At 42.7% G+C, this 113,092-nt stretch overlaps 2 protein-coding genes across 3 annotated transcripts; one reads left to right on the top strand and one right to left on the bottom strand.

Moving 5' to 3' along the window:
- Positions 1-8,230: 8,230 nt before the first annotated feature.
- On the bottom strand, positions 8,231-27,663 carry ZBTB21 (zinc finger and BTB domain containing 21). Of its 2 annotated transcripts, XM_088160460.1 has the most exons (3): positions 27,472-27,663; positions 26,554-26,563; positions 8,231-16,386 (listed from the first exon to the last, which is right to left on the bottom strand). In XM_088160460.1, the coding sequence occupies exons 1-3, from the start codon at positions 27,593-27,595 to the stop codon at positions 13,197-13,199; spliced, it is 3,324 nt and encodes a 1,107-aa protein (XP_088016586.1). In that variant the 5' UTR covers positions 27,596-27,663; the 3' UTR covers positions 8,231-13,196. The 2 variants fall into 2 exon arrangements, with proteins under 2 accessions (XP_088016586.1, XP_088016585.1); XM_088160459.1 differs by lacking the exon at positions 26,554-26,563 and having other exon boundaries at positions 27,463-27,596.
- Positions 27,664-55,111: 27,448 nt separating this feature from the next.
- UMODL1 (uromodulin like 1) lies at positions 55,112-100,351 on the top strand. The gene is given in 19 exon segments (XM_088159359.1): positions 55,112-55,346; positions 62,308-62,414; positions 63,607-63,991; positions 65,186-65,326; positions 66,097-66,213; positions 67,496-67,750; positions 69,171-69,283; positions 71,763-71,982; positions 75,376-75,513; positions 76,224-76,886; positions 80,228-80,340; positions 84,763-84,976; positions 87,546-88,003; positions 88,755-88,897; positions 90,432-90,668; positions 91,547-91,706; positions 94,259-94,369; positions 96,595-96,779; positions 98,329-100,351. Coding segments are annotated over 18 exon segments (3,918 nt in total). The 5' UTR covers positions 55,112-55,168; the 3' UTR covers positions 96,760-96,779; positions 98,329-100,351.
- The last annotated feature ends 12,741 nt before the right edge of the window (positions 100,352-113,092 follow it).

Below are 113,092 nucleotides of genomic sequence, written 5' to 3'. Positions count from 1 at the left end.
GGAGTGAAGGGGATGGGGATGCTCGGGATGGGCACCTAGTATCCTGGAGTGAAGGGAATGGAGAGGCTTGGGATGGGCACCTGGTACCATGGGGCAAAGGGGATGGAGAGGTTCGGGATGGACACCTGGTACCGTGGGGTAAAGGGGATGGAGATGCTCGGGATGGACACCTGGTACCGTGGGGTAAAGGGGCCCAGGGAGCTCCTTGTGCCCCTGAAGGCAGAGGAGTTCAGGGTGGGTGCCCCGTGCCCCCAGGCTTGGAGTGGAGCGGGTGCACCTCAGAGGGTAGGGGGGACACGGAGGGGGCACCCAATTTCCCAGCTCCCAGCCAAAGACCCTCCCCTGATATTTTTTCCCAATCCACATGCTAGAACAGCCCTTGATTACGTTATGAAAGCTGGTTATGCAATGTCATTGTAAGATCTTGCTCCACTTGGCTTTCAGCCCCTTCAGAGCTTTGCCTTAAAGAGCAGGAGCATATTTTCCTTGCTGGAAACTGGAATTCCAGACCATTGCAGTGTGTGCCATGGACCACAGAGGGGAATTCCCGAGGCTCTTGTGGTGCTGGTTCTGCTGTGCAGGTGCAGGTGACAAGGTCCCAAAGCCGTGTGGGCTCCCAGAGCAGACAGCAAAGGCTTCTTTGCTGGACATTCCCAAGCACATTCCCAGCTCGAAGCAGAGGCAAGAAGAAAAGGGAAGCGAGGAGCTGACAGAATCCTGGAATGCTTGCAGCTGGAAGGGACCTGCACAGCTGTAAGAGCCCATGAGGGAGAGATGCCTCTGCCCCAATGAAGGTGCAAAGGAGACCATATGAGGACAACATACAGATTTTATTTAACATGGATTTTATTTAACAAGAGAGGTACAGTGGTAGAAAGAAATAGGAAAGATATCTCAGAGAGAGAGCAAGAGATAACTAGTTGGATTTAGAGGACCTTAAGGTCCTTCCCTTCATTCTGTGGTTCTAGAAGATATGTGGGTATTTATTTTAATTTGATAATATTATTTACTTCTACAATTGTTTCATCTTCTTCATCATCAACTTATTTTTACTACTACTTCTATTTATTTTTTTGTTCTTATTCTTGATATTATTGTTTTTCTTCTTATTATTACTACTACTATTTCTCCTTATCTTCTTATAATTCTCCTTCAACTTACTATTCTTATTCCTTGTTCTTATATACTACTATTATTTCTTCATCATCTTATTCTTATTCTTATTCTTATTCTTATTCTTATTCTTAATCTTATTCTTATTTATTTGGGCTTTTTTTTTTGTTTTTTTTTTTTGTTTGTTTTTTTGGTTTTGGTTTGGTTTGGTTTGGTTTTTTGTGGTTTTGTTTGTTTGTTTGTTTGTTTGGGTTTTTTTGGTTTTTTGTGAGTGGAGAGGTTGCGGTCTTTTTTTCTTACTACTTCTGTTTCTTAAATTCAACCTTCACTGTTTTGGAAGAATGATTTGTGTTGCAGTCCTGCAGTGACATCTCTGGAGAAACACCTCCTGTGTGCCCATTCCTCACGGGCACAATCCCAAAGGACCAGAATGTAATCCTTCCAGGATAATGTGTGCCCATTCCTTTGGGAAGGGCACAATCCCAAAGCATGTAATCCTTTCAGGATGAGAGAAAACGGCCTTCCATTCTACCAGGGGAGGTTCAGATTAAATCTTTGAACAAGTTTTCCCTGACACAGTGGTCAGGTACTGGAGGAAGTTGCCCAGGGAAGTGGCGAAGTCACTGGCTCTGAAAGTGTTGAAGAGTTGTTCAGATATGGCACCTGGGGATGTGGTTTTGGGGTGATGATGGCAATGCTGGGGTGCTGTGTGACCATCAAGGTCTCCTCCCACCTTGACGATTCTCTGGGATTCACCCCTGAGCCACTCTGCACCAAGTGCCCCCCACGGCTGCTGCTTTGGGGCTGGCCACACCAGTAACTTTTGGCCTTGGGGGGATTCCCTTGGGAGGATGCAGAACAGCTGGAGATTGCTGAGCCTGGAGGGATGTTGTTGTTGAGATAGCTGTTGAGATGGTGCAGGTAAAGAAGCAGGAAGGGCCTTTGCAGGTGTTTCACAGAAATGTTTATTTCAGCCACGCGTGTGCGCAGTGCCGGTGTTCAGAGGAAAAGGCACAAGGCTGGGCTGAGGGGCTGGGTTAAGTACATGGGGGTTCTGGGGTGGGGGAAGAAGTATCAGAGACCAATTACCAGGGGACATGGGGGTGAGGTTAGGGAATAGAGAGCCAACGGGGAAACAGGGTGGGAGTGACTGAAAGGCTGAGGGGCAGGGAAAGAGCAGGGAGCTGACCCAGGGAACAGAACAAGAGTTGCTTTGGCCTGGTAGAACAGGGCTTGTTATGAGAGAGGGCAGCTGAGAGAGGCCTCTTGCGTCTCTCTAACTGGGAGTGCCTTTCAGGATCTCCACAAAGGGACACATCCAGGCAAAGGCAGCCCGTGTGACACCGGGCAGGCTCTGGGACGGGCATTCCTTGGGGAGAGCCGGCTGCTCCCTGAGGATCTGGGCTCATGGCTGGGAAAAGCACAAAGTGCAGCTGAGCAGGACAGACTTCATGAGGTTCAACAAAGCCAAGGTCCAGGTGCTGTGCCTGGTCCGGGGCAATTCCCAAGTCCCAGATTCATCAAGGTTGGAAGAGCCCTTCAAATTAGTGCTGCCTCCCCGGCCACTCCCAACCCTGGAAAGTGTTGGATCTGAGATTGCCCCAAGTCCCATGTTATAGAAATAAGCACCATAACTTATAGTTATTCATAGTTAATTTAATTATAGTTATTTAATTAATTTCATTTTTAAAGCTGTGAACACAGTTTACAAAAAAGAAAGGGCTATGTTCAGTCACTGCAATTAAAATAACAAATACAAAAGCAAATACATTGCAAAAAGATAAAATGAACTTTTCCCAATGATTCTCTTCCTCTGTGCTCCAGAGTCTATTTTCTACACATGAAAGGAAGAGAAGGTTCATAAGAGGCCATACATGCAGTCTAACATGAGGTTTGAAACAAGTGCTTCGTCAGGAGAGTGTAACAGTGTAAAATGTGCTTGGTTTGTCAAAAACTACATATTGGCCAGCAGAGCTTTTTGTAGCATTCTAAGACACTATGTGATGCCACCCTTACCTGCCAGGTGGCTATAACCATGTCTTTATTGAGATTTTATAGCCTCAGCCTGTGGTGGAACCACTGCACACTCCTCACTGACAGCTCTGCTGGCAGAAACAGACCTGGAAATCTTAATTCCTGAAATGTGATCCCTCAGCATGTTACACCTCGTGGAAGAAGGGACCACTTCTTCTTTCACATGAGCATTTCAGCCTTTCTCCCAGAGACAGGTAGCAGCCCTGTCTGTCCTGCCTGCTGGCTGTGGCAGGTTTGCTCAGGAGCTGTGGGGCCAGGAGAGGCACAAAGCCAAAGCCAGAGCGCTGGTCCCCCGTGTTGTCCTGCCCTCATGTGCACTCTCCAGTCTGTTTAGGTGAGACTCAGCACGTGTGACACATCCCATCCTGTCTGAGTCAACCTTTGTGACAGCTATTTGAGAAGGAGGGTGATGGGTGTGCAAAGACAGAGCAAGGGCCAGGTGGGATGCCCAGGAGCCTCTCTGCAAGGTGTTCAGCAGCCTGGCACCAGGGATGTGCCACCAAGCAAGTTTCCATAACTTGGAGCTGGTGTGGGGACGAGGAGGCTGGCACACATCTGGCTCTTGATCTGGAATAACCCTCCAAACTCGTGTCTTCCAGAGAACATCCTCTTCTTAATGAAAGAGTCTTGCTCCATACAAAAAAACCTGAGAGGTGATGACATCATTAGACCTCCACTTCAACTAACTGCTCTTATTTTCAGTTCATTTGCAAAACCAGGAGACATCTGATCTATCCAAACACCAATCTCTGTAGAAGAAAAAGTAATGTGTACACCATGACCTCATAGCAGAAAAACTGCAATTCATTTAAGGTCATTCATTTAGTTCTCTGCCCAAATGCCTACAATCTCTTAATTGCTTAAGAAGACACACTGCCAGGAGCTGAGTGTTTCATTAGGTGAGAAATTAGCTTTGTTATTAAAATACAGGTCTGGTCTTAAAAATGTCTTGAAAAAATCACCATACCTTATGAATATAATTGTTGACAAATTGGCTAAGTTTCAGAGGAAATGGGTCACAATGTTTTATTTTGACCAATCATAATTTTGAATTATGTATTTAGATATAAAGCAAAGCTGCAGAGCCATGTTTCAATTCTATGTGAATTGACCCAAGTTGGTTCACCCTGGACGCTTGTACTTGCTTTTGAAGCCCTTCCTGCACCAATAATACATCCTGTCATGAGGTCATGGTTTAATCCAAAACCAGAACACAAGAAAAAACAACAGACAAATAATGGCAGCATGGTGTTTGTATTAACCATAGGCCTGTATACCACCTGCTAATTTTATGTGTCATTATTATAACAATAATTTTGCTTTTCCTTGTAGGATTACACTTTTCCCTTTCTCCAAACCTGGCTTCAAACTGAAAGATAGACAGGTTTAGATTAGATTTTAGGAAGAAATTCTTCCCTCTGAGGGTGGGCAGGCCCTGGCACTGGGTGCCAGAGCAGCTGCCCCTGGATCCCTGGAAGTGTCCCAGGCCAGGTTGGACACTGGGGCTTGGAGCAGCCTGGGACAGTGGAAGGTGGGGAATTGGATGGTTTTTAAGGTCCCTTCCAACCCAAACCATTCTGTGATTCCATATCTGATAATTAATCTATTGCGAGTGGTAACAATTTTGCAAAAGGGACAAAGGCTAACAACAGGCATTTTGCTTGGAATGTACCTGGCAGTGCAATTGAAAAAAGGAAAATTATTTTTGGGACTATTATTTTTACGATGATGATGACTCTTCAAAAATATATTGACCAAAACTTCATTGAAATATCCCGAGTTTTTAGAAAGGAAAACACGCCAAGCTGTTTTGTTTGTTGGTTGGTTTTGTTTGTTGGTTTGGTTTGGTTTTTTGTTTGTCTTTTTTGTTGTTGTTGTTGTTGTTTTTGGGGGTTTTTTTTCCTTTTTTTTTTTTCATTTTTTTTGTGGTTTTTTTGGGTTTTTTTCCTTTCCTCCTTGATTTTCACTGCTGGATCCTGCTCTTTTCTCTCCACCAGAGAGCGCCAGGATCCCCCGAGGTGCTGATGCTGACACTTCCCAGGGATGTGCGCTTCTCCCGGGCAGTACAAACACCCGTGTGCCCCTCAGACAAATGCCTGGGGACACCCAGACCAGCTGGCTTTGGGAATGTGGGACATCAGAAAGAACTTGGTAAGTAGCAAAAAACATCTTCACGTTTTAGACTGAGAGCAGCAGCACTTCAAGGAATTTTGTAGGAAACCAACAGGCTTTGAAAAATGCCTTCCTCCAGAGGAACAGTGAAAATGCTCCAGTTCAGCTGGATAAGAAAATCCAAGGACCTGTGCACGTATTATAGCGAGAGGGCTTCACCTTCAGCGTGGTGCTTTCGAGTATGGCTCTTGAGGTGCCTGTGACGGTGCAGTCTTTTGTTTCTGTCTCCTCCTTGATGCCTGTGCACAGCATTAGAGGCACACAATAGATTATAAGATCATCTCCATAAAAGAGATTCTATGTGATTCTCCCTCTCTTAAGCCTTGTAGTAAATACTTGGTAAAATACACCCAATTTCAAATCTCATTTTAGTGTCTGTGAATCTCTCCAGACTTAGAATTTGATATTTTTACAGGTTTTTTCCTCACGCTTTTAAAAAATGCATTTACATGTCTTTACAGACCTCTGTCAAATTTCTCCTGAAACAAATAACCTGAATGTGATCTAACAAGGCAAAGTTTTCTTCTTGTGGCATTTGGCTGCTCAGATGATTGATGTGTAAAGAAGCAGCAGCAGCAAATATTGCACAGCTGTGTTTGTCACACCTGGGGAAGCCCACAGGATGTGCAGTATTTAAAGTCTGTTCCAAGAGCACCAAAACTTCCCCTGGTGCAAGACTGTAGAGGAAACATTATTAAATATATTTTGGGTAAGTTTTTTTTACCCCCATAAACTGTTTCATAGACTCTATAGCATAAATTAACGGATGACAAGAGTAATGGATGCAGTTTCTGTTTCAGCCAAAAAGGGTTAGAGGTGTCACACCCCAGGAACACCTCTTTCATTAGGGAAGAAAGGAATAAGTGGGAATCAGAAAGAGCCATATTAATCACAAATGACACCTTAAAATAGAGGCTGGCTTTTTTTTCCTTGCTGTTCTTTATGGCAGGGTCACAGCATGCTCTCTTCTGTATCTTACATTCTCCTGCTGTTGTCATTGTACTTTCTCTGACCTCTTCTTCTGGCTCGTTGCCCTTTGTTCCTTCAGCCACCTGCCTGCAGAGCCTGCAAACCCCAGCATGGTCTCTTCCTTCCAGCAGAGGCATCCCTGGATGTCAGCAATCCCAGCAGGTTTTTAACACCAGTGGACTTCACTGGAGAGACGCACGTGGCTGGGTGAGAGCCTGAGCCCTCAACTATCAGCTCAAGCTGATGACTACAACCAGGGCTCCATGATACTGAAGAGCTGAATCCATCCCAGATCCTGGACTGACAAGACATTAATAAATTGTTAAGGCTTTATCAAAACTGCAGAGGCAATTTAAAACAAATTCTTTGTCAGCAGAATCTGACGTTCCACGTAGTCTTTCAACATATGTAAAATGAAAGGGAAATAAAAGTTGTGTACATTGCTTCATTGCACCTTGAACATTTTTATTGCCAAAGTATTTCAGGACTGCAAATAGAAATATTAACCTTGTTGGTCTAATAGTAAGGATGGTCCTGTGTTTGTCTACTGAATGATAGATGGAAATACCCTATGAATGGAAAAGTAAACATTGCTGGATTTGTTTGCAGACCAACTGTCTTAGAAGAGGACAGCTGGAATTAGAACAAAAATAACCACAAAACCAGGTGCAATGCTCATGGCATTATCAATAACTTTTAATAATTTTGTTTCTTGAGTTTTTATGTCAAGCACAGGCTTTTTTCTGTAAACCATTCTAGCAGAGGTCAGTCTGTGCTAAAACAGTGATGGAGAAAGGACTGTGTGTCAATGTTAACTGCATGCAGGAAGATCTGGAGTTCCTATCTGAAAGGAGAGAGTTAAATCTTTGGGGAATTAAGACTTGAATGGGTCAGAGAGCAGCTCTCCACCCTCTCTTTGCCTTTTCCACAGCTCCCCTAACCTGTGAGGAGCAGGGATACCCCAAAGAGGGACAATCCATGAGCCCTTTGTCCCCATTTTCAAGGAGAGGCCCAAATCCTCCTGAACTTAGAGTTCATTTTAACCCCTGATCCAACCATTTGGCAGAGCTGGTCCTTCAGCTCTGCCCTGTGTTCCACCTGAGCCATTGCCCTGCTCCCTCTGTGTGACTGTGGGTCAGTGCACACACACAGTGACAAGTGATGGGGTAAAAAGTGCAGGTGAGTGCTCAGCACATCCTCTGTGCAAATCTTGTCCTTCCCATCAACACCATTCCTTGACACCCAGACAGGGATTTGCATGAAACTTGTGGGACGTTAACTCTTGAGACCTTGTCTCCTCTGTTAAATGTGGGTGAAACTGGTCAGTGGGTCCAACCACACTGCACAAGGCAAAAATGGCAAAAGACAGCAAATGTGGAGTGAAAGAAGTTGAGAAAACTGGCCCAAGTATTCTCAAAGACAGGTCACAGCTAGTGTGAAGAGAGGAACTGAGCAAACCCCATTCTCAAAAGATAAAAAGATCATTCTCTGCTTTATGGGAATCCACACACTACATTCCCACACAGGGGGTTTTGAAGAGGGAAATTCATGCAGTAAAACTTCTTTGGATGAGAGTACTGCGAAACACCAGGAACACTGCTGTGTCTTTTCAAAAGTCTGGCTCAGTCCAGCTTTAGATGGAGACACTTCCTTCCACAAATCACTGATTGCACACGAAGCAGGATTTGGGCTGTGCTCAAGTTTTTAAGAGATTGTCTGGAGCAGTTGGTTTTCCTGTATTTTCCAGTAAAAGGTTCCACTAGTGAGGCATTTACTAAAACAAACAAACCCCCATTATTTTAGTAACCTACAAGTAGAACTTACATCCAACAAACAGAACAAAAAATGCTCTTTTACAAACTCACTTCCTACTCCACAGACACAATGGTTTGTACAATAACACCACCCTCTGCCAAGAGATTTCAGTAGAAGACACAGTGACTCAAAAGAAACAAAGTGTAAGTTTATTGGACGTCAACATTTCTTAGTCAAGATCTAAGTAAAGAAAACACACTGTAGAAAAAGTTGTACAAAGCAGCAATGGATTTACATTACATTAAAGAAAAGGTTGCCTTAAGCTATTAAGTCTCAGTCCTAAAAAAAGTAAAAACCCATCCTGGTATATTGAACAGATATAGAATGTGTAAGGTATACAGGATTATAAACCCAGAGTTGCTTGTCTTACCTCTATAATCCTTTAAAATGACAAGTGATTTTGTGTAACTAACCGGAAAACTCTCTAGAAAATATATTGGATAATTCCAATTTCTAGTAGGAAACTATTCCCCTGTACCCAAGCACTTAAAGTGATCCCATTTTCCTGCTTTTTAAAAAGGGACGCTGTCAAGAATAAGCCTTAAAACATGTACTTTATGTGTATTTTGCACTTAACGCTGCAAAAGAGGGTTTGTTCTGGTTTTCTGTACATATCTGAATTAAAGCTGCTGCTGCAATAGCGGGAAGCTTGTGTCTTTAAAAGGTCATGTGTATCACTGAGAGACTGGAAAAGGAAAAAGAGGATTGAGTCTTTTATTCTGGGATAGTGAGAGTAAAAGCAACATGAAAAATCAGCTCAACCCACAGAATTAAGTTACATTTTTCAGATATCCTCACAACAACTGAGGCTGCTCATAATAGGATTTTCACGCCCAAGCAGCTCAAGTGTTATGACTCAATTTGTTTTCAAATTCTTCAATATTATTAATATAAAATATTTCTAATATAGGTAAGTCCATTTTTCTGTATCCAGCCTTTCTCTTGATAGTGTCCCTTTTCATAGAGCAGTTACAGTACAGTTTTTCACAAGTCATTTTAAATAAACAAGAATCAATAACATTAAAAATACTATCAGGCTGTGTTCAGCAACAACAGAAAAAAAAATTTTAACACTGATTCAATAACAGCAATACTAAAAAACCCCCACCAAAACAAACAAACAAAAAAACCTCCAAGAAAAAACAACCCCCTAAGCTTGTTTTGATTTTTATCTAAATCTTCTGGTAGGAAAATGTAAACAATTGTATTGAACAGCATAGGCACATGCCAGATTACAGGCTCATGCCAGATATTTGCACCCTCACTCTTAGAGCCAAGAAATTAGGCATAGTCTGTCCTTATCCCATGGGAGGAACTCATTTTAACACTGGAAGCTTAGAACAGCAACAGAGAACATGAGAGCTTTTGGAGCAAACCCACATGTCCCGCTTGGGGGAAAACAAACAACATCAGGCAAAAAAAAACCTCCTGGATGTTCCTGCCTAAACAGGAAACACAGGCCAAGCCTCTTAGAGCTGTCTGGTGTCACTGATAATGCAAAATCTCGTTTTTTAAACAGCTCAGACCAAATTCTGGGGTCACCCACTTCACCAGGTCATCTCCTTCATCAGCTGTCACAGGGTGTTTCACTCTCCCTTACCAAAAAACCCAAAACTAGAGACAGCTTCGTTACTGATTCCTGGGTTTTGCTGCCACTCCTCACTTACAAGGTTGGTCATGGTCCCAATTCAGCAAAGAACTTGCACAGAATACTTAAAAAAAATAAGATAGGCTTAGAGGCTTTGCCAACACAGTGCCTGAAAGGAAAAAACAAAGTCCCAAACCAAAATACATTTCATGGCTCAACGCTGCTCCCCTGAAATGCAACACTAGTTTCCACTCCCACTGAAGCAGGATAGTTCTCTGAGATTTATCTGACAGGTTACAAAAATAGCAAAAAAAGGACAGAATTATAGAGTCTAATCTATATATTAAAACATCTGCACATTTCTGTCACAAATTTTAGAAAAAAAAGCAAAACACTTTTTTATATTTAAACACGACCTCTAACTTTGTGTCACTTCAATACACAGCTATAAAATTAAACAAAATATGATGAAGACAGGCTTTTGTATCAATAAATTTGCCTTTTATTTTGGCTGTGGCCAAACTAGACACTCTTCAAAAGACCTTTATTTATAAACAAGCAACTAACATTTTTTTCCCATAATTTAAATTTTAAGACATATATTAAAGTTATATAAGTGGAAGCATATTTATTCCGTATCCTCCAAAATAAACACTTCTATCAAGGGCTTTTTAAGATACTGTATAAAAGCTAATAGAAAACCAGAACTGCTATATAAACATCTCATATTTAAATTTTAGAGATCCTGAATTCCTTTACTAAACAACGGAACCAAATGTAAAAAAAAAATAAATCACACAGAACATGCTCAAAGTGGAAAACAAAACTTTAAACACCCCCCCCCCCCCCGCCCCAAAACCAAAGCAACTGAAGAAAAACTTAGGAGGCTACTTAGACCCAAAATATTTTATGGATTCTTTATAATACCTAGTACACTAGGAAAAAGGTCAGGGTTTCTTCAAAGATGTTGCACAAGGTTTTGATTTAAAGTGTGTAGAATTTATCATCATAGCACAGAGCAGAATCCCAGCTGGAAGTGAGATGGCTGTGACCCAGATGAGCTGGTTGCCACCTTCCTTCAGAAAGCACACTGAATTTTAAAGGCTATAGCTCAACTTTCAGGCTGTTGTGCAGAAGAATCACTGGGGAAAACTCAGGAATCATTCTACAAAAACACGTTCGTATTTTATACAGACAGATTTCTTAAATATATATAAAGGGTACTTAGCAAGGCTTTATGTTTTTCTGATTTTTAAACCAGGTTTAAGTGCAATAACCATTTTATTCTGAAATTGCTTCTGGTAAGAAAGAAATTTATAGTCTTATTAGGTGGAATAAAAAAAGTAACTGGAAATGTCGCTATTAAGCAAGTACCTTGTTTTAACTGCAATGCCACTGAAAGAGTTTAACTGATACACAAGCAAATTAGCCTAATCATACTCAGCCACAGTCTGCCTGAAAGAGGACAAAAAAGAACAATATGTTACTTTTAGAGGTATCTAGTAGCAATTTTAGGTTGTAGTAAAACAAAGCAGAAGAGGCTTGAAACTAACATTGCAACTTTTTTGGTAGCTGAAAAAAAATCAGGGGTCCATCCTGAGCTGATTCTTTGAAACTTCACTTACAGGAAAAATAATTAAATATCTGTTGGGAAATAAAAACGGTGGCACACTTGGCTTTCACTGAGAAAAATCTGGTGTGTGCCTAAGGGTGCCCATCCTCAGATTTTTAGGAGTTACACTTGTGCTTGATTTTGCAGAATCTCAGCGTCAGCTTGCAATTCTACCTTTTGAACTCAGGATACTGAAAAAACAGTTACACACATGGTTACACAGGCAATTCAAGCCTCACTCCTACTCCCCCTGAAACTGGTGACCAAACTAGTGCTGGTTTCAGTGGACACAGACTGGGCTCTGACTCAGCAGTGTGGAATTACATCCCCCTTCTCCCAACCCTGCAGGGGGAAAGTTGGTCAGGATCATAAACACTGTTTGCATCATTTATGTTCACTTTAACCCACCACCCCTCCACCAGGTTTAAATTCTAGCAGAAGAATTTCCCTCTGTTGGTTCACCTCCTACTTCTGGGTAAATATTTCCTTGATTTACATAAAAAATTGGACCCTTACTACAGCTCCTGGTAAATACGTGTGATCCTACTTACACTAAATGCTCCAGTTGCCATTTGAGGTAAAATAATGGAACCACACAGAATATCTGCAGCCCATTATTACCACAATTTTCAACAAATTGGAAAATTGCAACACAGTCACATATGATAGAAAGCGGCAGAAAGAACTACTCTATATGCATTGTATCCATAAAATGCAGTGATTGTAGTGTGATTTTCTCCTCTGCTTTCAGCTGGATATGTATGCTTAATACAAATTTCAAATACATACTTCCTCATTTATACAGGTGTCTATATAAATATTTACATTTTTACGTTTTGTTAAAACATATCTTTGTACTCATGGCTGAGCTTATTACTTGTGTTTTGAAACACAACTCATCTTCTGTCCCTTAAAGAGCTCTCTCTTGATTTAGTAGTTATACATTCCTTTGTAGTTAAAATTACAAACAGTTGTACAAATAGTGGAAACAAAACTGTGAAACTTTTCTAACATCCATTCAACCTCAGTTCATGTTATAAACAGTACCATTTGCATTATGATGGCTGTTACACAATGACTTCAGCTACCCAAGTATCCATAGGAAATTAGTCTTTGGGACATTATATAAAGCGAAGTACCCCCCTCTCTCAATTTTCCTTAGAAAGTTATAATTAAATGGCTGAAAGCAGGCTTGCTGCTACTTCTTATATAAAATCTTAGTAATAATATTGCTGACTTTAGATTCTATTTTAATTTGCACAAGTTCCATACAACAACATAACAATTCTATGTTCCCTTAAAATAGCAAACATTCGTATCCAATAACATCAGGATTACTCAAACATGAGGTTTATTTGTTATTGCTAAAGGTTTCTAAGACCTAGGTCAATACAGCAAGACACTCCATCCACTTCCTCCCAAACTGCCAGTGCATGGCAACCACTTACATGGAGCTTGTGTGTGTTGGTTTCTTTTTGAAAAACAAATTATGACATTGGTTGCAGTATTTCACAACTATAAGCTCACAGTTAGAATCCAAATTGTTGTTTTTCTTTCATTTAATATATAACTTTATATATAATACACACGCACACACCAACATCACGGGATGAAGATCCATGCACACAATCCAGATGCAATTGTATTTCAGTGTCAAATGAAATAAAATAAAATTTATTCTGTTACTATTAGATCCCAGACCACAGTATTTTAAATTACTCTGCTTTCTACCTACTAACCAAGTAATAGTTTTCCCTACTCTCCAAATCTGAGCAGCATCCAGATTTTCCAACATCCTCGTTTTGATCCTCCTAAACCTGTAGTCTATGTGGCAGGCCTCTGAGATCCCGAACACAGCCCCCCCAAACCAGCCCTGCATGGGTTCTGTTAAAGCTAATTGTGTGTCTGTTCATGGCTCCAGAGACTGAAAGCCGTCTTGAAAGTCCTGTGGCAGAGTTTGCACATGTATTGTCTCTTGAAGGTGATTGCTGAGAGTGGGGGGGCGTGGTAGAAGAGCGTGTCCGACTCCTGCGGCACGAACAGCTTCTCAGTAGTGCTGGAGCTTTCCGGCAAGCCCGTGGGGCTGTCGGGCTCCAAAGGCTGGATTTTGGGGAGTGGTGGGGGTGGGGGTAAGGGTGGGGGTGATGGGGAATTAGCTGGTGGACATATCTCAGGCTCTTTATTTGTGGACTCCTCTGCAGCCTGGGACATGTGAGACTGGAAGTGGCTCCAGAGGCGGAAATTCGTTCGGAAGGCCTTGTTGCACACGTGGCAAATGAACGGCTTCACGGAGCACAGCAGCTCCTGGTGACGCTCCAGCTGCTTGCGTAGGGTGAAAATCTTCCCACACTTTTCACAGGGCCACAAACTGGGATCTTTCTTGGACACTACGTCCTTAGGTTCCCTGCTCGTTTCAGTGACCTCGTCCTCTATATCATCTGCAGGCTCTTCTTTGATCTGGATTTTAAACTGCTTGGAGACACTTAAGTCTTCAGGCAGACATGAAGAGTCTTCAGAATCAAAATTGATTTGTTCTGACGAATCACTGAACACACCATCCTCCTTTGCAGCAACAAAATTGTTCATTTTATTGGATTCCGACTGCGGAGGCAGCCGTGACGAACTGGTGATTTCTCCATTGTGATCCATGAGAGGCAAAGAAAAGTTCTCTGATGGAGCCATTGTGTTCTGATTGTGAACTTCAACCTGATGACGCCAGATACTGAAGGATGATTTGAAGGTGCGCATACACTCGAGGCAGGTCAGCTTCTTGTACTCACACTTGCTTTCATGCTCGTGCTTCAGCTCTGGAGAAGAAAACCTAAGGCTGCAGTAAGGACAGACAGTGGCGTTTCTACAGAGTCGCTCATGGTTTCCCTGTTCAATGAGTGAGGAGAGCTTGGCATTGCAGAGACGGCACTGATAAACCTCCTTGTTTTCCACTGCGTTTTCAATATGAATGTGATCTTTCTGCTTAGGAGCCTTATTTCCTCCAATGGGTTTCTCCCCAGGGTGCATTTTTATGTGCTGTTTGAACTGGGAGAGGAAACGATAAGCTTTCCCACAGTAGGTACAAATATAGGCTCCTTTGGTTCTCGACCTTAAATTCCTTTTGATGACTTGTTGTGCTTGTGAAGCAGACTGGCCTTGAAAGCTCTGCTTGCCACGTCTCAGTTTCACAATCAGAGCTTTTTTGATTTCTCTCTCCCTCACTATATCAATCAGTTTTCTTTGGAATTTTTCATCCAAAAGGGTGTGTGAACTGGAAGCTGGTGAGGGATTCTTCACAATTCCATGTTGTGTCTGGCAGTGCGTCCACACTTTGAAATTGGTGTGGAATCTCTTGTGGCATATGTCACAAGCATAGGGCTTCTCTGGATTGTGATACATGTTAACATGGCGATGAAGACCTGCTGTTGATCTGAAAATTTTAAGGCAGTGTTTACATTTAAATTTTTTATTTGGTCTCACTTCTTCCATCTCGCTGTATTCATCTTTACTGACATCAGAATCAGGGAAATCGGCATCAAGGTGCGTGGGGCTCGAGCCTTCCTCAAAGTTCTCTTCTGAGCCAGGAGAACCCTGCTCATCCGCCTTCAGCTTCTTGAACGGTAGCCTCCTGTCATCCTGGAACCTCCTTTTCGCTGGAAGCCTGCTCGGTTCCTTATGGTCATCCTCTGTTTTAAAAGCAAAGTCTTTGTTTGCTGATGCTGAAGCATCACCCACTGTAACTCGTATGATGTCAGCAGGATCTGAGAGGGGACTGCTGGGCTCAGTTTTGATCCGCACCTCCGAGAGAGGGGAAGCGACCTCCCGATCCGTTGACTGAGAGGCACTGAAAGACCTAAGGCGATGTGGGTGTACTACCTGTGGCTTCTCATCCGAGGAGGACTTCTCCAATGACTCTTTCGAGGATGACTTTTGGGATGCAACATTAAATGTCTTCTGGGAATCATTGGTTCCTGGTGAGGAGCATGAGGATACCTGTGCAGGTTTTAGGTCAACAGAAGGTGAGTAAACAGGAACCTGGCTGTCCATGGACAGTGACCTTCGAAGGAGACTTTTTACAAGGGGCCCACTTCTGTCAATACTTTGGTTTTCTGGGCGAGACCCACCAGATGGGATTACCAGCCCTAACTTGGAGTAGTAGAGCAAATTCCTGTCTTCCCCTTGACCATTTCCTTTTCCTGCCTCGCGCAACAAAAACGTGGATTCTGCTGTCCCACGCAGAGACAAGACTGGTGGACGTGGCCTTTTCAATGACATCTCTGCAACTTTTCCTCTCAGAAGCTGAGCGCTGCTTCCTGGATCGCCGCCTGCCATTTCTTTCTCTGCTAAAGACATCTGAGGCAACACCATGTTCCTTTTCACTAAAGCAACTCTGCTCTGATCCTCCACATTTCCACAAGTTTCATGAACCTTTGTATAGCTCACAGGGCCTTCTTTCAGCCACCTCCTTTCAGTCAGTGATAAGTTGTGAAGGGTTTCAGTTGGTTTTGTTACCTGTGGTCTGCTGCTAGCTTTGACAGCCACAGAGGGTGAAGGTTTAGGAGTATGGCTTAAGTCATGCTGTGTTTGATTTACGCTTTTCGCTTGTGCTTCAATTCTGTTCTGACAGACGATGACACTTCTCTTCTGAGAACTACTTTCATCTTCATCTTGATAGAGTATTTTTTTAATAGGACAAGAAGGAAAAGGAGCTTGAGGACTCTTGGAAACAATGTTTGTAAGAAAAGATATTCCAAGACTGTAGCCCAGTTCTTGCACAGCTGCGAGGCTGCCTTTCTCAATGAACAAGGATGAAGAATAAATGTAGTTCAACACATTATCAAAAGCATCTGGCTCACAGAAGTCGAGCTGAAACACTGACTGAGACTCATTCTCCTTATTTGTGAACAGAGTCTGGAAGTATTCACTGCTGGCTGCCAGAACATTCTTATGAGCTCGGAATTTCTGGTCTCCTACGATCAGCACAACGTCACACAGCTGTCCCTTGAGACGCTCCTCGTTCAGGGTGCTCAGGAGGGAAATGGCATGTGCTGGATTTATGTAATGCAAGAGCCCCTCCATGATTCTGATGTCCCTGAAAAAGAACAACAACAACAAAGCTGTAGGTTGCCTTATATGAACTGTTAGAGACAAAGTAAACACATCTCCTGTACTTTGTAAACTGCCTAAACCACCATTAAACAGCGATTAAAGAAACAGCTTGTGTGGAGGAAAGGTTTGGGAATGAAAACACCACTGGTAGGTCCAAAAAAGCACAGGCATGGAAGAACCAGCTCATTTGCCCACTTTCAAATATCCTTTTAATTGCTAATCTTACACCAAGAATATTAGACCTAACTAACTGGGATGGATGGATGGATGGATGGATGGATGGATGGATGGGTTCTGTTCTCCTCCCGTCATACTCCTCTCCACAGGGAGGAGCAGTTCAATCATTTCACTCTTGATCATCTCTTTTTCTGCTTCAGCTTTATGAAGATCTATCTTGACAACTGCATTGATAAACTCTTGGATCAGATATCTAAAGCTTAGTTATAGCAACTCACCTTTCTGATGCTAAGCAACCCTGACAGTCTCCTGCTGACTAGATAAATTAAGGGGGTTTTGTTGTCACTTTCAATAGGATGATGGAAAAGGCACTAATACTGGGAAGGAAGAAGGATTATTGTCTGTAATCTAAATGCATCATATTTACTTATGCTTAATAAGTGTTGTTAATATCTACTTCTAACTATATCTATCACTTAAAACTGCACTGGCAGGATCTGGTTTCTGGGAAATGTCAGTTTTCACTGAAGTATCCCTGCATTGCTTTGCTCAGGATGAAAAGCAATCAGAGAACTGAAATCCCTGTTTCATTCATTAGCATTAGAGCCCACAATCTGAGGAACAGTTACCTTTGGCTGCATCCAAGAGTAAAATAAGTAAAAAATTAAGTAAAAGAAGTCAAAATTAAGCTGCAGTGCAAAAATCTCCATGATCCATATGCTTCAAAACAGCCCACTCCATACTGCAGGATGTCTTGATAACTCAATATACTGCTCCTGATGAGAGCTTAACAAAAGAAGATAACCAGAATTTCTGTGGCATTAGTTGCAATTTATATATCTGTGCACAAAAACACACATAGAGAAATCAATAATATTAAATTCTCTTATTTTTTTCATGGACACTCTCTAACTACCTCCATGGTGGTTATAAAACAAGTCAATGATTTATCTGTTAAAAGCAATTATCTTATTTTTACAGCTTATTTGAGAAACTACTTTTTAGTTTCATTTGTACATGATGTATGCTACTACAACAAAAAGATTTCACTGTTCATCAGCTTACAAGCAAAACTGTAAAGTTTATTAAAATAAAAAAACAATACTGAGAAGCTATAACCCCATGGTTAATAAATGAGAATGGTAAATCTTAAAACTAATGGGTATAAATAAGTGATCAAATTGTTATTATTGAGAAATGACTTAAAGGATGCTGCATGCAGTGTCTCAGGGCACTGATCATATCAAGGACTCAGCTACCACTTCTACACCTAAAAATACCAAATGAGTTCATAGTGACATGGCAACAGCAAAACCAGAATGATGTTTCCTCACCAGATCAGTCTTTACTGAGTATTTCAGTGTCATTTCATAAACACTAATTTATCCTTAAATCACCTTAGATAGCTGTAATGCATAATTCCCCCACACCTCCATCTATAAAAAGCAGTGCAGTCAATCTTAATTTGAGAAAGCAATCTGGCTTGTTTTGCTTTCAATGTTTTACTTAAGAATACTGGGAGGATGGAGGTGGTGGTGTGAGGATGGTGGCTCATTACTCTCCTCCTTTGTGGATGCCACTGCAATCTGAAGTGGCAGAGTGTGACTGGCCCTAATCCAGTTTCATGGTCTGAGCACCCATTAACAATTACAGAGTTGTAAGTGCTCTAGGAAGGCACCTTTCTCTTTCACTTCACCTGGAAGAAAGTGAGTTTGCAAACTCAAGTGATTCCTCTGGGATGCAAGCTGAGAAGGTAAATGGAGGTAGAAGATCAACAGAGCTTAGGAAACTTTAACTGTGGTATAGAGACACCTAATAGAAGCTGCTGCATAACCCACACTTCAATGACACAATGGAAATAGAGTGTATTAGTCAAATGTTTTGAAATACTTTAAGATCTTTCATTTTAATCTGCTTTGCTCTTGTGTTTTTAAAACTGGTAGAATAAACAGCATGTAATTACTATGTGTCCCTCTGCCCACATAACACAGCAATGCAGCATAACCAGTAGCAAGTGGTGTAAAATCTGCAGGACTAAAGCAGAATCAAACAGCCACCCATCCTTCTGGCCAGTTTCCTTCTTCATTCTACAAAAACTTCAATGCATCGCATTAAACACCACAGACAGAAACATCCCTCCCTGCCAGGCTCAGAGCACAGGAAAGGAGGCTCCGGTGCAATGTAACTCTGTCACTTTAACAGTAACCAAGGCAGCAACGTACACAAATGGCAAAGGACCAAATCAATCCTCCAAAGGCAGCTTTAATCCTGGTATTTCCTAATTCAAGTGCTTGACTTTCAGCTTAATAGCCTTTAGAAAGAAATTTAGGCAGAAATTAAACAAACCATAGTAAGAAACACACCAGAACTGTTTTGTAGAGCCATTTAAGATGTTTAGCCAGATCATGTGAAAGCCTGAAACACTTAGAAGTAGGGAAAAAAAAAAACCCAAAGAATACCTGAGTCAGAATACAATGTGTTAGAACTTCCCTACATGAACACTTTTCAGTAACAAAGTTGATCCAAGTCATCCCCGCTCTCTTGTGTTCATCTTACCTGCACACTGCAGGTCACTCCTCCTTCAGCTGTGCCAGTACAAATATTTGCAGGCCTGTATGACTTAGCAGAACACACAATAAATAAACCCCCAACATAATTTATTTTCAAATGCTGGTCGGTTTTCATAGTAAACCACATCAGGAACTACTGCATTGGCATAACTGAAGAGGCAGCAGTGGGAACAGCCATAGGAGGACAAGAACTGGCTCCCCGTGGCACCATGTGTAGATACACAACTCTGGCAGTCTCCTCTAATACCAAATTTGGTTCCAGGGGTTTGGGTACTCCTACTTCTGAGCTGTAGATTGTTTTGTGATTAGCTACCTAAGATCTTTCCTCCAGATAATCTGCTTTTATTCTCTAACCTTTTTCTTTTTCCAGCCACCTTCACTACTGACTGGAAACAAAGTTTTCTTCTTTTCTTCCATGATGTTCAGGTGACATCATGGAAACAGCAGGAGCACATCAGAAAATCTCCCACTGTTGTATGCAGGTGCCTCATGCCACAGCAGCTTCTGGTCCTCAGGTGGAAGAGTGACTGAATTTAGACTCCAGACCCAGGAAGGGCCAGTGTAGCAGGCCAAGAAGAGATTGTAGTGTCAGCCTTCACAGAACCACAGGATGGGTCAGGCTGGAAGGGACCATAGTGGCTCATCTGCTCCCACCTCCCTGCTCAAGCAGGGTCACCCCAGAGCACAGAGCACAGGATTGTGTCCAGATGGTTCTGGAATATCTGCAGTGAAGGACACCCCATACCCTCCCTGGACAATCTGTCCCAGTTCTCAGTTACTGCAAAGGAAAGAAGTTGTTCTTCATGTTCAGGTGGAAATTCCTGGGCATCATTTCTGCCCATCACCTCCTGTCCCGTTTCTGGGCACCACAGAGCAGAGCCTGGTCCATCCTCTTGACATCTCCCCTTTCGATATTTATACACATTAATGAGTCCCCTCTCAGTCATCCCTTCTCCAGGCTGAGCAGGCCCAGCTCTCTGAGCCTTCCCTCGGAAGAAATGTTCTAGTCCTCTAATTCTCTCCTTCAACAGCCCTCCACTGATCTCAGAAAACTAGATGTCAAAAGCCTAAGTACCATATTTGGTATAAGATTGGTTTTATTTTATATTTTTAACAAGGATAGAAAAAGATGCCTCCACTATTTCAAAGTAACTTTTGTAAAATAAAAGAAATCTCAGGAAAGTGCTTCACAAGGGAAGAGTGAAAAAGCTTAATCTTAGGACAAACAGTTCCTTGATCTTCAGCAGCAACCTCCCTCTGAAGTGGCAGTTCCCCTGCCTTTCCTCTGCTCCTTACTATCACATCTCCCCCTCCCAGCTCTGTGCCCCTTCCTTTCACCAGCTCTGCTGCTCATTTGATCTCCCAGTGAGTTGATTTAACTCCTTAAAATTAAGCAGGAAACAACAAATAAATTAATTCCAGAGTTTTAGATCTATTTGCTATTTTCTAGGATAGGGAGCTTAATCAGCTCACTGAGAGGTCAAATGAGCATCAGGGTTCCAGAAAGAGAAGCCATGCACCTGCCCAATCTTTGTCAGGAAGTTGTTCCATCAGCTTCCTCCATCTGAAATTTCACCTTTAGAAACAATGGAGCCACCGACTTTACAGCTGAAACTTTACAGATAGAATCAGACAGATATTTCTGTGTGGTTTCACTGTAACAGCTACACCCTCAAATACATGAGAACTAAGAGACATTGATTGTTGCCTTCTAAATTCCATAAGGAAATCACTGTCAGCTAAAGCTCCATTAACAGCGTGCTGGGGGGCAGTGGGAAAGATGATGTTCTGAAACCCTCAGTGAAATGCAGTATTGCAGCAAGGACGTGCCAGGGCTGTGAGAAAGTGCAGGTGGAAGCAGAGAACATGAGGATGGAGGAAGAAATACACAGAAGAGACAGAGACTGAACAAGGAAAACGCACAAGAAGCATGGCAGGGACAAACCCACAAAAGAAAGCAAAGAAATATGGATTATAAGACTAAGCCAAAGCATACAAGTGACCTCCTGGAGCATCCCCTGGAAAATGCAGGAATATTGCATTCATTTGAGTGCTTTCTTGGAGATCTGATGGCTCTGACAATTCCGGTGCTTTTTCAGACACCAGAAGAGTACAAAGTTCCCTTACTTGTTGTAAGTCCAGACAAAAAAGGAACCTACACTGCTTCAGCTTCTACTCGAGGACCCTATGCTGGATTTTATGATTTGAGTTTGACAACAGTTTATAAAATGTCTCTTCTCCCATCAACAGCCTTTGCAACACAGATACTCTCCCATAGAACACACAGATTTACACATCCCCCTATATACCCCCAAAACCTGTAGGTAAAAGCTGCAAACCCACATAGGAATATTGTTTACATTTCTATAAGCTTTTTCTATCAAAATACTTGAACAATCTCTTGCTGCAAGTTTGGAGATTCTCTCTTCCTGGGTTTAATGAAATGAGATCTCACTGCTATTGCTATTTTCCACTGCAGACAGCACTGTGAACTTTCCCCATGAAGACAAACATTTCTATTTCCAATAGGTCAGCAGCACAGAGAGAATCACTGGTATGAAGACAGGCATAAAATCAGATAAATAACATGCTTGATAGTGTGTGAAATTGATGGACTAATTTCTAGGTATTTATCCTCCACACATATAAAAGCAGAAATTTAAAGAGAGAAAAAGAAGAAATTTTATAATCATAGAATCACAGAATGATTTGGGAAGGGACCTTAAGGATCATCCAGCTCTAACCCCCTGCCATGGGCAGAGACACCTCCCACTGTCCCAGGCTGCTCAGAGCCCCATTGAACCTGGCCTGGGACATTTCCAGAGATGGGGCAACCTGTGCCAGTGCCTCATCACTCTCACAGTAAAGAATTTTTTTCTAATATGTAATCTAAACCTACTCTCAGTTTGAATATTCTACAGTTTATTTTGCTCTACACTACAGACAAATAATTAGCAGTTACCCTGACACAGACATGAAGTTCACTTAGAAATCAGAGGCTACTATTCACATTCAGATCATACCCTCAGTTTCACATTCTGACACTTAAAATAGCTCCCCCTGACGTGCAGCTAACTACAGAATGTCAGAGTACAAAGCTCCTCTTGTCATTCCCATTCTTGTTTACAACCCAGCAGCAGCTCAGGGTGCAATTTCATCTTACTCGGAGCAGTCTAAGGAGGGATTGCTCCTGCAAGGAGCAGCCCGTGTCACCTCCCCCTCCGAGGAAGGGCTGCCTGGAGTCAGAGCAGGGAGCGGATCCAGCTACAGGATGCAAGGGACAGGACAGGGAAATGCTGGCTGGGAGCTCTCAAAGTTCTTCCTGAAACATTCAGTGAAGATTAAATCACATCAAACACAATTTGATATTTGTCCTGGTCTCCATGCCTCGACTGAAAGGTGTGTAACCCAGCCTCCAAATTGCTGAAAACTAAATCAAAATATTAAAAAGTTTAAAAACACCTTTCTCTAGGAGTTCTTCATCTTCCATTCCCTTGAAATGTTTGTTTTGTAATGCAAAATACAAAGCAACATTTGCTTTGTAATGTTGCAAATAAACTCTGATGGGACAAATCTGAAAGGCTTGACAGCCATCAAATTTAAACACCTACAGAAATCTCATCCCCAGAAATATTTATTGTCATTTTTTTGGTAAGAGATGCATGAAATTTGAAGAATTGCAGACCAAATATGTACACTTTTACTTTTTCTACAGGTTGACTTTATTGTTTTATTGGCAATGCTGAGATATATTTATCAAATGGAATGCCATCTGCTTTACTAGATGAGACACATTAACTGGCCTAATTCACAATAAAAACTTGTGTACATATTGCTTTTAATTTTGCTGGTGTAGTAAAAATGACATTGTGGTCATATTTCTATTACTATAATGGTGCTTTTTTCAGGCACAGTGTATTTTGGGTGCGAAGAAAAGCCACATATCCATGTAAGGTATTTTTCTATCAACAGAATAGTGTTTACACTAAGGTTTCTTTAAGAAAATGAGACATGAGGGGAAAAGGGCATACATTTAATCTGGAAAATGCAGAATATAAAAGCTGAGCCTAAAAAATTGCCAAGTGAGAAAGTTATGATTCAGGTAATGCAGGTATCTTCCTTCCACTGAAGGGATCCAGAGAAAATGTCATTCAGCCATCACTGATACTGGGAAGATGATAAAGGAAATACAACAACAATTTTACCTGAATTTTACCTTAAGAGATTTACAAGCTCATGAATAGCATGTGGAAGATGTTCAGTTAACTCTAAGTCCACAAGCAATTGAATGTAGGCTGTTTTACATAGTTTAAAAAAAGATTAATTTAAAAATCCAGCTCCATGAACAAGAAAAGTATTTTCTTTACTCCTCAAAAGTATTTATGAGAATGGAGATGATCGTATTTTTACTGGAATTCCCTGAAATTTGGCCCTCAACCTCAACAGCTCAAGCACTGTACTCAGTTATGTCTTGGTACAGAAAAAACAAATTCCTTTAGGTTATGACAGACTGAGTGTGGCAGTGATTAGAAATCACGGTAATTCTGCTGCTTTTCCTTTCGTGGTTCTTAATTTATATTAAAAGGGGTTTTGGGAGGCATATTTACTGTCCCAAGTACACTGTTTGTAGAAATGCTCTGAAGATACTCACACCTGTGTCCAGAGCAGACTGTGAGGGGTGACACACACTGTGCCCTGTGTCAGAACTGTCCCTGCAGTAACCACAACTTGTCAGGGGTTGATGAGAATGAACTGCAACCTAAATATTACTCACACTGAGGTAGGATAAACCTTGGATAAAGAGACTAATGCTCCCAGACAAAAAAGGGGAAAAACATTTCTTCCTTTCCCAAAGAATGCAACTTAATTGTATACAAATTACTATCAAAGGAAAAGGTTTGCAGCATTAAAAAAATATATATATATTTGGCCAAAGGATTTTTCATGTCTTTTCAACACAGACTGCATGGAAAGAATCTGCACAAGAAAGATGTGGTGTTTCACTACATCTCAGAGGGAAAACCCCTCAACAATCAGGACCAGGGGATTTTAAAACTTATGGTGGACAGCAAGACTGATGAACTGATGGGGGTGGAGATGAAAGGAGCTTATGAAGATTGAAGACTTGCTCAACACTTCCTTTCCTTGCACATAAAATATGCCTGAAATGTTCCAGAACAGCAAAATACATAAAGTAGCCAATAAGACAACAAATTTATTTTTATTTCACTGCTGATTGAAAGAAAATATAAGAGGACCGATGTCTTTAATATTATCAGTAGGGAAAAAAAATGGAAACACTACAGTACAAAGACTAATTATTAAAGTACAACAAATATTTGGGAAGGAAACCTCCCCCTGCACAGACACCTATTTTAAAGCAGAGCATATTGCAGTCTTTCCACTTGCAGCAAATGACTTTGCTGCTTTTAAAGACTTTTTTTGCTTCTTGAGGATCTCAGATCATTACATGACACGGATTTCAAAATGAAGGCGCTCAGTTGCTCAAAAGTTTAACGACAGCTGAAATTGTTGCAACTGCAGCATGTGACTCAGAGCACAGCCCCTCCCAGTGCAGAACAAACCCTGTGCTGATTACAGCCCAACTTCCTCTCCCCTCTGAGTCCACTCTTGGTCACACGCTGAAGTTATCACCATTTTGCAGATAAAGTGAATTTCAAAACCCTGAAAGCTACAGAGAGTTGGTTTTTAACAGTAACTGCTTCACACTTCCTGAAGTTCAAAACAACTTCAATACAGTAAGAAAACTCAAGGTTTTCTGTGAAGTTGTCCTTTTAAATCCAAATGTTGACCTGTCCCTAACTGTAAGGAAAGTGTGATCAGCCATCACTACAAAAATGATCAGACGTGTGCAAGTATTCCCCAGCATCACACACGAAAAAATACCCCATGTGCTCAGAAAATCTAATTTCTTAGTAATACCCAGATCCTACTGACCCAGAGGGTGCTCAGAGTGAGGCAGATGCAGCAAAGTATCACCCTGGCACTTGGAACCTACACAGCAGGAGGCACAAAAGTTCACATTCATCACTGAATGTACACCACAAAAAGGACTTTGGGAACTTCTTAAAAGCTGCTGCCTGTTCCATATTCAGTAAGAATACTAGTATGTGCTAAAGGATAAGTTACTTTGAACATTAAAGCAGAATCAGGTGAGCTCAAAAGTGGTGAAATCCCCAAGGAATCCTGGTCTGGCTCTGCAGCTTTAAACTCCAGAGGTTCTAATTTGTGCCATCTCCCTGCAAACCCCTACTGAGAACATGCAAATGACAGTTCTTGAAATGGTGACCATGCAGTCAGGGTGGGTGGACTTTCCACAGGTAAACAAAATACTCTTAAGAAATTACAACTCTATATATCTGAGAGAAAGGGATGCTAGAACCCCTTTCACCCAGGAGATGGCCACATAATTTGGTTTTTTTGATAACAAGGTTTATAAAAACAGTCGCTTAAATTTGCTCCAAACTTCCACTCAAGATGATCAGCATAACGCTCGTGGAAAACTTTAGTCAGAGCACTTTTGTCAGTTTGAGCAAAGTCAGAACAGAACACTAAACTTACATATGAAACAGTACTAGATTTACCTGTAGTGTGTGCATTTACTACTCCTGATTTAATATCAAAAGTCTTCCTGTACAAAGACACATTTAAAAAAATGTAGTTTCACATTAACTTATCTAAGGATAAAATATTAATTTTAATTTAACTACAAGATATTCCGTGTATTCACAAAAGCTCTGTGATTACTTACTTCCACTGGGAGTCCAACTACAAAACAAAGGAAGAACTACTAATGCAATTACTATTTAATTATTAAAATGAGCTTACTCAGCACATACACATTCCACAATTATTTCCTGCCTAATAGTAATTCCTTTAAGTTTTTCTCCTGTTTATTTACGTGAGCCTCATCCAGTCTGAACACAACATCAGCTTGGACTTTATGGAAGATTATAGTGAAGTTCTCTCTGACAGCTGTGACCAGGTAAAACACCTTCCACAAATTTCTGCAGGCACAGCTCAGCACTCAGGACTTCCCCACCTGGCTGTGTAATGTGCTTCATCCTGCCGATGAATAATCCAGTCCAAGAGTTCTCGGACCAGCAAAGCCACACTTTGTTTCCAGAAACACAAAATGGGTCAAGCTGGAAGGGACCATAGGGGCTCATCTGCTCTCACCTCCCTGCTCAAGCAAGGTCACCCTAGAGCACACGGCACAGGATTGTGTCCAAATGGTTCTGGAATATCTCCAGTGAGGGAGACTCCACAGCCTCTCTGGACAATCTATCCAATGCTCGGTCACCGCACAGGAAAGTTCTTATGTTCAGGTGGAATTTCTGTGCATTAGGGTCTGCCCATAGCCGGGCACCACGGAGCAGAGCCCAGTCCGCGCTCGGACACCTCCCCTTTCTATACTGCCAGACATTGATGAGGTTTGGTACCTGCCTGCACTTACACGCGGGGACCTCGCTGGGGGGAGATGAAACGCGCTCTCCCTTCCAGACACACCGGGGAGGAGCCGTGTCACCGAGTCACGGCGCTCCCGGCGCCTCTCTCGTGTTTTAGAGCTCGGATCGGAGCCGGGGGAAGAGCCTGGAGCCGCCGGCGAAGGGGAAGCGCCGGACCACCGGTCCCTCACACCCCTCGGGCGGCCGGTTCTTCTCACCACCGGTGCCTGCTATCCCTCACACCATCGGTCCCCAGTGTTCTTCACACCACCGGTCCCTCACGCCCTGGGGCGGCCGGGCCCTCGCGGCCCTCACGCCCGTTGCAGCGGGTAACGGGCTTCTGAGGCGCCGCAGCCCAGCGAAGCTGGAGGTCGGCGCGCCGCTTCCCGCACCCCTCTCTCCGCCTCTCCCCGCCTTCCTTCCTTCCTTCCATCCATCCATTCCTCCATCCTTCCTTCCTTCCATCCATCCATCCCTGCCGGCCGCGCTCATGCGCCCTGAGCGCTTCCCCCGCGCCTCCCCCTCGGGGCTCGGGCCCAGGCGGGGCGGGCGATGTGGCGGCGGCCGCGGGCACCTCCCGCCCGCTCCGGGCGCCTGCGCCGCGCCCCGCCAAGGCGCAGGGGGGGAAGAGTTTCGTAACCGGCGCATGCGCGCGGGAGCCGCATCCCCGCTCGCTGGAGGAAGGGGGGGGGGGAAGGAGGAAAGAGAAAAAAAAAAAAAAAAGGAGAGAAAAAAAAAAAAAACACCTCAGAGTTACGTCAGGAAAAGACGGATTTGTGCGCGGGGAGACCCGCGCGGCGCGGGCAGCCCCCGGGACGGGCGCGACACGCGGGCGCTACTCACCCTGTCCGCAGCCCCCCCCTGCTCGCCCCCCTCGGCGCCTCCGCTCAGGGCTCAGCCCGCGCTGCCGCCGCCGCCGCCGTGATTCCATCCATCTTGAATTTGACGTCATCCCACAACCGAGGGATGAGGTCATCGCGGGGAGCGCTCGTCACGTGCGCGGCGCCGCGATTGGCCGGGCCGGGGCGGGGAGCGGGGGGCGAGGGGGCGGCGCGGCAGGGGAGGGGGGGGCACGGCGGGGAGGAACGGGGAAATGGAACCGGGGACGGGAACGAGGATCCCCCGCCCGCCCGACCGACAGCCCGACAGCCAGCCTTCCACCGCGGGCAGCACCGCCCGCAGCGCCCCGGCCGCCGCCCTCAGCCCGCCCCGCCGCAGGAGGGAAACTGAGGCAGCGGCCGCGCGTGTGGGGGGTGGCCCGGCAGCGCGGGGGGGACACACACGGAGGGACAGGTCAAACAAACCGAACAATGGTGGGGGTTCGGGGGGTGCCGCTGTGGTAACCCGCGCCCACCGCCCCCCCCCGGCCTGTGTGCTGCGGGTGTGGGGGGGACCCCGCGTGCGGTGAAATTTGTAATTGTTTCGTCGTGAGTTTTTATTGCGGTGATTGTTATTATTTTCATGTTGTGGGGTGGTTTTTTTTAAGTGTAAGGCCCAGTGTGGTGTGTGAAGAAGCGCCGTGCCTAGTGCCACCCGCTGTGTGCCTCACAAGCCCCCACCCACCTCTCACATTTCCGTCCCCCTCAAAAGCCACCACTGTCCCCATCAAAAGCCACCGAGTCCCCCAAGCCACCCACTGTCCCATTCACAAGCTACCTATTGAACTCCTCACAAGGCACCAACTCTCCCCCTCAAAAACCACCCGCTGTCCCTCAAAAATCCCCCCATTCCCCTCAAATACCACCCGCTGTCCCTCAAAAACCTCCCCATTCCCCTCAGAAACCACCCACTGTCCCTCAAAAGCCACCTACTGTCCCTCACAAGCCACCCACCGTCCCTCACAAGCCACCCACCGTCCCTCACAAGCCAGCCCACCACTCCCCGTTGCCATCAGGCACACACATGCCCAGATCCCGGTGGGTTCTGGCTCAGTTTTTGTAACTGCTGTACTCTCTCGTCTTGATGTGATTTGAAAAAAATTGTAATGGCCATTATCATCGCTTTAGGCTGGCTTCTCGTCGTGATTATCCGCTTGGAATTAAGTACCTGAATAGGGCTTTATGTGTCAAAATGCAAGCATTAAAATAGAAATTAAGAATTACAAGATTTCTCTTGTTTTTGTCGAAAGCTAATCTGGCGCCTTATCTTTTCATTAAGGACAGCTCTAGAGATTAGCATCTAATCCCATACATGTTTTCAGTGTGCTTTTAGATATCCCACCTAAGTCACAAATAGTCCGAAGCAGCTGTAGAATCCCTGGAATGTGTTTAGGGATGCGTTCAAACCTTTTTTGACAGGGTTTTGTTGCTAGTGGGCTAAAACCCACGTAAGGGAAGGCGATGTAGCTTACTGGGTCTGGCTCCTTTATTCCCTCTCCGGATCTTGTGGGTTTCTTTTTTTGTCATTGCCGGCTCTTTTGGTAGCTTTGGAAACTTGGGAAGCTGCTTTTGAAAGATTGGGGTTTTTTTTGCTCAGGGACTCGTGCCCTGACACGAGTGTGGCTTTGTGAGCCAGCACAAAACCCCAGCAATGTCTTTGGTGCTGTCTGGAAGAGTTCCCTGGTCTGGTTTGCTGTGTTTGTGGGGTGTGCAGACAGCTGCTCTGGCACAGGGGCTGCTGTGGTGATGAGAATAAACAACTGGGAAAGCAGTTGCATCTGTTCCCATAAACCAGTTTGTGCAGTGATTCTGGCTGTGCTGCCTGGGAAGGATTTGGGGAGCTAACCTGAGCTTGGAAATCAAGGCCCTGATAACTTTTTTTTTATTCTTTTTTTTTTTTTTCTCATGTGTACTCAGTTACTTCTCAGCCAAGCAGAAACTGGTCTTGCATAATTCCTCATCCGTGCTTCTCCAAAAGGGCCTGTGGCACAGATGGAGGATCTCTGTCCCAGAATTACCCTGCTGAAAGGTGTTCTTACACATGTGTGTCTTCCTGTGCAGGTATTTATTACCAGTATTTTTAATTTATCAGGTTGTCTAGTGAAAGTGCTGCCAGTAGAACAGAGCCCATGCAGTGGCTTGTATAATTCTGTTGGAGTGAGTCCAGAAGAGGCCACGGAGTTGATAAGAGGACTGAGGCACCTCCCCTGCAGAGACAGGCTGGGAAAGTTGGGGTGTTCAGCCTGGAGAAGAGAAGGTTGTGTGGAGACCTCAAAACACCTTTCACAATCTGAAGAGACCTGCAAGGAAGCTGAGAGGAGCTCTTCATCAGGAACTGGAGTGACCCAAGAACAAGGGGGAATGGGTATAAACTGGAAAAGGGGAAATTTACTTTAGATATTAGGAAGGAATTCTTCCTTGGGAGAGTGGGGAGGCCCTGGGATTGCCCAGAGCAGCTGTGGCTGCCCCTGGATCCCTGGCAGTGCCCAAGGCCAGGTTGGACACTGGGGCTTGGAGCACCCTGGGACAGTGGAAGGTGTCCCTGCCCGTGGCAGGGGTGGGATGGGATTATCTTCCAACCCCTTAACATTCTATGATTCTATAGTTTTGTTCTTACAAACAGATTATTTGAGAAAATTGTGAATGCAATCCTCCAAGATTCTGTGATTCAAAAGACATTATCTGACTGTATTTCATGACCAAGTCTGATTGGCTTCATGTTATTAAAGGTTATGGATGTCTTATATCCCTGTAAATCAGATTTTTCTTGATTCTAATGAAATCTTGGGAAAGAATTCACTCTGTAGAATTATTGGGAGTTTAAGTTGTCTCTCAGTAGGTTTATTTTGTCAAATGTACCATTCCCAATTATTAGAATGTATTCTGGTTCTTCAAGATTAGCTTGTTTATGAACATATTTTCCAACATTTCTAATTTTAGATGCTTTGATGGGGGGCTTAGTTTGATATATTTTTCATCTGTATGTGTAGTTGCAGCTGTTATTACCAGGTGCATGTTTGTTCTCCATTTGGAGTATCCAATAACTGCTCAAATTAACTTTGGATCATACTTGCCAACAAGATTTATCACTGGAATTTTATTAAAAAAATGAGCCCCTGCAAAATGTAGAATGTAAAGAAACTTTAAGAAAATAAAGGATGATTATACATGGACATTGTGAGCAAATTAACATGCAAAAGCTAAAACACTTGATTGAAAATTATGAGAATTACTGGTTTTTGTAGTGTAAATATTGCACTAAAGGGCAAAGTTGTGTACTCTGAATAGTTCAGTGTTTTTAGTACTAACATTTTCAATATAAAAGTAGTTGGAATAAAGTAATATCCTGGAGCTAATCTATCTTTTTTTAGATTTGTAGTTTCAGCTCTTTTACATGTAGAGACCCTAAAATTTTCTTTAATGAAGATTTCGACCTTGTGTGATTAATTTAAATCTAATGACATCAGGTTCTTTTCCTGCAGAGCCTTAGAAGTAGCTGAGATACCCTGAGGCACTCCTCTATAAGCAGCTGGGAAAGAGTTTTGCAGAGAGGAGTTTGGTTTTGAAGGGGAGAGAGATAAGGACAGAAGAAGCTGCTTCCTTTCTGTGGGAAAACCTTGACTAGATGGAGATGCTAACATTTTTCATCTAGGTAAATTTTCTTTGAGCCTTCTGCCCATGTAGAGAGATCTGTTCTGTACTTTGGTGGCTTTGGGAGTGTATCCTGCTGGAGCACCCTGTCCCCTTTGGCAATGGGGCTTTTCCAGCTCCAGGCTTCTCTTGTAACCCCTGGAAAAGCAGAAATGCAAAACCCCAGGCACAGAGTTTTGTCTCTTTTCCCTCACCAAATCCTCTGGAACTGATTATTGCCAAGGATATATTACAGAAACTGCCTCTGTCTTTCTGGCCCTGAAAGTCTTACCAGTGGAGCAAATGCTCTTGCTGTTACCCCATTCCTTCAGGTACCAGCTTCTATCCCAGAACTTCTGGGATGTGCAGCACAGTTACTTGGGATCACAGAGCACACTTGAATGAAGCCATTCCTCTGAATGCAGCAGATGTTCCTGAGAACTCCAGAGGTCTCACTTTTTGATTCCAAATATTCTGCCAAAACTTAATGACTTGCCAAAATGCAAACACAGAATTTTCCAGCAGTTTCTCGTTGCTGACAGCTGTGCATGGAAAAGGGTGCCTGGATTTTTATTTATTTCTTCTCATGTGTTCAGATCACACTTCCTATAACAAATACTAGTAGGTAAGTAAGGAATCTTAGCTTTTCTAGTTAAAACCTGTCATTTGTCATGAAAGTAGAGACACTTCCCAGTATTCAGAGGGAAAAGCAGACACTGAGATGCAAAATGAGAACATTAAAAAAATTGCAGTATTTCCATTAGTGGTGTGATACAAAGCACACAGACAAGACTCTTCCTGAAGATGTAAATTTTTTACCAGGAAAATGACTATAATACAGAATAATGTAAAACTGCTTTCATTCCTGGTATTGCTTCTGAGTGCCAAGTCTTGCGCTTTTTTAGCTGTCAGCCTCATTCTTCTGCAAATAGCACAATCTAGTTAATATATTCCACTTGGAGTCCACATGCAACAGCTCGGACAGGTTCAAATAAATGGTGCCAGACAGTGACTAGCTGGGTGGCAATATTAACCTAGAAAGCTGTTAAATAGCAAGAAACACATTCTTATTTTAAAAGGTGATTGTTCCACAGGTTGGACAATAATTCAGAGACAAATAAGCCACAGATATTGGTGTGTGTTTTCTCTAAGTGGGCAGACAGTCACGGGTCACTATGCTTAAAGCATAAAAAAATCTCATTTGCAGCTAGTAAGGGGTTGCAAATTTGTGGGTATTTCTAAAAAACACGTTGATGAAAATCTGCAGGAGCAACTGAAATAGAAAATCTGTCACAGCACAGCAGATACTGTGCAATTTTGTGTTAGCAGCTCTCCCAGCTCTGTGTAACTTCAGCTGGAGTTTGGTGTCTGAGCCTTCTAAAATTAAAATCCTGAGTATTCTGATTACAGTCGAAGTGTGTAAGAATATTAAAAAGTGGCTTTGGTTTCCTAGTTACAATGTGTTCATCCCAGCTCATTGTGCATGTAAAGAAATTCAGGAAAATCCAAATGGAGAGATAGATGATATGGCGAGCATTTTCTGTAATTCTGTCCAGACAACAAGTTCAAGCAATGAAAAGCAATAAAAAATAATTTTCTGATGCTTATTATAAAAAAGGGAAAAAAAAAAGGAAGGCTTATATTTTGGTTCATGTTTAACAAAGTTAATTTCCAGGAAGAACAAAGGGAATGATAGTGCAAAATTTTGCTTTAGTACAGTAATGCTGTTAATGTCCTGCTTTCCTGTAAATGTGGCTTTAGGGATCGAGTTTCTTGGCAGAAAGCAGCGTGGCTGTAGCCTCAGTTCTTGAGAAGGTTCATGTAAGTGAATCAGAGAGAGCACCAAGGAGCTATTAGGGCTATGGTACACTGGAAAAGTGAGCTTGATGCTTTCATTGCTCAGTATCAGTCACTTTGGCCTCAAATGACAATCTTCTGGGGTAAGAGATTCCACGGAGATGGACAGCAATTTCCCAAATTTCAGCGAGTTCATTCGTGTTCATGCACTGACGAGATGCTGGAAAAGCGTGGTGTTTGTGGTGTATATTTTTCTTTTCAGCAATTGTATCCAAGTGTTAGAGGTGATTTGTGGTAAGTTCTTGTCTAGTAAAAAGTGCAAAAGTTAGGCAGTAAAGGTATTGGCTTGCTGAAAATATATGTTTTCATTTCTTTGTTTCATCAGATAGTGCCAGGGTGCTGTTGTGTCACTAATTTAATTTCTGATGTTAACATGTTGGTTCTTAGATGACAAAATGTGTATTTCAAGGAGAATTTGCAATTTATAACAACTTCAGACATTCTTGTGTCCTTCTGTGCACTATAAAGACATGTCCATGGCGTGAGATGAGGAAATAACACTTGCTTTCAGGTCATGAACAGAAGTTCTGCCCTGTGACAGCTGAGGGTCAGCTTTGCATTTCTATGGCCTGGGCACTCTGACTGATGTCATCTCCACATGGATTCATTCATTATTGAGGGGAAAGCTCAAGTGGCATAGCAGAAATAGCCAAGATACAGAATTAGTGATGTCTTTATGTTCAGGCTACTGACTGAATTTATTGTCGATTCTGGACTATAAAATTACATTCTATGCATGATGAATTCAGCCCCCAAAACAGAATGGGGATTTATTTAGTAAGTGTTGCTTTACAGTTCTGAAGGATAGAAGCAGTGTACTGGAAGAGCCTTTTCGCCTGACCTGCTTTTCTGTCAATTTAACACTCTTTCCCCCAGTTCTCTGTGACATTTCATTACACAAGAGCCAGTGATACAAGGGCAAGGGAGAAGCTGATTGCCTCTCCAGAACCAGCATCTTGCTGGGGACCAAACTGGCTGGAACATGTTTTATTCCAGGGATTTGGGAGCTACATGTGCTTACACAGCCCTGTGTGTACATACAATTTTGAATGCTGAATGTGAAGAGACAAAATTGTCTGTGCCATTACACAGTTGGCTTCTCCTCTTCTCAATTATACGAATTGCATCTCTCCAGTGTTTTTCTCTTGGTTATGTTCACAGAGGTCATAGCTCTGGACCACCGGTGACCACTAAAAGAAGAATATGTCCTGGAGAGCCACAGCACAAGTGTTTCTGTTTGAAAACCACCCTGATGGTCAAATCCCACGTATGACCTGCACTGTTTGGGTTGTCAGACCCTTGATGACTTCTTACAGCATCTTCCTTGGTGTGTCATGGACCTTCCTGAGGGGAAAAAAACCCACAAACTTTAAAAAAAAAGGGTTTAAGGGCAGAACTATCCAGATCTACCAAGAGCTAATCAGAGTTATTGCACAAAGGATAAAGCAAACAAATCTGGCTTTAAGCTTTTTTTTTATTTTTGTACTTTGTGATGTTTGTGTGGCTGAATCATTATTGTCTGTACTGCACATTTCACTAGTTGAAAGAGCTGATAACTCAGGACTAGGAAAAACTTATGTTGACATTGGACCTTGGGTTGAAATTGATTTCAAGTTTAGCAAGGTGTATTTTGGTGCTAGGTTAAAAGATTATGGCACTTACCTGGCCAATTAGTGACTAATTAAAGCATAGAAAATACTGAGAGTCTCAAAGTGGCATGGAAGGCCTCAGCCGTGGCATTTCAGTGTATGTGGCTGTTCTCTCTCTTCTTGAGGTGTCCTCCTGTTTCCAGACTAGCACAAAGTATTAGTAAAGGTGTCTTTAAATACAAAAGGGAAGTTTCCTGATTGAGAGGACATGGTGAAAATGCCAATTTCCCATTGCATGTGGGCCATGAAGTGGGAAAAGGCAGAGGGTGTCGTTCTGCAAGGATGGCATAGAGGGGAATTGCAGCTCACAGGAGAAATTTGCATTTTCCAGGCTAATGTAGAATAGTTGAGGAATCTGACCCCTGCAGTTTTGTCAATGGACTCTCCAGTTACTGAAGGGGCATATTTTTTCCCAGGAATCTGCAGAAATGTGTAATGTACAACATAAGTTCTCTCCTCTCCCCTCTGACAGGTTTCTCAGCTGCCTGGATATGGAGTTTTCACCCCTTAAGCAGGAGATTTTTTTCATTTAAATCAGGACTGTAAAAGTTCTGTGAATATGTAAAGTCTCTTCATTGGGGACTTTTTCCTCATTGCTTCCCAACTGCTGCAGACCTGAGAGCTGCTCTGGTCTAATTTTATTTATTAGGACTACACTAGAAGACAGAAAGGGATAGTGGGACCTGGTAATTCATGGTTTATTTGACATCCTATTAAAAAAAAAAGATGATAAACAGATGTTTTGATTTATTTTATATCTTTAGCTGGCAGTGTCACTCTTGGAGATGGGCTGGCATGTGTGGTACTTTGGGTGTTGCCTGGCCTTTGTGTCTGAGACCTGCAGAAGGGCAGACATGTCCATGTTAGATTTTAAGAGATAAATTCTCCACTGTACCTGCATAGAGCTGCAGTAACCAACATTGTCTTATAGTTTCTGTTGGCCAAATATTTTTGAGAGATTATGTCTGGAATTATTTTGCTGTAAAAGCTAAAATGACACACTTTGTTCCCTCGTGTGTTTCATCATTCCCTCTATTTTAGGTCAGATGATTCATCTCTGCAATACTGGTTCTGCATTTCCATTGCCTTAATTGGTTCTTTCAGAGTCATTACAGTCTGTATAGAATTGTCAATGCTATTTCTAACAACATACAGATTTCTTCCTTCCTTTCATTCCTCCTTGCCATGGCAGGGGATGTTGGAATTAGATGACCTTGAAGGTCCCTTCCAACCCAAACCATTCTGTGATTCTTATCTTCCTCCCTCCTCTCTTCTCTGCTTTCCCTGGTGCCCCCTCCTCATCTTCCTCACTCTCAGGTGGTTTCTTTCCTCCTGTCTTTGCTGCAGCCCAGCTTTTCAGGGATGGTTTCAGAGCTGGTTTTCACTCACTCTCCTGCTGAAAGGTGACTCGTTTCCTTTAACCACAAGTGACTCTTGATGCTGTTTTAAGATACAACCAGGTCTGTACAAAAATCCTTGCAGGTAAGGGCTGCCCTGGACCAGCACATTTACTGATTATTTCAGATACTACATCAGCAGTTATTCTCATTTTCAGCAGCAGGTCCCAGCACATGGGGAGTGTCATGGTTGCTTTTCTTCTCACCCAGACACCAAGAACAGCCCCCACAAGTGTCTGCCAGCACTTGCTTCTGTGTACAGTGATTAAGAGATGGGCTTAACCTAATTGCACCTCCATATGTCAGTAGGGTGCAGCTGCTGGGTGTGGAGAGACCATGGCAAGTGCTGGAGTTAACCACAGTTTAACAGATTATCACTGGCCACCTAAACTGAAAAATCTGGCTGGAAACATGTTTTTAGCCAGTGGTGAACAAAATAAGATACTAAGAATACATTTAATATTTAAAAGTGCCATGCATGAGGTTTATTTTTTCTTAGATTTGTGTTCAAAGGTGCTGTCTGAAAGGAAACATTTGAAAATGAAGAAATTTGTTATTGCTACTCACAGGGAAACTTTCTGTTTGGGATTTTAAAAGCCTGAAGTTAAAGAGGACAATTAATTATGATCATGTAATACACCTCTGCATGTAAATAATCCTCATTAACCCTGCACTAAATGTATGACTTCTGGTAGAGCTGTGCCTTTTCTGCCTGCTTGAAAGACTTGAAACTTTCAAAGTCATCTTCGTTGCAATTAAAACTTAGGAAAGAATGAGCATTTGCTCTCAAAATATTTCAAGCAAAAAAAGGTAATTAATGTTAAAGTTTCCAGGACTGGGAGCTATAAATTCAAGAAAAAAGGAAAAGGAGGGTTATTTTAACCGTGAGGATTATTAAGCACTGGAAAAATTTGCTGCGGGATGTGGTGGCTTTGCTGTCACCAAGACTGGGCTCCTATGGAGGGTGTGCCACAGCTGCTGCCTGTGCCCAGCGTGTTCCCCAGGTGTGGTGCTGTGTCCAGAGCCTGTGGAAGAATTTCAGCAGGGAATTTTTCCCCCACAGATCCCCTGGAAGCTCCAAATGGGGCAGCCTTTCAGGTAATGCTCAGGTAAGATTTCCAGGTAATGTTGAGTGGGCACAGCCAAACTCTTAATTCCTGCTGAGCTGCCTCCTGATGGTTGTCACTCAGTAGCTACAGAGTTTGGTGAACTAAGGAGATTGGAGTTTCCTAAACTGCTGAAATTACTGGACATCTGTTTATCTTCAAGATTGGGCTCACTGGAATAAAACCTGAGTGAAACTTTTGAGTTGTGTCACTAATGGATGGCCTAAAAATAATAAATTCAGGGCATTCTCTCAAGATAGAGCAATAATTTTCTGTTGCCTGGCAATGTCTCTGGCACCAAATACAGAGCTGGGAGTTTATTTTATGATGCTGTGCAGAAAAATTTGTTTACAGTTTTCCACTGTGATTCCCCCAAGAGGAAGAACCCATGGCTCATACAGAGAGAGCAAACATTAATGACACCTTCTATTCATCTTGGCAAATTTATGACCAAGTTTCCATTCCTCCTTCTGTATTTCCAGAAATATTTATGCAGAGACTTGTGTTGTCTCAATTCATCCCACTTATTTTCAGTGGGAATTAGTTTGAAACTACTCTGAACAGCTTATTATAGCACAATTTACATTTTAGTTGATTTTTATGTACTCCTTTTTTAATAATCCTGTCTTCACATGGCAAGAAAAAACCTTTTCCCATTTTTTTCATGGAGGAATAAGGAATTTTCTAATGTATTTCTAGATGACATTTTATTAACCATACAGTATATTTGGTATGGTTTAAAGGGAATGTTTTTCACCCATGATGTCCCGTGCTTGATAGAAGAATCTGAAGACCCAAATTGCATAATATCCTTTGGGCAAGTAAGCTTCTGTATCCCCCCCAGACAAGAGTATTTATTATCACTTGTAGGACTGGGATATTTTTGTGACTGAATATAGCCTCAGCAACAAAAAAAGCTAAATTGAATGTTTGGGGTTTTTTGGTTTTTTTTTTTTCCCCCCTCCTGGAGAATACTGCTAATAGTGGGACAGAAACCTCCGTTGGTTTCTTGGGCTGGAATATTTTTTTCCTATGACCTGGAGTAGACCCAGCCTGCATTTTTGGGGGAATACATTAACATTGGAAAGAGGCTTGTATGAACTGACTCCATAACAAAGTTCATGAAATAAATCATCCAGAGCTGTTCTGATGACAGTCACCTATTGCACATTTAGAGAGCAAATGCCTGCTAAAATCAACAGTTTAAAATACTCTGAATTTCTTGTCTCCATTGGTATTTTAACATTTGGTCAATCCTTGTGATAACTGTAACCCCCAAATCTCCTTTTACGGTCAATTCCATCGGAGAGGATCCTGCTGATGGAGGGAGAGATGATCAAAATTAGGCTTGGCTGGTGATGAGCTCAACAGAGATTTTGTTCTTGTTTTCCTTTTGTTTACATGGCAACTGTCTCTTTCCTCTTGCCATACAGATGAATGTCATGTAGCACAGCAGAGATGTGCTGCCCTTTGCCTGCCAGCAGAAATTTCTAATAATTGAATCACTGGAACGCTGAAATTTAGAGGCAAGACTTTTCAAAGGAGAAAAATATCAGTGTGCAACCAGTTGAACTTAGTGGCATGTCAAGACCACCCTGTCACTCCTACATCTTAAAAATAATGAATTCTTTTCTTCTTGTGGGAAAGGTGATGAAGTTATCTAAGTCATCAAAATTCACTGTTCAAGTCACAGATTCTTTTGCAGTATCGTGGTGGTTTTAAGCATAACCTCAGCAGCAGCTTCTTTTTGTGGTACAGGAAAATATAATTCAGACATCAAACTGATCCTAACTCAGTCTGCTAAATACTTTTTGAAGAGGACAGATTTTGAACTGTTCCTTCAACACAGGAAAACAGAATAAGTTTCATTTGTTTTCATAGCAGCTAATTGCATAATGTGATTTAGCTTGAATGCAGAGGGCTGGAAAGAATAAACAACTTAATAAGGTGCTGTGGGACTTGCCTTTATGATGCACATGTAAAGACTTGTTAAGGACAGAGCATTAAAGTAAACTGATAAAAGCTTCTACAGGGTGTTTACAGCCTCTAGCTCAGGCACCCAACGTGCAGGGAGCATTTCCCTCCTCATGGATTGCACACAGTTACAACCCATTGTTTCTATTTCTTTTTTTTCATCCTAATCATATTTGCTTTCAGTAAAAAATGTGATGCTTAAAATATGTAATAATCGTGGTCGAAAAGTGGGGTTTGCAAGATCAAGTTTCAACAGGTTGATGCAGTTCCATCATATTAAATTTAAATATTAACAGTGTTGAATCAAACACAATTCCTCTTACAAGGGTTGTATCTTTGCATGGATGTGTTTATCCTTGATGCTTTTTTTGTGCCTATATGTATTTGTTTAAATTTACAAAGCACATATGTTTGTATGTATGAATATATACGTCTAGACATGCATGTATATAAAAATAAACGTGTATCATGGCAGAGACATGTAAAGGAACAAACCTAAGCAAAACATTAATCTGCATTTAATATTCAGACTGATAGAAATGTAAAAAGGTGGAAGACAGAAGAGGGCCCAAAGGCAAATGAGATGAAAAAGTCCTTTCTGTTTAGATAATGATTAGTGCTGCTAGTAGGAATGCGGAAGAGATTTTCCAAGTGGACACTGAGTTATGTGCATAACCCTTGCCCTTTTGGGAAAACAGTCCTCTCACATTTATTTTTAGACAAGTCTAGGTAGAAAATCAGCCCATTTTGTTCGGGACAAGGTAGTTGCATAATGTAGGCATGTGATTCTTCAAAATGTGGATGCTTGCGTTCAAAAAAAATGAAGCTGGGCTTCCCTTTTTTTGTTTTGGGTGCAGCAGAAGGAAAGGGAATACAGGAATTAGTGGAATTTGACTTTGCCTACTCTTGATCATGTCTGCCTTGGAGTGTGTTTCAGCAGCATCTGACAAGCAAAAATGTTCTGACTAATCCTTCTTTTCTCTGCCTCAAGGAGCAGAGAATTACACACATTTTTTTCAGGTGTACATCATCCTTTGTTATGCATTAAACTCCAGGTAATTTGCTGAGTTTTTTTGCTTCCTGGCTCTTGCTGCAGCTCTTCACAGTGCAAAACTGCCTCAGCCATGCCAGGTTGGACATGGAAATGTTGCTTTAGTTGTGGATCACATGAAAAATCCTTTCTTACTGGACCCTTGTTATCCACAAAATATCCTTGTTACCACGAGGATACTTTTCTCTGTCCTTCCATACCGTGAGGTTTCCACCTTGCTGGAGAGGAAACAACTTCACCACATCCTGAGGAAGCATCAAATACCAGCATTGACATCAGGCTGATTTTCTCAGACTGATGATTAAGGTTTTACCCATCTGCTGCTGTTTACAAGCCCTCAGGGCTCATCCTGTGAACTTTTCCAGTGCCTAAAATTGTCCTAAGTATTTTTGTCCCTTTTGCTTCTGGAAGGATAAGATCTATCAAAACCAGATCTTTTGCCAGCAGGGAATGATGTTGCCTCTCAATGTTTTTCCTTTTGGTTAAAAACAAGGCTATTTAGGCAAAGTGTTCATTTATTCTCATCATCAGCCAAGCTTCTGCATTGTTATTTAAGAAATAAATTGCAGCAAAGTCATGGAAGTTTCCTAGACTGTCCAAATGCCTTTTGTGACTTTGCCAGGGGGTCCCAGTCCATCCATCCCATCACATCTCTGAGAACAGTGAACCAAAAAAAAATGTTGTAGATGCAAACATATTTCATTTGCTTCCCACTTTTCAAGGTATGCACCTCTCTTATCTCTCATTAAGCTGATTTCACTGATTCGGGTAATTAAATCAGCAGGGTTGATTTTTGGAGGAGGCTGGCACACCCTGGGCTCCCACCTTTCCATAAGAATTTGAGGCCTTAGATCAGTTTGTGAGCTCTGTCTCTCACATTGGACAATGCTGAGTAGTTATTAAAATATGATAGAAACTAATTGCAAAGATGGAGAGCGATGAAATATGTGTGCTGGTATTTATACTTGGCATTTTAGTGATAAATGAATGTTAATCACAGCAACAGTCATGCTCTCATCATCTTTCAGTGGCAGCATTAGCGTTATTGTATCCATAAACCGAAATTCCTGTCATTTTCAGCAGCAAATAACAAAGAAAATCCTCTCTGCCTCAGAGGTCTTGCAGTCCAAATATCACAAAGGACAGGGTTGTGTGTCTCCTTAACCAAAGCCAGATGTTTGATTTCAAGGAGAGAATCAAAATCCATTTTCACTAGGGATTTTTTCTCATGCAGAAGGTCAGCATGGGAGAAAGCAGGCAGGAAGTTCCCCTACTGGTATTTGTGCTAATTAAGGATGCAGAACAGATTCAGTAAATAACCCACTGCTTTCCCAAGCCAATAAACATTTTGAAAATCATCTCCTTGTGAGCTTTAAATATCAGCTCTCAATATCTGACAAAATAATATTTGTTGTGGAAGTTGTTTTTTTTTTTTTTTCCTTTTAGTTAAAGAGTGAAATAATTTTAGTTGGGGTTTTTGTGGAAAGAAAAATTATGAAAATTATTTTCCTCCTGTTTTACACTGCATGACCACATATTTCTCTTCACGTGAGAATGCCAAAACCTGGTGTGAAGTCTCTTGGCATTCCAAACATGGAACTTCCTTGCCAGGCATCTCTCCTTTTTCCTGATTAGCTTTGCAAAAGAGGTGATCAATGGTTTCTTTTATGGTTTAACAAACCAGTGATGCAATATATAATCTTTATTCTGAAGCATTTACATTTCTGCTTCTCCTTTCAGCAGTCTGGTATCATAAAGAAAATGCCAAAGTTTGTGTCAGCACTTGATGCCATTAGGAGGTAGGAATGATTTTCTTTTCCTGAATACCTGGCAAATCCAAGAGTGCTGTCTAACTGAGGCACTTTGGAGAGGGTGTGGAGAGAGCAGGAGATTTCTTGGCATCAGAAGTGGAAATATCAGTGCTGAGAAACTGCTGGGAGGCAGAGGCTCTTCCCCAGCGTGGTGTGAAACTCCAGCTCTGAGGATGGAGCTGCACATCCTGGGGGTGCCCTCCAGGTGAGAGACCTGTGGGCTGGTTCTGGGCTTCCACTCTTCCACTGCTCCGTTCCCAGGTGCTGATGGAACAAACCCTGCGGGGAGCCCTGTGCAGGCTGGAGCTCTGCCCTCCTCTGTTTGTGCAGCAGCTTCAGCTCAGCAGATGCTTCAGAGCAACTCGGTGGGTGAAACCATGGCAAATGCCCACATTTCCATAAGAAATGTGTCAAAATGCAGAGTCAGAGCAGCAGCAGGAGCCTCCTGCTGCAGAGCCATCCCCAGGGTGGATTAGCCCAGCACTGCCTTCTGGGCAAGGCTGGATTTCTGTTCAGGCTCGGCTTGTTCCTGACAGACACCTGGTGCAGGGGTTCTTACAAGGAGTTTGCAGTCTTTATCTGGGGGAAGGGAATGAGCAAGGCTGTGGAAAACACAGAGATGCTTTGATTTTAATTGCATGGATGATTTAGTATCAATCTAAAAAAAAATAAAAAATTTCAAAGCAACAGTTATACTTGACAGCCAGCCAGGATTTTCTTAAAAAAAAAAAGAGAAGAAAAAAAGCAAAGCATTTCCTCATTGTGTAAAGTGAGATCTATAAAGCCACCAGTGAATTTTCTGTTTGTTCAGAATCCCCTCAGAGACATGGATTTGGGTTCATAACTTGTCTGGCCATTACATTTTGGCAGAAATATTAAAACATATATTCCTATCCTTGCAGCCTAAGTTACCCTGTACCTCAAACTTTCATATAATATTGGTTTTAATAATTTGTTGTTTCAGTCATCTGGTGTTTTTCTGCCCACTTTAAAAGCTCCTCACTTCCTTTGTACTGAGTAATTCAGTATTTGTTCTGGATTAGTCACAATTACAGGTATGAACACGGAGGAAAAAGGAAACAATACACCTCCCCCAAACAACTTACTTTGCTCCTTCTTCTAAACAGATCTATTTAAATGTTAGTATCTTTGAAACATGTTAAAATGTGCTGGTATTTTTCAAACCTGACTGACTTCCTTCCTCAGTATTCACACAGTAGAAGCAGGATGCTATCCCATACCTTGCCTGTATCTTAGGATCCCCAAATCCAGTGTTTCTGCTTTGAAGGGCTCCTCCTCCTTCTGCTCTGCTTTTAGTTGAGCTGGCTCAGGAGCACACACAGCAATAGGTCCTTCAAAATGAGAAGCTTCCTATAAACTTTTAAATTTAATGCATCAATAGAAGCTCTGACACAAATTGTGAAACAGGTTCTGGGGTTTGGATTATAGATTCACCTCTGAAACAACTTAGCAAAATCTCTCATCAGAAATGTGTGCTTGGGTCTGTGCCTATGTGTCTGTAACTCTTAGCTGGCAGTGAGGGTTAGATCTTATGTTGACCAGCAGCAAAAAGCAAATTGTATGTTTTGGTTGGTTTATTCTGTACTTCAAGTCTGCTGAACAGAGGCAGGTTTTGCATCTGTGTGCAGGAGATGCATTCACAAGTGGAATTTCCAGTTGCGTGCACAGTCCTCTGTCCCTCCCATCTGCATCTCAGCTGTATGTCAGATAGGATTTGGAGGGATACAAAAGGTGGAGTCATCCTTTTTCCAAGAGGAGCAGCAGGTGCCTTCAGTGAAAAACAGGATCCAGGCAGCAGCAAGGGCACAAGCCAGTGCAGCAGGGCCAAACCTTTGGGCTGGTCACTGGTGTTTGCTGTGAGCCCTGTGGCATGGGGTGAGCCAGGAAGTGGGATTGGTGTCAGTGCCCATTCCCAGACCATTCCTGCAGGGATGTGATGGCTCAGCCAGCGAGGCAGGGCGAGGAGGGGCTCAGTCCCAGCGGCAGCTGCTGACACAGGCAGAGCCTCACCTGAATCCTCCAGGTGGATTGGCCCCTGTAACACCTGGGGGGTGCTGAACAGGAGACTCTGACTCTTCTCCCTGTAAACCTCCATAGCAAAGGACAATTCCCCCTCCCGGGCTGCTTTCCCTCAAAAACTCCTGGGTTTATAGCTAAAAACAAGAAGCAGGCTGTGTAATGTCCGGGATGGGATTTACTCCCCTGCAGCACCACTAAGTCATGGATGAGGTGTGATCACATCTCATCTCCTGCCCAGCTGCTGTCGGGGATGGGATCCTGCCCTGGAAGTGCTGGAGGGAACAAGAGCTTCCCTGTGCTGGGATTGCACAACCTCCTCTGTCAGAGCAGCGGGGCCAGGCAGAGGTTCAGCGTGACCCCTGCCTGACTCATGTTTTTTCCTCCTGTTACCAATAAGAACTTTTTCCTCATGAGTCACTTTGAAACAGTTTGTGTGTGTTCAGGGGAAAAAAACAAAAAACAACAAAACCCAAAGATTTTCCCGAGGAACAGTTTGTTGGTGAGACAGAACAAATCACTGGGTACTGTCAGGGACTGTTCTGCCTGCACAGTTCAGTTAATGAGCTCCTAGGGCTGTCAGAGATTTTTTTCTTTTTTAACTGTCATTTGTGTATGTCCCTTCACTTTAATGTTTTCTTCTCTGAAATGCAACAGTGAAAAACACAAGTGCTACTCTTCCACTCTTTGGATGCCTGTAGCTCAGGGAAACAATGATCCTTTCAAAAACTTGCCAGTTTAGCTGTGCCCATCCTAACCCAGACCTAAAATATGGCAAACTGTGCTTGTACTCTTCCACTTTCTTCTCAGGTACCATAAACGAAAGCACATTTATAGTATTGTAGCTGTGACTCTTAAAAGGTCTGAAATACTGGGATTTCTGCCCCCTCCCATCCCCATGGCTTCCTTGCAGTGGCAAATTTGACCTGTGTGGCTCACAGCCCAAGAGCTCTGTGGCAGTGGCAGGGAATTCAAGTCCCTGGAATCACAGACAAGCATTTTAACTCAGAGAGCTGAATGGTTCCTGAGAAATTATTTTCTCTGTAGGAAGTAGACATTAAGGTGTTCACTGTATATACTCGTTTTCAGAAGCAGGAGTAAGTTTGTGTCCTGATGGCAGGAATTATTTGATTTTTTTTCTATTTGGCTGCAAAAAGGTTATTTCTGGCTAAGTCAGCCTGTTCCTCTCTTCTAAGACCCATTGGCCTTGCTGATTGATTTAAGCCAGTTTTGACAGATCAGCTGCAGGCTCAAAGACAATTAAGATTCTGTGGTTTTTGTGAAGTTTAGGAATGTAGAAGAGGGAAGAAACCTTAGCACTGCCCCACTAAGGGAAAGACTGGCTTGAGCTCAACCCTTGCTAAACATCCAAAATGCCACAGCAGCATCAGTTTTAAGACTGCCTTGATGGTGAGACAAAATCCACTGGGCACCAGAAAATGCAGTCATGGTGCAGAAATCAGACGGAAATCAGGTCTCTCATCTGAACTGCTTGTCACCTTCACTGGCAGCATGGTTTTGTCTTTGCTTTCCTGTCCTGGATTTGTTCATTTCCACAGTGAGATCTTCAGGACTGGGGAATGGACTCCATCCATTCCCACAGCCTGCTGTGGCCATAGCCTGGACTTTCTCAGACTGACAGGCTGGAATCAGGCTGAAACTGGGTGAGCCTGGTGAGGTCTCTGAGTGTTTGCTGACAGCTGATTTTGAGTGGTTTTTGAGTGTCCAGAAGGTGGAGAGAGGTGGTGCTGCCTCTCTTCTCTGCCCTCATGAGACCCCACCTGGAATGCTACACCCAGCTCTGGGGTCCACCACATTGATAGCAGTGCTGCATATTAGTGGCTGGCTTCTTTTTTTTTTTTTTTTTGCTTTCACTCAGAGTCAGGATTGAAACTCAAGAGATGGATTTTTTTTGTTCAGACTTAGTTGTTTATTAAGTTTTATCTATAGTATAGAGAGTTCTGCAACACTTTTACCTAACAAGCTAAAAGCGAGAAAGTGGAGGTGTATCTAGTTAGCTACAAGGTCTTTTAAAGGCTAACTATTTAATTAAACTCTAACATTTACATAATTTATACTTTTGACCTAATAACCAAACACCCGTGACCTGCACTGCGGCACCTTCTATCCAACCAAAAACTATTACCTGAAATCAAGAAGAAAGACAGAAGGAAGAAGGAGACAACATTTAAGGACCTCTATCTTGTCCCATACCTATTACTATATTCTAAAACTTCAAATTCAAAACTCTTCACCATGTGAAATCACACACTTCTATTCCAACTGCAGACCAGTGATTCCAACTCCATCACTCAAATTTGGAAGCCTTCCCCAAGGCCTCAAGTCAAAAGCAGTGTTCTTTTGGGGGTAGTGTCAGAAAGCACAGGAAGTTTAAAACTCCCAGGCTTCAAGATTCCCACACCAGGTAAGAAGGATGTGAACCTTTCAGGATGTACCCAGAGGAGACACAAAGGTGATAAAAAGGCTGGAACACCTCTGCTATGAAGGCAGTCTGAGAGAGCTGGGGTTGCTCATCCTGGAGAAAAGAAGACTTTGGGAAGAACTTAGAGCACTTTTCAGTGGCAAAAGGGGCCTTATGAAAAGGAAGGAGATATATTGTTTTATATGGCCAAATAGTGAGGGGAAAAGGGGAAATGCTCTTAAACTGAAGGAGGGCAGGTTTAAATCAGATATATAGAAGAAATTCTTTACTGTGAAGGTGGTGAGGCCCTGGCAGAGGTTGCCCAGAGAAGTTGTGGATGCCCTGTCCCTGGGAGTGTTCAAGGCCAGGTTGGATGAGACTTGGAGCAATCTGGGATGGTGGAAAGTGTCCCTGCCCCAGGCAGGGGTTTGGAACAGGATGAGCTTTAAGGTTCCTTCAGTCCAAGCCATTCTGTGATTCCGTGATTCTAGGTTAAATGATTTAATAGTTCTCAAGCTATAGATCCTATTCATCTACAGGAAGATGTGTTGGCTTCTGAAGCACAGAGCAGTTTTTGTTATATTCCCAATGATATATTCCTCAAATATAAATTCCCAATGAGCCCTTAGTCCTGTTTCCCTTGTGCATATCAATCTGTCTTGAAATGTCATGACCATTTTCTACATCTGAAATAATGATTGCTTTATAGACAAAATAATACAAAGCAAGAAAGAAATGTTCCAGCAATGACCTTTCTGTGTCAAACCCCTTGCCTAGAGAAGATCAGGATCTTCTAAGTGGCTAATTAAATCAGAAGTGAATCTGTCTGAAGCAATAAATGCTGAAAAAGTATGATGAGAAAGCCTGCTGTCAGCCACAATATTTCAATTACTGATAGTACAGTCTAGGAGAGTCAAATCCCATCTCCAAAAATCTGCTTCTTGATCCTGTAACATTATCCACAAATGGATTTCGATGTGGCTTTTAGCCCTTCCTTGTTTAAATGGCAAACTTTAGATCAGTTTAGACATTAGAAATGTAACTGCAGAAAGTGTAAACAACAGAGCTGGGAGAACTGATGAGCTCCAGATGACTGTGCCAGGAGGACTGGGATGAGCTCGTTCCAGGCTGCAGTCCAGCTCACTTCCAGCACCATACAACCAGGGCTTTTATTCTGAACATCTCTTTTTCCTTCTCAGTTCCTCTCTCCACTTCCTCACCACCAAAGGGAGAGTGGGCAAATCTTCTGCTGGTGTCCTAAGATAGAATCACAGAATCATTTAGGCTGGAAAAGACCTCCAAGATCATCCAGTCCAACTTTGACTGATGCCCACCTTGTCCCCAGCCCAGAGCACTGACCTTCCCTGGACACCTCCAGGGATGGGGACTTCAAACCTCCCTGGGCAGCCCCTGCCAATGCTGACAACTCTTTCAATGCAGAAATTCCTCCTGATGTCCAACCTGAACCTCCCCTGGAGCAGCTTGAGGCTGTTTCTTCTTGTTCTGTTGCTTGTTCCCTGGGAAACAGACAGCACTTAAAAGGAATAAGAGAGAAAAAAGCAACAATTTATCTGTGAAATGACGGTAACTAAAAATGTGCAGTCATCCATGTGTGTACAGATGTTCAGTTATCCAAAATATTGATGAATCTGCACTTTCCCTGCAGGAGACTGTGTTGGCTTGTGCTGAGCAAGTGCAACTCATCACAGTAGCACAGAGAGCATGTGCTGCTGCAGGGGGTGCAGGACATAATCTTCAACTTGCTGCAATTAATACAGGACAAGAATGTGGCTGGAAGGTGTGAAAAGAGCTGCTCAGGACACAGGATACATCCTTAATTGCCTGAGTGATCTTTTCCAGTGTCTTCATTGCTAAAAAAAGTAAATTGCTGTGAGCCTAACTGATGGTAACTGAAGAAATAATGCTGATGTAAATCAGAACCTCAAAGAATTTGCAGATTGTGAGGTAAATACACATTATTTTTGTATCCATTTCTTGTTTGGATTAACCATCCACTGACTTTTCTCAATTTTTTATTTGAATAGGGGGTTCTGCACATTCTATATTTAGGAACCATTATAGCACTACTGCAGTGGAGTTCCAACTCAGATGCAATCCAATTCATGTGTCAGTCTGGCATTACCTATATTTGAAATTGGACAAGACATATACTTCTTTATAAGAGTGACCAAGTAATTTCTAAGGGCTAAAGGGCTTTTGTCAGTGCTAGCAAAAAAATTTCAACCAAGATATTTTCCCTGAAAATTTAGATAGTTAAAAAAAAATACAGATCGTGAAGAGAAATATTTATATTTGAACATTGAATTTCATGAACTTAAGGCCTCTTTCTTCTTATTATTTATTTATTAGTGGGTTTTTTAAGTGAGATGGAATCTTCTGCCCAGCCTGCAGCCAGGGGCTTTTTGTTGCCTTCCTGACAGGAGATGTAAGTGGTACATCTGTGGATAGAGCCTGGCAAGGCATCTTGGTGCTAAGGTGCACATTCTCCTTAGAGCAGAAATGTTTCCACATAAATACTTATTTTCTTTAAAAAAAAATTTATTGAAGCATTCTACAATACTGACATTATTTTTTTTCCAGGGCAAGCTTTAATTTTCCTTTGTTTTTCTTCCTTTTAATTTTCTTTTCCCCTTGATGAGCTTGATATTTGATCTTCCAAGCCAGAAGAACAGCTCACAAGTGCCTCAATGCTACACAAGGCCCCAGCTCTGCTACCTGAACATACCCAAATGAGAGTGGTTCCAGATCCCTTTCATCCACGTGAAATTGTCTGCAACACTGTGATATGTATTTAAGTGCTCCTCTGAACATATTGCCTCAGCTCTGAGAGCTGCACCTGTGATTTTCCATCCTTTAGTGTCAGCTCATAAAATATCATCTTGTGTTTGCTCCTTGTCTTTGCCTGAGCCAAGTGGCATTGCACTGAAGTTATTGTCATGTGTTGTAAAGCTGCAGGCACATCTATCTTGGGAATGTGCCTTGATTATTTAGACAATGAAAAAAAAAAAGATTTTTCGTTTCTCAGACCTGATTCACGCCCTGCTTAACAAGGTTCTTGATTGCCTGGCATTGCTCTGTCTTAGGGGATGCCGGAATTGCAGTGAAATGAGGAGCACAGGGACAGCAACTGGACAAACAGCCTAAACTCAGGAATAAACATTCACATAGATATTTGCTATTACCCTTACTTTTCTTTCAAGATACAGAATTAAAGACCTTCAAAGCAGCACCACCTGATGTGTGGACTGGAATTGAATTCAAGATCTTTGTACCTGGTACTTGAGGTGTGTAAGTTTGGCTCCCAGATGTTGAGTGTTTAAGGTGTGAGAGGGAATAAGTGCTCGGAAGGATAAATAGGGCCTAAACCAGCAGTTGTAAAATGGCTTTTCTTCAAAGTCAGGCCAGGAGAGCCAAGCAGAACAGGCAGAAGAGGCAGATTCCCCAGAGAGAACACGAAAGAGAGAGAGAACCAGCAAAATTCCCAGCAGAGCATCTTTGTTTCTGTTGCCAGCAGTTATCACCTCCCTGCAAAAGGTAAAAAAACCCAGAGCACTTTTTCCCCTAATCCAAAAGCCTACTGTAAGGACAGCCAAGCTCTGCCACCTTGGAGACAAAGGGATAAGAAAGCTTTATCCAGGATGGGCCCTACAATGACCAGGATCACTCTTATTTCTGTTCTCATCCTCTGGGCAGCCACGCAGGGAAGGGGAGGTGAAATTACAGGTGAGTGATGCAAACCTGGCCAGAGAACATCTCAGTTTGAATGCTGGATAGATATTTCATTGGAATAAACCAGCCAAGGTGGCCACTCTCCAGAGAACTGGAAATGTCTCAGTGACCATTTAAAAATCCTCTGTAGATAATTGAACAGAGAAAATCCAGCCAAGCAAAAACAAAACCTTTGTCCCCAACCTTTCATCTCCAGGCCATATCCTTGTCATTTCCTTTGTGCCAGAAATGAACAAGGAGAATTTCCGCTTTGTCTTCAGTACTGTGCAAATTTTTATGAAAATTGTCTTTAAAATAAGCTTTAGCAGGAAATGATGTAGTAATGTGCCTGGCAAATTCCTAGGGGTGCATAAGATGAAGCTGTAAGACATAAGACATGCTTAAATTTCATCTGTGTTATGGGCTGTAATTTTGAAAAACCCTAACCCAACTCTTAACTGCTAAATGAACCCCTAATTTACTCTTTGTTTCTGGTTTGATTCATTTAGATGAGAAATACTGTGATTTTTGAGTGCTCTTCATTGCTTTTCTTTACTTAAGTGGTTTTGTGAGTCTCAGTTAAATATAAACCATATTTCCTAGAACCTTGCAAACTTTTCTGTTATTCTGTCAAAGCCACAAACTGAAAAGAGGTTTGCAGAGATTAGGGGAAATAGAACTTCCATCCTAGTGCCATTTAAAGTAAATGGTGTTGACTTTAAAATTTGGAATTTGTAGAAAAATCGAGTCTATAATCCATTTTTTTCATGTTTTGGAGCATTTGCATTTCAAAACTGAGCTTGAATCTGCCCTTCATGAATCTGTTCCAACAGTTTATTTTTAAGGTTATGTCAAGACAGGAAAGAGGCTTATCTTGCAGTCTTACTGCTCTCCAGTGAGAAAAGATTTTGCAGATCCCAGCTCACAGTGGCTCCTGTGGCACCTGAGAGGTGAAGTTTTCAGAATTGCAGCTCTGTCTGTGATACAAATGCTATGAAGCATTTATTATTGCTCTTTTTTTGGTCATGCTCTCAGTTCTGATCTGGGTTTAACCTTGAGTTTCAAGGAGTTTGTTCCTGTGCAGCCTTTGCTCTCAGGCTTTCCTCTCTGTGTTTGTTTCTATTAATAAAACATTTGCTTTAATTGTTTATGCTCTTCCTTAACATTAAAATAAAAAAAAAGGAATTATATTTTCCCTGATGGTGCTGAAAGCTGGTGGTTTCTGAGACAAAATTCTCAAATCCAGAAATTATAGGTGTGACATATCCATTCTAATGGCAGGTGACTGCCTTCTGCTGTGCCATTCACTTCAGCTTTGAGTCGCTGAAAACAGCAGCCAGTTCATTTTAATTCCATTTTATTGTGCCATAACCCCATAGATGGGAGTAATGAGAACAGAAAGCCAATTTGCTAAAGAGCCCAGATTGATCCAAGCCACATTGCTCAGCAGCAAACTGCTGTCAGCAAAATAATTGAACTCCGTGAGTGTCAAAGCTTGTTTTGAATGGTGTGGAAGTGATGGATGGGGCAAAGGTTGGTGGTGCTGCACCTTTCCCTGACACTTTCAGTCCAACTTCTTGCACTGAGGGCATCTTTTTGTACCACCACAGCCTTAACTTAGAGCTTCTCTTTAGGCTTTGGCAGCCTCATTCTATACCTAGTGTATATGTGTATATATATATATATATATGTACGTAGTATCAATGTTTAAGTATGAAATATGACTTCATATCTGCTCTGACAGCTGTAGCTTCCAATTATAAACTGTGTCTAATTCTACACCATCTTATTCTCAGTTTCATACCTGTATTTATGTTGCACATTGCTGTAGAGACTAAGCCAGCTCAGCTGACACTGGAATTTTTAGCTTTCCAGTGCTACAGCCTCAGCTCTGCACGGACAGCACGAATCCTCAGTGCTCTCCTTACTCAGTTTTTCCCTTCCAGTCCCTGCTTTGCTCTTGCCAGGCTTTATGTGAGCTCTGGAGAAAAGGAGGGATCACAGGGATGAGGAACAAGGCTGAGCTCTTGCTTCTTACCTGCCCTACTCCACTCTAACCTGATTTTACACTCTAACAGTCTGATTCCTTAATACAGGAGTTTCTCTTCCTTGTTTTCACAGAACAGTGTTTGTCCTGCTCCTGCCTCCTTCCCTTCTCACAAGAGATTTTTGTGCACTTTCTCCAGGGAAAGGCTATAACAAAAATTATTTAGGTATTAATTCTGTTCCACTCTGGTTATTTAGCCATTCAGGTTACAAACTAATTTAAGAAAAATAGAACAATAAATAAAAAAGCAGAAGCAAGATTTCCCCCCCACCCCACACCTACATGCCTAGAAGCATTTGCAGAGAAAGGTATTCTTGGAGCAGTCTTAACACATGGCTAGGGAATGCTTTCCAAAATGCAATGACAGCTGCCTGCTTCTTGTCAGGCACTTGTGCCTCATGTGAGGTGTTAATGGATCAAACTCACTGAATAAAAAGCAGCCCTTGATCTCTGATTCCTGCTCCAGAACCCACTTTTGTTTTCCTTCCCCATTCTCTCAGAGCTATCCTAAAGTTAGCCAGAGGGAGAGGCCACCTTGCTCTCTCTGGCTCACTTCTCCTTCCATTTCCTCCCGCACAGCCATGTCCTGGTCACATCCCGGCCTTTGGGATCCTCTCCTGGCTCAGGCAGGTCTGGGCTTGAGCCAGGCTTTGAGCCAGGCTGGGTGTCCCTCTCGGCCACCTCCTTGCCCTCCCTGCTTAGGGACAGAGAGCAGCCCTGGTGCCTGCCAGGGACGTGGAGACCTCGCAGCCACTGGGGCAGACAGAGGTGCCCTGCTGGAGGCTGCCCAGGAGGAAGAAGCAGACACTGGGGTTTCAGTGATGCCCTCACTCTCAATATTTTCCTGCTGCCCTGCTCCAAGCAGCAGCACAGATTCCCTGGAGTCTGCTGGGAGCTCTCTGGCTCTCACACGCACTCCCTGGAGCACAACCCGGCATCAACTCTGCCTTTTGCTGCAGGAGGTAGGCACAGATGAGCGAGGCAGAGCAGGGCTGGGCTTCCAGAAGCCATTTCTAGACACCAAGTCTATTCCAGGTTTTCTTCTGGACTGTCTCTCCCCTACAAATGGATCCTTCTCTCCAAAGCTCTTTTCCTAATCTTGCTCAAATTGCACAAATGTCTTTTGTTTAGCTGGAAAGCTAAATGTGATAAAAGCACAGGATTCCTAAAAGCCTGACAATTCTTTTTTCTTTCTTCTTGAATTGTTTAAAGATGTTTCATGTTTTCAGGCAGGAGATCAGTTGTACAAATAAGATAAGCTGTAAATGTTTTAATTCTATGCCTGTTGTGTATATTTTGTTAGCTTCAGTCTGCCTGTTGGCTGACCTTCGTGCCCCCAGAGCTCTCAGAAAAAAAAACCCCAATCCTGTTATATTTGAATCTCCGCAGCTAATTCATATTTATCCTTATTAAAGTTTCTTCTGCTTTGGCTAGAGGATGATACAGGCATTTTAATTCCATCCGATCTGCTTCCCAAATGGGACACAGGGTGACTCAGCCCCTCTGGCTTCTGTAACATCTCATTAGGAGCCAGCCTGATGTCTGTCTGACATGACTGTAGGTTGCTTACTGCTAATTCTTAAACTCCATCTGCTTTGGTTGCTGTTGTTGGGGTTTCTTTGCGTTGTTTGGTGTTGTGGTTTTTTTCCCTATCCCTGCTGAAGGATTTCAGTTTTAAGTAAAGCACATAACAAACTCGCTCCTCATCAGACCTGGTTTCAGAACTCTGGAAGCTGAGTTATGTTGGAGCCCTGGTCACTGAGAATTTTACTTGCTGTGCTGACAGGCACTGACCCCCAGGAGAACTCTGCATTTGACCTGAGGCCGTGGAGAAGCTTCCAGAATGGAATGATAGAACTGGGATCATGGTGTGTAGTTTGAATAGAAGTGTGCAATATCACATGGTGGAAAACACAGAGTTTAAGGTTTTAGAATATAGTAATATATATAAAGCAAAATGGAGGTTTTAGGGAGGAGGCTTAGTCCTGCTTCTTCACCTTCTTCTTCATGGGTTTGGGTGATATTGTGTGATTGAGTAGGAAAGTCCACATTGTGGGCCATGGGTGGTTGGTCATTGGGATAAAAGTAAAAATAATTTAGGTGGCATTTCATAATTGGACAATTTACCCTTAAAAGGTCTTGTAGAGAGAGAGACAGAGCTCTATGCCCAGACCTGTGTGAAATGATGCAGTTAATGACTTTATCACTGACTTTGTTTATACTCAAAGTCAATGAACCACTGCAGGTTTGATCAACAAGGTCTGCTATAAATGCAGAGAGGCAGCACAGGATCTCCAGGAATACCTTGTGTGTCAGATACCTGGAAATGCTTCCCAGTGATGTGTGAGTACCCAGCTTTAGCCTGGGGTGATGTCTGAAGGATGTCTTATTCCAGACATCTACTGTGACTCATCTGCCCATGAGTTCCTTGCTCTTTGTTCCCTTTGTAGTCAGTGGAGAGCGATGAAGGCTTTGGCAGCAGGAGGCTGGAGTGGGCTTTTAAACTACTTGGATGACTCTGCCCTGGAAGTGCCTATTGTGCTTTACTGTTAATTTATATTAACATATGTAAATTTCCTTAATATTAACTTGAGTTACAATTGCCCCTTTTCCACCTCAAACAAGAAGGCACCAAGAATTCTTTGAATTTTCTGCCAATCTTCCTCCTTTCATGACCAAAGTGATGCCTATGACAAGCAGTCACTGCCAATTCTTTCTTGTGTCTGTTTTTTGAAGCGATGTTCTACCCAACATCAGCCTTTCTGAAATCATTCATCTGTGTTGGTTCTGTCACTGCTTTCTTCTAACACAGTTTTTCACTGGATACTGCAGGGAGCTTCTGCTCTGGGGTGACAAGTTAATGCTGATCCCTTTCTTTCCTGTTTCTATTTCCTAGAAAAAGGCCTCTCTTTGCTGGGGTACCATCTGTGCAACTACACCCTGACCAGAAGTGTGTTTAAAATGGTTGCCTACCAAAGGTCCTATGAGAAGAACACGTCCTGTGGAGGGTGGATCCCGTGGATGGTGTGTCCCCAGACACACTACAGAACAGAGTTTCACACTGTTGAGGTCCCTGAAACCATCACCCTCACAGATTGCTGTGAAGGATATGAACAAGTTGGACTCTACTGCTCTCTAGGTAAGTTTAGTCAGATTAAGAGAGGAAATAAATGCTTCTTATGGAAGAAGATTCACTTCAGCTGAGATGTGTAAAGGTTTCATTCAGTTCTGGGCCATAGGATCCTGTTCACTGAAATAAATGGGCTTAAAAAATGTACAGTAAACTTTTTCCAACGTGCCAAGAAGTAGACACAGCAGATTAAAGTTCCTGCTTCTTGCTCTTTGCCACCTCTAGTCACAAATTCACCAAACTTCCAGGGGAGCCTGAGGAAGGCACCTGCTTGTTATCCCTCAAGGGCTCATTACCTGGCCAGCTTCAGGCCAATATCCCTGGCCAAGAGCAATAATTCACTGTCTGGTGCAGTGTCTGCTCTGAGCCTGCCTGCATTTACACCAGGAGCTTTCTCCTCAAAAGTAATTCAGGATGCACTTGGGATAACATCTCCTCTGATGTGGAGCAGAGTCTGTTCCCAGAATGCAAACCCAGTTTTGGTTATTATTTAAAACAACCTGTGACCTCAGGGCAACTTGATACCAGGTGCTTTCCAAGCAAAATTACACTAGGACCCATTTCCTTGGTTACCTATGACTATGTGGGAGCTCTGAGGAACTTTTTGGTGGATCTGATCTAACACCTGAGTGTTAATAAGATTCTACACAGGAAGAATTAATCACCTTTGTCTCAAAATGGAAGCTTTTCCCCCTTCCCGCATCAGGGTTACCAGTTGTCTATCAGAAATTCCCGGTTTTATCAGAACTTGAGACATAGATGGAGGGGATTCCTTGGGGATAAGGAACTTTCTTTTTCCAGTGGATAAATTTATATGCTTTTAAGCTGAACAGGCATCTTGAATTATCTAAACCAGCATTGAACTGTTCTGTCATCCAGAAAAGTTCTGCAGGACATAGTTTTGTCTCCTATTTTCAGTATGACATTGCATTTTCTCTATTTCCACTTTTCAGTATGGATCTGGGCATGTACATAATCACACACAGGAACAGCAGATTGAAAAGAAAGTTCCTGTTGCAGCCCTGGCCTTTGTTTTGGGTCATAAGACTTGTGTGACTCAGATCTGTGGGAATGTCCCCAAACCTGCTCCTGCACCAGATCATATAACGTGGCATGAGGGGGATGAGCCATATGTCCTGTCATGGGATCTGTCAAGAGCAATGTGCTCATCCCACATTTAAGTTGCTTCAGAGCATTGGAAAAAGAATTTCCAAACTTTTTTTTTTTCCTCCCAGGTGTTTTCCCCACAGTCACAGGTAGAATATTATGTCTAGCAGGGTTTTAACAGAAGGATGGGAACACAAAAATGGTCGATGTGTTTTACTTGTTCGTAAAATGATTTGCTAGAGAAGAGAAATTAAAGCATAATTCCTAATTTACTGTTTCCTGCTGGTGTTTGGCTCCATGGCTGTTGTGGAGCCCCAGCAAAGCAGAATTTGAGCTGCAGGTTACTGTGTGCCCAAGCAGATTTGTCAGACAGGTGAAGGATCTGCTGCTGATCATCTCTGTTTTCCAAGCATCAGTTCCACGCTGGGGAAAATCTCCAGCACATCTAATTACGGTTGAAAAGAAACTTCAGTGAAGTCTTTTGGATATACAGACATGTACATACCTGTGTGCCTGTAAGTGTCAAATGGCAATCAGAGAAAATGGCTTTTTAATTCTGTAGTACAAGGAAAGAGCTGTGCCAGCTAAATGTGGAAAAGTCACCGTGGTTGTCACTGTTGCACAAGAAATTCAAGTGTTTCTGAACCTCTGAAAATCGAGACCATCTTCTTGTGTGGAAAAAAAACATCCTGGTAACACTTAAAATATTTTTTCCCAGTATAATTCTGTCTCTTAAAAGCATCTCTAGGGATATTTTAGGCTTGAGAGCTGTTGCTGATTCTGTTTCATCTAACATGAACAAATCTGTAAATCTCTTGTAAAGCTTAGCTGCAGAATTTCCACCCTGCCCTTGCCATGTTGTTGATGGGCATTCTGGGCAAGTTTGTCCATGAAATACTGTGGTCACCCTGACACTTTTTCCTGTCAAAGTTAATTTGGGAATACTTAAAACCATTTAAGGATTTGTACGGCTTCTAGGTGATTTCCATGTTTACATTATTCTGGTATCTTTGCTTTTCAGGGCATTAGTCATAAATTCTGTGAATGGTAATGCACTGTCTAGACACAGTCTTAAATAAATGATGAGAAGAGAAACTGGAACTGCAGAAATTACTGCACAGCACGCTGTTGAACTACTGTTATTTTTTTCTTGACGTTATCCATGCTAGCGTGCTCTCCATCCTGCCAGGAGTGGAAAGGTCTCCATGACCTTTCACAGCAACCTGTTCCTTGCCACTCCTCACCTTCTCTTCCTCGAAGGAAAATATTACCCCTGCCTGGGATATGGCAGGCCCTGCTTTTATTATGTCTTTACTGTTGGGAAAAAAGTGTTTAGATCACTGGTCAAGGTGCTCTGGTAGTTCTCACTAGGTGTGTGTCTGTCCATTGGGATAGTGTTACAGGTGCACACAAAACCGACTTAAACATTTTAAAATAACAGCTGGAAAGTTAAATATCTAAAAGTTAGGAAGGGCTAGAATTAATTCTTAAGGCAGAATTAAATAAAACAACCTTTGTTTTTTCTCTTTTTGCCCATGCATGCAGATCAGTGAACTCTTAATTACCTGATCCAGCATTTCCCAGTGCCCAGGGTTGATGGAGCCCTCTGAGGAGCTCCCAGAGTGTGCCACCCTGACCTCCACATCCAGTGCTCTGCTCAGCCTCTCACTGAGTAGAGAATTATTTATCACCTCTTAAGGTGAATCCTGGGGGATTCACAGGCAGCAATTTGTCTTCACAAAGGCTGTGGGAAGTGAGGGAGCTTCTGTGTCTTTCACACGTGGGCAACTGAGCTGCAGAGAAACTGAGACCAAACCATTCTGTGTTAGTTTCAGACCTCCTTTCAGAAACCTTGGATGCAGTTTTAATTTTTTCATAAATTTATTCTGATTTTTATGGTGCTTAATGCTGCTTTTAACAACTTGTTTGGTTGGGGCACAGGGCTGCAGGTCAGGCTCTTGGACCTGTGAAACCCACGGCTCTGAAAGGTTGTTTCACCAGCCAAAACTCCCAGCATCTTGTCTTTTAGGCAGAGATAGGATCCAGTTCTCCAGGCTTGTTTCCAGCTGCCTGAATAGATGGTGTGGTTATTTCTTCTGGTGACTGGCTTGTTGCCCACTTTCCAGCATAAGATGAAACCAGAGAGCTCCTTATCTGCCACCTAAGCCTGCCTGATGCCCAGCTAGGGAGGGAAAGAGTGCATCAGCATGTGATGAAGGCTGGCTTTTAAGCACTCATGTACAAAAATACCTTGAAATAAGAAGGCCCAAGACAACTTTAATAGTGGAGTTTCTTGAGAGCACTTGATCTGCAATGTTAAAGTCGTGCTTTAATCAGCGTGCCTCATGTGCACAACTTCCAAAGGTTTTCAGAAAAACAACTACAAAGTAAAAAAAAAAAAATTGCTCATTGTAGATGTCCAGGCAGCTCTCAGCAGGGCTGGGACCTTTCAGAGCTGGCATGCAGATGTTCCCATGCTGAGTGCAACAGAGCAGCAGGAGCTGGGGCACAGCTGTGCCTGTGCTCATCTGTCACAGGAAAGCCAGGGCACAGTGGTGTCACATATGGGCAGCACTGCAGCATCAGCCTGGGCTGGGAAGGTGCCAGAATGTCCTGTGGGACCTCACCCAGAAGCAGGTGGCTCTGGCTGCCCTGCAGTTTGTGTCCCTTGTGAGCCCCCAGAAGCTGCAGAAATGGGATTATCGGCATCCCTGCCTGTTCCCTGCAGTGTCTGCTGATGGGAATCCTGTCTGGAATTGATTTGTCCTTTCTTGAGCCCACTGAAGCTGTCTGTCTCCATACCCCCTGTGCTGACAAATTGCAGAAGTTCCCTCCTGTCTGGGTAAAGAATCAAGTTCTTTCACCCATTTTATTATTATGGGCTCAGGTGAAAACCAGCTCCACCTTCACCTTGCCCCCTGCCTTTGGGATTTTGTAAACTTTGATCACCTCCCCCTCAGCCTTCTCCCCTCCAAGGCAAAAGCAACACCCAGGATGTGTATTAAATATTTGTCAGATGCTGGAAATCAGCACAAATCAGCACAAATCCCAATTAAACCCCTGGAGAAGCAATCAGGATGCAAAATGTCCACCTGAGCAAGTAAAGCCTGCCAATGCTCAAAGACCCCAAACCCGGGGTTGTATGATGAAAACTGCCAGCCTGCTTTTGGAACAGACTTTCCCAGGAGCTTTCTCTGTAATTTCATAGATTTGTCTCCACCTTCTGATACCTGAGACAAATGCAGGGCGTTGATCCCTGGCTCTGCCACACCCTCTGAAATAAAGAATCCCTTCCAGATGGAAGGAGGGAGAGGAAGGGGGTTTTGGCTGAACTAATGCTGTTCCTCAGCATCAATCTCCTGGCAGATGCCCCATCCTGCAGTCACAGCAGATCCAGCAGCTGTCCAGAGGCAGGCTGGCAAGTGACCTTTGGTTGCTAAGCTGCAGTTCTGCTTCCATACATTTATGTAAATAACGGAGGAGAAAAGCCTGTACTTCATCCAAATGACAGAGGAGTTGGCTGACTTGCTCCTCACTGCTTGCTTGGGAGGTGACTGTCCCCAGCATGATTGAAGAGGAGGGCATAAATTGAATTTCCAAAGTGCATCTGGTACAATTAGGCAGAAATGTGAAGTGAATCCATCTCTGTTTCCGTTGATCTGAAAACGATGACCTTTTGATTTCAGATAAATGGCTACTGTGGCATCCAGCCAGGATTCAATAGTGTTTTCTGAGATTGCATGTGACTCATTAAACCATTTACACTGCAGTTAAACACACCAAAAAAAAAAAAAAAAAAAAAAAAAAAAAGAGACCCAGGTGGGAAAAAACTACTTTGAACCTCAAACCTGCTTGAACTGCACCTGAATCTCAGAGCTGAAGGAATTTCCACGTCTGGATCCAGCTGGCCACGATCCACCTGGTTTGAACAGTAAGGAGCACTGGAGAATAGGGAATTTTCTAATACAGGGAGATCCCTTGGTGCTTCTGATTGTGCAAAATCCAGTGTGAGAGGCTGCTTAGCTCCCTGCTAAGCAGGAGGCTGAGTGAGAAGGAGCAATCACTTGAGGCTGGGAATATGTGTGAGACTCAGCTGAGGGCAACCGAGCCTGTATCAGACCTTAACGTGGCTTTGAACATCAAGAGGGATATTTCTAGGAAAAGGACCTGCTGGGGGGAACCACCTGTAGTGCCAGCCCCAGAGAGAAGAGGACCTGGAATGTGCATGTGGCAGCAAGTTACACAGATTTAGTTTAAATCTTGGTTAATCAAGATAATTTCCCTGGCTAAGAACGTTACTTTGCGGAGGCCAAAAGTGCTAGATTCAATATCCCCTCCTGCTTCTCAGAAACCTCACATTTACTCTCATCCAGAGCCTTGGGATAACAGAAATTGTGAACCCACAGAAAAACTGACTGTTCATAATAAATTTATAATTTGCTGTGGACCTTTCACTTGCTATGGGCTTTATTACGTCAAATGTGGTTTTCCTGTACCACAACTGTTTCTATTGCAACAATCAGGTTTATTTTTCTCCTGGCTGAATTGAATTGCCCAGAAAAGAATCAAAAACCTGGAGGTGCAAAACAAATGGAAAAGACATTTCTTTCAGGTTGCTTAGAAAGACCAGAGCTGAGCATTACTTGGAACTGTGTGTGAGAGTGTGGGTAAAGAAGTGAGTTTGTAGGGCTTGGAAATATTTTCTCTTTTCCTCCATAGAAAAGATTTTGTGCTGGCACTGACCCAGAACCACTGCCCTTGGCTTGGGAAGCAGCAACCTCCTGCCTCATCTGCCCTCTCTGCAGGGCTCTCTGGTGTGGGCTACCAAACTCCTGGAGTGGCCAGCTGGAACAGAATTACTGCAACTAAGGTTACATTTGTGCCACAAAATGTTAAATGAAAGTTCTCAATTTCTGTCTTACACAGTACCTGCTTTCTTTGATCATTATGTGTTATTTGGATTAGTCACAGCTGACATCAGTCACATTTTCTGTTTCCCAGTGCTTCAGTGTCTCCACATTTAGAGACTTAACTGTGAGCCCATCCATCCATAATTATTAATGGAAAGTTAGAAACTCAAAATTTCTGTAACAGAAATGTCATGGACAAGAGAAAGATCTGAGAATATTTACACTCTTGAAATGAAATAATGAGATTTTAGGCTGCTGTTTTCTTCCCATTAAAAACTCAGAACAGACACGCTTCTAAAATGAGGAGGAGGTGTTTGGTATAAATTAAATATCACCATTTTATAGAAACGACTGTCTGTATTTTTGTTCTCAGAAATGTTTTTGTTACTTAGCACTCAATAGATCCAGTGTATTTGCCTCAAGACCTGGTATTTGTCCAGTGAAGGATATGGAAACATTTGATTTTCCTTGCACGTTCGATACTGAATGTCCAGGGCTGAAAAAATGCTGCAGCTCATCCAAAGGAGCAGGCTGTGTGGATCCCATGCCAGAGGGTATGTTACTGATAAATTCAACACTGCTTCTAATAGAAACATCCTTAATTTTCCCTCCTGAGGGTGGGAGTGGGCAGGAAAACTGTTACCATAGCTCTTCCTAAAACAAATATGGGAATCTGCCTTGGATGGGTTCCAGGATATTCGGCTTCAGTGCTTGTACCCATGAGCAGTGAGTGCTGTGTGGGTGCTGTGGGTCCAGCAAACCTTCCCTGGCTCCTTCTCCTTGGCTGGCTCCTCTGCCTGTGGCATATGGCAAACGAGGCTCTGGCTGGTGGCTGCTCGTGGGCCCCTCACTTTTGCCAAGTTAAATCTTGCTTTGTTTCCTCCCTGAAGCTCTGTCTCCTTCTGCAGCACCAGACCTCAGATGACTTGGCTGTTTTATTTCCTACGCTGCAGGGAGGATGTTCTGGTACAACGTGACAGTGCTTGTGAAAATGGATTTTAATGAATTAGTCCGGGTGGATTCCCACCTTCTGAATCATTCCCGCCTTTTGCACTCCATGGTATGTACAAAATCGAACTCTTCCCTCATTGTGCCCATGATTCTGTTACTCAGGGGCCACTCTTTGCTCCCCCTGTGTTCTGCCAGACTGATTTTTTTTTTAATCTATTTCTGGTTATTTCTGTATTTCTGATTACTGAATGTCAGCTGTGTCCTTAAGTAATTCGGGTAACATTGATTTATCAGCTTCTTTATCAAATTTTTCAGGTCTCTTTCAAGGGTAATTTAGAGACCTACTGAAATAAAAAGGGGTTTTCCTGCTTAAGTAGTTCTTCCTCCAGCTCTGTTTCAGTTCAGTTTTGGGTCTGTGACAGACTGGAACCAGAATTCAAGACCTTCAAAGGTTTTCTGATATGGAATTTTAAGTTAAGCCTTTCCAAGCCAAACCTATCTGCCATAATCTGCTGGCACTGATGGCCAGGAGACTAGAAATGATAACAGCAGCATGGGTGTGTAATTCTTCCTCCTATCAGATTTCCCCTTCTCATATCCTAAAAAAGCAAGAAACCCTGGTCCTGTTGCTGTGTAGTAGGGAGCAGGGGCAGGGATCCACCAAGGCTTTTATATCGTGGTGTAAAACAAGCTGTGTGAAAGACAAACACTCCAGAAACGGGGAGTTGAGGTGAAGCTGTTCAATGAGCTGCTACTCAGTGTCCTGCTGTCTGTTCCCCTGACTTAATGCTCAGCCCACCAGCAGATCCCTTCTCTCATTCCTCAGCTGGGATGGCTTGGTGTCTCTGGGGTCTCTCTGTGGCTCTTAATCCCACCCCTCATCCTGAGTCTATTGCTTTTCCTCTTTTCCTTTCTATTCCATTTGCCAGCAGTCCATTTAGCTGCCCAGAGTAAGAAGTGTTGGACAGCTTTATTGCAGCTGAATTGTCATGGGCTGTGTAATGCATTGTAATCCACTGAGACTTTGCAAAGCTGGGCTTTTCCCTCTTCCTGGGTTATTCCTTCTGCCAAAGCATTTTGAGATCAGCTCCACACCCCCCTTAGCTTGGCATCAATCTCTTGTGAAATGTGAAAATAAGAACTCACCTTGCATAAATACAGGCCTAAACGTTGCACTTCATCATGCTTTCTGAATTTCTGAATTTCTGAATTCTGCACTCAGATTATGATAATAACCATTGCATAATTCACGTGCTGGGGAATGACAGAGGTGCTCCAGTGTTTGCTGCCCTGTTTTCCAGATCACTGGTGCATTGCAGCCCCTGAATGTCTCTGTGCATCACATCCAGAGTACCCGTGGGGACATCTACACAGGGACAGTGGCCTCCCAGGTTCTCCTTGGAATGCACCACCCAGCTGCCCTGGCAGAGGTTTCCTCCTCCCTGGAGGCCATGGTGAAGCACGTGTATGAAGTGATTGACACACAAGTGCAAGGTTGTAATCCTCATTTTAGGGGGCCTCTCTTCATTTGGGATCTCATTTATATAACCATTAATTTGCTTTCAAACATAGCACAGAGGATCTTGCAAACTTTGCAAACACAAGGCTCTGACCTTTCTGTTAGAGGATGGAGAGTTAATGATTATTTTGGAGTGAATAGTTTGGAAGGGAATGCTTCTGAACCCTAAAATTTGTTTTCTCCCAATAACATATTTTTCAAATGAAAAAGCAAATATGTGCATATTTGTAGCACAATCATTAGTTGTATTAAACAGACTGTTAAAAAAACCTGTTTTATTGGGAAGCAATATATTCTGTTGCCATGTTACTTCCAGTAGGCTGTATGAAACAAGTCATATTTATAGTCTGTTAATTACTATAGCATATTACTATATACTTTCTTAATGTTACATAAACATTTTAATATATTAATTTAAAATATGTCAGTCTACTTATTGCTCTGCAGTTATGCAGAAATGAATCATAAGCACCATTTTCCTTATTCTGTGTTTACTCAGCCCAGCTTTCAGTGAAATCACTGGGTAGTCCTCCTTCCTCCTGTGCTGACATCTCAGGTTTGGATGGCATCCTACAAGTGTAAGCTGGAGCTGCCCCTAACTGTCCCCTAAATCCAAAGAATTGGGGTAAAAAGTGATAGGGTGATTATTGTGTTTTATTTATTTTTCGTTTTGTTAGAGTTGGGATTAAATGTACAAGACAACTTTTTTTTTTTTACTTAGATGTTTATTAATTCTTATTTATATTACAGTCTCACAAACTGTGAGTTCTACTGAACTCCAAGCTAACAAGTTAAAAATGGAGATGTAGCTTTCTTTCTACAAGGTTTTTTAAGGGCCAGTTGTCTAATTAAGAAATGACACCTAAATTATTTTTGCTTTTAACCTAATAACTAATTACTTGTGGCCCACAATGCAGACTTTTTCTATTCAATTAAACAAGATCACTCAAACCTCTGAAGAAGATGAAGAAAGACAAATCTTCGCCCTAAAACTTCCATTTTGCTTTATATATATTACTATATTCTAAAACCTTAAAATCTAAGCTTTTCACCATGTCATATTACATACTTTTATTGAAACTACACACCTATAATCCTGGTTCTATCATTTAATTTTGGAAGTCTTCTCTACAGCTTCAGGTCAAAAGTAGTGTTTTCTTGGTGGTCAGTGCCTGTCAGCACAGAAAGTTTAAAATTCTCAGTTTTTAGGATTCCAACAGATGATAACATCCAGAATGGCTTTAACAGCATTACTGCAGGTTTACACTGAATTTATCAGATCCAGAGCCTGGCCTACACACAGTGCAGATCAATCTTGATGCTGCTCCCAGTATCTGTGCAAGGTGTGTTGTTTTTCCTAGATGTCAATGAATGCTCCTATGCTGAATTCAATGCTTGCCCTGAGAAAAGCAGCTGTGTAAACCTGGAGGGTTATTACAGCTGCCACCCTCAGCATGAACATGCCACTGCCATCCCTCACTGGCTGAGCCCAAGGAAGGAAGGTAAGAAATGCAGGTCTCACCTTGGGAAGTGCTGAGGATGTTCCTGCAGGACTTTGTGCTCTTTTGCAGGAGTCACCTGCAGGAATTTCTGAAGCACGAGTGCCACTTCTCCTCCTGTTGGGAGAAAATGCCATATAAAACTGTTACCTATTTCTGATGGAAATGCAGAATATTTATTTCACAGTCTCTTGCTGTTTCCTCTTTTTCACCCTCGGTTGTCCTTACTCACCTGCCAAAACCTAAAACTTCAGACCCTACTGCTTCTCAGAGCAAGTCACTTGTTGTCAGTGCACCTCCCCATTCTCTTGAGAAACAATTAATGGCATTATTTCTACAATTTTATTTTTTCCTGTTTTGACTGCAGCCCGGACTCAGTGGTTACAGGATCCCACCCTGAGCTGCTGCACTGCTGCTGAACTCTCTGCTGCAAGCACAGTTTGGCACTGGCTGAAATAATTCCTTGTGTTACCAGTTCAGCAAAATATACTTACAGCCCACAGACATCAATGGGCCTGCTAATAGGCTTTAAGATAATGAGATGAAAAACTGCTTGCAGATTTGATGCTTTAGTTAGAAAACAATTTTACAATCCCTTAATCTCAAAAATTAGGATAACATATTACTTTATGCTTTTGTGATATGATAATACTTTTATTTTCCATTTACACTACTTTTGTTGCTGCTTTTCATGTGGAAAACATGAATGGTATTATTTTGGATCTGCTTTCTTAGAAATACTCTAATTATTTGATAATGTGATTTTCCCCTAGGTATTGTAGCATCCACTCCAAGTTCAATAAATGCTGTTAACACTGGCAGTAGCTCTCCTCCTATAAGGAAATCAAGTCTCTTGTCCATAACCAACCAATCTAGAGATGCTGGGTGCTGTAAGTAACCTTGGATTTTAATAAAAGTTTTCTTGATTTTTGATAGGAACAAACCTCAGTAAATTTGTGTTTATATGGGTGATCCAGCCCTTTCAGGCAAGAGTTATTACAATCCTTTTAACAACACCCTGTTCTTCTGTGGGAGGAAATAGATTTAAGTTTTTCTTTGAGAGTTCAGAGAGACAGGCAAGATATTCTTGATCTTCATCCACAACTTGATCAAAGCTGAAGCCAGAGGAATTAAACTGAGGCCCCTCTAGTGCAGAGGGGAGTGGCTTTGGAGGTGTTTGGCAGCCACCTGGCTCAGAGTGCTGGAAACAATTGAGTTCTATTAAAGCAATTCATGAAAACAACCTTTTTTTCCTTAGTCTAACCATTAGCATGGAAGACTGTGGCAGCAGCATGCCATGGTCTCTGGGCTAGCATGGAGTGTGATGCTCATCTCCCCTGGCCCCAGCTCTCTCCAGCAGGGGTATCTTGTCTGGGCTGTCTCTCTTGAGCCAGACAGACTGGCTCTGCTGCAGGACAACTCATCCTCCTCCTCCCAGGAGGGGAATCATCCCTGAAGGGCCCTGTCTTTTCCCATTGACATGACAGTGATTGCACTGGACTAGAGTGGAATAACAGGTGAGGTGCTGCATGCCACTCTCCCCCAGCTTCTGTTAGCTGGGCTCTGGGGGGATTTTCCAGGATAAATCCAGGCAACCTTTGCCTGAAGGGGTGCTTTTGGATGATTAAAGTGACAGGAGGCAAAGCAGGTGTCAACACATGCAGAGTACCCAGAATCACTCTTCTAAACCTATTCCTGTTGCTTGCACCTGTAGCTCACTGGCTGATTATTTATGTGGCTGGAGCTTTGGAGGAGATGAGGTTGTCCAGAGGAATTGTGGCTGCCTCATCCCTGGAAGTGTTCAGGGCCAGGCTGGACAGGGCTCTGAGCAGCCTGGTCTAGTGGAAGGTGTCCCTGCCCATGGTAGGGAGTGGAACTGGATGATCTTTAAGGTTCTTTCCAGCCCAAACTATTCTTTGATTCTATTATTCAACAGAAATGCATATAGTAAAAGGAAGTAAAAACAGTTAAACACTAAATCAGTCATCCAGTGGGATGGTTCATGGATGAGGGGATATGCTAATGTGAGAGGGGCAGATTCTGTCCTGATGTAAAGAGAACCTTACCCTATTGGCTGTCAAAGTGCTTGTCCATAGTGGATTTAGAACAGCACAAGGCTTTAAAAGTGAAATGTTGCTTTTTCTGTGCCAACTCTTCCTGGGACTGCAACAGATCCCTCTGCAATTACAAACCATCGAATCCTCAGCGTCACCAGCAGCAGCTTTGAAATGTCCTGGCTTGTCAGTTCCACTCTGAACCACACTTTCCAAGTCCGGGTGTACAAGGGCAATGAAACTGTGCAAGACCTGAAGACAGAGGAAATGCAAATGGATGTGTCTCACCTGGAAGCAGGAGTGATGTATTCAGTAGAGATCAGCTATGAAACTTGTGGAAAAACTATTATCTCCAGTCAAAATGTTAAAACAGGTAAAGAAACACTTTGATAGTATATCTCTATATCCTACCTTCTCCTCCTTCCATCCTCAGTCACTTGCAGTTCAGCAATGATCCTTTGGTCCCCGCTGAACATTTCCCACCTTCTTCAGCATTTTTTATCTCATCTACTCCAGCATTTATCCAACCCAGAATATCAGGCAGCAGAGCTTTGGCCTTAGCTGATAAAGCAGTGCTGGAGCTGATTAGACTATTACAGATATCAGGCTAAGCTGTAATTCTTCTTTAAAAATTTATTTCTTTGGTGCCTGGCACTGCTTTCTGCTGCCACTCATCTCCCAGCAGGCCTCGTTTTTTTCCTGGTTGATGGCTGTGGCCAGTGGGAAATGCAGGCAACTGGTTTGTCAAGGGCTCAGCTGAGCTAACAAGAGTGCCCAGAGGAAGGGCAGATTCTGCTGAAAAAAGGATTAAAGGGAATTACAAGGACTGAGTAATTAAGCTGCACACTACCTGCCCAGTTCTGTTCAATTAACTGGTGGTGGGAGCTTCCTGAGGCCCTAGTGTGTTGATCAAACATAAATTTGCTTTTTCTCTAGTCTTAAAATTATTTCCTAAGCCTCCATGCAAATAAAGGAATAAATCTCTCCCCCTTTTTCAAAGAGCAGGCAGTGAACTATTTATTACTGACCACAGTGGGAATGCTGCTGTTCATGTTTATCCCTAAGAGCCTTCCATTTGATGAGATGAGGGATGACTCCAGTTTGGGTCAGAAGGAAATTACTCCCTTTGTGGAGGGAAAGTAGGAGGTCTAGTGGTTATGAAAACAGAGGGCTGAACTTCAGAGTATGAAGTTGGAGCCCTTGAGAAAAAGAAAAGTTTTCCAAGGATCAGTCCAAGGAGTAACAGCCTCAGAGTGTTTATACAGGATAAAGCAGTTAGAGATTCTTTGGCTCTTGGTTTTGGCTCCTGTGCTCTGTACAATATCTGTCAGGGCTCACCACACACACATGCACAGCTTTTTGCTGTATTTTCAGTTTAAGAATATATTTACTATTCCCTCAACCAAGATCAGGAAAATAAAGGAATAAAAACTGTGACTGCTGGGCCAGAGATGAACCCACAGACAATCCAACCCTGGGTGTAACTTCAAGGCAGGAGTTATGTAGGGCCAGGCCTAGGTATGTGTAAACCCACACATAAAGTATGTGTACACCCAGTTCTCATGCAGTTGCAATTAGGCACCAAAATATATCTTTAGACCTGATATAAGTGCATTTTCTCAATGTATCAGAAGCTTGTAAGAGCCTATTTGCTTTATTTTTTTTTATTTAATACCAGTCTCTCTCAATCTTTTCCTACTTTCTTCCATCACCTGAGATTTTGGTCCAGGTACATCAGTTTTAACTGAATCTTTTCCTACTTTGTCAGTGTGTTTTAATGTTGTGTCCTACAGAGGCCAAGATATTTGATGTTACTATGAGGATTCTCAACTACAACTTCACTGATGATTTCCATAATTCCAGCAGCTCAGCATATGAGGAATTTTCAAGACTGTTGCTTACAGAGGTAAAATGATTCTATTTCTGGCTAATTTATATATATTTTTTTCAATGTAAAATTTATTTAATCTAATAGAGGATTTTAGGCGTGGATGAAATATTCCTTCAAAATCAGCATACTATTTCCTGTGACCTTTCTTTATAATAACAACAAAATTCAACTGCCTAGACAGATCAAGTCCTTGGCCTTGTTAGCAATGAAGCCAGTGAGAATTTTCCCCTACAGAAGAGTGAAGGAATTAAAAATGCAGGCATGCAACAGGGGCTCCTTCCCTTGGATCTTTAATTTGGCAATAAACTCACAGTAAATTAACTTGAGGCTTTTAAATGGATTATTGAAATGGCGTTCCTGGCATTCATTTCAGCACAGTCTGCTCAATAAATGTCTTACTCCTCTCAAAGCTCTTTCTTCTTTCAGGAAAAGTAGCTGGATCAGGCTTTCTTCTTCAGCCCCATTCCTTGCCTGCACACGTGGCCACTGTTCACAGTCAGGTGAAATCAGCCAGAAACAAAACTTGAGTCACAAAGTCTGGTGCCAGCTCTCAGCTTCCAAAAAAAAAGGGGGAGGTTTCAGGTGGAGCAATCTCCTGCAGCTTTGCTGCACAGAACAGGGCCCATAGAGAGGAATTGGGATCTTCAAAACAAGGCTTCCCCAAAACAAAGGGTGACTCATAATCATGTGTGAATTTAAATGCAAGAGAAACCCCCAAAACTATAATGGAGCAATAGTTCAAGGGCAGCAGAGAAGAGGAATTTGCCCAACAGAAATTGCTAGCTGAACGTCCTCACATGGTTTTATCTCGCACAGTTGCAAATTGTTCACTTTTGTTGCGTAGGAAGATTTTTTGAGTGAATCTTCTCTGAGATTGATGCAGACCTGATTGGCTTCATCGGGTTGGGAAGAAAAAGGAGCATTGCCCATCTTGCTTCTGCTTCCTTCGGTGTTTGTGAACACAACATCCCCCTCTCATTTCTTCTCTCCTCATTTTCTTGCCTCTCTACCCTGATGTGAGCTTAGACCAGCTAAACAGTTTGTAGGAATCTTTTCGAGCAAGCTCTGTCTGAATGGGAACAAAGCTGTGCTGATTTATGGCCCTGCCATTCGTGCTCAAAGGCAGCTTTGAGGTGGATGCAGGAGCAAAAGGCTCAAGCAAGGAGCTAGACATGTAAGGTAGAACTGCCAGCTCCTGCACAGCTCAAATACTGACAGCAGTGTGCCAGCTTCAACGTTCAGAGTAATGCCATTTGTTCAGCTGAAGTCACTGCTCACTGGTTTGGTAATGAACCATGATGTAGTTGTGATACTGCCTTGAAGCTTGGCTGTCTCAAACACGTTTTTTGAAGCTATCCACCCCCATTTTTCTTGTCTCTCATCCTGAGCTTTCTTTGTTATTTGACTCAGCTGCAGGCTGAACTTGAACTGGCGAGTTTCAAATGCTCCCTGGGAATTAAAACCATGCCCACACTTATAAATGAAACAAAATGCATAGGTGACATACAGAGATAACATCAAGGGTCTGCTGCATGCACTTACCAGGACAGTTCAGCTCTGCTGCAAGCAAACAGGGCCAGGAGCAATTCTGGTCCCTTGAGCCAAAATTTGGAACTTGGTTTGTAAGACCCATGGTCAGATGGATACAGTTTTCAAAGGTATCATAGAATTACATAATCACAGAATGGTTTGGGTGGAAGAGGCCTTGAATATCATCCCATTCCAAACCCCTGCCATGGGCAGGGACACCTTCCACCAGACCAACTTGCTCAGAGCCATGTCCAACCTGGCCTTGGACACTTCCAGGGATGGGGCATTCACAGCTTGTCTGGGCAACCTGTGCCAGGGCTTCACCACCCTCACAGTAAAGAAGTTTTTTCTAATATCTAATCTAACCCTACTTTCTGTCAGTTTGAAGTTATTCTCCCTTGTCCTGTCCGTCCAGGCCCTTGTAAATAGTCTTGCCTCATCTTTCCAGTAAGTTCCCTTCAGGTACTAGAATTTCACAATTAAGTCTTCCCAGAGCCTTCTGCTTTCCAGGCTGAATAATCCCAATTCTCTCAGCCTTTCCTGACAGCAGAGCTGCTCTGATCTTGCCTCCTCTGGACTGGCTCCAGCAGCTCCACAACCTTTCTGTGCTGGGCCCCAGGGCTGGAGGCAGCTCTGCAGGTGGGGTCTCACCTGAAGGGGCAGAATTCCCCCCTCTCCTGTTGCCCAAACTGATTTTGGTGAAGCCCAGCACACAGAGAGTTTCTGGGTCCTAGTGCACACAGCCAGGGTGTGTCCAGCCTCTCATCCACCAGCACCCCCAAGTCCTCAGCAGGGCTGCACCAAAGATACTCACATTACTTTGTGCCACAATAATCTCTGAAAAATAAGATTTCTGAAACACTTTGGAACTTTTCTTTTTACAACATCTTCTATGTTGTGTTTATATATTTAAAGAGGTACCTGTTGGCTCCCTAATTGTCAATGCTTCTCTCCCTTTGCTCAGCTTGAAAATTCATTTCCACCCAACATTTCTGCCTTGTACAAATCTGGGAAGCTGAAAGTGCAGATTGAATCCCTGGCAGCAGGAAGCATCATTGTGAGGCTCAGAATCACTGTGCAGGATCCCGAGTTTCCAGTGGATGCCTCCACATTTGCCCCAGTGCTTTCCCACCTGCACAATGGCTCTGTGCTTGTGGTGGATCAGCAAAACACTGCAGTAGAAGGTAATTTTTGTTATTATTTTTTCAAAGAAAGCAGTGTTTGTGTTTTGATCACCTGCATTATCAACAATATTCTTCACAAAATAGGGAAACAAAGACATGGTTTGTTGAAGAGAAACCATGATGTGAGAATTCTTCCAGGGGTTTTACCCATAAGCCCAGAAGGGTCAGACAAAGGAGCACTGGCTGTCCCCAGGTACCTGCAGGCACTGCTTCTCCTCACTGTGTTTAACCCAAGTGGAGCCCTTGGTTTCCCTATTCATTTTCCTCCCACTCTTCTCTGTCCCCAGCTGGAAGTTTGCCATGTCTTTCTTGAGCTGAATGGCAGACAGGATTACTGTGGAATATCTGTAGCCTTTAGATACACAGACTCTCTAGATAGTTTTGTGCTCCAAGACTAGGGGACTCTATTTGGGCCAAGGTTTAAGAAATCTAACATCTTCTCTCTAGAAACTCAGCCAGAGGATTTCTCAAATGTCCTTATTGTGAATAGGACTCAAGAAACACCCATGGAATTGATGTTAAAGCAGGCCTTTGTTTGATCTTCAGTAATCACCAATTTTATCTTCAAAGGACTGAGTTCTGTCCTCAGGTTTCCCAGCTGGCAGAGACAGCAGAGTTCATAAAGTTGCCAAAGTCAACAGAATGGGTTATTCTTCTCTCTTGGGGTATTGAGCCTTTCTGAGCAGGAAAAACTCCATTTGGAGTTGCAGAGCATATGGAGGTTAAGGAGAACAGGACAGGAAAAATACAGGAGACAAATATCACAGTGGCAGCTGAGACTGAATTGCAAGATGCTGATGTGTGCCAAAATACTTTGTAAATGTTATTGATCCTGGGACTAAAAGGCTGAGGAAGAAGAAGGCAATAGCTCTGGACTGTCACTCTAGCTGCAGAAAACCATGTGTCTTCCACTAGCACCACATTTATCCAGAGGCACAACACCCCACTCCTCCTTAGGGGCTGAGAAAAGGGGTTTATTTCTCAGCTCTACCCAAAGAAGAGTTTCTTCAACATGAGTTTCCTAAGTGGAAAATAAGGAGTGAAACATGTGAAGGAAGGATTTGTATAATGGGATATTTTACTTCCTGACTCCAGAGAGCCCCAGGACATGACTTTTGACAATAAGCCCACCCAGGTCCTGTCCCCTGGATCCTCCCTGCAGGCTGGCCACCACCAGGCTTTGTCCTTGGTTTAGTGACAGTCCATTCAACTGTGAAAAGCAGGGATGACAAGTCAGAAGGGACAGCACATCTGAAGGGAGTGGACCAGATCTCTTTGAAGATCCATAAATTATTGAGTTTATTGCTGTGATGAATAGAGACAATAAAATCTGTTATGTAGGGCATGAGAAGAGAAGAGAAGAGAAGAGAAGAGAAGAGAAGAGAAGAGAAGAGAAGAGAAGAGAAGAGAAGAGAAGAGAAGAGAAGAGAAGAAGAGAAGGATGTGTGCTGAGTCAGGCCCAAGATGCTTCTAGCACAATGTCACTGCCACAGTACCAGCCAGGAGCCAATTCCTGGAGAAGGCATCACCTTCCACTAATAATCTCTTAGCCAACAACTGTATTCAGCTCCAGGACTCCCTGAATCCAGAGGGATTTCTTAGGGTTTGTTTATCCCCTGTGAATCTCCCCCATCAAATCAGATAACCCTTTAGCATCTGCAACATCATTTGGCAAGGAATTTCAGATTTTGACTCTTTGCATGTACCCCTCACAGGTGTATAATAGGTAATCAGAATGAACACAAAGGTGGCTTTTTAATAATTTTTGGACTAGGACTGTTGATTGAGACGTGTGTAGGGAAGTGCCAAATATGAAGGGCCAGACAGGTGCCAAGAGTGCAGAAAGAGAGCTCAGAGCAGACTTTGGCTGAGATGTGATGGTTTAGAGGAAAAAAGTGCAGTGTGTGTGTGTATGTGCATAAGTGATGCACCAGCCAGTGACAGTGTTTTGACATGATGCATGATTGAATGTGACCATCAGAGGTGAAGGAATTTGCTTAAAAAGCCATGCTAAGTGAGGAGAAAGGAAACCTTCAGAGACAATGGAGGCAGCGAATGTAAGTGATTTGGCAATTAGCATCTCTCAGATGGTGTTGGAAGCCACCAAGGGTCACAATTATTTCATAGCTCAGTTAGGAATTAACAAGATTTCATCTCTGGTGTTCAGTCAATCCTGGACATTTCTGCATTCCCTCTAAGTGGCTTAGGCTGGAACATAATAGGCTGGCCACAGGCACATGAAACTGTCTAATGGAGACTATCATGGATACAGCGATTACCCAATGACAAAAAAAGTAAAAAGAATTGAAATATTAGCTAGAAGGAAGGAAAAGCAAGCAGAAAGATGAGTGCATATATGTATGGGGCATTCTTTTGTTTCAGAGAAATAATCACCATCATTAATCTGCAGGTTTGCAGAACAAGCATTTAGGTTAATTTGTTATTCAAAACAATTTTCCAGCCTCTGATCAGAATTATTTGTCACAGGACACAGTTTTCAGCCTCATTTGCTGCTCTCCCTCTCTCAGGGCCCTGAGGCAGCAAAGGTAAGTGCATGAGGCAGTCACACAGGGAGGGCTCACCTGGGATTCACTGGAATTATTCCTGTCCAAAGGGCTGTCTAACTCAGCCCTTGCAGATTTGCTGGAACAGGGTGTGAATGGCAACACAAGACTCCAGATACAAATGCCTCAAAAGAGAAGACACTCAGCAATAAAATAGGTCTATAACTGCATGAAAAGGTGTCTCTAACTGATTCAGAGCAGCTGAAATCAGACAGAAGGAAAACCCTTAGAGCCTCTTCATGCATTGATGAATCAGGATGTCTTTTCTGACACTACCAGAAAGAGGGTCACAGTTTTACAGCATTACTTTTAAGGAGAAAAACTGTATAAAAAGAGATTTTGCCCTTAGCACTTCCTCTGTTAAGAACAGAATAGTGCTTCTCCTGGGAGTTAATAGCATTTACTTTTTATTTGAAGTAGAAGATTATTTGGATTAAGTCTCCATTTAATGCTGTATCTACTGGTAGCTATTGGTAACAGATCTATTAATTTCCTGATATATCTGGAGGTGCTATACACAGAACTTGGTATAGTGAGTGATTTTGATATAATTGTAGTACAAACTTACAGCAGTTTTTCACTTTAAATGTGTTTACCTCTAAAAACAATTATTGAAAAAGTCTTTACTCAGAGAAAATACTTTTCAGAGTAGAAGAACAAGAGAATAACAAAACAGTGTTCTGCATCACTCAGAACTTGGCTGACAGGTAAATGGTGAAAAAGTAAGACCACATAAGTAAATTTAAAAAGGACTACTTAATGATTACTTCTATCTTAATGCAGCCACCAGGGAGGCTCTCTGACCCTTGTTCTTGTTTTGGTCCTACAGACTGGGATGAATGTGCTTCCCAAGCTGAAAATGACTGCTCTGTGTTTGCAGAGTGTATCAATTTGATGGGCTCCTACATGTGCAGGTGCAAGACAACCATGGATACCAATCCATCTCGACCTGGAAGAAACTGTGAGGGTGAGAAAAAGGCTAGCATGTAGTTTGTTTTATGTTTTTATTTTTGTCATGAAACATTGGAATAAGTTGTGAGGTTTTACATCTGTTACATCTGCTTTTGTAGCATCTGTTCGTATAATTGCACCTTTGCAGTCTGTGGCTGAAGGGGCAAATATGACCTGTCTCTAGATATATATATATATATATATATATATATATATATATATATAATGTATAAACATATATACATCTATAATTTATATTAATATATTACATAAAATATTACTATTATTCATCGATTATATAAGTTATTATTTATAAATTATATAAATACATACATATATATAATATATTATACAAGCATATATAAATATATATTTATAAAAAATAAATATATTCAGGTGAAATGTCTTTGAGATCCTTGATTAACCTGATAACTGCAAGGAGTACTTTTCCCTCTTTTGCTATGTCTTTGGCTAATTTCCTCCCACCGAATTGATCAACAGCCTTGCCAACCAGAGCAGGAGACTCAGGAAACAAATCTGCTTCTTTGTGTTGGCACAAACCAGATCCGACCCCATAAAAATCACGTGTTGTGCTCCACGTTCATGAACTTTTTTGTGATGCTGTTGTGGGTGGTTGAGTGGCCTCGCTGCCATTTTCAGGCCAGGCCCTGGTGCCTCCTCATGCAGTTTCAGGCCCCGTTTCAGGGTGTGTTTGCTGTATTGCAGGTGAGGTTGCGGATCCTCTCACTGAAACCATGGCTCCTGAAATAAGAATCAGCACAGACTTTGCTCTGGAAGAAGGAAGGCCTGCAGGCCCTGCTGCCACTGCCACCACCCAGGCCATGGCCGCTGCAGGCCCCAGGCCAAGCCCTGTCACACTGCTCCCTGCTGCGCTTGCCCTGGGTGACGAACAAGCATCTCACAGTCCCACCAGTGCTCCTCCGACCCCCTGGGAAAAAGATCTGGCCCCACAGATGGGTTTCAGCAGGAACAGCAGCCCCATGGCCATGGGGGTCACTCCCAGCAGGGCACTGGCCATGGGCACAGAGGCCACAAGTCCATGGCAGCAAAGCTCGGCGGCCAAGGCTGCTCTCCCAAATGCACCCCTGGGCACAGCCAGGCAAGAGCAGCTCAGCTCAGCTTGGCTGTTCCCAAATCAAACAGCCCCAGCTGCCACCAGGACTCACACAGCTGCTGCTGTGCCCCAAGCCAGCTCTCGAGGTGGCCCTGACACAGCTGTGCTGGCCACAGGGAAGGCTGACATTCCTGCCACTCTGGGAGCAGATGGAGAGGTGGGAAGGGACAGCAACTCTTGGTTTGAGGGACACGCTGGAGCCTTGGGGTCACCAGCTCTGCCAGGCACCTCTGCAGCCCCCAGCCTGGACCACGGTGAGTACCCATCCCATGGGATCTGCACATGTGGGAATTCACCTGGGAGAGAGGCAAAGCCTTACTCAGAGTTTGGAAAAAGGCATCTAAAACTATTTTTTTGTGGAGAGCTAGGCTGAAAGGATAGTGCAGGAGGCAATCTTCCCCAATGGCATCTGTATCTGCCCAGTGAGTTTGGGGGATATAAAAGAGTGGCTTAGCTGCCTGCTAGTTACAGGCTCTTGCAGCTTGAGCTTGAGATTCAGAGTCTGCTGGCTGTGCTGTTGTGCAAGGGACAGATAAGGTAAGAAGATGTGTGAGGGACAGTCAGGGTGAGGTGGCTGGGAAAGGGACAGCTTGAGTTTAGCCAGTCTGGCAGAATGAAAGAAAGCATCAGTACTGTGTGAAGCTGTCTATAAGAAAAGGAGTCAGAGTTACCTGAGAGAGGTCTATGAAAGAAGGAGTGAGAGTGAAAGAAGTTAAGTAAGAGAAGAAGCTTTCCATGTAAAGGATTTCCAATGTAAAGCTTTCCAAATAAAGGATTGGTGGGAATGCCAGCCATGTCCATCTCAACATAACTGCAACATTTTTTCAATGCCAGAATGATTTTCCTGGTGCCTGCACTTTTTTTCTACATCAATAATATTTTCTGCGGCAATTGGCACTTTCTCTTTGCTAAATCAGCTTGTGAAAGCGATTCTTCTTCCTGGCAATTTAGCAGTTGCTTTTATTGATGTTACATTTCTTCAGCTCCAGGAGGAGGAAGCACATAAAAGAGTGCACTGAGTGTGGCTCACGGCAACATTTGCTTTTTGTCTTTTTGCCACACATCCTGGTTTTTCCTGCAGCCTCTGGCACAAGGACAGGGCGGCAGCAGCTGTCTGTGGAGTTAATTTAGGGAGGAAAAGGGCCTGCCTTCCCATTCCTCTCAGCAGAGCATGATTAGTCAGAGTCCTCCACAAATCCCCTGTGAGGCAGGAGCTGCCTGGAAACCTGGGAGACACTGCTTCAGGGGCTGTAATTGAGAGCAACAAGGCTGGCAAAGATTTAATCTGTTTGTGTTTGGGCAGATGTGTTGCAGCTAATTAGGGGATTTTTCTGTTGATTGGAGCTGAATCTTATTTCAGAGAGTCAGATTGGTCTTAAAATTACAGTTTTGTTTGGGATAGGAATGCTGCTGTCTCTGCCCATCACTAAATGTTTTGGTTTTTTTTCTGTAGTGTGCCACTATTCAGTTTGGCTATTTCAGTTTTGCCTCTGCTTGTCTTTATTCTGTCTCTCATGCCTTCCACATCTCTCTGATCCCAAGTCACACTTCCCTCTGCTCTTTTATCTCCCCCTCTCCTGTGATCTCATGTTCCTGGTGGTCTCCACTCACCCAACCCCACTTTTGTTGCTCCTTCATTCCTTTCTCTCTGGAAAATGCCTTTTTCGGTCATGTAAGGCTAATTCTGCTGCTTCTTCTGCCTCTCTTGTCCCCCCAGCTCTGCTCACCACATGTCCCTTCCTGCCTGGTTTGGGCAGCTGTACCAATGCCCTGTTCAACTGCTGTCTTCTCTCCTCCTAAAAAAGATGTTTTTTTGGTTTTTTGTTTGTTTGTTTGTTTGTTTTGTTGTTGTTGTTTTGTTTTTATGAAAACCGATATTTTTTTTCTTTTCCAAGTATAAAATTAGCTGATTTTAACTGACAGAAAGCCCCATAAAGGCTGCTCCCAGCTGGAAAAAAACTGAAGAATTCTAGACAAAAATTTTATTTATAAAAACTTGTTTTATATTCTTGATGAATCAAATATTCCAGCAAGTGCTTTTGCTTGGAAAGAAGCTTGTGAAGGGCTTATGCCTAAGGAATGAGAGCAAGAGCCTCCAGAGTGGCATCTCACTAGCCCAGGGCAAGAAATTCAAAGGGCAGAAGCCCATGTTTGGTGAAGTTTCATACAGCTCCTCCTTGTGGCATCCTCTCTGACCTGGAGGCTCAACCTCAGCCAACTCCTCATAGTCTGGCTTTTTAAATAGCAGGGGGCTTTTTTATTATTATTTGAGAATTGTTCAGAAGTTTTTCCCTTCTCACCTGAGCCAACTGAATGTGTTTTATCCCCTAAATACCGGTGTTCACATGACAGGACAAGCCATGGCAAAAAGCCATCAAAAAATCCTTTGATCTGACTGTCAGTGGTGAGGATTCCTTTGGGATCAGAATTATGCTGGGATAAAGGAACCCTCCTCCAATGGTCTGCTTCAAGCAGGCATTTCTCCTTTCCCGTGTAAAGCTTTACCTGATTACTATTTCTTTTCCTTCAGTGTCTGTCTTAGTTCAAGTGATTATTTTCCCAACTTGGATGTAAAGTGGTACACAGAGTTTATAATTCCTTCTGTTTCAAAGAAAGAAGCTAAAATGGCAGATTAAAACTGAATTTAGGCATCTGATGGTCTCAGAGCTGGAACCTGGTGCCTGATAACCTGTGGAGGTGCAGTCTGGGGTGTGCAGAGAGGAAAGCAGGTTTCTACACCAGAAAGTAAAGACTGGTAATTTGATTTAGAATTTTAAGTGGAATCCTTAGCCAGATGATGAAGTTCTTGAAGTTTTTAGTGAAGACTATCCTGTATTTATATAACCCATTGAAACATTATGTTTTGCTGTGCTGGGAGTGATGGTTTGTTAGGAGCTGGGGGAAGAGCAAAGGCAATTTGCTGGCAATGGTCCCAGCATTGGATAATTGCAATCATCACTTAAATGGATGCCAGGGGCACAAGCCATGCCTTGAGAAGCCCATTCTCTCATCTCTGATCACTTCAGTGTCTGTATAACAATGCCAAACCCAGAGATACAGGGAAACACAGAGAAATCAGGAAATAAACTCAAATGTTTGAGTCTGCCTTAATGTCATTCAGCAGATGTGAGCTAAGGGGGAAGTGTACACCCTGCTGGGATTCATCTCATGCCACCACAGCTGTCCGAAGTGTAGATGTGTAAGCTCAGACAGCTGCCCAGCCTTCCTCTGAGGCTGCAGGGAGGATTTGGTGCTGCAATGGTTTCTCTTTGGAGGGACTGGTGGGACAACCAGCTGAGCCTGGGAGAGCAATTCCAGTGCCTGAATAGAGCAATATTCCAGACATCCCCCAGCATCCAAGGCAGAGCTGGCAGATATGAGACCTACAGGCCTTTCCTGAGAATCATCTGGGGCTCAGACAGGGCAGACTAAGATGCTGGATGACTTATTTTTAGACTTTTGGGGTTTGGGCTACACTTCAGAGGGCTGGCCTTCTGCTGCTATGAGTTGATTAGTGTGGTCATGAATGCTGGACATTGTGACATACCTGTCCATAAAACACATGTAGAAATTGTCTTTTTTTCTTACCTTGCAGCCTTCAAGAATGTTAGTGGCACAGTTTGGATAACAAACATGGAGTACTCCCCAGGCTTTAGCAATACAAGCAGTGAGGAATATCAAACCGTTGCACAGTTCTTTGTTGATGAAGTAAGTGGTGAAGAAAGACATGACCTGTTACCTGTCTCAATAACACCCTGTGTATGGTCCTTTTCCCCCCAAAACCTGTGTAACTCATGTGCATCCCTTGACATACCTGTAAGCTTTGGCTTCCCAACTGCATAAGGCTGCAGGATAAGTGTGTAGCTGTGTTTTACGGGATCATTCTAGAGGATTTTGGGATTCTCTAGTACCTCCATGTCCTTTCCTTATCATATCTGGTTATACTGAATTATTGATCTCCTCCAGGGGTGTGGTGGAAAGTTAATGGAAGTAGCAAAGTGCTCTGATACCCTTGTCCTGAACAGCACTATCCTAATTAGCTGTATGATTATTATCCTTTGCAGCAGTATCTCAAGGCTGACAGTTCTTGTAATCATCTTGGATTTTGCGGCCCCATATCTGGAAAGGGAGTGGTTTCTTGAAAAGTCACCTCTGCCCTCACTTCTAATTAGAGTGCAGGATATCAAAGCACAACATGATACCTGCTGTGCCTTTAACCCTCTCAGGATTCTTGGGCATTGCCTTTGACAGTATCTAATATTGCAATGAACTTGTTAGAAGTTTGTTCATTGTGGTGCTCCCTCAAACACACCCATGCCTGGAAAACCACTGGTTATACTGGGCTGCTTTATTGCCTCACTTATCTCCCCTTCACTGTCTGTTTTCAGAGGCCTTGATAAGTGTGGTTATAAATCCATCACTGGCAATTTGATGGATTTTCAAGTCCTGTGGGGGTCTCCCAAGACTTACTGGGGACAGAGTCATGATGTGCCACTGGAACACATCTGGCAGAGGCCAGGCCAGCCTGGGGTCACAGACAGCTGCAGGGAGGGAAGGGGGTGATCCATTTATCCTTTTTGGACACCAAATCAGTTTCCCACTGTCACGACTGGTTTGCACCTTTCTGGGTGTGTTAGCAGAGCACAGCTTTCCTTGGAGCTGTTTTGGCCCTGAGCTGTCACATCAGAAAAACTGTGACAAAATGAGAGTGATGTGATTAGCAAAGTGAAAAGGGAGCAATTCTCCACTGACCTCTCTCTCATTCAGCACCATGCTCTGCCCGAGGCTATTTCAGAACAGCACAGTATTGAAATGGACTGAAATTAATGCATTTTCTTCATTCAGTCAGATACCTTAGCCCAGAAAATCATGGGTGCTAATATATTTAGGAAAAATTATAAAATGGTTGCATAAAGGAATAAAATATGTTAGTTTTACCCAAGTCTCAAATTTTCAGGCAGAAAATCATCACTTGTGGTTGTGAGGAATAACTCCTTTTCCCAGCACTCTGGTTTTGTGGATCAGCTGGAGAGATGCTAGTGTTGATTCCTTCTACCTCTGAGCCACTTTAAATGGGTTATCATTGCATAGCTGCTGTAAATAATATTACAAATATTGTATTTCTAGATGCCAAAGAAAATTTAGGAGACCAGAAAGATCTGTATATTTTCTTTTCAGATTATGAAGACCAGAAATGGATCTTTTAAAGTAAATGAGGAAAGTTTTATGAGCTTTAAAAGCACTCTCAGGTTCCAGTTAAATACAGTTAGCCAGAGGTTTTTTTTTAAACGTCTCTGGAGTCACAATCTACAGTTCAGAGGATTTATAAATCCTAATGTGTATAATGTTCCTTATCCCCAGCACTTAAGTGCCATGTGGTTAAATTGGCAGCACAGCAAATTGAAATATCATCTTTTAAATAATGAGAAGGAGGTAAAAACTTGACGTGACAACTTGCACTGTCATTGCCCAGGCCAGTTCCACCACCTTTCTTGTAATGCAACTTAAATATTTTTTTACCTTTAGCTACGTTGTTTTTAAGTCTTGGGGTTTGTTCAGTTTGTGTTTTACAACACCCTAAGAAGGATATCATGGCTTGTCCTCAAGAAAATCGGTTGGGAAAACAAAAGGTTTGAGTTGAACATACATTCACTGAGGTGCAATAAATTCCCAAGTAGAAAGCTTCTTTTGAACTTGGGTGTCTTAAATTTAGCTGAGTGACAAAAGGTGTGAAACTAATAAATGATAATGCCTTATGAAGGTGACTTCCTCATTTGGAAGGTACATAGGCTGTGTTTGTGCAGCTGAATGCACATAAAATTATTTGAGTTGAAGCTATATGAATGTGGAATGAGTGTAGGAACAGGGATTAAGGAATTTTCACTACTCCAGTGTAATTTCACCATTTTGTTAATTTGAGTTTTTCCATCTCCACGTCCTGGAAGCTGCTGGTGATGGTGGCTGGGCAGATGTGTGCTCTGGTACCTTCTCCCTGAAGGTGCAGCCAAACCACAGACAGTGGGGAAGGGTTTTTATTTTTTTTCTCTCTGAGTGAAAAAACAATCTTCAAACAATATTCTGTTCAAATTGCTGTACCTTTCACTTACTTATTCTCAGTTCCCAGACTGTCAGTGCATTCCCTACTTAGGTTTCCTTTGTGTGCTTCAGAAATTGCAGACACAATGACAGACCTGAAGATAATTTCTCTTGTAAGAACCCCCCATACTCAGGGGTATTATATATTGAGTATTTCTTTCAAAAAAGTTCCATTTCCCCCATTTTTTTCCTAGCCTTGCTTCATCAAGCGTTATTTTGATAACCCAGGGTGTGGTACCTGTTGGGAAATCCTGGAGTCTCTTGGATAAAGGGTTTTGTAGTGTCACCTAGTGGCTAAATACAAATACTATGAATGTGCTCTGATGCTATTCGAGCTCTGGGTCCTGCTTTGGGAGGAAAAATAGGAATAAGGATAGAAACAAAACACCGTAGCCATGCGGGGGTCAGGCTCTTGTCACAGGGAACAAGTGACAGGACAAGGGGGAACGGCCTCAAGCTGGTCCAGAGGAGGCTCAGGTTGGACATCATGAGAAATTTCTGCATGGAAAGAGTGCTCAGGACTTGGAAGGGGCTGCCCAGGGAGGTTTGGAGCGCCCATCCCTGGACGTGTTCAAGGAACGACTGGATGTGGCACTCAGTGCTCTGGGCTGGGGACGAGGTGAGGATTGGTCACAGGTTGGACTTGATGGTCTTGGAGGTCTTTTCCAACCTCAGTGATTCTGTGAAAAAGAACAACTAATAAAATTTTCAAATTGGGAATGAAGATGAAATCAGGGTGGGCTAAGAGGATGTCACAGGCGTCTGTATTTAATGTTGAGAAGTTCGGACAAAAATTATGAAAGCTGAAAACTTAGGTCTGACCTCCAACTTTTCATTACCTGCTTGGGAAACAGCAGAAAGAGAGAGTAGAAGGAGCCCAAGAGGCCCTGTCTTGAAATGAGAGATCTGGGGTCTGACAAGGACAGTTTATGTTCTGCCCAGGTCTTTAGAGGGGAGCCAGCTGTCTCCATCCTCCCAGCTCTGCCTGTGCTCTGTGGGGCACTCCAAGGTTTGCTGTGTGGGACTTGCAGGCACATGGGAGCTGTTTCCAGGGGCACACAGGGGGTTTGCTCTGTGCCACGTTGCCTTGGCACCCAGCACGAGAAACACATCAGCTCTGGTGACTCAGGGAAGGGCTGCAGGACGCCTGCAAATCCTGGGACCATCTGCAGGGCTGGATCACAGACAGTGGGGAAGTCAGGGCTGGGTAATGCACAGCAGGCAGGGCACAAGGCTGTGCAAAAGCTGTGAGAATCCAGCACTAAATGCACCAGCTCTGTGCGGGGGTGCAAGGCAAACAAGGCTGCTTCTCCCGGTGGCTCCCAGTGTTTGACTCTTCCCTGGGCTCTTCCTGGTGATTCCCACCAGGCATCCCCAAGAACTACACACTGAAATAAACTGTGCCTTAAACTCATGGCTGAAATCCAGCCCTGCTGTTCCAGATATTTCCTGCAGAAATCAGGGAGAGGAAGATGCAGATGGAGGTGGCCACAGTGTAGCCCCTACCTGGCCCCTTAATACCCTGGTTTGGGCATTTAGAAAGGGGTGGGTTTTGCTTGGCTCTGGTGAGAAATCAGCTGGAAAGCAAAGCTTGAAGGTCACCTGCTCTAAGTTGTAATGTTCCTGGGCTGAGTGAGCCCTCTGAGGCAATGTGGAGTGTCAGGAGCACCTTCACTTCCACCAGCAATTCCTTGTCAATCCAATGACTGCCCCTCTCCCAAGAGGCATTTTGAGAACCAGAACTTGGGAGCTTCCCTGCAGCCTCCTCCCTCCCTCCCTTTCTGTTACCAGAGGCAAGGGCTTGTGCCAAATGATAGATATATCTTAATCACTTGGCTTGTTTAATATTCATGGTTAAAAGCGCACCACATCCTTCAGCTGCTCTGGAATGAAAATGTTACAAAGCAAAAGGTCAATTTGCTGCTGCTTCCCTCCAGAGCAGGAAGCACAACACTCATTTCTGAGCAGTGTACACAGCCTGAAATGTAATTGCTCCATCTGCCCATCCCCACACACATTTTATTTTTATTCCAGGTGCATAAATCTCTGCCCCTTGAGGTGCTCCAGCAGATGGATGCTGGTCTGGTTAAAGTGCTGGTAACGGGTGTTACTAATGGGAGCACAGTGGTAAGTTTCAATTTGCTGCTTGCAGAAGAAGTGGATGTCTACCATGTCATCACTGCTTTTTGTGAGGCCTTGGAACACAGCTCCTACTTCACCATCGACAGGAGCAGCCTCTCCATACACGGTGAGGAGCAGCTTGTGCCCCAGTAATTCTTCAAAGCCAGACAGATGATAAAAGCTGTTATTAATCTGTGTCTTCTGAGGTGAAAAGATCTGTAAAACACGGGCATGAAAAACCTTTCTCTCTCCTTGTATTGCTCCTGCTTATCCATCCACTAAATTTTTCAGAGAACACCCACAGATGACATAGGAGGTGAGATACCACTGATCCAAAAAGACAAAACTGGTCTTTTTGACAATATTTAGAATCAGTTTTACAGAGAAAAAGGTGAGGAGATGTTAGAAGTCGTGGATTGAATGATTTATATCAGTGGAAATGAGTCCCTGAACACAGGCATAACTAGCACTGTTTAAAATAATTTAAGGACACATTACCCTCTGCTTTGCACTGATAATTTTTCCATGAAATATAAATCCCAAGAAATAAATGAACATGTGAGTTCTTCTTCACTGGGAGTAGTGGTTTTCCTCACACACCTGTGGGTCTGGAGCTGAGGTGAAAGCCCACACTTTGCCAAGCCCAGCATGATGGCTGATTGTATAACTTCTTTTCTTTTATATGTAACAGAAGTAAGTAACAAAAACCATTAACCTCCTGACTAAAAGCAGCTGAATTCTGTTTCACAAGTCACTTCTGAAAAAAAAAACCCCAAATACTGTGTCCCTGACATGATCCATTTGTACAAAGAATGTTATTATAAGCTGTCAATTAGAATCTCATGCAAAATTGCTTCAGAAACGTATTTATGCTCTGCTCTATAATTGTTTTTTTGCCTGTGACACTCACAGCTGTAAATCTGGAAAGTTACATATCCTGGTAATTAGTAGGATCACAACTATCTTGTGGTAGTGCTTTGTAGAGTGCCTGCCCCTCTCAAACCTGGACTAAAACAGAGGGTTTGTTTCAGGGACAGGTCCCCAAAGAACAGGTGGCTGGTGCTGCTTTCTGAGTCCCATCTATGATCTGGTTTGCTCTGGTCTTTAGACTTTAGAAAGAGAAATAAAGCATTTTTTTTCTCTCAAAAGTGAAAATTTTGGCCAGATAAAAATTAAGACAGCAGCTGCAATCAGGACCAGTAACACAAGCCTGCTGGGCATTTACTCTGCATCTCCCCAGAATGTGAAATGGGGAAAAAACTGAGGAGGCCTCTGGGGTTAGAAGCATCCCCTTGGGGAGTTGATCACTTTAGGACTGGGAATGTACTATATTAATATTTAATGCTGTAAGGTTCTTTTAACAGTTCTGTTTCTCATATTTGCCACAAACATTAGACAGGATTGACAAGATTCTCAGTGATTTTCATTAGCAGTAGCAGAGGGGACAGAAGAGGTAATATAGAAAATACTTGATAGGTGGCTCGACCTCTGTATAGCAGCAGGGAGGAAATGCTGGTTACAAACTGCATTTTTGTGTGAGCTGATTTATCTGGCTTCTCTCTTTCCTCAGGTCATTTGTTAGCTGATGTATGATGGGTCTTTAATTTCCTAAATTCTCTTAGGCTTCTTCTGTAATTTATTTTTGGATTTTTAACCATTATGATAAGGAACATTTTTTACTGAAGTCACAATGATTTGTCAATTGATACCATCATTTGTTCAATTTTAACTGAGATAGATAATAAGCTTTTGGGAAATCCAGCTCTGGAAGAGCTTTTATTTTCCTTCCTTTATTGTGCAAATCAGTGACTTTCATTTGGGGCATTTCTGGAAGCTGGGCATTTCCATAAAGATTTATAAATATATAAAGATTTTATATATTGCTTGGGAAATAGGTGGTATTTTTATGTTTAAGCCACTAAAATGATTTAAGAGAAGTTTTGTGCTATGAGACACATTGTTTGTGCTTCTCTGCAAATGGAATTTATTGTCTTGATTCTATCTCAGCCAGTGGTGGGTGAATTGTCAGGGTGTAACCCCAGACCTGTGCTGGATGTTGGGTGTTTGACACACACATTGATCTGAACCTGAGCTTCCCTTTTCCCCCACTTTTTTGTTCCTGGAACTATTACAAATTGCCACTGACACATTTGTTCATCTCTCTCAGGACACACATGCAATATGGGGCTACCACATGAGGTTTGTCCCATGTATCCCCAAAATGAGCTTTCCAAAGCATTCAAGGCCCCATCTTTTGGGTAGTAACTGGTCTCAAATGGGGCCTGTTTTTTTTTTTTTTTTTTAAATCAAGCTCCTGTTTATGCCTCCAGCCAGAACTGGGCAGTCTCCTACAGCTCCAGGCAAAAACGTAAAAGCATTTGTTGAGCAACTTCCAGTGGGGGATATTGTGCAAGCACTGATCTTCCAAAAGGTCTATGTACATGTGTTACACACTAATTATTGCAGCTGTCAGAAAATAAAGCACTTCAGCTTTTCTGATGGACACTTCATATGTCTCATAGGCTCCTTTCTAAAAAATATCCCAGTTTTGGCAGTAAGTAGAGCAGGTTAAAAAAACAAAAGGAGCTGGTTTCCTTCCAGTAACTGTGAGTTTCCCCCTAAGAGTTCGCTTTTGCTTGATGAGACCAATCTGAACATGTAAATGACAACAGTACTTTATTTTTGGCACTCTTCAGCACTTCCCTTCATCCAAAAGGCAACAATGATGGATGAGAAACCTGTTCACAGCACAGTTTTACCTGTGACATCTTTGCAAACTTCAGCTCGTGTTTCCTCCCTTGCTTCACTGGACTTCTCTCCTGCTGAGCACAAAGCTCTGGAGGACACCAAGTTCTCCAGCACGGTGCTGACTCCTCTCACCAGCAATCCCATGGCACCTCCTGATGTTTCTCCTCGAGCATCTCCAGCCCCACTTGTCAAACCTACTCAAGAGGTTTCCATTAAAGACGCAGTGAGTGTGTTTTGTGAAATTGAGAGGATCATCCTTGCCATCCAGAAGAGATTCTTGCAGCAGGAGTCTATCCCAGAGAGTTCCCTGTTCCTGGGGGAGCCTGGCTGCAATGTGAGCACCAGCAATGACACCCACGTTGTGCTGCAGGCGGGCTGGAGTGACTGTGGCACCCAAGTTGAGACTGTAAGTCCTCTGACCAAAGGAATGCCAACAAGCTCTGGAGCACTTTATTTCTCTTTCAGGAGGGGAGAGGCAGTGGCAGATCCTTAGCTAGGTATACAGTCTATTAGTTGCTGAATGTATTTTGGAGAAAGAAATCCCCTTCCTATGATGGAAAGTTACCTCTCAGTGTGCAATGAGAAGCACCAAAGAGAAGGGGCATCCAAACTGAGAGTCACATCCCATGCCTCTTCTGGGTTCCCTTTGCAGCTGTCTTTTCTTAAAAGTAATTTCATCATCTCATGCTGACAAATACTTCTGTAGTTACCAGTAATGGGGACAAAGAGTGATAGCTCTCTTTAGATCCCAAAGCAATGGCTATGTTCAAACCATGCCAAAGAACAGACATTCCCTTCTGGAGCAATGACCATTGATAAGGAATGATCATTGCTCTATCCCTGGAAGTGTTCAAGACTAGGTTAGATGGGGCTCTGGGCAACCTGGTCTAGTGGAACGTGTCCTTGCCTATGGCAGGGGGTTTGGAACTTTATGATTTTTAAGATCCCTTCCAGCCAAACTGTGATTCTATGCTATGACAAAAAGGAAAAGGAAGGAAGACTGGTGTATTTTCTTTGCTTCCCTGTACAGCAACAAAGATACTGGAGGTTTAATCTGTTTGAGTTTTGCTGTCAGGAGAACACCCAAGCACCTGAAGCTGGAAAGCTCTGGTGCAACCCTGGAAATACTGATGTGTTTTCTCCTTTCTGTGCTGCAGAACACGACTACTACTGTGGTGAAAACCACCCTTTGGAATGATGTTTCTGCTCAGGAAATAATCCACCACTTGAACGTTGCCAGTCCCATCCACTGTGTGTTTCAAAATGATGTCTTGACTTCCTCTGGGTACACTGCAGAAAGGTGAGGAACAACTTCTCTGTTTTGAAATTCTGCTGTGTGGCTGAGTGCTGTTGCACTGGGAAAAAAACCCCCAGGGGCTGTATCCAGTGACAACACTGGGAGCAGTCTGCCATCCTGGGAGTCCTGTGCTCAGAATGATGCCTTAAGTTTTAGCTTTTATATTTTTCACACCCTGTACTGCATTAGTGTATAACTCTGAACTCCATATAGAGTGTTAGTGAGCTCTCTTCACAGTTTGGTCAGACAAAACAATCCTTCCAGGCCTGAGAACCAAGGACATCTCACAGCCTCAGGCCTGAAAAGTATAAACAAAAGCAAACTGAGGGGGAAGCAAACCAGGGGAACGTGACTTCATTACCTGAAGCTGTACTTGGACAATTAACTTCTGATATGTAAATAGACCAAACTTCTATCTGCCTGAAAAACTCATGACCATCATCCATCATGGGTGTAGCCTCTGCCAGGTTCCTGCACTGCCCAAGGGGTATCTGTTAAAGGCCTTTAATCAATATCCACTTTATTCTCTAACTCTGTCTAGCCTGTGTTCTAGGTAGCCAGTCTAAGGCACCAAGGAGATCCCTGCTGTGTGCTTCTCTCCTACTCCAACTATTGTGCCAGCAGATCCAACCAGCTGACCTTTACCTGGCTAAACCACAAGTGAAAATAAACCTTTGGGAACTGCTGGTTCAGGAGTCAGAATTCCTATCTCCTCATTGCCTTCCTGGGCAATCCCTTGTATCAATAACAGCATTTTCCTGCTTTTGGAACATATCAATTGTGTATCTTTCCACCTGATGTGGGCCTGCAGATTGCTGTGTGGCTTCTGAGAATGGCAGTTTTTATCCCCCTACAAATCCTTTTGTGGTCATCTTGAAAAACCAGGAGATACATCACGCAAATACTCTTTTTGTTGTGGAAAGCCCCACCTTCAAGAAATATGGAATCAGAGCCACAATTCACGGAAAATCAAGGCTGTGCTGACAGAAAAGGTGACAGCACAAGCCTTTCTTTCATGTGGAGTGTCCTCCCTTCATACAAGTGGCACCAAATCCAGTTTCTGTTTCCTAGCCCTGTCTAGAGATTGTATTTTCCTTTCTATTCCCCAGCAAAGTCTTGTCAGGCCACTTTTGTTTGAGCTCTATAATTTTCTCGTGTCTTTCACTTTCTGTTCAGATTTTCCTTGTCTCAATTTTTTGGCTCTTCTCTTCTGCACTAAGCTTTTATTGTCTTATTTTGAGCTTTCAGAGAGCTCATAGTCTTGTTCCCCTTCTGTTCCACTCAGGTATTTCTCTCTGCCCTGTTAGAATTGCTGAGACCACCCTTTGGATTTTCCCATTTGTGTTTCCATGCTCTCTACCTTCCCAGCTGAAAACTCAATGCATTTTCACCTTTCCTTTTGAACAGTGTCCTGCTATCCTGGACTGCAGATAACCCTTCACTGTATCAATATGTGGGACAACAGGGACTGATTTAAGACTTGCAGAACTTTACAGTCAAATTTGTGGTCTTTAAAGAAGGATAATTGATTTTTCAGACTTTACACCATCTTTGAGGATTTGCATGGATCTGGACACTTCAGAACAGAAATGCAGTTGTTCATTGGAAACACCCCAGTCCCCAAAAATTTCAGTGTCTCTGCCAGTGAGGATGTGCTGATCGAAGTGGGGATGCAGAGGGCAGACAACAAGCTCAAGGTGGTTCTCACTGACTGCTGGGCCACTCCAACCAATAATTCAGTGGATCCTCTGTCATTTGTTTTTATCAGCAACAGGTACAGCAATGCAATTTGCAAATACCACGAGCCATACCTTAGGTCTCACACTGGTACTGACTAATAATATCTTATATTTTAAATGCTTTTTATGTGTGTCCTCATCATTCACATGATGAGAGCACATCTCATCCTTTCTATTGGTCTAGTTACACCTTCTTTGAACAAGAAAGGTAGATATGAAAAGGGATTTTAGAGAGCCATGTGGAAGTTTTTTGAGTTTGGTTTTCTTCTTTACAATTTTGTGAGGGAATTGTGCCTTTAACCTGAAGAAATCGCTAGAAGTTGATTTTGGCAGCAAGTAGTGAAAGAGCATTTGAGAAGTGGGTGCTTTATCTCCTTCTCTACAGTTCAGAGGTTTCTCTGTGATTTCAGCTTTATCAAGAGCTTATGTGCCTCTTGTCAACAAGGAAATGTGTTATTTAATTCATCACATATAATATTAAAGCAGCCTCTGGTGAAAGAGGAGGTTTGTTCATGTCTGGATCCCTGATCTCACCCCAATGTAATTTTTCTTAGGCTCACCTGCCACCTTAAAATACAGGATAATAATTTTGCTCAGTAACAAAATCTAGTCCTTTAAATTTGATGGTTTTTTTTTCAATTTGTGTTTGGTGAAGCCAAGTTTAAATCCTTCTTTCTGTTAACTTTCCCTTCTTCTCCAACTCTCCAACCCACTTCTCAGTCTCCTGTTCTACTTGGTTACTGTGAGAATAAAGGAGCAAACAGCCCCTTATCACCACTGCATTGCCAGAGCTGCTTCATGAAGGGTCCTTTCCTAAAGGAAGGAAAGCCTTAAAACTCAAGTTCTGTGCTATAACCAAAACCTGCTTTCTCTAGCCTTAGCTGCTCTGTGTGGCTTTTGTCTCCCTTTTCAGCTGTCCCATACCAAATACTTACACCACACTGCTGGAAAATGGGAATTCGAGCAAAGCTCAGTTTAAGATGAAAATTTTTTCCTTTGTCAACAACTCTGTGGTTTACTTACACTGCAGAATTCGTATTTGTATGGAGTCACCAGGAAGCACCTGCAGGACTGTAAGTGTTTTGCTCTGATATGCTATTCCCATCTCACCCCCCCCAAATATATTTTTCTCAGTGCCATATGGAGTCCTGCAATGGAATGGAAGGAGTAATGTTTCCAAACAAGTTTTAAAAAACTCTTGAGGTTTCCTTTGTTCTCTGCTGAGAGCAGAAAGGAGTGGGGAAACACTACAACCATATGGAAGTGTCAGCTTTTCTTCCTGTTGCTCATCCTCCTAGAAAAAAGCATGGAGCTTGCACAGAGTTGGACCTTTCACTCGTTTTAAGGATGACTAAAAAGCAATGAAATTAGGCTAGCTAGAAAAGTATCAGATCAGATGGATGAGTCACAAAATAGGAACTCCCAGAGTGGCAGTGTCAGAAGAATGTCTGAGTAAATTTACTCATGTTTTCTGTCCTTTTTTTCTTATCTCCTACAGATTTGCTTCTTCAACTGAGAGTTTAGGTGCCAGGAAAGCAAGTTCAGTGTCAGGGCTGTAACTTTAATAGTGTTTATTATGGCTTTTAAAAGCAATAAACCAAGCCATGTTCTGATAAGAACTGCAGTTTTTAATTGTCTGTGGGACAAAGCATTGCATTGTTTCTTTTTACTTGTAAGTAAGTGATACACAGCTTTATCTAAAAGTGCATTGCTACCATAAAAATAAGGGAAACTTTATTTAACTGATGGCTTTTTTCTTACTAGCAGACTTTTGGGAATTCTCCTCTTCCTCTGCCAACCTTCCTGGCTCTTTTTCTATCAAGGATATTTTCATTAGCAGTTTGGTGTTCCCCTATTGTTTAACACTTTCCTCTAGCTCTAAATAACACAGTTTAAACCCATTATAAAGCAAATGATCTCTTCCTAAAGGATTTAAAAAGGCTACCAGAAGATGCTTGTTTCCTCTTGTTTCCTTTCTCAAAGTATAAGGCTTCCTCCAAAAAAAAAAAAAAAGTAGGGACAGGAAACATAATTGACAATGGCAAAATGGCTCCAGTTTTTGCAGTTGAGTATGAATATAAATTTATATAAGATGCATTGTTCTTTCTCCTATGCAAAATTTATCCCTATGTTAATTCAGTATCTTTGAGTGAGGCTAAATTGTGATGTGGGGAAGACAAATATCAGGCACATCTACACAGGGTGAGCAATGGCTTTTACAAAGAAGGGGGGAGGAACTGAGGAAGGTGCAAAGATCAAGGAAGATGAACAAGAACAGAGGATATTTGTAAATAATGTAAGATGGCTGGGAAAGTGCTCTGTGTCTGGGATCTGGCCCACTGCTCTGTTACTCTGGGAAATAGTGACTTGCTTCAGGGCAGGTTTAGCCCAGCTCTTCACCCACACACTTGATATTTAAGTCTTTGTGTTATTTCTTCTTACTCAGTCTATTTATTCCTTGTTTTCTCCGTGGAAGAGAGTAAGGTGCTCTAAAGTTTAGAGTTGGAAGGAAAATGGACTGGCTGAGGAGAAAAGTAGTAAGAAATGAGTAAGTAAAATGACTTTGAATGGGAAGAGGAGTGATGTGCCACCACCACGAAGATGTTTGGTGGAACGTGGCTGCTCCATGGCCAGGTGGAATTGAAAATTCTTTGCCATCAGGGAGCAGCTACATAAATGTGTTCTCTAACAGATCCACCTACCTGGGAAAGCTATTTGAGAGCAGAACAAAGTCATAAATAACCACATGGTTATTTTTCTGGTGACTGACCCAGCTGAAGACACTGTTGCTGGCAGTGGATTGTAGAGGTTTTCCAGTGCAGCCAAACTGGTAACACTGGTGAGATGTTCTGGTGTAAACAAGCTGGTAAGACACCCTGCTGATTTTGCTGGTCATGGTATGATGCTGCCATTTCTCTGGGGTTTTTTGTGCCCTTCCAGGAGTGCCACAGTACCCTTTGAATAATGCCTGTAGGTTTTGGTTCCCATCAGGGACCTCTAGGCTGCAGCTTAAAACAAAAAGGCAGCAAACAAAAAAAAAGGAAGTGCACAGAAAATGCCTGTGCAAGTGCTGCTCACACAGAGCTAAAGCAGCTGATCCCCAGCATCCCATAGGACAGGGATTTCAGTCTTGTATTTCCCAGATTAGTGGTTCACATGCCACTGAGGTCGTGGGTAGCTTCAGAATGACACACAGCTTGGCAGGGTCTGAAAGCTGCTGCTGCTTTTGCTGGTGCTGGTTGCAGTATCTGCTGTGCTTGCCATGGGCAGCAGAAACATCCAAACAAAAGTGCTTGCAAAACCTTGGCATTAGTGATAAATTTATTCTCTCATAAGGTTTCTCTAAAATAAACAGAAAGTTAATGAAAAGGTTGTCTGTGTGGAATGTCTGTTCACAGCAGTGTGTTCCAGTGTGACTAATTATAGGTTTTATACTGATTTTTCCCTGATGCCATTTCTTTTGGACTTCCTTTTGGTGCTAATTTCAGTTTAATAGAGCATAACATTAAGAAACAAAAGCCTGATGGTGAGAGTAGCACTGGGCTTCCACAAGCTCATCAGGAGACTTTGTATTTTGAATTAGTAAGCCACATGACTTGTTGGAGTTTGAATTTGATCATTGCAGAGATGCCATGCAAGGGCTCAGCTCCTGGAGGCTGGGGAAACCATCGCCCTGCACAGAACATCCTGGGGACCCCTGTGTAAATCACCTGGTGAGTTCTGAACAGACCATCGTGCCAAGATTATTTTGTGCTGGCAAAGGAACCTGAACGCCAATGACACACGGGGTTTTTGTGCCCCTCTATATTCCTTGGGAGCAGGCATTCCTGCTGGAGCCACGTGGCAGCGTGGAGAAGCACAGGGAGCAACCTGTATCAGGTTGTCAAGGGAGTATAGAAAGGAAGATAAAGTGCTTTTGTGTGACTGTTTGCACAGGGTAACAAGTGCAACAACCACAAAATCAAAAAATTATTTCAACTGTAAAGTGTGAAAGCAAAGTCGATCTCTCTGATTGCAATCGGTTTTCCAAGTGTTTACACTGCTGTTAGTCTGCAATTATTTTGAGCTCTGAAGTCCCTGAAGTAAGAGATTTTATTGTTTCCTTTGGCTCCCTGGTACTGACTTCATTACCACGGTGAGGGAAAGTGGCAGAGCACAGCTGATGCACAGCACCCTTGGTTAATCTGGTGCAGCACAGGTTAATTGAGGGCAAACACCAGCACGAGGGACAAGCAAGGTCTAATTTGTTATGCACGTGCTTTTTCTGCATTTAACCCGAGTGATGCTTTCAAGGGCACCCGTGGTCTCTCATGTTTTCAGTCTTTTGTCCCCCTCCAGCTTTATATTTCTAACTTCTTAACATAAAACACTCATTGAGAGTGTTTTGGCTCACCAATATCACAGTCTTAACTCATGGATACCATGGATAGACAGTTCATAATGTTCTTTTGGACCTAGGAACTGACTCTGACTTAGAAGAACATATTTTTCTTCCACTACATGCTCTGTAAGTAGGCCCTTAGTGCTCCTTTCTGAATTAGTTCTTAAAAATAAAAAATAAAGCAATTAATACATCTTTCTTTGTTTAGCTCTTACAACAAGTAGCTCCCACTCTCATTGTTGCTGGAGATCCTGATGCATTTCTAATTTTGAAAAATGACCATTTCCCAAAAGGACCTCTGGTGAGAGGAGCTTTCTTTGGCTTGTGCTAAATTGATTTCTAGGCAAAGGTGACACTTTTGGATTCTGTCTCTTATTTCTAGTTTGGATAATCACACCACATTTTAAGTGATCCACATCTCTGTGTGGAAGGGGATAACATTATGATGTCAGGTAATAACAGGTATAAGGGGTGCAGTGAAACATGGAAAACTTTACCTGTTCTGCCAACACATGGTCACATATTATGGCAAAGGCCACTGTTCCACATCCTCAGGAGGGCTGCTCTGTGTCTGGCTACAGGCTGCCATTTCCACTGTGCACGTTCTACTTTATTCCTTTGTTTTATGCTGAATTTCAAAAACGAGACTGAATATATTACACAGCACTGATTTGGCCTGTCTTGGAATGATGCCCTGGGTGTTCTGTAGCTTGAACACTGCTCTTACTGACCTCTGTAATTGCCAGCAGTGCCCTTTGGCCAAAAATCTTGTGTCTAATTGCAGGCATGTGTGCAGTAGTATTTATCTTCTGTTATACCTCAGGTACCACACAAGTGCCTGGCAAAATAAGTGATGTCCTGAAAACGTAAGCAAACAAATATGTGTTTTTGTAGGTGCATCAAGCCTTTGCAGGTAGGAATTATAAGAACTTGTACAAACATGAAGAGAGACATAATAATAAAGGGAGAGGGGTTTCTGCTTGCAAATTTGGGCAAATATGTGGAAGTGGTTAAAAGGGAACCAGGAGAATACTTTCTGTCTGTGGTGCCTTGGGAGGTGGTTGGCAATGTGGGACTTGACTATTGCCCACACTGGGGCAATTTGGTTTGTTTTTTCCTTCCCCTCTGAGTCTGGCTGCTCTTCCAGCAGGTCTGCATACATGATAAAAGCAAATCAAGTCATTTTTATAATCATAGATGAATGGAGGCAGGATTAAGATAGGGGAGTGCTTTACCTCTAAAGTACTTCTGAAAGTAAAGCAGCATTTTAAAAAGTCAGTAATAATTCTTTAATTCTTACTTTAGCTGAAAATCACACTCATGTCTGCAGGGACTCTACACTGGTCTGTAAAAAGAGGACATGGTCTGTTCTCACTCCCTTTCCATGAGAATGACCCTCCCCAGAAGGCTGATACACTTCTGTAGCACAGTTCTGTACTGGCATGTTGGCTAAGTGACATGCAGGGCTTGTTTGTCTCCTCAGTAAAAGCTTTAGGAATTTCAAAGTTTTTTTTCTTTTACCCCTTGATTTTTTTTAATTTTTTTTTTTTTTTTTAGCATCTGGTTTGAAGAGAGAGAAGGAAGCTGGAATGGGAATTGGATACATCATCCTCATAGCCCTTGCTGTGTTTGGTATTGTGCTGGGAGTTGTGACCCTTCTCATTTGCCAGTACCAGCGAAGGATGGGAAGATACAACCTCAGGATCAAGTCTGACAACTTCAGCTACCAAGTGTTCTATGATTAGTGATTCACAGGTTGCCACATGTACGTACTGAGCTATGATCAGCTGCATTTTTAGCCGTTTATCTCTTCCTGAAAGGGTGAAATACTTGTAGATGACCATCTTCTATATGAGAATATTTGAACCTGCTGTACTTTTTGCTATGGGTAAAGGCCATATAAGTAAGAAAGAAATTCCTACTGTCCTTCCCTGTTTTCAAATTATGCAAACTACAAGAGGAGGAAGACAGCTTTGTGTCCTTCATCTTCCTTCATGGCTTTGATCTCAGTCAGAGTAAATGGCACATCACCTTGGAAAACACCAATAAGCATTTCCACAAAAACGCCATATAATTTTTGGGTTTAAACTAGTGACTAGTGCAATAATGGAGAGAAACTTTACCACTCTCTTTATAAATTCTCCTCAGAAGTTATCCCTTTCTGCAAAAGCTCGGTAATGGTTTTTTTTTGAGGGTTTTTTTTTGAGAGAGTAGTGGGATGTTAAACATAAACAGCTTGAAGTATTGAAATGCATAAGCAGTGCTCACATGTGCCTGCAGAGAGGCTGAAAACACAGCTCTGAGAAGACTTAACCACTGCCACATGGTCTGCCTCTGAAACTTGGGAGTTTAACACTTTTTCAGTATGCCACAGGATTCAGCACTTTTTCTGTGAAATTAGTCTGTTCTAGCAGCTCAGCATCATTTGCACTCTTGTCTCTTTAAGAGGAGGAGAGAGAAGTGAGAAAGCTGGCAGGCTGAGGAACAACACCTAACACCACAGCTCAAGGATGTTTGCTGTGGATCGAATTGTGTTCCTGGAAACGGGTTTATTTGGCATTATTGCCAGAGTTAGTCAGTAACCCTTGCCTGGTGCAGGAATCCTCCCACGGGACAATGCCATAGCCTCAGTAAATGCACTGCACACATCCCGATGGCATTTGCAGATAATTCATTCCAATTCACTGAGTACAGTAATGTTCAATATACACCTCAGGCAAAGGCAGGGAACACCATCCAGCTTTCTGCTTGTAAGTCCTGAGTGGTCACATTTAGCTGCATTTCCCTGTCTTTCATCCCACAGGCCACCCTCTTATCCATCTCTGGGCAGCTCCTGGGAGATGGCTGCAGGTGAGGGTAATGCTCTGGTGGCTTCCCAAGGGCTGGATGTGTCAGGAGTCCCAAGGGAAGGTACCCAGGACTCCTTGGTTCAACTCCAGCAGCTGTAGTTCCATCAGAGATACAAATCCCACCACCCAGCATAAAGGGCATATCAAGGTTCATTGAATTAAAACCTACACATGAAATCTCAGAGTGTCTCCACAGAGCAAGAATGGCTTCTCTTGCATTCATCATTCTGCTCTCCTGAGTAATACCTTGTAGTAATGGGAATTCTGGAGTTGTACAAAGAGGTTGTAGCATAAATGATATTGTCAGGCTCATAACACTTCCACATCATGGTGGAGTCTCAGCTAATGGCTCCTTTTTGGAGCTGGAAGTACTCAGCTCTTCTTTCCTATGTATGTACTGTCTTTGGAAGGGAGCTGATTACCTCTTTCAATCCTGATTAATTTGGTTTATATTTTTTTTCCTAGTGGGATCATATCTCATCATATGGAGAACTGAAGTTTGTCTTCACTCAACATTTGGCTTTCCTTGCTCTACACAACACTGACTCTTTCAAATTAATGTAATATATAAAAGGCTTCTATATCCCTTTCTCTCCTCCACCTCTTCTTTTCTTAGCAATCTGTTTCTTCCCTGGTGTCCTAAGAACCCTTTGTAACAACAGCTCCAGGTTGAAGTGAATTTTGGCAGTTTTTCCATTGATAAAATAGAAGGGAAGAAAACAAAGACATCTGGCTCCCTCTTCAAGTTCCAAGATCTGTTTTTCTCACTGTGACTTATCGCTATGTGCTCATCTTAGCATCACTTGTGCCATTAATATCGACAAGCTGCATGTTTCATTGATACTCAAGGAAGTAAATCAGCAAACTCTCAGAGTGATCTCTTTTCAGTTTGAAATTTGCTGTTTACTCAGGGTGAGGTTGAAACTTTGAGCTGCAACAGCGTTGAAGACCTAATTATGCAATGCTTTAAGTATACAGAAACTGAGGAACAAGCATTGGATTTGCACCAAAATAAGGAAAAGCCACTGTGAATCTGGGGCTTAACCTACTCCGGGTGTTCTTCAGCATGAGTTTTTAAATTTGATTCCTTCTGTAATTTACAAGGATTCAGTGGAAAAGAAAGAAAAAAAAAAAAGAAACTATTTTTGTTGCTGGCAGCCCATTATTTTTCCAGATAAATCAATTGGTGCCTGTGTATTCTGCTTAACTAGACTCTAATGATTGTGCAGTCAAGCACAAAGTGCTGCCCACCTAAGTGAGAGCTCTCCAATTGCAAATGAAGAGTTATAAATTTGACCTGAATTTTGCCTGGCTGCAAGACCATCAGTGCAGCAGCAAAGGCTCAGTTTACACAGTCCATTGGGTACAACAACAATCTGTTCAGCTGGATAAACTGGAGCAAAAATCTCTTCCACACAGTCAGCATCTCCTGCAGGGCTCTTTCCTGGGCTGCTCTTCTCTGCTGCCCCAAATCTCCACATCAGCTGAGTGTGTTGGAAGATGAGAGGTGAAGAGGTGTCAATAACTTGTTCTGTTTGCTGCAATCACCCCTCTTACACAGTGATAATCTGCTGTGCTTGGGTCCCATCTAACTTAGTAACTGATAAAAAACAAATTCCTCCTTAAGCTCAGTGGACACCATTATAAATAACTCTTAATGGAAATTGGTCCTTATCTTGAAGTCATGAATTTTTCTAGTAGCCAGGGCACTGAGGTGCTGATTTTTGGGTACAAAATAGCATAGGAAAATGGCTTTTCTATCCTCCTAGTCCAATTTCTACTAGGTAGTAAGATTACTGGGTAAAAGACTTCCACAGAGTAATCATTTGCATTCTGCTTTAGATTCAAGTGACTCTGTAAGGAGTAAGACACTTTGACTTGTCTTTTCCTTATGGAAATATGAGTTACCAGGTCCTGATCTTAAAAAAAAAAAAAAGAAAAAATCCATTTAGTTGTAAGTGGTGAAACTATAAATTACCTTTCCAGTCTTAGTCTGATGAATGTGGAGTCATAGAATTCTTTAGGTTGGAAGGGACCTTCAAGACCGATTAGCTCCAAGTCCCTTCCACTATCCCAGGTTGCTCAGAGCTCCATCCAGCCTGGCCTTGGACGCTTCCAGGGATGGGGAGTCCAAAACTTCTTTGGACAGCAACATAAAAATTAGTTATTTTTATGCAGGAGTCTCTTAACTTTTGCTCAATTTGCTGTCAAATGTGAAATGTGCTTGCCTTCTGCACTCAGCAACAGGATCAGCTATTTTGCTATAAATATTTTTCTAGTTTTTAGTACTGAGAATCCTGAACTTCTTGGAGGTGACAGGATTCGAGATCTGCCTGTTGATTTTGGTGGAGCTATGCTGTTTTCAAAAGCTGAGCACTACTCCTCAGGACGAAATGTGAACCAGTAGCTTGTATTTGATACCTTGCATGCTCAGCAGAAACTGTTATTTGTGACTGAGTCTGTTTATAGGAATTTTGGTATCTTAATAAAAGCATCCTTGTAACTTATTGTTGCCTTCTGTACTGTTATGTTTTCCTGTGTGATTTAGTCACAGGTATTAAAGATGTGCATTTGGTGGATGTGGCAGCTTCTGAGCTGTTCCAGTATCACCATAAAGTTCAGAAATCACTGGAAACATGACACAGGACCTTATCCAAGCCCCAGTGGACTGTAGTTACCACCAACTATATACCTGTATCTCCTAAGAGTCTCTTTCTTTGTCTTTACTTTAGTTTCATCTTTTCCAGCAGAGACAACCAAAGGAGCATTCAGCATTCCCAGTCCAATTTATTGCAACAATGTGTTGATTCAATCTGAAACTACTGTCACACCAGCCTCCCCAGGTGTTTAATTTGCACAGTTCTGACAGCTGCTCCAAAAGAATTGAGTGCTCTTTTCTTGAATAAATAGGTTCTTAGAGAGTGGCTAGCTTTTCATAGCTCCCTTATCCTTGAAGGAAGTTGTCCAGGGGGTCCCATCCACTGATTCCTTAAACAACTGAAAGTTTGGTCTTCTAAAATTCAGTGTTCTGACCCTTTGCCTGCCTATATACCTCAGGCTTGTGAAACCCACCAGGGCATGATCACTGCAGCCCAGGCTGCTGCTAATATTGACACCTCTGCCATTTAAAAAAATAAATGTAACTAAAGAAACATAGGAATAAATAACAACAAAGCCCTCAACATTTATTTTATTTATGCTGGTAAGCAAGAGGTAGTAATGCTTCTTCTCTTTTTGTACCATCACCCGGATTAAGAAATTAACCTCATTTTGTCCAAAAGCCTCATGGATTGCTTTCAGATCCCTGTGCTGCTTTCTCTTCTTTCCAATTTGGCTTTGCTCATATTTTATTCTTTCAATAAAGCAGTGGCTCTAAACAATTATTTAAAGCAATGGACAAAAAATATGTAGAAATGTGGATTTAGTTTTGACTTCTCACCCTAAGAACCACTTTAGGCCAGTGGTTGCACATCTAATGTCCTTATTGTTCACTGCTGCCATCTGATGCAAACATTCATCACTATTCCTTTCCCCTATATTTTAATGCTGCCAAATTCTGTTGTTCTCAATGGGGTTGGGAAAAAGCTGAGATGCTGAAAAATTTCCTCATCCGTTAAACTGTAAATAAGACAGGTTTTTAATGCCTGTTTGGAAAGTTTTCTTGCAGGCTGCGGAAGGAAACAAAGGAACTGGAAAAGTTTGGCTGCAATTGATCTAAAACCACGATGTTGACTGTGATTTAGTCCAAAGCCTAGAGCAGAGAGCCGCCTAATGGCTTCCCTGATCCACAGGCAGAAAATTCCCTTCCTGCCCCCCCTACCCTCCTTTCCCCAGAGATTTTTCCTCTGAAATCCACAGAAGGAAGAGCTTCAGAGACCTGAGACAAATATTGACACACTGAAAACAACCACAGTGCAAGTGTAAAAGAATTGAGAAAAAGCCAGAATATTTGGAGATGGCAAGGAAAAGATCAGAGTCATGAAGTTCAAATTCTATGTGGAGGTTCACTAATCAAACACTGGTGTAGTGCTTGCAATGGATCTCAAAACATCCACTCACAATATTCTCTTTAAATCAGCTGGTGGTCAATCCTCTCTATGATGAAGGCTAAAATAATTAGGATGGTCGGGGTAAGTGAGTGTTTCTGCCTAGAAACTGGATTTGGTGAAATAATTACTATAAGGAATGAAAAATAGTAGTTTTATCTGACTGTGTTTAGGTGTATGTTAGAGAAAGTTAAGCACATTTAGGAATACTGCAATTTTATGGTGCAGAGAGATCAATTTGAGCTTACCTTTTTCCCTTTTCCTCTCCCTGTCCTAAAAGAGGAAATATTCATAAAAGTGCTTTATCCTAGATAAGCTTCTCATATATAATAATACCTTCTGGAAAATTACAAGTATTTGTAGGAACAGGTGAAGTAATAAACTTTTCTTTGAACAGCAGTTTTTCTCCTTTTCCTGCTTTACTACAGAAGTAATCAATTTCAAAAGGAAAGTGGCATTTCTCTTCCATGATATTTCTGTTTAAGCCCATAAAGAACACAATAATTTGGCAGCTACTTTTCTTTGAGTTGTTGGGTGTCTGGTTTTGTAACTCTGAGGAGGACTGGAACCTAAGGAAAATGAGGAGATAAAACAAGCTTTGGTTACTTTATTGCTGATGTAGGAAATATTTGGCAAATTGCTGCATGGGACTTTCACTCTTTCCTCAACTGGATCAAGCCTTTGGGAAAATCCAAGGAAAGAACTGATATATGCATTGAGGAGTGCTTGGGACCTCCAGGCATGGTGGCATTATTATGTTACTTTCCCTGGTATTTGGAGGCAGATCAGACGTGGTTAGTAGGAATTGAGGAGCAGCATTCTCAGCAGGTTGACACAAATCCATCCCAAAAACCTCACTCCCGCCAGGATTGTGAAGGTGACTGAATTCCAAGAAGAGGCTGCCTTCCTGACAAAGACATTGGGGTAGAATATTCATTTAGGTATAATTATTCCAGCAAACAATATCACTGCATTCTTGGGAATGTGCTGGCAGCTAATATCACTACTGACAGTGTGGATTCTTCATGGCTTATGCTTAGTAATACTGAAACTCTGCAAATCCACTCAGCAAATGTCTGGCTTTGCCTCTCAGAGTTTCTGCAGCTTTGATATGGAATGCTGGCCACAAACAATGCTCTCATTTATTGCTGTCTTTGGCATCTGGCAATTTGAAAAGATGAAGGAAAGGAATCACAGCAATATTTTGAACAAATGCAGATATTATTGGTATATGGAGACAGAAGGGTCATGTGTTTGTTCTCGTGCCAACCTTGAGAGGCTAATTACTGAGTGTTACATATGAATATTGTTCTCAGGATTATTCCAGCGCATTTAATTGCTTTGTATCATACCTGCCCAGTGAGCAAAGTTATCCACTGTGTTACTCAGCCAAAAATGTGAAAATATGGAGGAACTGGAATTCAGAATGTCACATTTTCTGAATTCAACTTCAATTTTTACAGAGCAGCTCTGGGGCCCCACCTTTGTGTGTGTCTGTAAAGAATACATCAGGAGTTACAGCTGAACAAGATGCTGTTTGCTTCTGGGCATGTTTTTATTGTCCCAGAAAGATTTTCACCTGACAAGTTGCTTGAGACTACATTTTGTAGCCCATATAAAAATCAGCTGGCTTAGTCAGAGGAGATGGTAGATACTGCTGCAAATTTTCTGAGTTTCTTGGCATTTATTTGACTACCTGTTAGCATCTACTTGACTACCTCTACTCCTCCTTTTCACCTGATTGGCTACAGCTGTGACATGGAATTCTCGACCAGGAGAAAGGCATCTCTGTTTTCTGAAAGATCTGTGAGAAGCATGACCTTGTGAAGTTTAGTCTCTTCCCTGAAAGGACATCTAACTCTCACCTGAGATTGAAGAAAGCCAAAGTCAGTATGCCAGGAAGTCCATGCTGTGTCTTCGTCCTTTATCTTGGATGTCCAGTATCCTGCACTTCTCTTGTGAGACAGTGCTCCCAAAGATAACACACTTCTTATGTTCTTATGCACCTCTTTTGGTACTCCCTATACAGACTGGAGGCTGTGTGGCCTCCCTGAGAAAATACATTTGGAGTCTTCCAGTTTTTTTATGTCTTGCACTTCCCCCAAAATTTCATTTCTGAAACTGATACTGGGATTTTCATGGGATAAAGCCATACACACCTGGGATGGTCTGTGCTATTGACTCAATGCCTTCCTTTGCTGTAACCACAGATAGAAGTGTCTCCCCATCCATGTAACTGATATTTGTGCCATGTCTTGCTGTGCTGCATCTTTGCTCCTCCTGCTTTGAATTCCCCAGCGCCACTCAAATCCACTCAGCTGCTGTCACTGCCTCTGGCACTTGTCCCTGAGAGCAAGATGTGACACACATTTACCTCACAGCAGCCTTCATTCAGGCCTCTGCAGGCATCTGCTCAACATATTCAAGGAAATTCAAAGTTAAGAGATGAGGTTTGAAGTTAATGTGATGGTGCCTGGGCTTTTTGAAAGTGGGGTGCTGAGTGAAAATACAACTTCCCTTTGTGCAAGTTGCCGATATTTGAGGTGAGTCGTCATGGCAGCTTCTTGCTGGAATTCCTGTTGCATTTGTCAGATGATGGATGAAGTAGGAGATAGAATAAAGGATGAAACAAGGCCTTAAATTGTTTCTGTGGTTGTCCAGCTTTTGTTTGTTTAGGAACAGGTATTAGTTACTGTCAGCTGAACAAACTGTATCTGTGTTCTAAAGACACCTGCTTGGAGTTTGTTTTCTTCCCCAGTCTCCATACAGATGCAAACAAATGTCTCTATTTCAGCACTTCCTCGGGGAGTCAGATGGACCCTGCTAACCTACATCTGACAGAATCCCTTAGCCACGCTCTGCACATTTACTGACACAGGTTTACTCAGGTTTTCTGTCTAGTTGCACACAAAATCTGCAATTACAGCTGCTGGAGTTAATAAGTGCTTCGTGGTGCCCTTGCAAACCAACCTTACATTATTAACATACCCAAGTAAAATCTCATGGAAAGTTCTCCTTCATTTTCCCTGCCAACACAGCCTTGACTAATTCACTCAGCACAACCAGGTGAGTTAATGTTCTGTACCTGTTCCCCAGTCTTCTCTCCCGGGAACTCACAGTGGTGCCTTTGGCCTCTGCCTTGCTAGGAGAGGATCTGCAGTCACCAGAAGCAGCCCCTCACAGCTGTTCACTTGTAAGCAGCTGTTTTGAATAGATACACAGAGGGATTTGTACTGGCAGAGACCAGGAATCGGGCAGCTAAATAAAACACCATCCTCTGAGGTCACACCTGACCAAACACATGTTCCTCCTGGAGATGCCCTGGCTGATCATCAGCCACCCAGCCCCTGATCCCTGGGCTGGCAGCAGTGGCTCCTCCACTGGCAGGGAGAGGGCAGCCCTTCCTCTACCTTTTCACAGAGAAACTGTTTTCCTTCCTGCCAACAGGGTTTGAGTTTTTTTTTTTTGCTAATCTTGCCATTGCTTTGCCATGTGCTGGTGCCGGTGGTAGGGGAGCACCCAAGGCAGGCAGAGGATGCTGTGGGGTGGAAAAGCCCTGGCACAGGCTGCCCAGAGAAGCTGTGGATTCCCCATCCCTGGAAGTGTCCAAGGCCAGGTTGAATGGGGCTCTCAGAAACTCTTCTAGTGGAAGGTGTCCCTGCCCATGGCAGAGGGCTGGAAACAGATTTTACCCTTCCAACCCCAAACCCTTGAATGAATCTATGATTTTAAGTCCTAAATCTAATCTCCTATGTTTAATTCCTGCCCTGTTGTATGACACTACAAAGTCAATTTCCTCCTTTTCTTTCACAGATTTCATAATCACAAAACCAGAGGGAGGCAGCTGTACTAGATGCCAAGGTGAGCCAGCACTGAGTTACCTGTGGACAAAGTGCTTTTGTCACATTACTTCTTTGTCACGTGATTTGGCACTGATGGATTTTCCTTCCCAGCAGAAGGTGGAAGCTGTTCAGGATCTGAAACAAAAGTGTTGTTTTGTTCTCAGTGCAGTGTTTTATTCTGCAGTAAGAACTCTTCAGCAACCTGGCAAATTATTCTGTTCATCTACCAAGCAGAAGAAGACATATAAATAACTGTTCAAAGTAGTTTGTGACCATGTCCCAAGGATAGCACAGGTTCTTACATTCTTTCCTGACAAACAATGAATGGTTTTGGGCTTTGGTAGTTGTTTTTTTTTCCTATAGTTGTGACCATACTTATATGTCAACTTTAAACTTCTTAAAGTATTTTATAATTTCTGCCATATTTTAAATGACTTGCCATGTCTTGGCAGGGCACATTTATTACTGCACACTATATATCATATTCTTTTGTACCACAGATACATGTAAATTCTCAATGTGTGGCTTTTGCTGACAAAGAGATTTTCAGAGCCGTGCAGAAGAAATCCATGTGTGATAAAGAGATCACACAAAACATATAAAGAGAATTTTTCTCTAGATGCCTGACCTGTAACTACCTCTTAAGGCTGTGCAGGTGGTTCTGACCACAGAATAGAAATTTTTTACTAATTTCTCCACACTTTTCTCAAGCTTTCCCTTTAAAATAGCAAGGGATAAAATAATTCAGTTGTTCTCAGTGTGTTGCTACTCACTGTGTACTTTTATCTGATAAATACACATTGGCTGTGGATTTCTCTTTTCTTTGCCCTGTGGCCAATAATACATTCCCGTAGAAATCAAAGGACATATCACTTTCTTTACAGAACTGGAAACTCAATTATTTCTATGCTTCTACAAGTGGAGGTGGCTTCTGTAATACAGATCCTGTTCTGTGGCTTGAATCACTCAACTGAATAATACAATAATGAATAATGCTCTGAATAATGCTCTGAATAATGCTCTTTATACAAGAGCATGCAGTGATAGGACAAGGGTGAACGGGAATCTAAACCTACTGTCCTTCAAAGGGAAGGACAGTGGGTTTAGATTGGATATTAGAAAGAAATTCTTCCCCATGAGGGTGGTGAGGCACTGGAACAAGTTGCCCAGAAAAGCTGTGGATGCCTCTGGATACCTGGAATTGTTCAAGATGAGATTGGAGGGGGCTCTGAGCAACCTGGGATTGTTGAAGGTGTCCCTGCCCCTGGCAGGGTTTTGGAACTTTAAGCCTCTTTTCAACCCAAACCATTCTGTGATTCTATGAAATAACTCATCTCTTATTGCAGCCAGTGGCACAATTTAAAAATCCATGGTCAGATGGGTTGAACTCAAAGAGGAAAGGCAGCCCTCTGTAGCTCACAGGATAACATCTGGTAGAAGTGAAGGTCCAGAGATTGGAGAGAGGGATAGTGCAAGTCTTCCTTCCTTCCTTTTCCTCTGCTGTGCACTTGAATCCACTCTCAGGAATATACCTGAATACTCTCAGGAGACATTCCAGCCCATCTGTCCATGATCTCTCTGGAAGGCATCCCATGGTCTGAAGAGGATTTGAGACCTGATGCATGTGGGCAATATTTTAGCTCTTCCAACTACTGCATTCACAGAGGTGGATGAGCTCACGTTTTGTAAATTCCCATATTTGTATGCAGTGACACATTTATTTACAACTGATCCTTAGAGGTGACGTAATTACTCTTTTTATAGTCCCAGTCTCTGCTGATAACCATCTGGTGAAGCTGTTGACTCTACTCACATTGCTGCAGGGAATTTCCCCAGGCTAGGGAGATAAGTCAAGGACAGAAATAAGTGAGTGTGTCATTATTTCTGTTCTTCCCCTCCTCATTTTTTTCCCAGTTTTGACCAGCTAGAAGGTGAAACTTTCTTAATTAAAAGTGCACTACAGGTGTGCCTTTTTGAGGTATCTTGTTGTGTGCCTTCTTGAGGTATTTTGTTGTGTGATTTCATCACTAGTGAAAACTATTTTTTCATTTCTGCTCATTCAAAACTCCTCTTTCCCCCTTTCACCTGGGGTAGACAGACTCCTCTCCCTCTTCAGCCAACAACAGTTTGTTGGCTGGAAAGTCTTTGAAAAACTATAGAACTGAATTCTTGCAAGGCTGGAGTGTATCTGGTAAATTCACTACCCCAGCAAGAGTAACTTACTCATGGTGTCAAGAAACCAGAGTTTGGGTGGTAAATCTCAACAAAACTAGAACCTCCTTGGTTTTTCTCTTCAATACACAGAAAAACAAAGATATTGTTTACTTGAAGAAAGGAGGGAAAGCTTCGGGATATCAAGGGAGTGTGGAGAGCCAACCTCAATGAGTCAAATCTCAGGCTTCATGGGATAAGAGTGGATCCTTTCTGGAATCCTGCAAGAATACCTTTGAATGAATCACCTAGTGGAGAGAAGACCAGCCTAGGATAGAAAATATGTTTTTTCCAGTCAGATAATGAACCTCTAGTGCTCCTTCCTCCACCTCCTCTATTTCTGTACTGGCAGCAATAACAGTAACTATTAATTTCAAGTGGCATGAGTTTGGGAAAGGATTGCTTTCCAGTGCTATTACGCAGGAAATAAGCAAAGGCACAAACCTGTCTGTAGATGTAGACAGATAATGAGACTCTTTACCAGCCTGACCTCATGGAGACCTGCTATGCTGTGAGCTTTAGCCTGGAAATTGTTTTGTCCTGTGTAGCAAGAGATCTGCTACTCCTACTCCTGGTTACCTTCCCACAGGTGACTCAAATCTGCACATGCAGCAGTGAGGGCAGGGGTTTTACAAAACCACATTTGGGATAGGGGAAAGATGCTTTAAGCACATCACAGTACAAACCAAAGTGTTTATAATGTGACTAGGGCTAAGACAAATTTTGGCACATCACCTGAACACGCCACTGGGATGTGCTCTGTTTCTAGTTGGGATCTGCCTTTCTGTGTTTGGAGGAGCTGGGTTGTGGCCAAGCCATGGTATCTTCCCAAATCTCCTCTCAGTGCAGTTCTGGTCCCCTCCTTCATCCCTCAGGATACCTTACCCCAGTGCAGTCAGCCACAATGTGCCACCACAGCAATGGACAATGGGAAAAGCCCTTAAACAATCCTGCTCTCAGGCTGGGACACTTACAACGAGGAAGAAGGAGAAAAGAATGTGCTGCAGAAAAAGCAAACACAAATCTGCAGTGATAAGATCAGAAATGGTACCGGCGTCTTTTGTTCTCCTCAACTGAACGCAGGTTCTGACCTTTGCACGTTAATTTTAAAGACTTGATTTCAATTTTCAGGTAGTGTTGCTTGTTTGAACAGCACCTGTAGTGTAAATTGGAGTCAGATTTATGAAAATACTTCCACTCAGCCACAGTCAAATAAGAAATCTATAGAGAAATATACTTCAAGAGAACTTGAATTATTGTGATTCTTTAAATATCCGGGGTGTGCACTTTTCTTTTACACTTGCACATGAATCTTTCCCCATAAATTTTATGCACCTGCTGTTTGAGTCATTCAGGTTAGAAGGCAGTTTTCACCTGATTATTAACATTGCAAAGTGATGCGTGGATTCAGGATTGCTCAATAAAGGAGGGGTTCCTACCTTGGCATGTTTCTTCCTTCCTTTTCACATCCACCAATGTAATTTCCCCCTTCCCTGTTACGTAGCAGAGCTGAACAGAAAGTTGTCACAGAATTCCAGAATCACTGAATGGTTTGAGTTGGAAGGAACCTTGAAGATCATTCTGTTCCAACCCCTGCCACAGGCAGGGACATCTTCCACTATCCCAGGTTGCTCTCAGAGTTTCATCCTTCCTGGCCTTGAACACTTCCAGGGATAGGGCAGCTACAGCTTCTCTGGGCAACACGTGCCAGGGCCTCACCACCCTCAAAATAAAGAATTTCTTTTAAATATATGATCTAAACCACCCCCCCTTGCCCTGCCACCACCTGCCCTCCTAAATAGGCTCTCTCCATATTTCTTGTAAGCTGAATTCTCAGCAGCAAGAAGCTGCTGAGACTAATTACAAGACTAATTCAGAATTTGTAGCCAGTTTTCACTTCTGAGTTCACGGCTCCTTTTGTGTCTTCAGCAGTAACTGGAAGCCAAAGGCAATAGAAATGCCAAGCAAGTGGGTTTAATAATTTGTGTCACAGTAGAGCAGGGGGGGCAGATTGGCAGTGGAGCCACTGTGCTTTGTGCTGGCCCTTTGCAGGACGTGACTGTCCCTTCCCAAGGAGATCACAGTGCAATGACAGTGGAAGAAATGAGCTATATGCAAAACACCCAGCCACTGATCTAAGAAACATTTATGGGGGCTTTTTATGCCATGCAGTAACACATCTCCCATGCTGTAATGTATGTCATATCACGATAAAGGAGATTACTTACCAACAACCTTTGTGATTTATATTTCATGTATGCATATATTTATACATTCTGTCTATGCTGTAAGGACACATCTGTCATGAGGACCTCAGCACCGAGGCTTTTTAATTTCAGTGACTTCTGGACCCACCTCCCCTTATGTTCCACACAAAGGGGCACTTACCACCTTCCACACCCATTCTATTTTGCACACTGGTTTCCATTCACCCTCAGAAACCTGTTGATCAGAGAGATACATGGTAGAGAATGAGCAATAAATGTGCACATGGACGATGTATCTCAAAGTACTCCAGTCAGCAGTAGGTAATAATTTCTTCCTTTCTTGAGGAAATCAATTTACAACCCTAAATCTCCTCTATTTCTGTCCACCCACATCTCTCCACAACTTACATTGCTTTCATAAAAGTAAATGAATAGAATACATATCCTCTTGTTGTTCAATCACTTGCATTTATTTGGGTTTTAAGCTTTCTTCAGGGAAATAGAAAGTTTTCCAAGTGCTTGAAATTTCCTCATGCCAGTTCTTCACCTCTTGTGGCACCAATTGATCTTGCTGCACTAATTCACATGAAAGCTTTCTGTGTCAGATGTGGGCAGATTTTTAGTCTCTAAGGAGTGGTATCTGTAGTCTTCAGGAAATCTTTGTGGAAGTACTTCAGCCAGATATCTAACCACTAAATTTCTCTGTTAATAAAACAAGGGAAATCCATCTCAGTGAAACCCCTGGGGCAGATGAATTGTGAAATGTAGCCAAATCATGTTTCCAGAATGTTCTGAAAATCTCAAATGGCAGCTGCTGTAGAGATGCAAACTTTAGGGTTATTTCATAATCCTTAGGCACTTGTGTTGCCAATGTCAATGCAAGCTTGGAGAACTTGAATGGATATTTTTAATTATTTTAGTGTTATTTTATTTGCTAGTGATCATAGATCCTCTTTTTATCATATGCACTCTACACTTGAAATGTAGAATCACAGAATATCCTGATTTGAAAGGGATCCACAGGGATCAAAGTCCAACCCCTGGCCCTGCACAGACACCCCAACAATCTCACCCTGGACATTGGGGAATGATGCCCAATCTCCTGGAGCTCTGGCAGCCTTGGGGCTGTGCCCATTCCCTGGGCAGCCTGTTCAGTGCCCAACCACGCTCTGGAGGAAGAACCTTTTCCCAAAATCCAGCCTAAACCTCTCCTGACACCACTTCATGCCATTCCCTCAAGCCTTGTCACTGTTCAGAGAGCAGAGATTGGTGCTGCCCCTCCACTGCCCCGGTTTGCACTTTCTCACACACATTTCCTTTGCAGGGCTCATAATGGAATTTGAAGGTTTGTTTTGTGGTGATTCATTTAAAGAATTGGTGCTTTAGAGAAGGATCATTAGCTCAATTGCTTGTGGTAAGATCCCTTTGTTTCTGGGTATATTCTTGCTAGATAAATGTGCCAGCTTATCGTCTGTTTGTTTTGAAAGCAGGGACAGATCAGTCTGGTGGAGGAGAAAGTCTCCAAAGCCAGAGTCTAGGCTAGAAAATTATTGAATTAATACCCCTCTGGAGAGCAAACTAGTCCAAATTAAAGTGAGGAAAGAAAAGAGCATTCTAAGGAACTGAGACAGAAAGGAATAACAGCAGAGGATAAGTCTTAGTCATTGATCTCCCGCTGGAGCCCTTGAAGGAAGACAGTAACAGGGAAACAGAGACTTCCATTATATTCAGCCCTGAAATGAACCAAAACAAGAATATGGGTCCCATCCTCCTCCCATTATTGCTGGCAGGCCCCAGAAGAATAATTTGCATTCCAGCTAAGCCCTTGCTGTTTTCATATCTGACTTGCAAAACGGTATCACAGAAATAAGCTGGAACAGGCACAGAGAGCTGAGCCCACCTGGCAGTTTTATTAACCTAGAAAGGAGCTTGATGTCACTGAGCTGCTCCAAGCAACATCACAGGAAAATTCAAATTCATCTTAAGCTGAAACATCTTTCATAAACTTATGGGGTGGTTCAAACTGGGCTGTTTGAATTCCCTGTACCCTATTCAGAAATGTCACCGAATTCTTGTTCCCACACCTGTGTTGTGCAGGGGCATATCTTGTGAGGCTTTGGAGCACAAAAAAGGATTGTGATGCCATGCCTGGTATACTGAGCACTCATTTCAGGTAATTAATTCTTTTTTTTCACAGTGCACAAAGGTTGAGGATGTTTTTCATTGTGAGAAAAAAGCAGCCAGAAGCATTCAATAATCCACATACTCATGGAATTAACTTTGTCACTAATTGTAGTAATTGGCACTGGTATTCTGTTGTGGTGCTGAGGATAGGCAGAGAGTGGGAGAGTCAGGCATTTTTAGAGACAGAAATTTCTGTAACCCTATATCCAGACAGGATGGGGCTCTGAGCAGCCTGTTGTAGTGGAGGGTGTCCCTGCCCATGGCAGGGGGTTGGAATGAGATGATCTTTAAGGTCTCTCCCAAAACAAATAATTCTGTGATTCTATGTTGTGCACACCTTCAGGCTAGTGTGTGTTACAGTGCATGCAATATTCATATTTGTATAATTACATGAGTCACCTATTATCTCATTTTTATATTTGCTCACTGCTTTGAAGATATTCATTATATTGTAATTTGCCTGATTCATGCCTTCATTTATTTACTGTTTATAATGATAAATACCAGGGTTTAAGGCTATTTAAGTGTTTAAGGATAAATCCCAGATTTACACTGAGATGATTCTATAGAAGGCATACCTGTCTAGAAAAGCAGGTTGTAACTGCCTTGCTGCTAGTGAGCAAAAGTCTTAATTCTTTGTGAAAGAAAAATTGAACTAGTGGAAGAAAATTTGAGCTAACTGCCTATGTGTTCCTGTGCAGGCTGAGCTAGTCAGAAATCCAGTGTCAATCCCTCTGCC

The sequence above is a fragment of the Sturnus vulgaris genome, chromosome 2, assembly GCF_052056855.1.
Source record: "Sturnus vulgaris isolate bStuVul1 chromosome 2, bStuVul1.hap1, whole genome shotgun sequence".
NCBI lineage: Eukaryota > Metazoa > Chordata > Aves > Passeriformes > Sturnidae > Sturnus > Sturnus vulgaris.
Note: the sequence above shows the minus strand (reverse complement) of the source record. Positions and strands in the feature narration are given on the sequence as shown.

What these genes read in the sequence shown, in the direction of transcription:
- ZBTB21 (XM_088160460.1), bottom strand. Translation starts at nt 27,595, where the DNA reads ATGACCTCATCCCTCGGTTGTGGGATGACGTCAAATTCAAGATGGATG.